At 43.7% G+C, this 144,179-nt stretch overlaps 2 protein-coding genes across 6 annotated transcripts; one reads left to right on the forward strand and one right to left on the reverse strand.

The window, feature by feature from the left end:
• Positions 1 to 13,581: 13,581 nt before the first annotated feature.
• Positions 13,582 to 65,147, reverse strand: LOC145355074 (acyl-coenzyme A synthetase ACSM3, mitochondrial-like). 4 transcript variants are annotated; one of them, XM_080206907.1, is made up of 14 exons: positions 65,096 to 65,147; positions 57,320 to 57,619; positions 55,806 to 56,016; positions 52,257 to 52,464; positions 46,988 to 47,131; positions 43,784 to 43,940; positions 41,707 to 41,786; positions 39,616 to 39,739; positions 28,993 to 29,073; positions 26,144 to 26,245; positions 21,119 to 21,246; positions 18,441 to 18,540; positions 17,305 to 17,424; positions 13,582 to 13,971 (listed from the first exon to the last, which is right to left on the reverse strand). In XM_080206907.1, exons 2-14 carry the CDS (start codon positions 57,575 to 57,577, stop codon positions 13,882 to 13,884), a joined length of 1,803 nt encoding a protein of 600 aa, XP_080063033.1. In that variant the 5' UTR covers positions 57,578 to 57,619; positions 65,096 to 65,147; the 3' UTR covers positions 13,582 to 13,881. The 4 variants fall into 4 exon arrangements, with proteins under 4 accessions (XP_080063033.1, XP_080063034.1, XP_080063031.1 ...); XM_080206908.1 differs by lacking the exon at positions 65,096 to 65,147 and adding an exon at positions 65,064 to 65,078; XM_080206905.1 differs by lacking the exon at positions 65,096 to 65,147 and adding an exon at positions 64,874 to 65,048.
• A 13,216-nt stretch (positions 65,148 to 78,363) lies between these two features.
• Positions 78,364 to 87,101, forward strand: thumpd1 (THUMP domain containing 1). 2 transcript variants are annotated; one of them, XM_080206136.1, is made up of 5 exons: positions 78,364 to 78,443; positions 78,633 to 78,835; positions 81,549 to 81,714; positions 84,786 to 85,034; positions 86,449 to 87,101. In XM_080206136.1, exons 1-5 carry the CDS (start codon positions 78,416 to 78,418, stop codon positions 86,784 to 86,786), a joined length of 984 nt encoding a protein of 327 aa, XP_080062262.1. In that variant the 5' UTR covers positions 78,364 to 78,415; the 3' UTR covers positions 86,787 to 87,101. The 2 variants fall into 2 exon arrangements, with proteins under 2 accessions (XP_080062262.1, XP_080062263.1); XM_080206137.1 differs by having other exon boundaries at positions 78,441 to 78,468.
• Positions 87,102 to 144,179: the final 57,078 nt, after the last annotated feature.

Below are 144,179 nucleotides of genomic sequence, written 5' to 3' on the forward strand. Positions count from 1 at the left end.
ACCATAGATGTTAATATGACCTGGGATCTGTTCATAGTTAAATATTAGTAGAAAAGATAACATTTTCTCCCTGTGTTTGAGTGGGTTTCCTCCAAGTGTGCTAGTTTCCTCCCACACTCCAAACATTAGGTGGATTGGCCGCACTAAATTGCCCCTTAGTATCAGGGGGATTGGCAGAGAAAATATATAAGGTTACGGGGATAGGGCCCGTGTGGGATTGTTGTTGGTGCAGGCACGAGGGGCTGAATGGCCTCCTTCCGTGCTGTAGCAATTCCATGATTCTATGAGTATCCCAAGACATGTGCCCCTGAGAAGAAAATATTCAAAAAAACAATTGAAGAAGCTTTGCTACAGACTTGGAAGTTGAGGAATCCACCAAAATGAGCCAAAGTCCCTTCCAAAACTCCAGAGTGACACAGAGTGAGGAATCCTGTTCAGATCGCAAAGATGGGTGAACTCAACTAGAAAAATTGCAAGTTGCCTGAGTGACACAAGTCAAAAAAATAAAGTGTTCAGATCATGAGATGGGTTAGCAACACTACAAAATACTAGCAGGACACTTTGAGATGCAGAGTTAAGACGCTTAGGGTCTGATTTTACCATTTTCATTCCAAGTACTGAATCTGGGCGCAATTCAGGTCTGACTTAGAAATCTGCTTTCAGATGCCTCCATACACACTTGGCCTGAAAAACAAAAATCGCAGGTCTGAATTGCGCTGTAGACCAGGCTTATCTGAAACGCTGCAGCTCCAATCAGAGCTTTGAACTGCACATGCGCAATGAAAAAAAAAATGGAAAAACAGTCCCCTGTCACATCGCAAACAGCAGATAAAGTGGCCCGGGAGCAAAAAGCAGGAGCCATGGCCCCCCACAGACATTGCCCCACCCCCACAATATAACTGTCCCCTTATCCAACCACCTCCACCCGCTACCCAGACCGATTGCGACCCTCTGCCCCACTTCTCCCCCACCGATCGCCCCCCACACCCCCCCCCAGCTACAGAGATCCATCTGGCCTCCCTCTACCCCTACCCCTCCTCCTCCCCCCCCACCCACCACCAGACAACCATCTGGCACCCCCCCCCCACCCCACACCCCCCAACCAGAGAATGATCTCTCCCTCCTCCCCCCACCTCCCACCAGAGATATATCTGATCCACCTCCTCCTCCCTCCCCTCCCTCACCAGAGAATGATCTGTCCCACCTCCCTACTACCTCTGCAACCAGCACCACTGATCTGAGTCAGAGAGCTGTTGGGAAGTTCTGAATTTACCTCTTCAAAAGCTGGAGCGCCCGAAACAGACCTTTGCCGAGCATGTCTGCTTCATGCCGAATCTGGATGTACAAACATGATGGTAAAGGGGGAAATGCTGGTAAAGTTGGGTGGGCAGCCCATTAATTCCATTTAAATGCATGCAAATTGGATCTGGTGCTATGTAATGAGGCGGGTAGAATTAGGGACCTTGCGGTGAAGGATCCTCTTGGGGAGAGTGATCATTGTATGGTGGAGTTTCTGGTGCAGATGGAGGAGGACAAAGTGAGTTCCCGGATGTGCGTCCTTTGTTTGAACAGAGGGGAGTACGGTAGGATGAGAGAAGAATTGGCGAATGTGGACTGGGGGAGCGCATTGGAAGGTAGGTCTGTTGAGGAGCAGTGGAGGATCTTTAAGGAGATCTTTCTTGGTGCTCAGCAGAAATTTATTCCGATGGTCAAATAGGACAGTAGGAGGAGAGGTAATAAGCCGTGGATAACAAAGGAGGTGAAGGAAAGTGTTAAATTAAAAGCGGAGGCGTTTAGAGTAGCAAAGAGTAGTGGGCGAGAAGAGGATTGGGAGAGGTTTAAATGTCAACAAAGATTGACAAAGAAGATGATAAAGAAGGGTAGGAGAAACTATGAAGCTGGGCTTGCGCTTAATATAAAAAAGGATAGCAAAAGTTTTTATAAATATATAAAAAGGAAGAGGCTGGCTAGGGTGAACGTTGGTCCCTTAGAGGATGAGAAGGGGGACTTAGTGGTACGGGATGGGGATATGGCTGAGGTCCTGAATAACTTTTTTGTTTCTGTCTTCACGGTGGAGGACGTGAATAATTTGCTGGGTGTTAGAGATGGAAAGGTGGTAGGACTGGAGGGTCTTAATGACATTACTGTTACTAGAGAGGAGTTGCTCGACAGACTGGAGGGACTGATTGTGGACAAGTCGCCAGGACCAGATGGAATGCATCCGAGGGTTCTGAAAGAAATGGCAGAGGTGATAGTGGATGCCTTGGTGGTTATTTTCCAGACGTCGCTGGATTCCGGGGAAGTGCCGGAAGATTGGAAAGTGGCTAATGTTACGCCGTTGTTTAAGAAGGGTGCCAGGCAAAAGGCAGGGAATTACAGGCCGGTTAGTTTAACGTCTGTTGTAGGTAAAATGTTAGAATCCGTCATCAAGGAGGAAATAGCGAGGCATCTTGAAGGGAATTGCTTGATAGAGCAGACGCAGCATGGTTTCGTTAAAGGGAAGTCGTGTCTGACAAATTTACTGGAGTTCTATGAGGATATGTCTAGGGCGGTGGATAGAGGAGAGCCGGTGGATGTGGTCTTTCTGGATTTTCAGAAGGCGTTTGACAAGGTACCTCACAGGAGGTTATTGCAGAAGGTCAGGGGACAGGGAGTTGGGGGTAGGGTATTAGCGTGGATAGAGGATTGGTTGTCAAATAGGAGGCAGAGAGTGGGGGTCAATGGGTGCTATTCGGATTGGCGGATGGTGACTAGTGGAGTGCCTCAGGGGTCGGTGCTGGGGCCTCAGCTATTTACCATTTATATAGATGATCTGAGTGTAGGGTGTCGAAATTTGCTGATGACACCAAGATTGGAGGAAAGGCAAATTGTGCGGAGGGTGTGGAGAATCTACAGAAGGATCTAGATAGGCTGGGCGAATGGGCCAGGAAATGGCAAATGGAATTTAATGTTGGCAAGTGCGAGGTGGTCCACTTTGGTAGGAAAAATGGTAGGAAGGATTATCACTTACGTGGCAAAAACTGCAGCTGGCGACGGTGCAGAGGGACCTTGGGGTCCTTGTGCATGAGTCGCAAAAACCCAGCTTGCAGGTGCAGCAGGTGATCAGGAAGGCGAATGGGATGCTGGCCTTCATAGCGAGGGGGATTGAATATAAAAGTAGGGAGGTCTTGCTGCGGCTGTATAGGGCATTGGTGAGGCCGCAGCTGGAGTACTGTGTGCAGTTTTGGGCGCCGTACTTACGCAAGGATATTTTGGCCTTGGAGGGAGTGCAGAGGAGGTTTACTAGGCTGATGCCGGAGTTGAGGGGGTGGAGCTATGAGGAGAGGCTGAATAAACTAGGCTTGTACTCGTTAGAGTTTAGAAGAATGAGGGGAGATCTCATTGAGACGTATAAGATGATGAATGGGATGGATAGGATAGAGGTGGAGAGACTCTTCCCGCTCAGAAAGGGTAATGGCACTAGAGGGCACAGCCTCAAGATAAAGGGGGGGCGGTTTAGAACGGAGTTGAGGAGGAACTTCTTCACTCAAAGGGTGGTGAATCTCTGGAATTCTCTGCCCGTTGAAGTGGTGGAGGCTACCTCGCTAAATATTTTTAAGACGTGGGTTGATGGGTTTTTGATAAGAGAGGGGATTAAGGGTTATGGAGAGAGGGCGGGAATGTGGAACTGAGCCACGACAGATCAACCATGATCTTATTGAATGGCGGGGCAGGCTCGAAGGGCTAGATGGCCTACTCCTGCTCCTATTTCTTATGTTCTTATGTTCTAAATAACCGTTGCGCCCATTTTGGATGCAAATTGGATTGTGGCCATTTTTGGGCCTTGGTAAAGTGGATGCGGTCATGGATCGCGTTAATGGCCTCATGTCCGACTTTATCAAGTTTTTGCGTCCGAAAATGGGCACGACGCAATGGTAAAATTGGGCCCTTAATTAGATCACAACACAGTGAGCAGAAGTACATGTAATGAGTAATGGGGGCCAGCCGACATATTACCACTGCTCATGCCAGCGGGATATTCCCATCTCGTTGCAATGGACAGAGATTTGGCATGCGGTCAAATTCTCTGACTTCGCTGCAGCAGAGGCGTGGCGTGAGCGGCTGGTAAGATCATGCCGGTGGAGTCAAAAAACCTGGTGAGTCTACATGATTAGCAAAAAGACGTACTTACATTGTAGAATAGACAGCAGACCATGGGTGTCAGTGGAGGGCAGCTGGAAGACAACTGCAAATAACAAGAAATGTTCCAAAAAAAAACCCCACAGAGAGCAAAGGTTGTCAATTTAAAGACAGGTTAAAAAGAAGGGAAAAACATACAGAGTTTAAGAGGAGCACAAAGAAGAATTGTTGCTGTTCTGAAAATTTCAAACAAAAATGCAGTTGCCATGTAACAAACAAATTTGTCCTTCGTTAGGAGCAGAGCAGTAAGGAAGAATCGCTGTACCTGCCAGTTAAACAAGGACTGATTGCCGAAGGGTTGAGAAGCCCCCCCAGAGTGCGGGACCTTCACAAAAAAGTGCAGCAATTCCGCAGAGTGGGAAAGGTAGAAATTGCCGCAGTGCTGTTCATTAAAAACAAATACTTACAAATTTAGATTCCTTTAAGAGGCCAGGCTGAGGAGCCTGCCAAAATCAGAAAAATGCAGGAAAATATGCAGAGAGGGTTGCCCAATTGAGAAAATTGGTTACTACCTTAAAAGGGCAACAACATTTAAAACAAGAGGGAAAAAAAGCCACTATGGTAGAAAATTAGATAAACAAGCATTGGGATAACAAGGCAACGGTACGGTGGCACGGTGGTTAGCATTGCTGCCTCACAGTACCAGGGACCCAGGTCCAATTCCAGCCTCATGTCACTGTCTGTGTGGAGTTTGCACATTCTCCCTGCGTCTGCGTGGGTCTCCTTCAGGGGCTTCATTTTCCTCACACAGTCCAAAGGTGTGCAGATTAGGTTGATTGGCCATGATAAATTGTGTCTTAGTGTCCCAAGATATGTAGGTTAGGGGGATTAGCGGGGTAAATATGTGCAAATAGGGTCTGAGTAAGAGTTGGCGCAGAGTTATTGGGCCGAATAACTCCTTCTGCACTGTAGGGAATCTATGATTCATTGAAGAAACCACAGAGGGCCAACTCCCAATAGAATAGCAAAGCCAGAAAGGAGCCCAGAGACAGAGAGAGTATCAAAGGAAAGCCACTCTGCCATTTTGAAAGGTCTGCACTCTGATGCGTAGTGACTGCACAAACGTTTGGGTTGCCCAACAGAGCATATAGAATGTTTCAGATGTGACAGGACAGGGCATGTCCAGCATTTCTGCTCTCTTGAAGACACTAACAAATGACCAAGGAAATGAGAACCCCTCTCACCTCCCAGGTGAGGTTTCCCAGCATTCCCGGGACCTCTGCTCTGTCAACTTAGAGGTCAGAGTGCACACTTCACACTTCAAACCCAACACTAGTGCAGGATTATCTAGACTGGCTGGTCATCATACCTGGTTCTGCACTATTCACTTTCAGTCTTTCACCATGAACATCCTGGGGGCACTGGATTAAAGGAACCTACATGTTAAGGGCAGCTTACAGCCACACAGTGTGACAAAGTCCGACCGATCACAGAAAACCTTTATGCTATCCGCAACCACGCCATTCCCCTACTTAGCAGGAATGAGTGTGCATAGTTAGTTCACGCCTATTGTCGACAGTTAAGGAGGAACTTGATTGTGTGTTACACAGGAGTGTTATTCTCTCAGTCACACAATCCAACCTGCTTGTGTTTCAGTCTGTTCCCCATTCTCAACTCTGCACACCTCTACACTCTGCACACCTCTGCGCTCTGGACGCCTCTGCACACCTCTGCCAACTAATTGTCTTTTATACAAATATAATGAAAACAAGCCCAAAAGACATAGCAGAAGTAGGCCATTTGGACAATTGAGTTAGCCATTCAATGAAGTCATGACTGATCTGATATGACAATCCCGAACTCCACTTTCCCACCTTCTCCCCATAACCCTTGATTCCCTTACTGATTAAAAATGTGTCTAACTCAACATTGAATATATCCAATAATCCGGCCTCTACAGCCCTCCGTGGTAAGGAATTCCACTGATTCCTACCCTCTGAGAGAAGAAATTCCTCCACTTCTCTGTCTTAAATGGGTCCTTTCACCTTGAACATGTACCCCCTTATAATTGACATTTCCATCCTGGGAAAAAGCCTCTGACTATCCACCCTGTCTTATAATTTTTATAGACCTCTATCAGGTCTCCCCTCAGCCTCCATCTTTCCTGTAAAAACAATTTTAGTTTATTCAACCTTTCCTCATAGTCAACACCCTTGAGATCAGGTAACGTCCTGGTGAACATTGTTTGCACTCTCTCCAAAGCTTCCACATCCTTCTGGTAGTGTGGTGACTAGAAGTAAGACCATAAGACCATGAAACATAGGAGCAGAATTAGGTCAGGTCTGCTCCGCCATTCAATCATAGCTGATATTTTTCTCATCCTCATTCTCCTGCCTTTTCCCCGTAACCCCTGATCCCCTTGTTAATCAAGAACCTATCTATCTCTGTCTTAAAGACACTCAATGGCCTGGCCTCCACAGCTTTCTGCAGCAAAGATTTCCACAGATTCACCACTCTCTGGCTGAAGAAATTCCTCCTCATCTCTGTTATAAAGGATCATCCCTTTACCCTGAGGTTGTACCCTTTGGTTGCAGCTTTTCCTATTAGTGGAAACATTCTGTCCAATCCACTCTATCCAGGCCTCGCAGTATCCTATAAATTTCAATCTCCCCTCATCTTTCTAAACTCCAACGAGTACAGGCTCAGAGTCCTCAACCATTCGTCACAAGACAAGCTCTTCATTCCAGGGGTCATTCTTGTGAACCTCCTCTGGATCCTTTCCAAGGCCAGAACATCCTTCCTTAGATAAAGGTAAACTGCTCACAATACTCCAAATGGTGTCTGACCAGAGCCTTATACAGCCTCAGAAGTACAGTCCAGCTCTCGTGTTCTAGTCCTCTCGACATGAACAATGCTAACAGCGCATTTGCCTTCCTGCTGACTGAACCTGCATGTCAATCTTAAGAGAATCTTGAACAATGACTCCCAACTCCCTTTGTGTTTCTGATTTCCTAAGCATTTCCCCATTTAGAAAATAGTCTATGCCTCTGTTCCTCCTTCCAAAATACATAACCTCACACTTTTCCACACTGTATTCCATCTGCCTCTTCTTTATCCACTCTCCTAGCCTGTCCAAGTCCTTCTGCAGCCTCCCTGCTTCCTCAATACTACCTGTCCTTCTACATATCTTTGTATCATCTGCAAACTTAGTAACAGTGCCTTCAGTTCCTTCCTCCAAATCATTAACATATATTGTGAAAAGTTGTGGTTCCAGCACCGAACCCTGAGGCACACCACTAGTCACTGTCTGCCATCCTGAAAAAGACCCCCTTCTGTGCCTTCTGCCAGCAATAATGCACGCTTGGAGTAATGCACGCAACACTCCAAATGTGGCCTTACAAGGTTCTATATAGCTGTAACATGACTTGCTATTGCTTGTTCTCAATGCTCCAGCTGATGAAGGCAAGCATGCCTTAGTCCTTCTTAATCACATTGGCCACTTGTGTTGTCAGTTTTAGGGAACTGTGGACCTGCACATCCAGATCCCTCTGTATGTTGATGTTTCTAAGGCTTCTGTCATTTACAGTAAAATTCGCATCTAAATTTGATCCTCCAAAGTGCATCACCTTGCATTTGTCCAGATTAACCTCTGGGTCCTATTTTATCATTTTGATTCTAAGTGCTGGGAGTGTTGAAACTTGAAGTGTTTCAGATCTGACTTTTAGACCTGTTCTCAGGCGTCCCCATATGCACTCTACCTGAAAAAATATCAGTGATTCTGAATCACGCTGCAGAAGCCCGTGGGTGGGGCTTAACACGCCCGAAATCCTGCAGCTCCGATCGGCACCTCCAACCGTGCATGCATAGAAAAAAAAATCTAACTTTCACTATACTCCTCATGGGTTGGGTCAGTTTTTAGATGTCTCGTCCTATTGTATGCTTCCTTTTTCCTTTTGACTAAGCTACAATTTCCCTTGTCGTCCATGGTTCCTGAATCCTGCCATTTCTATCCTTCATTTTTGTGAGGACATTGTGTGTCCTGTACTTCAATCAATTGGCCTTTAAAAGCCAGATGTGGATTTGCCCTCAAATAGCTGCTCCCAATCCACATTCCCCAGTTCCTGTCTAATTTGGATGTAATTGGCCCTTGCCCAGTCAAGCACCCTCACCCTAGGGCTGTTCTTGTCCTTATCATGACTACCCAAAATCTTATGGAATTTTGGTCGCTAAGCTCAAATGCTCCCCCACTGAAACATCGATTACCTGGTCTGGTTCATTCCCCAATACCAAGTCTAGTATGGCCCCCTTCCTGGTTGGACTGTCAACATACTGTATCAAAAATCTCTCCTGGAGTCTTCTAACAATTGCTCTCCACCTGAGCCCCTGGCTGTAGGGAGTCCCAGTAATATGGGGGAAGTTAAAGTCACCCACCAGAAATGCCTTGTTTTATTCACACTTTTTCAGTATCTGACTTCACAACTGCTCCTCTGTCTCCTAGGGCTGTTGGGAGGTCTATAGTACACTCCCAATTGTGATTTCACCCTTCCTATTCCTAAGCTCCACGCATAATGTCTCACTACAAGATCCCTCCAATGTTTCCTCTCTCAATACAGTTGTGATGTGCTCCCTAATCAGCAATGCAACTCCCTCACCTTTTGTTTCCCATTCCGTCTCATCTGAAACAATGTCCCAGAATGTTAAGTTGCCAGTCCTGTCCCTCCTTTAACCATGTCTCCATAACTGCAATGTCATAATTCCATGCAGTAATCCACGCTCTCTCTTCATCTGTCTTGCCTGTTATACTTCTTGCATTGAAGCAAACACACTCTAGACCTCCAATCCCTCTAAGCCCCACAGCTTCCCTCTGCCTGCTCTTATTCTGCGTTATGTTTATCTCAGTCTCTCTTACTTGCCCAAAGCCTGCACTTCCTGGCCTGCTGTTCCGGTTCCCACCCTCCTGCCACACTCTATGAATGGTATGCTATGTCTGTATAGTGCATAAGAACTTTTCACTGTATATCAATACATGTGACAATAATAAATCAAATCAAAGGTAAACCCTCACTGCATTCACTTCTGCCAGACCACATGATTTTGACTGCTATGAGATGTGGCCAGAAAACCCTCAAAACATTCCAGATGGTCTAACCCACCCCAAGTTCCACTCCAAGTTGTCCAACGCAGTGGAACAGTCACAACGACATACTCAGGCTGAATGGTGCAGTTTCCTCAATGACAATCTATAACTGGGGTCTTGGGGTCGGGTGGGGGACCGGGGTGGAGGCAGTGATATAAATAGTTTAAAAGCAAAAGTCATATGAATAATTGAAGAGGTAGATTCATCCTGTTGTTGAAAAGGAGATAATGCACTTGGGAGGGTGGGCATTATGAAAGGGTCATCAGAATGGAAATGCTAATCTAAAGCACACATGATGTTTTGGCACAGATATCAGACAGCCCACATGTGAGGTACTGTAGAAAGCAGATGGACATTCCTAAGGGGAGATGTGCCTTCTAATAATTCACTATTTACATACTGTGAATAGTGTAAATAAGCTGATATCTTGATATGCCTGGAACTCTTCCTTGCTTGAATTCTGACCTACCACCTTTCACCACATCACTGTAGTGGGTCAGATCTCAAGCAACGATGAGACAGAGTACAGGAATGAGATAGAGAATCTGGTCAACAATAATCTCTCCCTCAATGTCAACAAAATGAAGGAGATCATCATCAACCTCAGGAAGCATAAAGGAGAACATGCCCCGGTCTACATCAAGGGGGATGAAGTAGAAAGGGTCAAGAGATTCAAGGTTTTAGGTGTCCAGATCACCAACCACCTGTCCTGGTCCCCCCCATACTGACACTATAGTTAAGAAAGCCCACCAACACCTCTACTTTCCCAGAGGACTAAGGAAATTTGGTATGTCAACTACAACTCTCACCAATTTTTATAGATGTACAAAAGGAAGCATTCTTTTTAGTTGTATCACAGCTTGGTATGGCTCCTGCTCTGCCCAAGACTGCAAGAAATTACAAAAGGTCCTGAATGTAGCTCAATCCACCATGCAAACCAACCTCCCATCCATTGATTCTGTCTACACTTCCCGATTCCTGAACTAATTTGTGTGCTGTCTTTGGAATCCTGTTCAATGGGAGACAAATTTCTTCCATATTTGTAAGTCATAGTCAGTGGTTTGATTATCAGTTACTGACCATCTGAGTTCAAGCCTTTGAAAGGGGAGCTCAAATCTAAGTTTTAAAAACCATTGCAACCAAATTTTGCAAATATTTTTATCTTGTACCAGGAATATGTCTAAAGAACATATTCAAAGAAAAAGATACAATGGTGCATTTTATAGTTTAAAGTTTATTTATCAGTATCATACATAGGCTCACATTAACACTGCAATGCAGTTATTGTGAAAATACCCAAGTTGCCACGCTCCGGCACCTGTTCGGATATGCTGAGGGAGAATTCAGCACGGCCAATACACCTAATCAGTGACTTTTGGACTGTGGGAGGAAACTGGAGAACTTGGGGGAAACCCACACAGACATGAACAGAATGTGCAAGCTCTGGACATTCTCCCTTCCATCTTCTTCCTTCGAGAAAAAGATACAAAAGTCCGAAGTCACATACCAACCGACTCAAGAACGGCTTCTTCCCTGCTGCTGTCAGGCTTTTGAATGGATTTACCTTGCATTAAGTTGATCTTTCTCTACACCCTAGCTGTGACTGTAACACTACATTCCATACTCTCTCGTTTCCCTCTCTACAAATGGTATGTTTTGTCTGTAAGCGCGCAAGAAACAATACTTCTCACTGTATGTTAATACATGTGACAATAATAAATCAAATCAAACCCATTATTGTAAAGGAATTAGATGGAAATGCAAATAAGTCATACCACAATTATACAGAATTTTGATGAGACCACACCTTCAGTACCTAATGAAAGATATTCCTGTCTTAGAAGGAGTACAACAAACATTCATTATACTGATTTATGAGATGAAGGACTTAAAATGATGCAGAGATTCAGTAATCGAGACCGATATTGTAGTATCTTCAGAAGGATTGGAGATGATCTAATTGCAATAATTACAGTTCTTAAGGTGCCTGATCGAGTGAATTCTGGGAGGATTTTTCCATTGGCTGGAGAGACTGGAAATAGGGATCACAGTTTCAAAATAAGTGGTGAGCCATTTTGGACTAAGATGAGGAGAAATGTCCTCACCCTAAAGAGTTGCAAATATGTGGAATTCTCAGTCCCAGAGGTCCCAGAATGCTCAGCTGTTGGATACATACAAAAGTAGTGATTGGGGTTATTAAATGTTAATGGAATCAAAGAATATAGGGATAGTGAGGGAACATGGAGCTCAAGTAGATGTTAAATGGTCTTATTGAATGGTGGACATGTTTGAGTGGCCTATTCCTGACCCTACTTCTTATATTCTAACAGGCTGGATTTCATGGGGCCCTATATGCCTTGTCTCTGACTAAAAGGGTGGTTAAAAAGCTATCTACTCTGCCACCATTTTATGGTGCAGGCAGTGTTAATTGTCTCAGTGAGAGACTTCCACCTCCATCTGTGGAGTAAATCCCACCTTAGTGAGGTGCTGGCTAATTGATTACCTGGAAGCTCTATGGCTCCCAGTAGTGCCAGGTCTGAGTGGTGGTCACTGCTGGAACAGGCAGTCCCTGAACAAGAAGTAACGGAGGCAAGTTTCAAGGTACGTCTGGGGTAACATGGGTTCTGGATGGCAGATCCCAGTGAAGGGCGGGAGGGGTTGGGGGTGGCTGCTGGTTGAAGAGGCCGGGGGGCGGGGGGGAAAGTAAAGGGAGGGATGCATCTGATGGGCAGAGGGAATATCCTAAGAAGGCCCATTCTTGCCTGTTACAGCCTATGCATAACGCTAGGCTACTCAACTGATGTAGGCCTCCCCATGCCTCGTGGGTATAGTGGAGGTGGATGAAGCATTGATATGGCCATTGACTGACCACATTTCTAACTTTAATGTTCAGAAATCTTGGAGACTGAGTAGGTTTTCAATTAGCTATCTCCTCCAGATAGATGCTTCATTTATTGCCAGATTCATAGAATCCCTACAGTACTGTTCAGCCCATCGAGTCTGCATTGACCATAATCCCACATATTTACCCTGCTAATCCCCCTGACACTAGGGTCAATTTAGCATGGCTCAATCAACCTAACCTGCACATCTTTGGACTGTGGGAGGAAACTAGAGGAAACCCACACAGAAATGAGAAGAATGTGCAAAATCCACACAGATAGTGACCCAAAGCCAGAATTGAACCAGGGTCCTGGCACTGTGAGGCAGCAGTGCTAACCACTATGCCACCAAGCCATCCCAAAATTAGATGTTTCATCTAATTTTTTTTGCACTATGTTACTAAACAATTCAGGCCTCGGTCACTGTCTCTGCAGAGTCTGCACGTTCTCCCCGTGTCTGCCTGGGTTTCCTCCGCATGCTCCGGTTTCCTCCCACAGTCCAAAGATGTGCAGTTTAGGTTGATTGGGCTATGCTAAATTGACCCTAATGTCAAGGGGATTAACAGGGTAACTGTTACAGGAATAGGGCCTGGGTGGGATTGTGGTTGGTACAGACTTGATGGGTTCCCTCCCACAGTCTGAAAGATGTGCTGGTTAGGTGTATTGACCATGCTAAATTCTCCTCAGTGTACTTGGACAGGCACCGAAGTGTGGCAACTTGGGGATTTTCACAGTAACTGCATTGCAGTGTTAACATGAGCCTGCATATGACGTTGATAAATAAACTTTAAACTATAAAATGCACCATTGTATCTTTTCTTTGAATATGTTGTTTTGACATATACCCTGGTACAAGCTAAAAAGTTGCAACAGTTTTTAAAACTTAGATTTAAGCTCTCCTTTCAAAGGCTTGAAATCATGTGATCAGTAACTGACATTCAAACCACTGACTATGACTTATAAATATGGAAGGAATTTGTCTCCCATTGAATAGGATTCCAAAGACAGCACACAAGTTAATTCAGAAATCAATATCAGATTAGATTTCAATCCAAAAATAAACTTCAATGTGGTTATATTTTGGCTTTATATTAAAATAAAGATGTGGCTATGTTTTGGCCTAATATTAAAATTAAATAGTAATAATGGCTGGAATTTTACCAGCCCATGTGCCACGGGAATCGGAGTGGGCGAAGGACGGAGCATGGGAAGGTCCATTTCAGGATGAGCCAGGCTGTAAAATCCCACCCAATATACATTTTTTCCCTGTAAATGCTGAGCACTTTCACATTGCGAACTAGAAATTTGGTTATTCTTCCATGAATGAAATCTCTTAAATTGTAGCAATAACTGTATAACATCATTTTGGAACTAAAATGGCACTCTTCAACCTGATTGCTTTCCATTAATAAATAGTGGGTAAAAGAGCACTGTGCAACTTCATAATGAAAGCATCCTTTATTACCTTCAACAAAACCCATATCCTATTATGTCTTATAACAAATCAATCAATTAAGATATAGAGCAGGATTCTCCGATCTCGTTCCCTGCTGCCAGTGAGAATGGAGAATTTGGCGCTCAGCCAAAACTCCATTCACTGCAGTGACACTGGAGAATCCCAGCCACAGATGGAGTCAGAGGTTTCCAGTGATAATTTATATTGTCATCCAATTGTTAATTGAACTGGAATTATTGCTTAATATTAATGATTCCTTCTTATGATGTACAAGAATGATTTAGCTCTCAGTTTTTTTCCCCCCATTCGTTCTTTCGCAATATACTTCTTTTTATTTTCCCACTAATGGTCTTGGGCAGTTCCTTCACAAATTCAATCTGTGGGGAAACAGAAAGGCAGTCCATGATTAATGTGCATTCAGAAAGGCCAAATCTTTTTAACCAAGAACTTAGTAGATTATAGGGACATGCTAAAGGCAGAAGGCAAGAAGGACCTGTTAAGCAGATTGGATACAGTTGGTATATCAACCAGCTAACGTTTAATAAACATGAGCAGCCAATACTTAAAGAAATGATTTTCACTAAGGAGAAAAATCCAACCTCATTACCTGGTGAAAAGATCAACTTTACTCAACCTGTCATTTCAAATGCAAATGCTCAAGTATGATACAATCCAAGTAAGAAGTGCCATCTATTAACTTAGAGCTAAATATCTTAACTAGAATATTGTTGAGCTTCAGACTGTTAAAATAAATAGTATGCATAGAACACCATCCCTATAATATAGCTCAGAAGTTCATTTAAAATGAACCTCTCTGCTGTACTAAAATAAAACAGGGCAGATTTTGTTTAAAATTTCCAACAGTATCCAAGGGCCAAATTGAATGAGAGCTGTGGGAGTGGGGAAGGGTGGGGGCTTAAGGATGTGTTATAAAGGTGTTCCAATTAGTGAAGAAAAATGGTACCATGCACATTATGTCGAGAGTCACATAATAGTAGATTGTGCGTAGATAGTCTAGCTCATAGGAAGAAAATCTATCCACTCTATAAATGAACAGAGCAAATATTCCCTCCAACCAGCATCCAAAGCTGTAAGAAAGTTGTTCTATCCCTTGGATTTAATATTGACATGACCCAGTCGCAGGAACAGGATGGTTTTTCCCCTTCCACCATAGAGATACCATTAAAAACTTAATTCTACTCAAAGTTAACACATGCATAAATAAAGTATCTGTCTGAAATGAAGGAACTGGCCCACAAACTACTTACCCAACCCTAACACCAATGGAACTATACCTGTGGATATGCTGCATCAGGTGGCTGTTTCACCAGAGAAGTAAGTAACTAATAGCCACTTAAGGATCTCATTGTGCTGCAACTAGGATTCAATTGCTGTTTGGCTGGCAGCTCTCTGAGGCAGAACTTTCTGATCCAATTACCTTGTTAGCAAGGGTTGGGATGCAGGATTTCAGCATGGGTTGGGCATGAGAATCCTGTAAAAATCAGCTCATGAAGTAACACTTCAGTCTGATAGCTAGGGGATAGTGATGGAATATGCAGTTGGTGTGGGGGGTTCTTGCAAACCTTGTCATTTTTGAGATACGCCCTTTTTGAAAAGGGTAACCAAAATGGGAAATGGAGAAAGGAATCCAATCCTCCAAATAGCTAAAAGATGAAGATTAAAACCAAGATTGGAAACCAAGAAATCTGGGGAGACTGAAACTGGTTGAATCCATATGAAGCGTCACAGAACCATGAGTGCTCAGAATTCGGTGAGGTTCCCAGTAGTGCAGTACAGGAAGGCTGAAGAAAAGAGATGCCCGATCTAGAAGCTGGGAATAGGCAAAAATGTAGTTGCTGCAGTGGTATTTGTTACTTGAAAATAACATTTGTTGATTTGCAAAATCCAGAACATCATAAGCAGAGTTCAGGAGCTTTGGTGAAATACCTTACAGAACCAGCAGAACTCCCCTGCCCTGTAGCCTCCCCGCCCCACCACAGACTTGGGATTTCACCCCCTCAAATCCATTGGAATCCCCCACACCAACTTCCCTAATAGAGGACTCAGGGTTAGGATGCAGTTCCAGGGACCAAAGCCAAAAATTTTGGCCCCTGGCACTGCATTCTGATCCTAGGGTAATGCCCAGGCATGACCCTCTCCTATTGGGGGCTGCACCTACCTGTGCATCCTGAGTGGGTTTTGTTTGCCAGATCCCTGTTTATTAAGACCTGTTGTAAGCTCCAACATGACATCATGCTTTATCTGAGGGGATGATACAGTGGGGAGGCCCACTGAGCAGATGCTAATGTATGCTAATTGCATTCCTGACTTTTCATCGTGGGAATCCCATTACATCATTGGCAGAGCTCAGGACAATCTCAATGGGAAATCCCATTGATGTAACAGCTGGTTTGGATCTCCTGTTGCATTCCACATCCCCTCTGGCCTTCCCACCCCAGTGCCTGTGAAAGTCAAGCTGGTTTTGTGCTGCTGTTAGCTTGGGATCAGGCTAATTCCTGAATGAAAATAAGCTGAAATTCTTCTTGAGGAAGACAGAGTTTAGAATTACTTTGTGACATGATGACATATATGTCGAGCAGATTGCCAAGTCAATTTGCATAATCTGTCTCAGTTGTATCTGCCATTTAAGATGCAATTTAATTTATAATCGACTGCAATTTGCCTGTTTATTCATATTTAACTCACATCAATTCTGGATTTTAAAGTATAGATGGTGGTATTTAATAGCCCATAACTTTCTGGTTCCCCAGCGTTGCATTAAGGGGAATTCCTCTGGGGTTTATCCAGAAAGGCTAACTTCTCCATAACAATTGTGTTGGACTGGGAACCATCCAACAGAAGCAATTTAAATTGCTAACTTTGATGGTTCTGCCAGTTTTAGTCTGATTGTAACTCTCAAGAGATTATAAGAAACCTCATTTAGGGCACCCTGCAGACACCTATGCCCCCCACAACCACACCCCCACCCCCCACCCACCCACACACCGGCTCCCCCATATAATCCCTATCTCGATCTCCCCGACCCCCATCCCTTTCCCAGTGTTCCCTCCTTCCTCCTCGTTCCCCCTCCCCTACCCTCCCTTCCGATCATGCACCCCGTGTTCGATTGTTTGAATCATTTATCTTTGAAACATCTCCGTTTAAATTGTTCCTTTAGACATCTTCTTTAAGCCAACTGGTGCTGTAAAGAGGGCACATTCCTTTCTGTCCTTTGCCCAGTTACTTCTCATCAGTGCAGCCAAATAAGCTTAAATAAGCAGCTTCGCGGCTCCTGTCTCAAACAGCCTGAATGAAAAAGGTTGGGTGAGACAAGGGTTTTAGAATTCCAGCAACGGTAAGGACAAGTCCATTCAGAGTGGCAATCTGCTGGAGATTGTCACTCTGAGGAAATGGATGGGCCAATAATGTTTGTCTTGTTTTGATGTTTGAGCAGCAAAAATTCTTTTGTTTTAAACCACACAGCATTGTGACTTTTTTCTTCCAGTAAATAACTTAGGCATTGGCTTAAATTTCTGAGGAAGAAATCATAAGATCATAAGAGTAATGCTAAAAATCTAAAATAAAAATGCACAATGATTTGCATCATCCATATCTCTGTGTAGATAACTGATTTTTGAAAGAACTACTCAGGAGCTGATATTAGAAGCTATCATTTTAATCCAGAAAATCTAGAGAAGTAAAATACAGACCTTTCTTGGGTATTTATATGGTGCTGTGATTTTCTTAACGTGTTGTTGTAATTCTTTCACGAACTTGTCAGGATCCCTGACAGTATAACCATCACTTAGAACGACAAATGCCTTCACAACCTTAAAAGAAGAAAATGTTTTTAAATGGAGAAGTTTGGAGTATTCAACGCATTTATTTATTCGTATCACAAGTAGGCTTCCATTAACATTGCAATGAAGTTACTTTGAAAATCCCCTTGTCGCCACACTTCGACAATTGTTCGGATACACTGAGGGAGAATTTGACATGGCCAATGTACCTAACCAGCATATCTTTCGGATTGTGGGAGGAAACCAGAGCACCTGGAGGAAACCCACGCAGACACGGTGAGAATGTGCAGACTCCACACAGACAGTGATACAAGCTGGGAATCGAATCCAGGTCCCTGGCACTGTGAGGCAGCAGTATTAACCATTGTGCCACTGTGTTGCCTACAAGTGTGACCATCTCACAAAGGATCATTATTGGCATTATGTTCTATGATGTGAAATTACAATGGCCAGTTCTGCCAATGATGGCTGTATTTTTAAAAATCAGATTTTAAAGGTAGTTCTATTTGTGAAAGGTAACAAGGCTATGCTCTTGAAGTTATACAGCTTAATCATGTAATTAAAATAAAACAAAGAATTCAGTCACCTGCCTAAAAGCCATTCCTAGTCGTTAGCACTGCTGCCTCACAGCGCCAAGGACTTGGGTTCAATTCTAGCATCGGGTCACTGTCTGTGTGGAGTTTGCATGTTCTTCCCATGGCAGCGTGGGTTTCCTCCGGGTGCTCCAGTTTCCTCTCTCAGGCCAAAGATGTGCAGGTTAAATTGATTGGCCATGCTAAATTGACCCTCGTCAGAAGGATTAGCAGGGCAAATATGTGGGGTTACAGAAGTAGGTGGGATTATGGTCAGTGTAGATTCATTGGGCCGAATGGCCTCCTTCTGCACTGTAGGCATTCAATGATTCTAGTTAAAATTTCCCTTAAATTTCCATGTGATTGTGTTACAAGGCAAATCCTGCTAAAAATGTCCACAGCCTAGTCTTAATTTTAATTATCTGCTAACAACTGCAATTGCTTGATTAAATCTGTGTTGGTTTCTAAGCATACCTCTCCTCTGGTTGGATCAGGACTGCTAACCACAGCTGATTCTATCACAGCTGGATGCTCTATCAATGCATTTTCTACTTCAAATGGTCCAACACGGTACCTGTGACATTTTTAGTATAAAGGAGTCACATTACTTGGAGCATTGGCTTACATTAAATCATCTTTAATGCATGATATTTGTTCATACTTTATCACAACCATTTAGTTTTCTTTTTAAAATTTTAACTGGGTATGACATTTTTCCCCGATTGTAAGGGTAGATACTTGACCTATTCCCAGTTCTTTACAACTGCCAGTCTTGAATTTGTTGCCGGTTGGTGTTCAGGAGAGGACTGAGTGGATAAGCTCCTGAAACATCATTGCAAATTAGTTGTCCCCTCTGGTTCATCATATTGACCTTGGTATTGTGGTCCCAATAGCTGGAGATTTTCACTGCAATTCAGAGCTGCAAAGACTCTATATCTTCTTGGGAGCTCTCTTATGTTCAATTAAACCTGCACTTAGCAAGTGCAGAGACTGCTCAGGAGCACACCTCTTTAAATAAACCAGAATAATACAACTCTTCCCCTTCTCTGGTTCCTCTCTGCTCACATCCTCACTTTCCTTCAGTCAACCCTGCTCCTCATCCAGATATGGGGCTCACCCGTCCATATTTTTGGCACCATCTGCCTATGGCACCCTGGTTCCGCTGACCCTGAGCACCTGGCTCCTCAGTTCCACATGAATACAGGCTGCAGGGGGTGTAGAGAGATCAGGGATCTGTCATCAAATCCTTGAGATATATGCAGGAGACTGTGGTCCTGCCCATTGACTGGAGAGCTTGCTTGATCCTTATATTACTTCCTTTGAGGAAGGCATGCTGTTATTAAGTGCCTGTCAGCATTTAAGTGGCAGGTGAGAAGTGTCTTCTCTGAGATCAAGAACTCCAGGAGTGGAATTTCTGCTACCCAAAGCTGTAAATTGCTGGTATCAGCTGGAGCAGGGGTAGCTGCCAGCAATGTGTTAGGGAAAGGCTTAAGTTTGCCAACGGTCCAAGGCCACAGGTGAGTTGGGCAGCAATGGAGAAGAACCATAGAAAATTACAGCTCAGAAACAGGCCTTTTGGCCCTTGTCTGTGCCGAACCATTTTTTGCCTAGTCCCACTGACCTGCACTTGGACCATATCCCTCCACACATCTCTCATCCGTGAACCCGTCCAAGTTTTTCTTAAATGTTAAAAGTGATCCTGCATTTACCACTTTATCTGGCAGTTCATTCCACACTCCCACCACTCTCTGCGTGAAGAAGCCCCCCCTAATATTCCCTTTAAACTTTTCTTTCACCCTTAACCCTTGCCCTCTGGTTTTTTTCTCCCCTAGCCTTAGTGGAAAAAGCCTGCTTGCATTCACTCTATCTATACCCATCAAAATTTTATACACCTCTATCACATCTTTCCTCATTCTTCTACGCTCCAAGGAATAAAGTCCTAACCTATTCAATCTCTCTCTGTAACTCAGCTTCTCAAATCCCGGCAACATCCTTGTGAACCTTCTCTGCACTCTTTCAACCTTATTTACATCCTTCCTGTAACTAGGGAACCAAAACTGTACATAGGGGTGGGAACGGCTCTCAGCAGGCCACTCACCTCTTGGCGCCAGGTGCCTCAAGCTGGCACTGAATGCCAACTTGAGGCAAATATAAAAAATAGAAGGAAAGAATCAAGAAATATTTGCTTGTCATTGAGTTGAACATTGACCTCTTGGAGCCTGTCTTCAGCCAGTGATGTCAAATTGGGAGTGATTTTGTTGGCGATGTGTTTCACTGCTTGGCCTCTCCTCTGGGAAAGAAAATTCTTGTTGCAACCCATTACCAAAGTAGAATGGGTGGTAGTTCTTCATGCAGTCAGCACCATTACCACAATTAATAAACTATTTGCAACTTAAGTTGTACCCCCAAGCTAAATGTGATTTGCTGACTATAAGATTGATCTAACATAATCATTAGATGATCATTTCACACACTTTGCTATTTTACAGTCCTAAATGGCATATTTCACTTGCCTTATTATGAAGCAAAATGGCCTTTTCTCTTCCAATGACAGAATCACATCCAATTCTCAATTGAAAACAGCTCCACCACTGGTTAATCCACAGCATTCCACATTTACCTATTGTCATTCCACACCTACCTATTGAGTTCTTGAAATATTCAACCTATTCTTGGACAGGTGTTATTCTCTCTCCCTTTTCACAGGTACAAATTATTTTATTGGTTGTTGAAGCTGAAGTCCTTATATTGTCTTTTTCTCATTTGACGGGTTGTCTCGTCTTGTTAGCTAATCACCTCAAATATATAGAAACTAATTTTTTAAATTCATGTTATGGAACTTGGAATGTCAGCTCTTTTCTCTCCTTACAGATGCTGCCAGACCTGCTGAGATTTTCCAGCATTTTCTCTTTTGGACAATGATTCCATGGTCATCATTATAATTCCAGATTTCTTTTTACTGAATTCAAAATTCACCATCTGCCGTGGAGCCATTCAAAACTGGGTCTGTAGAGCACTGCTCTGGGTCTCTGAATTACTAGTCCAATGACAATACCACTGCGCCACAGCTTCCCTATAATTTGCATTGTAAAATATGTATCTCCTGTGTGAATCATTAAGTAAACAAAATGGGGATAACTGGAACACTATACCCAGCTGATAAAATTATATCATCTGATCTTCCAAGGAACCAGATGTATCCATCCTCATCCATCAAGCCACGGTCTCCAGTCATAAAATATTCTTCTTGTAGGACTTCGGCAGTTCGTTTTGGATCATCCTGGCAACAACAAATAAAGCAGCTCAAAGTTCAAAAGTAAGATCTTTTTAAAATAGCATTTGCTCTGTGGTTAAAAATTAATTCCCCTTAATCCTTCCCCCCACCTCCCCCACCCTCACAAAATAGTTAAAACTTCATTAGGTTTGTTCTGGTGACCACATGGGCTGGAATAAAATCTTTAAATGTTTTACTTCATTAAATCAAAAAATCCTCCATTTAATTTTAACTTGCAACACAACCTCAACCTGTTATTGATCTTTTTCATAGAATCTCTACAGTGAAGGAGGCCATTTGACCCATTGAGCCTGCACCAACAACAATCCCACTCAGGCCCTAACTTGTAACCACACATATTTACTCTGCTAATTCCCCTGAAATTAAAGGACAAATTAGCACAGCCAGCCAACCTAACCTTCACGTCTTGGGACTATGGGAGGAAACCCATGCAGACATGGGAAGAACATGCAAACTCTACACAGACAGTGACCCGAGGGTGAAATTGGACCTGGGTCCCTGGTTCTGTGAGACAGCAGTTTAATGAGTATTGATATAAATTTTATTCTATCCAGTCCAGGGTTCATTTAATTTAAATTATGGATGTACTTGTATTGGAAGCAGTTCTAGGTTGATTCTCAGATTGAAGGGCTTGTTTTTTTGAGGAAAGATTGAATAAGTTGGACATATACTCATTGGAATTTAGAAGAATGAGAAGTGATCTTATTGATACATTGAAAATTCTGACAGACCGTGACAGCGTATGTGGTGAGAAGATGTTTCCCTTGGTAGAGAATCCAGAACTTTAGGGCACAGTTTAAAAACAAACATACAAGAACAGAAGAAAAAGGAGCAGGAGGAGATTACATCGCCCATCAAACTTGCTCAGCCATTCAATTGTGATTGTGGATGATCTGGATTCAACTCCATTTTTTTCATGTGTTCCCCATAGGGCTTCCCATTTAATATTGAGCTGATGAGATTTTGTTACTTTGGAATTCTCTTCAACAAAGTGCTTTGAAGACTGTGCCATTCAATATACTCAAGGCTGACTTACAGAATTTTTTTCTTTGGAAGGGAGCCAAGGGTTATGCGCATAGGCAGAAAGTGAAGTTAAGGCCACAAGCAGATAAGCCATGATCTTACTGAATAATGCAGCAGGCTCAAAAGGCTGAATGGCCTATTCCTGCTCTTAATCTTTTGTTTAGGGTTTAAATAATAACTGGGCTGATCCTCCTCTCGTGATACTGTGCAGTACTTGATACTGGAACATACTCTTGGGCTTCATTTAAATCATGGAGACTGATAGAAATTCATTTTCTGTGGCAGGTAAAAGAGCAAAAACAGATAGGGAACATCCATGGCCTTAAAGACACCAATACCATTCTAGTTTGAGGCATTATTCAAATCCGGTGGGAGAGACAGAAAAATTTATTTGATGCTGCAGGTGATGGGGTAAGATTATTGCTTGTACATTGAATGAAGTAGGGCCAGAGGAAATGAATGCATGTGTACCAGTAGCTGTGACTTGCATTCCAGCAGCTTTCAAAACTGTGAATGAATACATGCTTGCATGCTGTCATGAATGGCACCAACCAAGCAGCAATCTAGATGTTTCTGCAGAATGCCTTGAAGGGAGCTAGAAAGAAGCAATTAGCGTTGTGCCAGGCGTAGATGTGGAACATCAAAAATGTGTCTTGGTATTGGAACTGAGGCTACTGAAATGAAGGAGGGTGTTTGATTGAATGTGGATTTGTTCTAAGTGATTTGGAGTTATTGTCTGGTCGAGAATTCCTAAACTGTGGTAGGGTAACAGATACTTATGGCTGAGTGGATGAGCTCAGCAGATACCAAGAATCTCAGGGTATTTCCCTGCTGAATAAACTGTATCTGAAAGGAGTGCACTTTGAGTGTGTAAATGATAAACTGCTTCCGTAACTACTAAAAAGTTAAAAATAGAAATCTTCTCAGACAATTTTGTTGCTTAAACGGATAGCGCTTAAGCACTAACTCAGCAATGTTTTCTAAGAGCGTTCTATCTCTGAATTGTATTGGCTTTAATTTTTATCATGATCAGCTATGAATACATAATGGCACAGCCAAAGCAGTTCATTGTTGGAGTTTTCTTTGGTATCACATGACTGGCTGCAGCAAATATTCAACAACAACTCATATTTATGTACAATTTTAGTGCAGTAAAAGACAACTAACTACAGGAGCAATACGAAACAAAATTTGACACTGAATTGCAAAAGAGGACAGATGGAAAAGACAGGGAATAAGGAATGACTTGAAGGAAAGGAGAGAAAGTGAGGCCTTAGAGCCTTGGCAGCTGGAAGCTTATCTGCCAGAGTGGAGTAAAAAAAATTGGGAATGTTAACATGTGTTGTGGGAAGGTGTTAGAATCAATTATCAAAGAAGAAATAACAAGACATTTGGAAAGTAAAAATGCTATCCATCAGAGTCAGCATGGTTTTATGAAAGACAAATGATGTCTGACTAATTTACTAGAGTTCTTCAAAGACATAACAAGCAAAGTGAATACTGTAGATGTAGTATATTTGGACTTCAGGAAGTCGTTTGATGTTGAGTCATTGGGCGGCACGGTAGCACAGTGACTAGCACTGCTGCTTCATAACTCCAGGGACCTGAGTTCGATTCCCAGCTTGGGTCATTGTCTGTGTGGAGTTTGCACATTCTCCTCGTGTCTGCCTGGGTTTCCTCTGGGTGCTCTGATTTCCTTCCACAGTCCAAAGATGTGCAGGTTAGGTTGATTGGCCATGATAAAAATTGCCCCTTAGAGTCCTGAGATGCGTAGGTTAGAGGGATTAGTGGATAAATATGTAGGGATATGGGGGTAGGGCCTGGGTGGGATTGTGATTGGTGCTGATTTGATGGGCCAAATGGCCTCCTTCTGCACACGGTTTCTATGATTTTATGAGGTGCTACACAGAAAGTTAATTCACAAGGTTAGATCACATGGGATTGGGGTAATTTATTAACCTGGATTGGTGACTGGCTGATGGACAGAAGACAGAGAGTCGGGATAAATGTTTTTTTTTCTGGACGGCAAAAAGTAACGGTCCTACTTACAATCTATATTAATGGCTTGGACACAAGGATAGAAGGCTCCATAGAAAAATTTGCAGATGACACAAAACTATGCAGGACAGTAAGTTGGAATGAGGAGATAAGAGTCTTACAAATGGGTATGAATAGGGTAGGAGAGCGGACCATAGTGTGGCAAATAGAGTTTAACATGGATGAGTGTGAGGTCATGCATTTTGGTTGAAGGCAACTTATTATCTAAGTGAGGAGAGACTTCAGAATACTCTGGTGCAGAGGGATCTGGGGGTCCTCGTTCATGAGTCACAGAAAACTAGCATGCAGATACAGAAGATAATAAAGAAAGCGAATGGAATGTTGGCATTTAAAGCTAAAGGAATAGAATATAAAGGAAAGGAAGTATTGTTTGCAACTATACAAGGCATTGGTGAGACAGTTTTGGGCCCCTTATTTGAGGAAAGGTGTAGTGGCATTGGAGGCAGTTCAGAGGAGGTTCACTTGATGAGGGGTTTGTCTTATGAAGAAAGATTGCACTATTTAGGCCTATACTGTCTGGAATTTAGAAGAATGAGGAGAGATCAAATTGAGGTATATAAGATGATAAAAGGTATGGATAAAGTAGACGTGGAATGGATACTTCCTTCTTTGGGGCATTCTGGGACAAGATCTCTTAGGATAAGGGGTAGCAAATTTAAAACAGAGTTCAGAAGAAACTGCTTCTCCCAAAGGATTGTGAATCTGTGGATTTCGCTACCCCAAAGTGTGGTGGTTGCTGGGACAGTGAGTAAATTTGAGGAGTCAGACAGGTTTTTAATTGGTAGTGGGCTGAAGGGTTATGGGGAGAAGGCAGGAAAATTAGGATGAGGTACATATCAGCCATGATCAAATGGCGGAGCAGACTCGATGGGCCGAATTCTGTTCCTATACCTTATGAGCTACAGGTGGAAGGGGGTGGTATCTACTGGGAGGGAACTAACTGCAATGTTAACTATCATGGTCTCAAGGAAGGACATTTGTGCTCTTTAATGGAATGGGGTCAGGACAACAGGTAGGAGAATGGGGAATGGATGAGTTGGAGAGGACATTGGGAGATTGGAGGTAAATTTAGAAAATTATGCAGGTCCAGTTTAATTGTAAGGAGAAATCTTCAGAGAGGATTGGCTGGGTAAGCACAGGAAAACAATGCAACAGAGGCAGCTGAATGATCGGGGAAGTAATTTAATTTACCAAACATGTTCTCCTTTGACGTATGGAGATAACAGGTTATCCTACATTGCCTGACCTGGTGAGGTCACTACATTTTTTTTGGATCTACTGAATAAAGTGTATTTATATTCATGGTCATTGTCCATGAATCCTGAACGGCTCAGCTGGTTATTTAGTGATGGTCAAGTGATGGAACATTTGCTCTAGATGAAAGACGAATGTTCTGCAGCACATCATATTTCTTACAGGAATTTGGTAAGTATTTTTCAGTTCCCTGCTTCTAAATTACCATGAGACTGCAAATTTGTCCACATTTTTAAGGTCATTACATGGTCAGGCATGTGCTAAATATACAACACCTAACACCTACCTGGTCAGTAACCCATATTTACTTCCATGTCAGATAAATTAGGTTAAGCAGTTTGAGATCTGCTGAAGATAGGAAGAAAGCTCCAATGTCTTGGTTTTAAGGGTCCAAGTTAAATTATCTTAGTAAATATCACTATCTCACTAAGCAGAATCACTAAATCAAAAAATAATTTCATTCATCTATTAACACAATTAACATCATTACACATTGTGATAATTTTTAAAATTTTTCTGTGAAGTACTTGAAATAGAGTTACAGTACAATGTATCCAGAAAAGAGGCCGCACGGTCTAACAGGCTTCAGTTTAATGGCAATTTCACCTTCTGTTCCAGGAGGAACCACATTGCATTTCTCATCAACAATCTGAAACAAGAACAACATGAATTCTAAAAATGTGCAAATGGTTGCAGAAACAATCATTTCTAGGGTTTTCAATAAATTACTTTTAGGTTGACCCTCAGTAGGCCTACTTATTTTAGATCAGATTTGCTGTAAAATGTACTCACCTAATGGTGTTCCAGTTTTCTGAAGGAATTCTTGCAGAAGTTTAACCTTCTGCTGACTCTATTCAGATTCTGCTGACAGGTTTAGCACCACAATGGATTGAATTTGTGTTGCTGCACCAATGACATCATTGGGCTGCAAATTTTTGATGGCTAAAATTTTACACCTTCCCTTAGCGGGTTCTGAGGTAGGGAGGGGTGAAGCATAAAATTGAATAGACAGGATTCCCTCTGGGATCCTGCCCACCCCAAGACAGACACAATTTTACTGTGAGGCAAGCAGACATTCGGATAGGAAGCCCCTATTAAGGCCCTTAAATACCCATTTAATGGCCACTTAAGGTCCTTTTCCCATCCAGTCTCAACTTTTAGGCTGGTGGGCACCAGTTTGATCTGGGTGCCAAGCAGAAAAAAATGTCCAACCTTGATCTTGGAAGGGAAGCGGTGTTGGGGGGGGGGGGGGGAGGGGGTGCAGGGTAGTAGTGGTGATGGAGACACCCCTTTAGATTTGGGTGTCCTTTCCTCAAGAACCTGAGAGCTCTGGCACTTCTTCACCTCCTCTCCCTGCACCCTGAACACAATACTGCCTCCGTTGTGACCCCCAGGGACTCCTGGGATTTACTGAAATGTAGTCAGATTTAGGTTTAGGCATAACGTTGCAGTACCTCTTCTGGCCACTGCAACCATGTGCCTAGAGAGGCTGGAGAGCTGTTGACCAATCAAATTGGTCGACAGCTCAACAAGTTGCGGACAGAAGTCCCGTCTGTTGCCAATCAATGCTGAATTGAGTGTAAAATGGCAGCATGCCCATCAAGAGTTGGCAGAGATGTATTCCCTATTGATTCTCAGGATAATGGCCAAGGAGTGTTTGTCATCTTGTAAATTCAAGCCCACATGAAATAAGCCTGCCTGATTAAGTTGAGGGACTCTCCCATGCTCAATCTGAGTTAACTTCAGGGGGAGAATGCATTCAAAACGTTGCCCACACTGGTCACCTCATCCTTATGTTTGTACCATTTCCGTCATGATGTGGATATGCTGGCGTTGGACTGGGGTAAACACAGTAAAAAGTCTGACAACACCAGGTTTCAGTCCAACCGATTTATTTGATAGTAAATTCACTAGCCAGAACTCTCCATTCACCTGACGAAGGGGCTAACCCAAAAGCTAGTGAATTTACTATCAAATAAATCGGTTGGACTGAAACCTGGTGTTGTCAGACTTTTTACTGTGTGTACCATTTCCACCAGATAGGCATTGCTAAAATAAATCCTATAAATTCTCTCACTGCATTTAACACTTTGTTTATTCTGGCAAATTTGGCACATTGGTAGTCGTCTCACTTTGAATTAGAGAGTCCCAGAATTGTTACTGAGCAAATGGAGACCATTTAGCCCATTGTGTCAGCACTAGCTCTCCAAATGTCATGACTTGGTGCCATTCCCCTGCCTTTCCCTTCTTTACGCCTGCACATGGTTTCTATTTGAGTAATAATCTAATGCACTTTCGAATGCTGTGATTGAACGTACCTCCACCACATATCCTGGTTGTGCATTCCTGACCCAAACCACTCGGTGTGTCAATTCTTTTTCTTCTCGCATCACATATATTTTTGTTTTGCAAATCACTTTAAAATCTGTGCCCTCTCATTCTTGATGTTTCTATGAACAGGAACAGCTTCCTCCTACCTCTACTGCTCAGTTCCCTCATTACTTTGACCATTTCTTAAGGCTCCTTTTAGTCTTCTCTCCAAGGAGAACAGTCTCAACCTCTCCAATCTATCTTCATTACTGACATTTTTCATCCCTGGAAACCTCTTCTGCATTCTCTTCAATGCATCCTTCCTATAGTGTGGCAGCCAGAACTGTACACAACATTTCAGCTGAGGTCTAACTAGTATCTTATGTAAGTTCAGCATAACCTCCTTGCTCCTGTATTCTATGTCCCTTTTAATAAATAAATCACTAATAATAAATAATATGCCCCGAGTTGTGTGTTTCAAAAGCCTATTCCCAAATTAAAGTACATAATCTAGGCTGGCACTTCAGCGCAGTGCTGAGGGTGTGCTGCAGTATTTGAAAAAATGCCATAAAGGTGTTGTAGTGAACACTTCTCCCTCTAACAAACATGTGAATCAGTCAGACTGTCCTTGTGTTTAAAGAATTTTATTGTGCACAATTAACTGCTGTGTCTCTTACAGAACAGAGAAGCACCAGAGTGAATTTGAAAGCAATTGTTGGTTGTGAAATGTTTTGGGATATCCCAAGGATTTTCAACACATATGCAAGCTTTATTAAAGATCGGAAGATTCAGGTCTTATAAAACTGGTGAGCTAAAACGGTCTCTGGGGCAGACAGGGTCAGTAACCAGAGAACACAGATTTAAGGTGATCAGCAAAAGAACCAGAGGTTAAATGTGAAATCACTTTTTTTGTTGTGACCTGGAATACACTGCCCAAAAGTGGCCATGTTACTTTTTGTAGTAACGCCCTGTAATTCCCATGAAATATGACAGACGTTTACACAAAGGGTACTGAAAAATAAATACTGCTGCTCAGGATATAGATTGTTAATGCAATTTTAAAGACATCAAAAAGACGGTGCTCACCTGCACATTAAATGCTGGAGAAGGCTTCCCCATTGCACCAGGTTTAATTTTCATGCCTTTGAATGTTGCACAGATCAAGGTCTAAATGATTATTATGAAAAAGACCAAAGCTAATTATAATCACAACGTTTAAGAGTCCAAAGCAAAGTATAAGCGAGTAAAATATACCCCAGGTATATTTCAGTTAACCAATGAAAAATAATGTAACTTCAGTTATCAATGGAGAACTGGTGGCCTTAGATCATGAAACTGCTCTCTTTATTGATTTTGTTTCAAGCATTGGCATGAATGTCAGCAGATCTGCAACTACACTAATCACAACTCTGGTGTGTACAATGCTCCCAGTACTCTATGGGTATGTATACACAATCTCAGAGCATAGGATTACCCATAAATTGATGCTAAATTGCCAACTCAGATACCATAAATGTGCCTATTGAAAATAAGAAAAAAATATAATTTGCTTTGTGAGCAAATGCGAATATGAAATATATAAATTTTAAAAAATATATATTATGTCTCACAGAGACACCAATTCCATTCACATAACAACTTGGGCGCTGACCTGCATTACCTTCCAGTTGGGAGCAAATTTATTTAAATTTTGAAATGTAGTGGAACATATTGTAATATGCTGTTTGATAAGATTGCAATTTGCACACATTGCTGAAAGGTTCCTATGACTAATGAATTTACTGACAACACAGGACTTTAATAATCTGGTTGCCAAATCAGTGATGGCTACAAACCACATATATCGGTAAGTAACTAACTGCATGTCACTTTGATAAACTTTGTAATCTACTGATGACATTTCTACATTTCAATGTTACTATCAATCTATCCATCAATTTAGTTGAAACAGGACAAAAATGTCAAAAATAAAGAAATTGTGGATGGCTTGAAATAAGCAATGTTAAATCTGAAGTAAGATGGTAAATGTGTTTGTGCTACTCACTCAACTTTGCAATTCCACTAAAATATCAGAAGGATATGGCTTATATCATTTAAACAACTAACATCCCATCACCTCTCGGCAATAAATTGTGCCATTAGCACATTATGTTTATATTTTCAAAAATACCTTTATCATATTAATGGCATTTTAAAACTTTTTTTACTTGCTGTCACAATAATGGAAAGTTGTGACTGAGTGTGATCTACCTATAACTTCATCAGCAAACCAAAAACATATTACTTAAAGAGGAACTATTTAAATAAAACAAGAAAAGACACTGACTAAAGATGGCTACCATCAGTCATCTGATGCTTGGTATTGTAAGTGAGGTATTGTTTCCACACAGAGGGTGTTTGGAGACTGGAACAACTTTCCTGGGAGGGTGGTGGAGGCAGCTTTGGTTCAGGCATTCAAAGGGAATTGGACTGCTATCTAAAGATGTATGGGACTATTAGAATGCTCTTTCAGGCAGTCTGTGCAGAATCGATGGCCAAATGGCTTTCCTGTGCACCGTCAAGATTCTACGATTCTGTGACCACTCATATCAGTTCCTCCTCTACAGGCCTGTCTGGGCATCATGCATAGAATTTGACACCTACAGGATGTCAAGTCCACTTCAAAACATGGCTCTTGAAAGGAAGCTGTAAAAAATGCATGTGAAATGTCTCATTACCTGTAATTCTGTCAAGATAATGGGAACTGATAACCACAGAAAGAAATCCCACAAGACCAGCTTAAAGTCCTAACAGGTTTATTTGTAGCAAAAGCCGCAAGCTTTCAGGACAGGCTGTCCCTTCGTCAAGTGGCTGGGAGTTCCTGACGAAGGGGCAGCCTGTCCCGAAAGCTTGCGGCTTTTGCACAAATAAACTTGTTTGGGCTTTACGCTGGTGTTGTGGGATTTCTTTCTGTTTTACCCCAATCCAACGCTGGCATCTCCAAATCATAACTGATAACCAGCCAGATACACTCAACAGACACTCAAAACCTCCTTTGGAGGTTGAAATAACCCCATCTCCTGTTGGTTTCTATTATCTTGAAATTGGGCAAAAAAGTCTGAGATGAAAGGTTAATAACTAATAAACATACTCTTCTTTAAATCAAGAAAAGCTGGTTTGATTGTCTCCTAATTAAAAAGTTGGGAATGGAAAAGGTATTAACAGGGAAAAGAAATAAAAGTTGTAGGGGGCTGAATAAAGAGGAGTTCATTCCTCCTTACCGAGCAATAACATTGTTATTTAGTGAAGTTTCTCTCCATAGTCTTCCATCAGGGAACTTCCATCAGGGGGTGCACCATAAGAGCATTCAAAATGGTCAACTGATTTCCCTTAAATGAATCCTTAAGAGGGTATGAAGATTAAGATTTGTGAAAGATTGTTCCAGTCCTTAATTGTTCTTGGGGGAAAAACAGAATTAGCTAAGGAAGCTAAGTAAGGGTTCTATAGATTAGACAGTAATCTGCCAAGAGCCTGATCTGGATGACATTTATGAAGAAACAAAAATTGTGGGTTTGGCATGATACCATGTGGCACGTAGCTTAATACTGGTTTCCAGTTTGAAACTTCCCCATTCACTGAGACTCTTTGTTGTTGTTTGTTTAGAAATGTTCTTATCCATTGCTTTTTATTTCCTCTGATTCCATAATGGTCTAGTTTGTCCAGTAACTTTGCACATGGTGTGGTACATAATCAAATTCATTGATAAAATCTGAAGTAGCTGAATCTGTAGACATGATTTTTAACATTACAAATCAATGTGTTTGCACTGAACTATTTGCTTAAAAGTGCAAGCTGAGCAAACCAACATTGAATCAGATCGAGGTAAGATTTGGGGCAGAATCTTAAGAGAATTTGGCAGTCTCAGTTCTGGTAAGGAAATTGGCATGCACCTTTTCAGCTCCACTGACCAGTTTTCTCTCTAGATCTTGTCACTTTAACTGCCAAAAAAAGAGTGGGCATGGTTTGCGCCATCATTCTGATGAGGCAGGGACTAATAGAGCAGGGAACTGGCTCCATTGAGATCAGGGTGCTACTTTTAAAGGGTGCCCCGATTACTGAAAAAATATTGATCCCTCTCCCCCGGGAGTTTTCTGTGATCTACCCACCATCCCCCCCAATCATTGCCGGCAACAGCCCCCTTTGCCCCACTCCCCCCACCATTGCAGACAATCTCCCCGATTGTTGTTGGCACAAGTCTGCTTCCTCCCACTCACCCTGATCATTGTCAGCATTGGTCCACGTTCCCTGATCATGCCCATCATCATCCTCTTTATCTCCTGCTGATCATCTCTGGCATCCCCATTGCTCATAGTATCCACACCCTCTACCCACTGCAAATAGATGAGTTCCCATGTGTGAGGCTCCTCGTGGGGCCTGCCCTGGGGATAATGCCAGGACATTGCCTGGCCACGTTCCTTTCCCCTGGGGTCTATAGTGACTTTGGCACTTCCAGGCGGATCCCCACGTCTGGGTGAACCTGTTGTAAAAGAGTTATGAAAATCAGAATGTGTTATTATGTTGCTGGAGATGGATCACCCTGAGTAATGTTGTCCGACTGAAGGCTACCATCTATGAGCATGCTCACAATAATAGATCAGCTCCTGCCTCATGTAGGTTGCCATTGCAACTGAGTTGCTGCCAAGATGATGGTGGCATGCTTCTTCCAGATAGAACCTCATTTCAGCAAGGATGCATGCCCCTAAGGCTTCATTAACCTTCAATGTGGAACAGCTCACTCTCATTTTGAAATGCATAGTTGAAAAGTTAGCAATAGCAAAGCTGCTGTCCATGGTAGCCTCTCATATGGGACACCTGTCCAAGATGCTCACTCCTACTGGGATCTGGAGACTACGAGGCCTTCCCATCACGCATGCCTCATCTGGCCTGCACTGTGGCCCCTTCAGCTTGGCTTCCTCAAACTTATCACTCTGATCCTCTTCAAGGACCTCCGTATTGCAGGAAATGTGTGCCTTCTCCAAGTCGGCATCTGGTAAATCCTTCCTCCTTGCAGTGCCAGGTTTTGTAGCACACAGAAAGTCACAATGATATCTGAGACTCTCTGGGGAATGTACTGGAGTGCTCCAGCAGATCTCTCCAGGCATCAGAATCTTGTCTTTCCATCCCCATGGTGTGCTGCACCAATGCTTGAGTAGTGACATGAGCCTCTTTGTAATTTCTCTCAGCAGGAGTCTAAGATTGCTGTACAGCATTATCAACTATGTTCTTTGCAGGTACCTTTTGTCCTGAAGGAGCCAGCTCTCAATTATGTGTAGTCCCTTTAAGATGTCCGGGATCTGCAATCTACTCGGGAGGGTTTAAACTAGTTTGGTAGGGAGGTGGGACCTAAAGCAGTAGGGGGCAGAAGAGAAGGTTGAGGACAGCACAAAAGTTAAAGACAGCATATTAAATAATAAAGACAGTGTCAGTAATCTTAGTTCTAGACAGGTCAAGCAAAAGCAGGGCAGAGAACAAGGGAAATCCAGATGAAACTGCGTTTATTTCAATGCAAGAGGCCTGACAGGCAAGGCAGATAAACTCAGGGCATAGATGGATACATGGGACTGGGATATTATAGCTATTACTGAAACATGGCTAAGTGAGGAACAGGACTGGCAGCTCAATGTTCTAGGGTACAGATATTATAGGAACGATGGAACAGGAGGTAGTTGCATTTTTTTTTATTTTTTATTTTTTGCATTTTTCATTAGAGGAAACACAACATTATTGAGGGGGGGTATTTCTGAGGGATTGCCCACTGAGTCTATATGAGTAGAACTGAGAAATAAGTAGAGTCTTAGATAGAATTGTACTATAGGCCCCCAATTAGTCAGCGGGAAATTGAGAGCAAATATGTAAGGAGATTACAGATAGCTCCAAAAAAAAGAGTGGTAATAGTAGGGGACTTTAACTTTCCCAACATTGACTGGGACAGCCATAGTATTCAGGGGTGGATGGAGAAAAAATTATTGAGTGTATTCAGGAGGAATTCCTCATTCAGTATGTAGATGGCCTGACTAAAGAGGGGGCAAAACTTGACCTCCTCTTGGGAAATAAGGAAGGGCAGGTGACAGCAATATGAGTAAGGGATCACTTTGGGAGCAGTGACCATAATTCCATTAGTTTTAAGATAGCTATGGAGAATTACAGGTCTGGCCCAAAAGTTAAAATTCTAAGTTGGGGCAAGGCCAATTTTAATGGTTTTAGACAGGAACTTTCAAAAGTTAATTGGGGGAGTCTGTTGGCAGGTAAAAGGATGTCTGGTAAGTGTGAGGCTTTCAAAAGTGTGTTAATCAGGGTTCAGGCTAAGCACATTCCTCTTAGAGTGAAGGGCAAGGCTGGTAGAAGTAGGGAACATTGGATGAGTCGAAATGTTGAGGTCCTGGTTAAGAACAAGGAGGCATACAACATGCATAGGCAGCTGGGATCAAGTGGATCCCTTGAAGAGTATAGAGGATTAGGAGGAGAGTTGAGAAATCAGGTGGGTGAAAAGGGGATACGAGATAGCTTTGGCAGATAAGGCAAAGGAGAATCCAAAGAGATTCTACAAATAGAAAAAGGGCAAAAGAATAACTAGGGAGAGAGTAGGGCCTCTTAAGGATCAATAAGGTTATCTATATGTGGATCCACAAGAGGTGTGTGAGATCTTAAATGAATATTTCTCATCAGTATTTACTGTTGAGGAAGGCATGGATGTTAGGGAAATAAATAGTCGAATCTTGAGGAGTGTACATACTACAGATAAGGAGGTGCTGGAAGTCTGGGTAGATAAATCCCTGGGACCTGATGAAATATATCCCAGGGCATTGTGAGAGCTAGGGGGGAAATTGCAGGTTCCCTAGCAAAGATACCTGAATCATCGACAGCCACAGATGAGGTGAGTGAAAATTGGAAGATGGTAAATGTTGTGCCTTTGTTTAAGAAGAGCTGCAGAGAAAAGCCTGGGAACTACAGAATAGTGAGCCCTAACATCTGCAGTGGGTAAGTGTTAGAAGGTATTCTAAGAGACAGAATCTACAGGAATTTAGAGAGGCAAGGACTGATTAGAGAGAGTCAGCATGGCTTTGTGAGTGGAAAATCATGTCTCACGAATTTGACTGAGTTTTTTGAAGGGGTAACCAAGAAGGTAGATGAGGCCAGTGCAGCTGACTTTGTCTACACGGACTTTAGCAAGGTCTTTGACAAGGTACCATATGGCAGGTTGTTGCACAAGGTTAAATCTCGAGGGATCCAGGGTGAGGTAGCCAATTGGATACAAAATTGGCCTGATGACAGAAGACAGAGGATGGTTGTAGAGGGTTTTTTAAACTGGAGGCCTGTGACAAGTAGTGTGCCTCAGGGATCGGTGCTGGGTCCACTATTATTTGTCATTTATATTAATGATATGGATGATAATTTAGGAAGCATGGTTAGTAAATTTGCAGATGACTCCAAGATTGGTGGCGTAGTGGACAGTGAAGAAGGTTATCTAGGATTGCAACGGGATCTTGATCAACTGGGCCAGTTGGCTGATGAATGGCAGATGGAGTTTAATTTAGATAAATGCGAGGTGATGCATTTTGGTAGACTGAACTAGGGTAGTTAATGGTAGGACGTTGGGGGGAGTTATAGAACAAAGAGATCTAGGGGTACATGTTCATCGTTCCTTGAAAGTGGAGTCACAGGTGGACAGGGTGATGAAGAAGGGTTTCGGCATGCTTGGTTTCATTGCTCAGAACAAGGTATACAGGAGTTGGGACGTCTTATTGATGTTATACAAGACATTGGTAAGGCCATATGTGGAATATTGTGTACAGTTCTGGTTACCCTATTGGATAAAGGATACTATTAAATTAGGAAGAGTGCAGAAAAGATTTACTAGAATGCTACCAGAACTTGATGGTTTAAGTTATAAGGAGGCTGGATAGACTGGGAATTTTTCCCTGGAGCATAGGAAGCTTTGGGGTGATCTTATACAGGTCTACAAAATAATGAGGAGCATAGATCAGGGAAACAGTCAACATCTTTTCCCAAAGATAAGGGAATCTAAAACTAGAGGACATAGGCTTAAGATGAGATGGGAGAGATACAAAAGGGTTCAGAGGGCCATTTTGTTTTACACAGAAGGTGGTAAGCGTCTGGAATGATTTGTGTGTGGATACTTGAGCGATAGAAACATACAAGATGGGAGCAGGAGGAGGCCATTTGGCCCTTTGAGCCTGTTCCATCATTCATCACGATGATGGCTGATCGTCCAACTCAATAGCCTAATCCTGCTTTCTCCCCATAACCTTTGATCCCATTCACCCCAAGATCCCACCAAGATTCCCAATCATGCCTTGGAAGGAGCCAGTGGTGTCAAAAGGTTGAGAGCAGCTGTTACATTCAGACACTGGCCATAGATATCCTCTGTATGTGTGTGGCACTAATTCCTGGAGAATGTGGTAAATGTAAGTTACTAGAACCCTGTACATGTGGAGGTATCAGCAACACTGATTCTTGCTCATGTGCAGGTAAGACAAGTAATGTTAGTACACCCTGAGTCTAGCGAGGCATCTGTGCACAATATCGCTGCTCTTCACATTCTGTTTCTGGAAGAGGCCCCTTTGGGTCCTTGGTTTGAGGGTTTTGTTCCCCCCTTTTGTAAGCCAGGCTGCTCTGTTGCAATCTTCTCCTTCTCTCGTGCATGTATGCAATTATGCAATGAGCAATGAATCCAGGCTCCATCTGCCTAATGGCCTTCTTTCAATGAGGAACAGCAAGAGTCAGGACTAATCTTTCCATCAGTGACTCATGCATGATTTTGGATTCATGGCCCTGGTTCCTGTGTTGGCAACTATTTGACCTAGAAACAATCTACAATGCAGAATGTGTCTCAAGATTCTCCCCCTCCCTGAGCAACTGGATATGCTGCTTTCAGCTTAGGTGCTGGCATCCTCATATATAATATTGTAATATTAATCTCTGGAATATACATGAGTACTAATACTTAATCAGGTTATGAAATATGTTGAGAGCGGCCTGTTGTTTATCTTCTGGGAGTCATCGGGTCCCATTTCTTGTCCAGGTACCTAATTGCTCTGAACATTTTCATTGCTATGGGAAACTGCCATGCTGTGAGCAAGGAGTTAAACCTAGGAGATCAATTAGTGTCACTTGTTGCACGAATGTGCATCATTGTTTCACTTTGCTGGTTCCCTGCAATGTCATTGAGAGACCACTAACATCTTAGTTATGTCCATCTGTTCATGTGCCAATAGACAGTTTAGTTGGGTGCCCCTTTAATTAGCCCTTCCAGTTCAGTCAGTTGGTGTCTGAGGCACCTGCAGAACCCTAAGGTTTGTTCCCATTATACTTTTTCTCTGTGTAGTTAAATCAAATCAATAATAAATCAAATCAAATCAAAATCAAATATTTGCAAGATGAGCTCTCACTATCAGATCCACTTGGATCCTCATTGCACGAGTGTGGAAACCACAGCCTCACATCATTATCAAGGGAGTGAATGTTAAAATTATACTCCTTCAAAGACCTCTCAGTTGCCAAAATCCCCAGCTCCCCAGTATTCCCTGATCCTTTTGTTTTTGTGATAAATATCCATTTATTAGCCCATGGACATTCTGAGGTAGAGATACCTATCCCCCATGTCTACCTCAACCCTCACTTTCTTGAGGCCACTTGCTCAGTTAAACACATACCAAACACACCCTGAGACTATCCTTCTTTACCAAGCAAGCCCTGACCCTACAGCCTTTTAACTTGCCACAGTTCACTTCCATCCTTCCCTTAGCAAGCCCTTGCCCTGCAGCCATTGAACAGACCTTGCTGCTGGTCTGCTAGATACAGACTTGCCTGTGAGCCGCCCTTCCCCCGAAATTGATGTGGTGCTGCCAGTGAAACTTGGCACAGCATACTATAATGTGGCTGAAAACAAGGTGAACAAACCGTGAAGTAAGGAGTGAGGTACAGGCTGCCGGAGGTGCATTGCTTATGTATCATTGTGAAACACGTCAGCATTGTGGAGGGATGGTTCCAGCGAGCAGGGCATATTATGAGATTGAAATCTATGTAAATGATGTTGCTAATGCGCAAAAATGGGAAAAGTGGCCCTACCACTTTGGTAGGAGGAATGGATGATCACAAATTATCTTACAATGACAAAAAAATTACTTTTGCAATCTTGGAGATTTTCTGCACCCACCCACCAATGATGCACACCGCAAAGTGGAATGGAAAATCCCGGCCATAGTTTGTCCTGCTCTTAAGTAGCAAGGGGATGATTTTTCTATGGGCAGAATTCAGCACAATATTAATGGATTCTGACCTCCAGCTGGCAATTTCCTGGGATCAGATGCATACACAATTTTGGCAGGCTCCTGTCAGGACTCCTGTCTGTGTTGACAAACCATTTTCAGGGGAGAGAGAGAAACCACTGTGGAACATCAACAGGCACTTGCTGCAGTCCAACATAACTAGTTGACTCTTGGCAGCTGGAGAAAAGTCTAGTTATCTTTTTAAGCTTGGCTTGGTGGGGAAGGGAAAGGGGGCAAGTAACAGAAGGAGTTGAACAGATAGTCTCCTTGTGTATAAAGAACAAAGAACAACACAGCACGGGAAACAGGCCCTTTGGCCCAACGAGCCCACGCCGCCATTTTAACATTGTGAGTCCCCTCTTCCACCCATGACCCTTGTCTACGCTTATGGCACTCCACACTGGAAACCAGATTGAGGGGAGACTAATTTAGGAACAATTTGTTACACCAATCAGCCTAAGAGCACATCTTTGGAGTGTGGGAGGAAACCGGAGCACCCGGAGAAAACCCACGCAAGCACGGGGAGAATGCGCAAACTCCCACAGACACTGGCCCAAATCCATGTATCTGCACAGCAAACAGTGATAGTCACTGCGCTGTCGTGTTGCCCATCAGCTGGTCCAGTTTAAGCGTACACTAACGACGTGAGGCACTAGGCTACTCCCGAAACATCCAAGAGCAGCCCTCGCACGACCCACTGCGTGTATGCCCCTTGTTGGACAACAAGGTGGACCGAAGCACCTGTGGATTAAAAGACAAAAACATCAATAACATGCACATCTTATGCAAACATTCAAGGGAATCCCCAGAAGCTCAAAAGTAAAACAAGTGAGCCAGAAAATATGTTGGAAGGTCCATAGGAATCATTTGATTCCCAAGGACGTCCCAAGGCTCTTGATCCTTATTTAAAACAGTCTTCTATATCCCTCCATCTCTATTCCGCTCATGTGCCTATCTAAGTGTCCCTTAAACAACTCCAGCGTGCCTGCCTCCACCACCTTACTTGGCAGTGCATTCCATACCCCCACAGCCCTCTGTGTGAGAAACCTCCCTCTAACATCCGAATTATACTTCGCTCCCCTCACCCTAGGCCCGTGGCCCCTCGTAATATTTGTTTCCAATCTAGGAAAAAGTATGACAAAGAAGCCCATGGGTTTCTCACTCTTTTGGAAGTGAAGATGGATGGAACAGCAGAAAGTGATTGAAGGTAATGGTTGATAATGGAAAAAGGAAGCTCAAGGTTATCTTTGTTCTGTTTGCTAAGGTTCAAGATTTGCCTTCCTAAGTTACAGGACCCTCTACTTCACTACCAAGCTGGCTGGTTTTCTTCCTTCCCTCATTAAAGGTACAAAACCTGTTGGCTCAAGCTTGAAGCACTTACAGTCTCAGTCTGGCCATATCCTTCATAGATGTCTAAGCCTGTGTCTTCTTTCCATTTTTCCATCACTTCAGGGTTGATAGGCTCACCAGCACTCACACAGTGCTGGAGGCTTTTGAACCTGTAACTAAATTAGAAGAAAATAAGTGAAGTCACGACTAGCGGAGAGAGTTTTCAACATCAATCTTATTTGTTTTGTTAAATTCTCAATATATCATAGATAGGAATTAGAATTAATAATATTGCTCTAAATCTTCTGGTATCCAGATCATCGGAGATTGCTTAAGTTGTGAAATGCATGCCAGGACCCCATGGAATTCCAAATTTCTCAGAAGGAAATGGAGTCACAGGATCGCTAATTAGTTTTTACCCAACAAAACATTTATTAAACATAAAAGAAATGTATAATACAATACTTCTTTACATCCCTTAAGCTTAACAAATCATCATCACAGAAACCCTACAGTGCAGAAAGAGGCCATTTGGCCCACCGAGTCTGTACCGACCACAACCCCACCCAGGCCCTACCCCCATATCCCTACATATTTACCCACTAATCCTTCTAATCTACGCATCTCAGGACACTAAGGGGCAATTTTAGCATGACCAATCAACCTAACCTGCACATCTTTGGACTGTGGGAGGAAATTGGAGCACCCGGAGGAAACTCACGCAGACATGAGGAGAATGTGTGGACTCCACACAGACAGTGATCCAAGCCGGGAATCAAACTCAGGTCCCTGGAGCTGTGAAGCAGCAGTGCTAACCACTGTGCTACCGTGCAGCCCCTTATGGTTTTAGTTTAGGCAGGCATCATGATTGGGCAGGTTTGGAAGGCCAAAAGGCCTGTTCCTGTGCTGTACTTTTCTTTGTTCTTTGTTATATCTTGTTCTCCACTCATTTAGCTTCAGTAGTTTGAAGTCTATTTTCTATCACTGTTCTCTGGGTTTGTTGAGGTGACTTACGTTTACCCCATTGTTACAGCCTTTCTCAACCTTGAGTAGAACTGAGAGACCTTCTTGCCCAGCTCCCTCACAGCCCCTTTAAAATACCTGTCACACTTTTGCCACACTTAAAAACACAAGGTGCTCCACCCCCACCCTTTCTCTCTGAGTTCTAAACTTGTTGCTTTGGCAGATGACTTTGGAGTTCAGCAAAAACTTAAGTTAATCCTTAAATAGCCAAACACTTTTTCAACATGAAACTGCAGTTCCCCTCCAGGCACAGAAATATTAAAACAAACCTACCTAAACTATACCTTATTTCTAACATTTTACACACTAAATATAAATCTTTGAGATTTTAAGTTGTCATCTTAATGGCTGTGTCTTGTAACTCTTAATCTTTAGAGTGGTTGAATGTACACCTTCATTACAATGTGAATAGACAGTAGCAATGGCTATATTTTCTCGTAAAAAGCCCATGATAGGCCTTTTGTTCCAGTGTCAGCAATCAGTTGGACAATTATTACAGTTTGCATATACCTGACTGTTCAATTTTGTTATCCCCTCCAAACCACAGCAACACCAGCATTTACTTACTGCCTCACAATTGGATTTTCTTACTGACCCATTTTTTAAAAATTTACAACCAAGGTGCCTATCCCACACTGGGTCTCCCACCACTTCTCCACTCCTTCTGGGGTCAATGGGCTTGACTCGCATTAGACCCCATCCCAAAATCACACCAGTTTCTTGAGAGTTGGGTTTGCTGAGTTGGGACTTCCTCGACTCTGTGAGTGAAGATCCAGGTCAAGGAATATGCTTGAAATGGCCATGTGACAAAGGCCCTAGGTCAGCCATTTACTAGTGTGCTGATCTTCAACGTATATTCCTACAAACTACAGGAAAGGTTTCAACTCACAAAAAGTCATTTGGACAGTCCTTGTCTTAAGAAAATAAACCAATAATGCAGTTGTTAGCAAAGAGAAAAGGGCACTGTGTCAATTCAAGGGGGAATAGCTTTGAATAGCTTTAAGGAGTCCTTAGCCTGAGTACAAACAACAGGGTGATGTAGGTGGGTTTAAGTGGTTGCTACATGTGTTGGATTAAAATGGATGGCAAATAAAGAATGACGAGAAAACTAATACTGTACCTACTGACATCATTTTGTACAAGCATACGATATGCAGTCGGCGGTGAACAGAAGGTTGTTATTGGATACCGGGATAAAGTCTAGGAGAATATTTAAAAATAAATGAACATCCAGATACTAACTGCAATAATAAACATCAACCTTCAAAGAATATCATGCCTCAAACAAAGATGTTACAGATACCACAAATAAGCAGCACATTTTTTTATTCTTTTGTGGGATTTAGGCGTCACATGCTAAACCAGCATTTATTGCTGAACCCTAATTGCCCTTGAGATGTTTGTGAGCTGCCTCCTTGAACTGCAGTAATCTCTGTGGTGGATGTACACCCATAGTGCTGTTAGAGTTCCAGGATTTTGAACCACTTACAGTGAAGGGACGGTGATTAGTCTATGGCTTAGAGAGGAACTTGCAGCTGGTGGTGTTATGATGCACATGCTGCCTTTGTACTTCTAGGTAATAGAGATTGCAGGTTTGAAAGATGCTGTCAGAGGAGCCTTGATAAGTTGCTGCAGTGCATCTTGTAGATGGTACACACTGCTGCCACAGAGGGTCAGAGGTGGAGGTAGTGAATGTTGAAGATGGTGTCAATCCTGGCCTATATACAATTAAAAACAAATTTTCAATTTTTTTTTTAAGGTGCCAACTGAAAAACACTACAATCTTCCTGCTACTGTACCAGGTTTGCCATTTTTGATTTGCAGAGATCTAGTTCCCATCTTCTTCACTTAACTTCATGCTCACATCATACAGTGACAAATGTGTGTAGGCCTGTGTAAGCCATTTGGGCTGGTTGGAGTGAGGGATCACTCAACCACACTAAAATTTAGTCAGAAAAAAAATAATTCTGAACAAAAGGTTTTGGAAGGGATAGGGAGTAAATAATTTAATGGAAAAAAAAAGTAAATTGACAATGTAATAGTCCTGTCAGCAGACAACTTGACCAACTATAGTCAATGGTGGTATTTTATTATTGTTATCAGGATCCTGTTGCCATCATAGGTCCCCAATTATACTATGTTAACAAGGCTCTCAACTGACTCCAATTTAGGGAAACCAATGCCAGAGAGTTCCCAGGAGTAATTATCAAAGTTGTACTAATAAAAATGAAGACAAGAAAAGTTGCTCAGCCTCTTGGCGCAGATGAAGTGTCATATCAAGCCCAAGATGGGGTGCAATGCCTCATCTTGTCAGCTTGGATCTTGTTTGTCCTTCTTGTAGGGACCATGATTAGATTCAATTTGAATTTGGTTTTATGGATGGAATGAAAACTTAAAAATAAAATAAAAATGCACAGAAGAAATTATCTCGCGGTGAGGTAAACATATTTACAAGCTTTTGCCTGTATTCTCCCTGGGAATATGGGAGAGGAATCAAGACACCACAACTCTGATCACAGCATTATTCAAGCCTTCGCAAACTTTGGTTTATGGAGCATTAACAATGTTTGAGAGGAAAAGGAGAGATGTTATCACTAGAGAAAGGTAAGTATGTGGCCCATCAAGTGCTTTGTTCTAGAGTGTACAGAAGTAACTTTTCCTTTGGATGTAGTTGTAAAACTGTTGGTTGTGGATTGGCCTCCAGTTACCCACCCTTGTGGCTGATCTGTAGCCACCTGTTTTAAACACACATCTAAAGTGGAAATTTTTCCCAGCATTTATTATTCTGTCACAGACTATCACCTAAGAGGTGATAGACATTGGTAGGACTTGTGAGGGATTTGAGAAAAGTGTGCTCCTGAAGACTGACATTAAAAAACAGAATAAAAAATGCCAATATATATATTTTATGTATGAGCCATTTAATAATTGATGAGGGAATCTGTGAAAAAATACATAATTTACACAGGCAATTAGACTTTCAAGCATGTTTTTTCTTCTGGCTACAATTTGCAATAGATTGATTGAAAGAATTAGAAAATGTATATGCAGGAAGCAGGAAGCTGGGCTTAGGAATGCCATACAATGGAAGTGAAGAGGCGGTGCTTTGCTGGTGGATTCACTGATTTGTACAACAGTTGTTAATAGTATGCTTATGATTACATTTTACTGAGAAAGAACAGTGACTGTTTGCTTACTTCCAATACAGTCTTTGGTTTAAACCGTGGCATCTGAATGACAAAAACACAGGATCCTTGAATCCATGGCGCAAATATGCTGCTCCACGCAGACTTAGCCCAGCCAGTGTCTGAAGTATTCCACATCACATCTGAGGGAGTGAGATCCAACCAGTACCTGATAGAAGGCATTATCATAATCAGCCTTCTGCCCCACTGGATTATAACCAAACATATTTTTGGAAACCTAATTCTGTAATTCACTCCCTTTTGGATCTAGGCAAAATGAAATTGCTATAATAATACAATTCCGGTCAACTGAAATACATGGAGTTACCCAAGCGGCACAGCAAGTATCATGCAGCACAGCACGTAACTATAATTACCAGGGAAATTTAAGGTTCAATTTCTGATCAGGATAATAAAAACAGAAAATGCTAGGAATACTCAGAGGTCTGCCAACATATGTTAAGAGAGGAGTTCACATTTCAGGGCATAATCTTTCATTAGAAAGAGAAAAAATTAGATAGCTTTGTGCAGGTAAAATGGGGGAGGGGTGGAAAAAGCAGAAAAAGATGTGATAGAATAGACTGGAGAAGAAGAGCCAAAGAAATTAGTAATGGGGCAAGTGAAAAAAAGAGAATGGGTCCCCAGAGGAAGTGTGCGGCAGAATATTAAATAGCTTGCCTCTATGTACAAGCTAAAGTCCGAAAAATAAAATTAAGGCTGACGTGAAAGAAAGGGAAGAACATGTTTCAGCAGAAACTATTGTGAATGTAGTTGCTGAATTCAATGTTGAGATGCCAGAAGGCCATATGGAACGCTGCAGTCGGCTGAGGACTAAGACGTTAGCTTGAGAACAAGGTGGAGAATTAAGATGAGAAGCAGTATACCTTCCAGGTGAAGCAGCAATTCATCTCTACTTCTTTCAAATTAGTAAGCTGTGTTCTCTGCTCACAATATGATCTGTTGTACACTAGGAAAACAAGGTGGGTGGTCGCCATGAAGAGACCTCCCTTCAGACTGTAAGGATGACCGTTTTCTACTCTATTAGAGATCTTCCTTTCTTTCTTCCACACTCTGCCATTTCACTTATGGAACTATATTTCTAACTCTTCTCAGTTCTGATGAAAGGTCACACTTAAAACTTTCCACAGAAGCTGCTGGACTTGCTAAATATTTCCAGCATTTTCTGTTTTTATTTTGCATCTCCAACATCCTCAGTGTTTTGCTTTGGTTTCCTGATCACAATAAGTTAGCTGATGACTAATGGTGAGGCTAACTTCAGTGACTTAGTTGTCAATGCATGATTGGGGAAGGGAAAAAGAGGAAGAGGAGAATGAATAAGGTACTCCTTATGAACATTCTTGTTCTCTGCTAAAATATGTATTTGCAGATGTAGGGTAACAGGGCAGGTGGAGCAGCCTGCCATGTTACCCTGATTGGGTGCCAAGTGGGAGAAGTGGGCCTCAATCACTGATCTCCTTTCTAGATTAGGGAACCCCTCAAATGTTTACCTACCTCAGGTGCTGCCTTCCCACCTTGTCATCAGTATTCCTGTCCTCTCCCTGAATTCCTCCTGTTAATCTCTAAATTGTGTTGCAGGGTGGCATAGGGTGAGTTTGACCCTAAAATGGCCAATAATTGGCCACATCAGGGCCTCAACTGGCATATGGGCAGTCATCCTGCCCTTGACCTTTGCACCCCCTCCTGTGGACAGGTCAAGGGTGGATTGGGCAGTGTGGTAGGAAGGATATAGCGGAACTTTACAAACCCTCTCCCTCTGCCTGGAAATCCATCAGCATCAGCCGATAAAATTCTGTCCGAGGTGTTCTAATTTCCCCATGTAAGTCTGGGCATTTGTAGTGCACATAACATAAAAACATTAGGTTAAAATTTCTTATAGATCCATTCCAGGCACAATATGGCTGCTTCTCATGCATGAAAGAAGCCGGCTCCATGCTGCATATCAATAGTACCAGTGAGTTGTGGTTTTGTGGCTGCTTTTCTGACTTCAGTCCTCGGGGGGGGGGGGGGGGGGGGGGGTGTGTGTGTGTGTGTGTGTGTGTGTGTGTGTGTGCACCGCCGCCTTCAGGAGTGCCAAGGAGCTGCGGGTAGCATTCCTGTTCTTCCTAGCTCCATGTCAAAATAAAGTAAAAATAACACTACCTGTTTATTAGCCACTCGCAAGGAGGCAACAAATACTTGTAAACCTTTTGAGGCTCAGGCTTGCCATTTGCTCTGCTTAGCACAGCCATATTTCAGCAATCAGCCCTTAAGGAAGTAGGTTTCATTAAGATAGGCATGTGGCCTAAGAACATTAAGATGATCTATGATCTATAACATCTATGTTATGGTGCTGTACAGGGTATCTGATTACCGCCTAAGGCCAATATGACATTTAACTTAATTAAGCCATTCTCAGAGTGCAAGACATAACTCTGTGAAGTTGTCCTTTAAGCTTGTTTTCTACCCAGAAAACAGTCACAACAAGAAACAATGGCTGGAATTTTACCGGCATGCCCAACTTGATCCTGGGGGTAGATGAGGCCCGGAAAATGGCATTCTTCGTTGGCCTCAGGCGGAATCGTACGAACCTCAGGCAGACATGCCAGTAAAATTCCGCCCTATGTCTCTGCCCTCCTGACTGTTTCTAACCCTCTGCTCCTCAATTGCACAGCTTGAGTCCTGGGACTTTTTTGGTAATGATGAATGTTGTATATCTGGCAGATTCTCAAGATCCCAGCTGTGTATATGGTTATAAAATGTCAGTTTACAGCTATGAGCATGTTGCCTTCCTGTGTGATGGCATGAAATGATGTGGATATGCTGGCGTTGGACTGGGGTAAACACAGTAAGAAGTCTCACAACACCAGGTTAAAGTCCAACAAGTTTATTTGATAGTAAACCCACAAGCTTTCGGGGTTTGCCCCTTCATCACCTGACGAAGGGACAAACCCTGAAAGCTGGTCGGTTTCCTATCAAATAAACTTTGTTGGACTTTAACCTGGTGTTGAGAGACTTTTTATGATGGCATGAAATGCAGGAACTCAACAAATATCATAAGAAAAATAAATAGTGAACTCATTATTTGCCACACCAAAAAAAACTTCTTTATTTTAGGCATAGGCCTCTACAATTTATTTTGTTCTTAACAAGCCCCAGATTTAACCATACCAAGTTATCACATATATTCCACATTTATATTTGAAGTAGTTATCTGACCTTCCATTCACTGCAAGACCCATTCCATAACTGCAGTGGGTATGTAATGCCATTTTTGGAACTCCTGTAGTTCCGCTAGTAAAGAAAATGGTCATTGGATCCAAGCTCTTTGTTTTTGCACACTCATGATCTTCTGATGCAGTCCTTAGGAGATAGAGATAAGAACATTGTCATTTTTTAACTATATTTAGAACATAGAAAAACTACAGCACAAACAGGCCCTTCGGCCCACAAGTTGCGCCGATGATATCTATACCTACTAGGCTTACCTATAACCCTCAATTCTATTAAGTCCCATGTACTCATCCAGAAGTCTCTTGAAAGACCCTATCGAATTTGCCTCCACCACCACCGATGGCAGCCAATTCCACTCACCCACCACCCTCTGAGTGAAAAACTTAACCCTGATATCTCCTCTGTACCTACTCCCCAGCACCTTAAATCTGTGTCCTCTCGTAGCAACCATTCCAGCCCTTGGAAAAAGCCTCTGAGAATCCACCCGATCTATACCTCTCAACATCTTATGCACTTCTATCAGGTCACCTCTCATCCTTCGTCTCTCTAAGGAGAAAAGACCCAGCTCCCTCAACCTATCCTCATAAGGCATGCCACCCAATCCAGGCAACATCCTTGTAAATCTCCTCTGCACCCTTTCAATAGCTTCCACATCCTTTCTGTAACGAGGCGACCAGAACTGAGCACAGTATTCCAAGACAGGTCTGACTAGGGTCTTATAAAGCTGCAACATTATTTCCTGACTCCTAAACGTAATCCCACCATACGCCTTCTTAACCACATCCTCTACCTGCGAGGCCGATTTAAGAGTCCTATGGATCCGGACCCCAAGGTCCTTCTGATCCTCTACACTGCTAAGAGTCTTACCCTTGATATAATACTCCATCATCCCATTTGACCTGACAAAATGGACCACTACACATTTATCCAGGTTGAAGTCCATCTGCCACTTCTCTGCCCAGTCTTGCATCCTATCTATTCACGCTGCAACCTCTGACATCCCTCCAAACTATCTACAACACCACCAACCTTTGTGTTGTCAGCAAACTTACCAACCCATCCCTCCACTTCCTCATCCAGGTCATTTATGAACAGATCCCTGGGGTGCTCCGCTGGTGACCGACCTCCATCCAGAAAAAGACCCATCTACAACCACTCTCTGCCTTCTGTAGGCAAGCCAGTTCTAGATCCACAAGGCAACAACCCCTTGGATCCCATGCTCTCTCACTATCTCAAGAAGTCTTGCATGGGGGGACCTTATCGAACGCCTTGCTGAAGTCCATATAAATCACATCTACCGCTCTTCCTTCGTCAATGTATTTAGTCACACTTTCAAAGAACTCAACCAGGCTCGTAAGGCACAATCTGTCTTTGACTACTATTGAGCATACTAAACTTCTCTAAACGTTCATAAATCCTGTCCCTCAGAATGTTCTCCATCAACTTACCAACCACTGAGGTTAGACTCACTGGTCGGTAATTTCCTGGGCTATCCCTATTCCCTTTCTTGAATAAAGGAACTACATTCACAATCCTCCAGAATCTCTCCCGTCCCCATCGATGATGCAAAGATGATCGCCAGAGGTTCTGCAATCTCTTTCCTGACCTCCTACAGTAACCTGGGGTACATCCTATCTGGTCCCGGCGATTTATCTATCTTGATGCTATTCAAAACTTCCAACACATCCTCTTTCTTAATGTCCACATACTCAATCTTTTCAGTCTGCCACAAGCCTGCAGCACAACCACCCACATCTTTTTCAACTGTGAATACTGAGGTAAAGTATTCATTAAGCACCTCTGCTATTTCTACCGGTTCTGTACAAACTTTCCCACCTTCACATTTTATAGTTCCTATTCCTTCACATCTCATCCTTTTACATATTTGTAGAACGCCTTAGGGTTCTCCTTAATTTTACCTGCCAAGGCCTTCTCATGACCCCTTCTGGCTCTCCTAATTTCCTTCTCAAGTTCCTTCCTATAAGCCGTATACTCCTCTAGATCCCTAACATCCCCTAGCTCTCTGAAGCTTTTGTACGCTTTACTTTTCTTTTTGACTAGGTTCATTTCAACTTTCGTGCACCACGGTTCCTGTAACCTACCAAAACCTCCCTGTCTCATCGGAACGTTGTCATGCAGAACTCTAGACAAACATTCCTTGAAAATCTGCCACCTTACTTTGGTATTTTTTCCCGAGAACACCTCCTTCCAATTTACTCGTCCAATTTCCTTCCTGATGGCTTCGTATTTCCCCTTAATCTAGATAAACACTTTCCTAACTTGCCTGATCCTACCTCTTTCCAATGCTAGCATAAAGGAGATAGAGTTATGATCACTATCCCCAAGATGTTCTCCCACTGAGAGATCTGACACCTGTCCAGGTTCATTAGCCAGTACCAGATCGAGTACAACTTCTCCGCTTGTCGGCTTATTCACATACTGTGTCAAGGAACCTTCTCAGAAATTCAATAAGGTTGGTCAAGCAAGATTTTCTCTTTTGGAATCCATGCTGAATATTCATTATTTTATTTTTTCCTTTTATATTCTCTTCTATTCTTTCCTTTTGTAAGGACTCCATTATTTTTCCTACCATCAATGCTAATCTGGCTGGCATATAATTTCCTGGAAATGTATGGAATAGATTAGTTATCCACCAGTGCTCTGACATTGCGCCTTTTTCAAAAAAAAAATGCATAATAATACCTCTGTTATCATTTCCCTAGGTGTTTTAAAAAGGCATGGATACATTCCATCCATGCCAGTGACTTTAACATCTTTGAGATAACTTATTCAAAATATTCCATTTATATTCTAAATTGTAAGATTTATGTCAGAGATGCTGGAAGACAATTAGAAGTCGCCTTGTTTGAGTGAGGTAAAATGACTCACTGATGAGCGGAAGCGTTTATTTCACAGCACCATGATTATTGGTACTGATTGAATTTACCTTGTAGGAGATAATGATAGGGGGTAGCTGTTAAATCTCAGGGCAGGTGGGAGTGGGGTAGGGGTTACATTCTTAAAAAAAATTAGAAAGCTGACTCCAACTTGCTGTTTGTTTGCCGACTTCTAATTTGATACCAAAACTCCTCCCCCTATAACTCAATCAGTATCGCTTATCTTAATACAGTGGTACAAATCACTGAGACATCATACCTTACTTAAGTATATTTACTTCTAATTGTCTTTCAGAATTTCTAACTTCAGCCTCATCAGCATCCTTACCCGCTTCCTTTTTGAAAATTCACATTGAGTAATTTGCTCAAATGCCAGATCAATAATCATAATGCTTAAAAAAAGTAGCATGCCTCAGATTTCAGCAGCCATTTGGATTGTATGCTAAGTGCTTTCTCACACTGCTTGTTTTTCTTAATTCATTCGTGTGACATAGGCGCTGCTGGATGGCCTGCATTTACTGCCCATCTCTAGTTGCTCTTGAGGTGGTGGTGGTGAGCTGCCTTCTTGAATCGCTGCAGTCCATGTGCTGTGGGTTGACCCACAATGTCATTGTGAGCCAGAACGAGCAGGAATGCTTCCCTCTAAGCTACCTTACCACAAACTGCCCCCCTCCCTGCGATTTCATTGCTCTCTGTTGCTGAATATCATGGTGATCTGATCCTCCTGTCTTTGTTATCCGGGTCTGCCTGGCTTGAATTTTTTTTTGGTGTATGATGTTATATTGGGATATGAACTCTGACTGGCTATCCCTATTTAAAATAGGTCAAAAGCAATGAGTATTATTAGCATGAATGTCAACATTAAAATTATTGGTTATAGCATCTCAACTATTCCTTTTATTTCAACCAGAAAATAGCTGTGTTCATTCATGGGATATTATATGACTGAAATATGGAAAACTGACACTTTGAAAAAACATATATCTATATCAGTTTTAGAGGGTTCATTGGTAGAAGCTGAAACAGCTTCACTGAGTGTTTGTAATTTAACGTGTTAAAAATTGATTGACCTAATTTACTGAGAACACCTTTGAAATTTATGGGGGCAATTCTCCCAAAAAAATTCTAAGCACCGAATTCTTGTGAAAACTGGAGTATCTCCTGTTGATCTTTTTAGTGGGATTTTCAGAATGAATCTCTCACACTCTGAGCACTGCAGAGTGCCCGAGTGAGATTCACAGTGAAAATCTGGGACGGGACTTATTCTTGCTGGAGAGGCTGGCAGCATTGCACTCAGCGGGTCACTGCACATGCACCGATCTGTCAGAGTAGAGATTGACGTCTACGGCCCCGCATTACCAGCCTTCTGATCATTGGCCAGCCCTGAGACACTGCATCACTGCGCCTCTGACCTCACCACCCCCAATGTCTCTCTGCCCTGCCCCTAACCCCAATTTTCCTGACACCCACCTCCCAGCTGCAGCACCTCCCTCCCATACCCATCTGGATGGCTAGCGCTGACCGTCCTTTCCTCCCTCTGCCACTGAGCCCTGTGCAACCAGTCGGTGGGGTGGGGGGGTAGTCCCGCTGACACTTTCAACATAACATAACATAAGAAATAGGAGCAGGAGTAGGCCATCTAGCCCTTCGAGCCTGCCCCGCCATTCAATAAGATCATGGCTGATCTTATTGAATGGCGGGGCAGGCTCGAAGGGCTAGATGGCCTACTCCTGCTTCTATTTCTTATGTTATGTTATGTTAAAAGTGTCAGCGGGACTACCCCCCCACCCCACCGACTGGCCCTCCCCCAAAAGGCCTCACCCCTAATCACTGCCTAATGCCTGGTGGGCAGTGCCAAGCTGCCCCTTGGGCACTGCTGGGGGGCCAGACTAGCACTGCCAGGGGGCAATCCCTCTTACACCCCCGCCCCCCCCCCCCCCCCCACCGACCTCCTGCGGCGGGGGGAGGGGGGAGCTTTCATGGCTTCTATTCCCTCCAAAGAGGTCAGGCTGCCTGTTCCCCATTAATAGGGAGCAGTTGTAAACCCTGCTGCAGTGAACGACTCCAGGCAGGAGTGGCGTGGCATATGATGCTAGCGGGCCCAGAGACTTCAGGACCGGGCCTCCTAATGACAGGCAAATTCAAAGTTAAATGTTTACTCCAAAAAGTCTATAGCCGGACATGTGCAGAGGCCATGCCACCCAGTGGGGAGCCCAGTAAATGACCTCCACTGATGTCTCGCAGCGCAATGGGCTGCGAAAATCGCCCCCTATATATTTACTAGGTATGTAATTCTTTAAGGCCTGGAAGTACAACCTGTTTCAAAATTACTCCATGTAAATATAGCTATTACTAACCGGAAAAGGTCTTGGAAGCTCAGCCATCCCTGTCTCTGTTTATGTGATATGGTCACCTTTGCTTTGAGAGAAGGGCACTTGGATGACAGTGATTCAACAGCATCTGCCAGGCTTTCATCTGTAATGATGCATTTTGCTTTGGAGGCCTGCAGCCTGCTGAAAATGTCTGTGGCTGTTAACAGACTTGTGCCAGGAATCAGTACAGCACCTAATCAGAGCACAAACAAAAAGATCAATGCCTAAATATTTGTAGAGACTTAATTAGAGATAATTAGAACTAATTTATCAATGCTGACTTGAAATGTTTGAAAGAAATAACATACGCCTGGATGGGCAGAAAATCCCAAGTGAAGCCAAAATTGAGAATCTCAATGGTAAGATCTTGTGATGCCATTGTCCCTGCCGCTCATCATTAACAAAATGAGGTTCCTGCCCAGGAAGGGTGGGAACCTCATTTAATACGAAAACAGAAAATACTGGAAAATCTCAGCAAGTCTGCCAACATCTGTGGGGAGAGAACAGGGCCAATGTTTTGAGTCAGGGTGACCCTTTGAAGGGTCATCAAGGGGCCATCCTGATTTCCAGCATTTTCTGTTTCAGATTCCAGCATCCACAGTATTTTAGTTTTATTTTAATATAATTAGTTGGCTTCCCTGTTGTACTGCCTCCCAGCATTGGATTCTCCCCCTCGTTAATGTGACATCACGTTGGCGAGGTTTAGTACGGGTCCGAAGCAACAGGAATCAGCTGAAAGGAACCAGCTGGAAATGCATGGTTAAGTACAGTCCACCAGGAGAGAGGGTCATGTTCAAGCAGTACCTGGGGAGCTATGTGGGGGGAGTGGGGGGGAGTGAGCGCTGAGGAAAAAAACCTGAAAACTCCACACATAACAGATACTTATTATTCATGAATCAAAATAGTGAGCATGCTGGAAATCTATCCTGTAGACAGAAATTGCTGGAACTATTCAGCAGACCAAACACCATCTGTGGAGAGCAAAAGAATTAAAGGTTCAGGCCTGTGATCTCCCGCCAGAACTGGAAAACACTACAGGTTTTGATCAAGTACAGGGCAGAATGAAGGACAGGAAAGAATAAAAGGGAAAGAATGTGATAGGATGATTTAACAAATTATTACCTGCTGCGCCTGCGATCTGGAAGAACTGGGGCTGAGATTAACATTTGAAATTGTTTTAAGAACATAGAACACTACAGCACAAACAGGCCCTTCGGCCCACAAGTTGCACCGATCACATCTATACCTACCAAGCCATAGAACTATCTGTAACTTCCAATGCCATTAGATCCTATATACTCATCCAGAAATCTTTTAAAAGACCCCAGCGAGTTCGCCTCCATCACCACTGACGGCAGCCGATTCCACTCACTCACCACCCTCTGAGTGAAAAACTTTCCCCTAACATCCTCTGTACTTGCTTCCCAGCACCTTAAACCTGTGTCCTCTCGTAGCGACCATTTCAGCCCTGGGAAATAGCCTCCGAGAATCCACCCTATCTATTCCTCTCAACATTTTATAAACCTCTATCAGGTCGCCTCTCAACCTCCGTCTCTCCAGGGAGAAGAGACCTAGCTCCCTCAACCTATCTTCATAAGGCATGCCTCCCAATCCAGGCAACATCCTTGTAAATCTCCTCTGCACCCTCTCAATAGCTTCCACATCCTTCCTGTAGTGAGGTGACCAGAACTGCACACAGTACTCCAAGTGGGGTCTGACAAGGGTCCTATAAAGTTGCAGCATTATGTTGAGCTCAATATTGTGTCCAAGAGGCTGTGAAGTGCCTGACTGAAAGATCAGGGGTGGGATTTTCCGGCTGCATTCGCCTTGAAACCAGAAAATCCCATCTGAAGTCAAGGGACCTTTCCATGGTCCATCCCTCGCCTGCTGTGATTCCCCTCTACTCGCCCCCTAGGTGGTCTTCATTGGAACAATGTGGGAGGCTGAGAACGGAAAAGTCAAAATGGGGGTGCTATGGGCTGCACGAGTAAATTGAGTGGAGGTGTTGAGAAAAGCGATCACCCAACCTGCATGTGACCACACTGTGAGGAGCAAACACAAGGTATTAAATCGGAAGACGTATAAGTAAATCACCTGGAAAGACTATTTGGGGCCCTGGATATTGGGAACTGGTACTGCATTTCCTGCACTTGGATGCAGAGAATGTAAACGGAAGGAAATAGGCCAAGGTATTACAAAGGGAACAAAGTGGAGAGGAAAATGTGTTTTACGGCTTCACATCATGCTGGAAGTGACAGTAACTTCTCAAACTCCAATTGATGCAACTACCAAACATATCTTCCGTCCTCTTACAACATTCCCTCTTTGGCACTGAAGACAAAATGCAGATTGAGTGACTTCCTTGCTAAACATCAACATTTAGGTCGCAAGCGTGACCCTAAATTTCAGATCCATTTTAATTCTCTGTCTCACTCCCACTCTGTCTTGATCTATACACTATCCTAATGATATTGAATGAAAGCTCAACAAACAACACTTCATCTTTTGATTAGTTTCAGTAGGGCCTTTAACACAGCAAGCATTTCAGATCATGAGCACTGTTCCATGTTTCAAACAGCAGATGTCCTACTGTTCTGCAAATATCATCGGTTTTCTACCCTCTTTACTTTTGTTAATTTCCTGGCCTCCTTTCCCTGCACGTATAGTTGCTTAAAATGTTTTCCCACTTCTGATGGCAGTCACAGGTCTGAAGTGTTAACTCTGCTTTCCTCTCCATAGGTGCTGTTTGGTTGGCTGAGCATCTTCTACTTTTGTTGTGTAGCATTCAGTACAAAGCTTGTGGTACATATACATTTGTTTCCAGAGCTCACATTTCCAGGAACAGTTCACCAGCCTAGGCCGTACAGCAGCATGGGCATTACTCTACATCAAGCATGGCAGACCACATGATTCTCCTGCATTATGAATAGGCTTTCCATGGCTATCAAGTCCTGGAAAGGGATTCAAACCCTGAGCTTTCAGTTCATTATGACACATCACTTCCAGTTTTTCTGGCACTCAGCTTCATAACTGTAATCTTTCTATTCCTCAATCGCAGAAGTAAATCTTTATTGTGGGCTAGCAACATATCAGGGTTCCCACAAATCAATAAATCAGTAACAAAATCTATCACCAGAAACTGTTAACATGCTTTTTATAATTACGATAATTTAATTCCATTTTAACATGTTTTTATCAATGTATGGCTTGTATGAGTAATTTAGTCTGATAATTCGAAGGCTGATGAATTATGTATATATCGGAAAGGATATAATTACTGAAGCACCTACAGATTAATTACTATTTCTACATGTATTAATGGAATTCCATTGGGTTGGACTCAGTACTTAATTGGCCAACAATTGCACAGAATAAACAAAAACTGTTCCAAATCTGAATTTTATATACATTAATCAAAAGCTCTTTGCAATGATTTGATTTTTAAATGAGCTGTTTTGAGACAACCTCTTAAAGGAAGAAGAGTTAAAATATATATTTGTTATATGTCCATCTTGACAGTAATATTGACTTTACCTGTTCTCATGCATGCTATGTTTATAAGCCACCATTCCGGAACTCGTGGCAGGATAACAATAACTCGATCAGTTAATTGTAGGTTGCAGGGTCCTGACAGGACATTGGCCACTTTCTTAGAGAAGATTTCAAGGTCTTGGAAGCTCCATTTCACCTCTTGCCCATGTTCACTCAACCACCAGAAAGCAGGGTTCGAACCTCTGCTCCCAGCCTGAGGGAAATACCAATGGAAATATTATCAGACAAGTAACAACACAGCATTTGTTGTTTTTAAGTTCTTTCAAATTCTTTTTAGCAAGGTTTCAATCAAATTTTAATGAATATTTAAGTAGCTCTTGTAATTTCAGAAGATTAGTGATATCAGGAAAATTACTTCTGTTTTCTTTTGTTAATGCATATACCATTTTAGATAAAAGCAAATTACTAGATGCTGGAATCTGAAACCAAAAGAGAAAATGCTGGAAAATCTCAGCAGGTCTGGCAGCATCTGTAAGGAGAGAAAAGACCTGATGTTTTGAGTCCAAACGACCCTTTGTCAAAGCTAGCAAGAAGTAAATTGGAGCTTTGACAAAGGGTTTTCTGGGCTCGAAACGTCAGCTCTTTTTTTCTCCTTACAGATGCTGCCAGACCAAGTGTGATTTTCCAGCATTTTCCTTTTTTGGTACAATTTTAGAGTATTTTTAATTGGCAAGAGTCATAGGTCTGAATTTTTTACTCATCATGCATGTGCATTTAACAGGCATGGAAGTAGGGGTGACGTGTGCTCCCGGCCATGGTCAATCCTGGAGCACCATTAATTGACTAGCCAGCATAAAACACACCCTGTGAAAGGCTGAGCACTGACATGGAGGGCGGGCACTGAGGAATTGGAAGGTGTAGGCTGGCATTCCCAATGTGCTCCCTCAGGGTGACAGCTGGTGCAGAGCTGTCTCAGGGAGCTACTGATCTGTGAAAAATAAATAGATGGAAAAAGTTGTCATGATTGTCTAGGCAGCACAATCATACACAGACCTCAGTCCTCAGACATATTGTTAATTTTAATTAAGTCCAACCTTTTCTTCCACCTTAGATCCAGGTTGCAAACATAAAGTCCACCTTGCTAACTGGCTTGCCTGCCTACTGTACAGATATAAAATATAATATCCTGGTCAACCGGTGTTTAAATCATTTAAACTGGTTTGTTAATTGACAATGATAGCACTTCCAACTTTCGCGTGAGCCCGCTAACCAAAATATTATGCGAGTGTACGATGAGGTTGGGGCACATGCCTGATGTCTGCTCACCTTATTTCATGCACTTCGAGGTGAACGCACCCAAACTTTGGATGTCAATTTCTGGCCTTAGTATTCCAAATGCACAAACTCACTTATGTTATTCTGAGTGCATAAATTGCACTGACCATTCAACTAACTGAAACATTTTGATGAATGCGTTTACCTTACAAGTTTCGTAGAAACTGATTATTACATCTAAAAATAAACTGTGTTTATCACACAGGAGGCTTATAAAGTACCTTTTCCATTTCACTCCACTTATCGAGGACATCACTTGCAAAATTGAAGTATTCTGGCACTTGTGGCTTGTACTCCTGTTTGATAGATTCATAGTCTGTGAAATTCTGAGGATTACAGGTCTTGTTATTTGAGAAGAATGATCTGAATTGTGTTTTCAATATTCCAAAAGTTCTTTTGCTGCAATTAGCCAGGATCGATGAATTGACACTCATTAGTCGTAGCTTTAGCGTACCGGATGGAGTCATTAGGATCTTCATTTTATATCATGTGGAATTGGACAGCCAATATACACAATAAAACTAGAAAGACAAAGATTCATCAATACATAAGATTGAAGCTCACAGAACAGAAGTAAATATATAACCATGAAATCAAGATGTTTCAATGATTTGCAGCATTATAGGGCAAACTTGCTGACTCATAGTCAAAGTTCAACCAGGATTGACATTTGTAGCTTAGTTCAAATTTGTTCATAATGAGGCTCAGGAGCTGGTGGGGCAAGGACGTGGAAAGGAATCCCAGAGCCTCTTTTCAGTCTTTCAGGACAAAATACAGACACAAACTATTTGTTGAGCAGTCTCTAATTCATTGGACATAAGCTTGGCTAGTTCAGAATGGAACATAAAAAATGTAATTCTGTAATGGACAATTGATGTGGAGTACAAAAAGTCCCCTACGATAGCACCCTCAAATCTGACTGTAACAGAATTTGTTGAAAGATTTGGAAGGATAAAGCTATTTTATTCAATTTCTTTGTTTAAACATTTATAGATCGATTGCAAAAAAATTAACAGGTTTTCTTAAAGTATAAAAATGTTTTTTATTGTGTTAAAAAGCCCAGTAAAGACAGCAAAATAATTCAAAAGCTAAATACATGTTTCTCAAACTTTTGCAACCTATATTCACACACATACAAACATGCAAAATTTACAAGCTATACTGTAGGTAGTTATCTTGCTAGCCAAATTAGAGTTCAATATTGAAAGGTAAAGAAACAGCAAATTCATAGTTTATGAGCTCTTGGCTGTAGCAGGACTTTTTTCCTGGTGATCTTGAAGTTCCAAGAGTAAAGTTGAAGCCATGTAAAAGTACATTTTTTTTCAGATGTCTGGGTCTTCTTTCCCGCCATCTGGAGAGTTGGGTGAGAACACATCTTTACCAACTCCGACTGCTCCTCAACCAATTCATGCTCCAGTAAGCTTTGATTGGCTGCAGGCTGGATTTCCTCCCCTCATTTAAAAGGAATTCCCACCTACCGGCATTTTTGATTGGTTGATAGTCTCCAGTCCCTACAGCAACAGCACTGCACAGTAGATAGAAGTCATTGGAGATTAAGGCCGAAACTTTATGGTCCTTCCCGCCACCGCTAACTCCCCCATGGCGCATTCCTTGATGGCGGAAGGCATGGAGCAGCAAAATCCCATAGACATCAGTGGGACTATCTAATGTCAGGCCAACGTTTGCTGCCAGGAAATACGCAGTGGGGGGCTGGGGAGCGAAAATCCTCCCCCGAGTCTGGGGAGCAGGATCCAGGTTAGATCAAGGGGTCCCTGGGCTGGTAGATATGGGGATGAGGGGGACAGGCGGAGTCACAGGACAGAGGCTGGGGGTAGAAGACAGGTCCAGAGGCCACTGGACATTAAGAGGGGGAAAATACTGGAATTCAGGGTGCTTCTAATAGAGGCATCTCCCCACCACAACAATTCCCGCCATTTGTTGTATTTCAGGTTTCCCCACAGAGGTATCTTCTTGCAAGTCTAAATATTGAGGCTGGGCAGGAAGTGGCCCTTAAGGGCCTCAACTGGGGCAAGGGTGGGCTTCCCATCAGAGGCCTTGCCTGCCCGAGTTGTGTGGTTTGGCAGATGGGGATCCATTTGGAAACCCGTCCCTTCAATTCCCCCCCCGCCTTTCCTGTTTAAAACCTGTTGGTGGGAGAACATAAAATTCTGACCAATTTCTTTTTAAAACATAATTCATCTTTTCCAAAAGGTCAGTGAAGTTTGAATCTGAGGTTCCTTTCAATGGAAAATTCAGGCCCTCTGTGATAGCTTTTTAAATTTTAAGTGATCGGGTCTTAACTTGGGAAAGGAGAGAGGATAGCTGAGGCATTAAAGGCTGACATATCCAAGTTTACCCATTTATCTACTCCTCTGAAAACTTTTCTGGATTACTCACTTTTGTCTTTAGCAGCTTGTATTTTAAAAAGAATTCAGAATGGTTACTTCAGTCACATGATCTTTTTATCCTGATGATTTCAGGCAGTATTTATTTATCTGGGGTGGGATATTTCTGTCCTGCTGCGCTGGTCGAGCAGGGCAGGAAATACGAGCAATAGACGAAAACTCGGGTGCTCTGCTGATATTGCTAGCCCCGTTCTGTCGGCAAAATATTAATTCACGATTACCGTGTCATTAATGAGCTCGAGACGCAATAGTCCAAGATTATTCAGAATTGTAAATCATATTTGTATTTGCTATTAAAGCCTTCGAAGTGAAAATATTTGCCAGTAAAACTGACCTTCAGATTGAGATGGAGCAGCAAAGGGTCAAACTAAGTTGAACACTCCTTCACCCTTCCGAACATTTGCCTGCACAACAACCTTGAAATAACTTCCGGTAAGACGATCGCCTTTCTTATGTGGAACATTAGAGCTACAACAATGAGCATGACAGGTAACGTGGTGGGTTTGGTGGAAAACATGGATTGAGTATTTGTTAATAGGCTGAAAATAGAGAATAGGCATAAATCTATTGGGAAAGTAAGCTATGACTAGTGTGGGGCCACAATGAATATCATCGGCACAACTTGTGGGCCGAAGGGCCTGTTTATGCTGTAGTTTTTCTATGTTCTATGTTCAATCGATTTTAATACTTTAGATAGCTGAGGCTCAAGCTCTCATTCTTGAACTCCTCTCCATTGAGCCATGTATAATATCCACCACAGCTGCTAAAAACTACCATTTGGCGACAATATTTATTTGTTTTATTCATTTTTCTGCAACCAATATCAATGACTGAAATGAATAGAAAATTGTAATCTACCCAGGTTTGTTGACAATACAAGTTAGATGAGAAAGTAAGTTGTGAGGAGGACACAAAGAAGCTTCAAAGAGATACAGATGTTTTAGGTGAGAGAGAAGCACTGGCCCAGAGACCCAGGGTGATGCTTTAAGGACCCACGTTTGAATCCCATCATGGCAGATGGTGAAACTTGAACTCAATAAAAATCTGGAATTGTAAGTTTAATGATGTGCATGAAGCCATTGTCAATGGTTGTAAAAGCCCATCTGGCAAACTAATATTTGGGAAGGAAATCTGTCATCCTTTTGTGGTCTATCCTATATATGACTGGATCCATAGAAATGTGTTTGACTCTTAAATGCTCTCAGCGATGGGAAAATAATGCTGGCCCAGCCAGCAATGCCCAGATCCCGTGAACGAATTTAAAAATTGAATATGGCAGATGGAATATAACGTGGAGCTGTATCCAATTTGATAGGAAAAATATAAAAGTTACATTTTTTTAAATGGTGAGAGATTGGGAAATGATGATATTTAGAGTAATCTGAGTGTTCTTGTACATGAATGACAGAAAGTGAACATGAAAGTGCTGCACAAAATTAGGAAAGCAAATTATACTAAAGTATTAAGGGATTAGAAAATCAAAGAGGAGTTGGCATAGTGGTAATGTTACTTGATGAGAGATTCAGGTTGTTATAACCATTAGACATTATAAGATGATTATATTTTAAACTCTTTTAAATCAAGGTAGGATAGGAGAGGGGGATGTGACCTCACATGAAATCTGCCCAGAGACAAGCCAATGTGACCTGGTTGCCATGGGGACAGGAGCAAGGTCAAAACTTATTGTAAGGTATGTGACGTTAATGTACCTTTAAGGAAGGTAACGAACATCACATGCTCTCTGCAGCTCACAGCTTCAGCTGATGTCATTAGAACTGGCTTGTCTGGAGATGTCCTTTTATTGCTACTTCAATAGCTTAAATGGGGTCTGTTTATTTTAACTCAGGGTTGCTTTATGATCCTGCATTGTTAGGATGGTCAGGTGTTTTCGGACAGTTAGTTTTTTCCTTTCCAGTGAGTTTAAGGTTTCATTTTCTGTATGGCTACAGTTAGAGTTGAGTTTTAGAAGGGACAGCAAGTTCTCTCCCTGGTTTTGGAAATTCTGCTGGTTAGCCGAAAGCAAGGTCTTGCCTTTCTGAAGGGAGGAATCTGCTGTTGGTGATTGCCTAGAGAACTGGTGTTTTGGGAAGCTGTTTTGGCTTCAAACTGTTCTAAGTCTATCTAGTGAACTGCAGACTTCATCCAAAGGACTCAATCCCAGTATCATGTGAGCATTAGTCTACACTGTATTAAACCTGTTTGAAGGGTCTTTTGTCTATGGGTTTGGCTTGATTGGAACACATTAGATATATTGGTTATCAGTGGTTATTTTTGCTTTTTGTTTGTAACTGATAAAAGTTCTTACTAATTTTCTTACTAAAAACATTAACTATATTCTTAAATAAACTTTGTTTGATAAAAGCTCATTGATGGGTCATTTGAATCATACGTGAAGTGAAACATATAATGCTTATCCTAGCCAAGATGCAAAACTTATGATCTGCTGGGGAGGGGGCACTCGCGTGGCGGCAGCTCCATACAGAACTTTGGGATTTTGGACCTGAACCATAACAAGTGCAAGTTTTAACATCCAGACACAATGGAGAAGGTATCTGTTTTTGCTATACAGATTTACAGGATGGAAATCTTCCAAGTCCCCCACCAGATCTTCTGCTGGTCCCCACCATGGTGGGCTGGAAAACACATCAGAGGCCGGCATGAAATTAACTTGCATCCCACTAATGGATGTAGATGAAGACCTGACCAAAATTTTGCACCCATGCCAGTGGGAAAACACACCGGCATGAAACACGTTTGAAACAATGTGTAGCTATCAGGATTTTGCTGACTAATGCCTAAGGCTGCCTCTGAAGCTTGGGATGGAGGCCACCTGCAATCTTGGAATGGCACTGTAGTGAGTCATGGGAGCATCTGTAAATGCACCTTCCAGATTTGGTGTCGGTCCATCTACCAGCTTCACAATGTCCCTGGAGCTCCATCTTCTGGGATGAAGTGTTCTCGGCTATCTATTCTTTTGAATTTCATGAACGTTCATGAAAAGAGCTGCCCATTGGTCTCCCATCTGGCCTTCCAATCTTTCATGAATCCAACGTGAAATTCTGTCAGTCTGAAATCTGATTGCATGAGGTGGTCCATAGTTTGCACAAGACTTCAAAGTGAATGAAACAAAGTTTTTCTACCATAATGCTGTGTGCCTCTGATGCACTGTGCAACATTCTGCTGGGGCCAGTTGTTACCTCCATGCCGAACTGGTCTTCATGGACAGCATCATGCTGCTTGGACCATGGACCTTCCTGTTTCACTGAGTCAGATCAGTACAGTGCCTGGGGTTGGGGGATACAGGTGTCTCCTTCCGCCAATGCCATACACCTGCGTCTATCAGGACTGCACTGTGATGCGAGACTCATGCAGCCATCACATCAAAGTTCCAAAGTTCCATAGGAGTGGCATGCGATCTGGGGCTGCACCGGAAGTGGTTCCCTCCCACAGGGGTTTACAACTGCTCCCCACTAAGGAAGAAAACGGTGGCCCGACCATGCTGGAGAGAGCACAGGCCACTGAGGTCCCTCTTGAGGGAGTAAGGAGGGGTGCCTCCAGTGACTGCCCTAGGGGTAAACTAGCATTGTCAATGCGGCCTTCACGACACAGAGTTGCTGAGCAGAGACTGATAGCCAAGTTCCACACAGATGAGGACGGTCTCAACAGAGATCTTGGGTTCATGTCGCACTATCTGTTAACCCCATGACTTGCCTGGGTTTGCTAAACCTCATTTACTGTACTCTCTGGAGACAATACACATCTCTTTAACCTGGGCTTAATGCTCCTTCCACTCACATTGTTGGCCTCTTTAAGACTGGAATAGCAGGTTAGGTGTAAAGATTTGCATTCTAATCAGTAATCTGTAAACTGTCTGTGCTGTTATATGCTCTGTCTGAGGCCAGCACTCTCCATTCGCCCGACAAAGGGGCAAACCCCGAAAGCTTGCGAGTTTACTATCAAATAAATCGGTTGGACTTAAACCTGGTGTTGTCAGACTTCTTACTGTGTTTACCCCAGTCCAATGCCGGCATCTCCACATCAAAACTGCTACATGCACAGTGGCCTGCTCAGCACTATGCTGCCAGCCTCTCAGACAGGAATAAGCACTACCTCTAGATCTTCAGAGTGAATCCCACAAGGGCGCTCAACTGTGTCTGACCCATCTCCTGGGCCTAGATCTCCTGTGTCTCAACCCCTCCCCTCTCTCACAAAACAAGGATAGGGTCCTCTTTGTCCTCACTTTTCACCCATCCAGCCTCAGCATTTAAAGGATCATCCTCCACCATTTCCACCAACATGATGTCAGGACCAAACATATTTCCTCTCACTGCCCTGTCAGTATTCCACCTAGATTGTTTCTGCCAGAACACCCTGGTCCACTCCTCCACCACACTCAACACTTCACCTACCGGCCACGGCAGCTTCCCATGCAATTGTGAAAGGTGCAATAGCCTTTATCTCCTCCTAGCTCACCATCCTAGGGCCTAAACGCTCTTTTCAGGTGAAGCAGTGTTTCACATGCACGTCCTTTAATCATTTGAAGACTGGGTAACCACTTTGCAGAACACCTTCGGTCTGTCCAATGCATGACCCAGACCCTCCTGTTGCTTGCCATTTCAACACACCATCTAGCTCTCTTGTCCATATGACCGTCCTTGGCCTGTAGCAAATATTCCAATGAAGCCCAATGCAAACTGGAGGAACAACATCTCATCTTCCAATTAAACGCTTTACAGCCTTCCAGATTGAACATTGAGTTCAACAATTTTACAGCATGAACTCTCTCCTTCACCTCCTTATAAATCCATTACTTTATACTCTAGCGTATATTTTAAATTTTAATTTCTTCCATCATTCCATTTTTCTACTTCCAAATCTCGCTTTCCAACTTATTTGATACTGTGTACCTTTGTTCTGTCATTTACACATTCCAATCTCATAGCACCATTCTCAGCCTTTATAACCACCATTTACATTCCCTTTGTCCTTTTGTCTGTGACATCTTTTTTAAAGTTTATTCATTGATCACAAATAGGCTTACATTAACACAGCAATGAAGTTACTGTGAAAATCCCCTAGCCGTCACACATCGGCGTCTGTTTGGGTACACTGAGGGAGAATGCAGCATGACCAATGCACCTAACCAGCATGTCTTTCGGACTGTGGGAGGAAACAGGAGCACCCGGAGGAAACCCACGCAGACTCGGGAAGAACGTGCAGACCCCGCACAGGCAGTGACCCAAGGCGGGAATAGAACTTGGGTCCCTGGCGCTGTGAGGCACCGCTGTGCTGCCACTGGGAGCTATAATGATCACAAAAAACCCATCTGGTTCATTAATGTCCTTTAGAGAAGGAAATCTACCTACTTACCTGATCTGGCCTACATGTGACTCCACAGTCACGGCAATGTGGTTGGCTCTCAACTGCCCCCTGTTCAAAGGAAATCAGGGACGGGCAACAAAGCTCGTTCTTTGCAGTGACACCCAAAGGTGCTATGAGGTTGCTTCTTCTTTTTCCCCCCATACCCCCATATCTCTCCTTCACTCCCCAGGACACTAACCTCTGCTGTCCCTATAATAATGCTTCACTTACCGGCACTTGGACCCTCGCGCCGGGAGCTCCCTTTCACGCGCCAGCCCCAACGGCCAACCGGCGCCCACGTGCCCGCCTCCTCCCAGTCCATGTCCCTCACCTATCGGCCGTTTGCCGCCATCACGCAGGCGCACAACATCTTCCACACGGCCGCGCGTGCGCGGCGGGCAGAACCGTCAAAGGGAAAACACCGTCCGCGCATGCACAGTAGGCGGATCCAGCAATGGGAAGACCATCGTCCGCGCGTGCGCAGTAGGCGGAACCGTGACTGGGGGAAGATCATAGTCCGCACGTGCGCAGTAGGCGGAGCTGTCCATGAGGTTTGGAGATTGATTGACGAAGAGTGTGGCTGGTAAAGAGTAAAAGGCTGTGATCATTGACCACACGCCTGTGCCACACACCTGACAAAGGAACAGTGTTTCCGAAAGCTTGTGGGTTTACTATCAAATAAACTGGTTGGACTTTAACCTGGTGTTGAAAGACTTTTTATTGTGCCCACTCAAAAGCCCCAGTGCCCAGCACCAGCTGTAAATGGCACTGCACCTGTGGACTTGTTGCAACAAAGAGCTCAATGTGCACAAGAATCCAAAGATGCATGTACAGGTTTGGTGGATTGACCAAGCTAAATTGTCCCTTATAGTGTGTAGGTTAGGGGATGAGCAGGGAAAGAGTTTAGCTTATTTATTAATCTCACAAATAAGTTTAACAATGCAATGAAGTTACAATGAAAATCCCCTAGCCGTCACACTCCTGCACCTGTTCAGGTACATTGAGGGAGAATTTAGCATAGCCAATGCACCTACTCAGCACATCTTTTGGACTGTGAGGGGCTATCAGATACCAGTAGAAATCCATGCAGACATGGGGAGAATGTGCCGTCTCCACGCTGACAGTCACCCAAACTGGGAATTGAACCTGGGTTCCTGGTGCTGTGAGGCAGCAGTGCTAACTACTGTGCAACAGGGGTAATTATTATGTAGGTTTGTAGTGATAAAGTGGGTCTGGGTAAGATGCTTTGTTGGAGATTCAGTTGCAGACTCAATGGGCCATATGACAAAGTTTTGACAAAGGGAATCGAAACATCAGTTCTTTTCTCTCCTTACAGATGCTGCCAGACCTGCTGAGATTTTCCAGCGTTTTTTCTTTTGGCTAACATTTCAGGTCATTTTATCAGATTGGGAAAAGTTAGAATAGCTATAATAATATGTAATAACTTTTAACAAGGTGAAATGTGGGAGGAGAGGAAAAAAGAAAAAGGGAAGGTCAGATAGGGTGGGAGATCAAAGATATTAAATGACAAAAGAGTTGTTGGAACAGAGTCAAAGAAATTAGTAATGGGACAAGTAAAGAAACAACGGATGGGTCCCCAAAACAAAGAGACATTTCAACTCAAAATGTGAACTTGGTTAAGTGAGTGGGCAGAAAATTGGCAAAATGAATTCAATGTGGGAAGAGATAGAATGAGAAGGCGGATTATTATTTAAATGGAGAGAGGCTGCAGAAAGCTGCACAAAGGAACTTGGGGTTCTTGTTCACGAAACCCGGAAAGCTAGCACACAGGTGCAGAAAGTAATAGAGAAGGCAAATGGAATGCTGGCTTTTATTTCATGGGGGCCGGAGTAAAAAAATAGAGAGGTGTTGCTGCGACCATACAAAGTCTTAGTGAGGCCACATTTAGAATACTGTGTACTGCTTTGGTCCCCTTAATTAAAGGAAGATACTGGAGGCAGTACATTGGAGGTTTACTAGGGGGTTTGCGGGTAGGAGGGACTGCCATATGAGGAAAGATTAAACAGGCTGTGTCTGTACTCCTTGGTGTTCAGAAGAATGAGAGGTGATATGATTGAAACATATAGGATTCTTAGGTTAGACAGAGTAACTGCTGGGAGAGCGCCCCTTATTCTGCAACTATGCCCTCTTGTCCTACACTCTCATGAGCGTTCATTTAGATGGATCTGACGAAGAATTACTCCTCTGAGTGGTGAATCTTTGGAATTCTTTACTCGAGGAAGCTGTGGAGGCTGAGTCCTTGAACATTTTCAAGCCTGAGATTGATAGGTTTTTAACCAGTAGGGGAATTAAGGGTTTTGGAGGTAAGGCGGGTAAGTGAACTTACTGGATGGAATTTTTCCATCCCGTTCTCCACAGGAATCGTAGCATGCTGGACACGGACCAGGCAAAGCTCTGTTGGTCCAGCAAAGGTCTGTTGACCTCAGGTGGGATTTTCTGGCCTTGGGGCTGGAAAATCCCATCACTGAGTTCACTTACTGAACTCACTGCTATTCAATAAGATCAGCCAGGCTCAAAAGGCTGAATGGCCTACTCCAGTTCCTATTTCTTATGGTCTTATCTGCTTGTTTCATGTGACTGACTTGGGGCCAGTGTAAATTGTAGGGGTTGCAGATATGTATTGTGTCTGATGATTCCATCAGATTGAATGCAAGTCTAAAAGAATGTGGGGTGGGTTTGGTTTATACTCCCAATGCAAACTTGGCTAAAATATGTAGAATGCCTCAGAAAGATGTGTGAACAGCTAGTTATATCGATTGTGTAGCTCTCCATACAAATCATTCATTGGACTGCAGTTAGAATATTGTGCTGTGTTTTGGATGCTGTACTTTATTGGCTGGAGCAATTCACTAGGTTGACAACATGATTCAGAGGCTTTAATTAAAACTCTGCTACCTTTTATATATTCTGCATGAAGTGTTTCCCAACCATCATCCCCTCTTTGCATGGTCCCTGGTTCATCCAACACTTTCAATTTAAAATTCTCATTCTTGTATTTGGATAACTTCATAGCTTCGACCCTCCCTATTTGAAACTCCTTGAGCACAATAATTCCACTCTTCCTGAATCTAACTCTGACCTCAGTGTAGACCAAGTGGTCATGTAATGACTCAGTTATAAAAGAGTCACATGATGAGAGCGTGAGAGTTTTCCCAGAATGCAGCAACAGCACAACCATGCAGTAGCTACCTGGTGAGTGAATTAAGCATTAATTCCAGTCCTTATTGCCAGCGTTTGGGAACCTAGCACTTCTACATGGCGTCAGAAGTTGGCAGTGTGTACCGCATCTTCAACGCGAACAATGAGAACAGTTTTGAAAAGTTTGAAACGGAGTGAACAATTCTGGTCGCCACACTACCAGAAGGATGTGGATGCTTTTGAGAGGGTACAGAAGAGGTCTACCAGGATGTTGTCTGGTCTGGAGAGTATTTGCTATGAGGAGACGTTGGATAAACTCAGTTTGTTCTCACTGGAATGATGGAGGTTGAGGGGTGACCTGATAGAGGTCTACAAGATTATGAGTGGTATGGATAGAGTGGATAGTCAGATGCTCTTTCCTAAGGTAAAAAACTTAGGAGATAGAGGTTTAAGGTGCACAGGAAAAAGTTTAAAGGAGATGTATGAGGCATGTTTTTTTACTCAGAGGGTGGTGAATGTCTGGAATGCGCTGCCTGGAAAGGTGGTGGAAGCGGGTATGATAGCGGCATTTAAGGGGCAATTTGACGAATACATGAATAGGATGGGAATGGAAGGATACGAACCCCGTAAGTGCATAGGGTTTTAGTTTAGACAGGCATCATGATGGAGGGCTGAAGGGTCTGTTCCTGTGCTGTACCTTTCTTTGTCCATGGTTCTTTGGGTGGTGTATTTGCTGCAGCGCTGCATAATCTGACAAATCAAAAAAAGGGATAAAGTTACGCCTTACTGCACTTAGCAGGCCCTGAGGCTGTTGAGAAGTTCCAGTCATTTGTTTTTCCAATGGATGAGGAGAAAGAAGACCCGAAAATAATTCTAAAAGAAGTTTGAGAATATTTGTCTTGTGGTGAAAAAAAATGTAACACTCGACAAGCATGCGTTTAATTCAACAAACCAAAGAGCAGTTGAATCAATACAATCTGATGGGACAACATCCAATTATAACTGCACCACTAGTTACACAACAGATATACAGACCACCAGCATCCTACACCTTTCTCCCGTGGCATATTTTCCCATTGGGGAGGCGGCTTGCCGTTGGCCGTCGGTGAGTTCTCCTGGTGCTGTTGAAGTCTTTGGCGTTTTGCATGGCTTGCCTGCCCGGTTGCGGGGTGGGTGGGTGGGTGGGGGGCCTTCGGTAGCAGGCCTGGAAGATCCTGCTGACAGGAAGGGCCAGAAAATCCCGCCCAATATGTACTACACATCGCAACTAAGCTACTCAGTGAAGCTGGAAAAAGTGTTACATGGACTCAAAACATTAACTCTGTTTCTCTCCCCATAGATGCTGCCAGATCTGCTGAATTTTTCCATCATTTTCTGTTTTTAATTATCAATATAATGTAGCTGGCAGATTGATAATCCAGCTGTGCGCTTTTCTTTGTCTTACGTGGTATGTTCAACTGACAGCCAGTTATTTCAGTCTTAAATTCAGACTGTTTACTTTCAACATTTTCTTTGTTTTACAAATTACAGATCAGGGTTGCACATATATTTTAAGGAAAATAAAACAACAATGATTGATATCTATTTAAAAATCCTAGTAGGTAGAGACTTTATTTTACAAAACAGATGGCTTGATTGAACTTTCCAGATTTATAATATATTTATGATTTCTTTTAAAATATTTGCAGATATTGCACTTTGAAAATGAATGTTTCTTTATTCCTACTCAATTACTTCCTTTTTGGCACATTTATGTTAAAATTGAAGAAAACCAGAATATTCCCCATGAGGTTATTTATCACCTATGTATTTCCTTTTACAGCCTTGATTTATGATACTGCCTAATTTCTGTCTGTGTGAATAACTTCCAAAACCTGTCAGATCGCACATCTATTAAAATGTTGGTGAGGTCCGAACCCTGTAGATGGATCAGAAATTTCCAAACAATATTTATAGACATTGTACCCCTGCAAGTTGAACCTTTTGAAAGCTCAACAGCAGCAAACTGGACATCAGCCATATTGGCTGTACTCAATATCCTTTGTTTCTTGCACTGACTCATCAATCCCCTGACAACACTTTGGCTGAGCTTGTTGGCGTATAACCTTGACAGTTTCTGTCTCTAAAGTGAACTTTCTTCCCTACATTTAATGAATTTGTCTTTTTCAGAACATTGTCTGTTCGCATCTCTACCTCAGCCACACCTTCTTCTCCTGAAGGATCCATTTATCAAATATTGTTTTATCGCAAAATCTGGCTAATTCAGAACTCTGTACTAGATGCGTGCTCCTGCATACCCCTCATCTCCTTCGCCAGCAAGTTCCACTGCAATAAAGTCGTAGAGGTTTACAGCATGGAAATAGGCCCTTTGGCCCAACTTGTCCATGTTGGCCCAACTTTTCTTTTTAAACTTCTAAGCCCACATTGCCCATTGCCCACATTTGGTCCTTATCTCTCTATACCCATCTTACCCAGGTAGCTGTCTAAATGCTTTTTAAAAAGATAAAATTGTACCTGCCTCTACTACTATGTCTGGCAGCTTGTTCCAGACACTCACCACCCTCTGTGTGAAAAAATTGCCCCTCTAGACACTCTTGTATCTCTCCCCTCTCATCTTAAGCCTATGCCCTCTAGTTATAGACTTCCCTATCTTTGAGAAAAGATATTTGCTAGCTGACCTATGCACCTCATTATTTTATAGATCTCTATAAGATCACCCCTCATCCTTCTACACTCCAGAGAAAAAAGTCCCAGTCTATCCAGCCTCTCCTTATAAGTCCCGGTGGCATCCTAGGAAATCTTTTCTGCACTCTTTCTAGTGACCAGAACTGTACACAGTATTCCAAGTGTGGCCTTATCAATGTCTTGTACAACTTCAACAAAAGGTCCCAATTCCTGTATTCAGTGATCTGACCAATGAAGCCACGCATGCTGAATGCTTTCTTCGCCACTTTGTCCACCTGTGACTCTACTTTCAAGGAGCTATGAACCTGAGCTCCGAGATCTCTTTGCTCTGTAACTCTCCCCAACACCCTACCATTAATTGAGTAAGTCCTGCTCTGGTTCAATCACCACTCTTCTACCCCTCTTAATCAACTTATAGGAGCCTTGGCCCTGTTTTCAAATCCTTCCATGCCCTCACTGATATTTGAAAAAATATTCTATGTTATTCATCCAGCCTTTATCTTCCATCGCTTACAGCCCAGGTTACTACTTACTTCGTTCTGCTATCAGAGTTTGATTTGATAATCAGTATGTCCTTTCTAGAATTATTTTACCATGCAAATTCAGTCCCTGGCTTCAGAAATCTGCCAGCAACATATCCTTTCAACCATGCTTTCGGTATCCTTCTCTAAAGTCAGTTACTTTTTCTACATCATTTTCCTTCCCTCGCCAGGTAGCTTAATTGTTAAAAAAATGGTGGAATCTGTTTGACCTTTTTTAAATTATATATTGTCAATTGAATTTGCAGTGATCAAGGTCAGTATGAGGGACGTTTTCCTTTCCCATTTTTTGACAGCCGGTACACTTCATAATTAACTGTACCAGAAAAATGTGTCACATTGATTTTTTATCCAAAACTATGTCATTAATGAGTGTGATGTCAAGGAGTCCCAGTAAAGTTGAAGTCAATGAGGATCAAGGGGAAAATTCTCCCGTTGTTGGAGTCATTCCTAGCGCAAAAGATGTTGGTTGTGGCATTGGAAGCCTATCATTTCAGTCCCCAGACATTCTTGCAAAAGTTACTTGGGATAGTCCTTGGCCCAACCATTTTCTGTTGCTTTATTAATGACCTGTCCTCCATCATAAGATCAGAAGTGGGTATGTTTGCCATTGATTGCAAGTGTTCAATTCCATTTGCAACTCCTTGGATAATGAAGTTATCCAAACCCATAGGCAGCAAAACTGAACAACAAATGATAAATGGCAAGTAACATTTGTGCCACACAAGGCATTGATTATCTCCAACATTTCTTAGCACTCTTAGTTCTGACAATGGGCCATCAACCTGAAGCCTTAACTCTGTTTTGCTCTCCATAGATGCTGCCAGTCTTGCCAACTGTTTCTAGCGGTTTTTTTTCATTAAAGCTAAACACTTCTCCCCTTATCTGAATGCATAAAATGTACACTTGCAGAAGAAGTCATGGATAGCAAGCAGGAGTCCTGAAAGATCATCTATCAAGAGTGTTGCTCCAGTACCAACAGTGCTTTGGCTGAGATCGTAAAAGGAATTGAAAATAGGGCCAACTCATGGCCTGTATAAATCAGTACAGTTCATTATGGTTAATAACATGGAGTATATACCCATTAAACAATCAAAAGAGCTCAACAGTGCCGCTCAGAAATACAAATTTATGCTAAGGGTATTAGTGCTAATTAGGCAGGCTAGAAATAGGCTAATTAACATCAATAATAAAAATGATCAATATCAGCAACTAATTATCTCTGCTTTGAAAGAAAGGTGAAGACCCTCTTTAAAAGTGATAATGTGGCAATGGGCAGTGTCAGTATTAATGGGGCGACCCCGTTTTGTGGCACTTATCATCTCATTAATGCTGACTGCAGTATTATCTTTCTTCTCGACGAACATGTGTGTAACTGGAAAAACGTTAAAATACAGGAGACTGTGTGAAGAACAGGAAAAGCTAAATCAGAATACTGATTAGTGCACATCTTGATGTTGTGGATATCCATAGTTTAAGATTAAAACTGACTGACTGGAAAAAGCAGCATGAGGAGGGACGCAGAGTAAGCATGTAATCATCTCTTAATATTTTGGTATGTTGCTGGAGATTTTAAAAAAACTTTGAATGCCTTAATTTCTTTTACAGCTGGAGTTGCCATCTGTCAGTATGTTGGCCATTGCGTTTGTCCCATTTTTCAAGCCAAAATGGTGGATCCCAGCCTCCTATTCAGTACATAGACTCGTGAGCTTTTTCACTTAAGAAGCCCATGATGCTTGAGAGTTGATTTAAAGTGTGTAGCTTCTCACACAATTTGGCAGTCAGCTTCTGTTGCCACCAGACTCAGCAGTCAACTTATAATCAAGAAGCAAGGCCCAGCTGCCGCTGATTTAATATTCTTTCAATCTGTCTGCAGTTCTTGTAGAGTTAGTATAACCCACTTGAATTCAGATTTCTGCTGCAATCTGCTCAAACAAGGAAGTCCATATATAAACATACATAACTTCTTGAGAAACTTGCACTGATACCTATTGTCATATAGAGGAAGTAACGAGGCGGATTGATGAGGATAGTTCAGTGGATGTTGTCCACATGGATTTTAATAAGGCATTTGATAAGTCCCATGTAGCAGACAAATCAGGGTGGGGCAGGGAGGATTCCAGAGCCTGAAGCCTTGACTGTTGAAGACACTACCACCAATGGTAAACTAAAATCAAGGCATTATAGACCAGAGGCCAGATTTGAAGGAAAGCTGGTATCTTCAGTGTGGCCAAAGGGCATGACCCAACGACAGTGCAGGAACAGCGATACATTTCCAAGTAAGGTTAGTGAGTGGCATGGAAGGGAATGTTCCCAGGTAGACTAGGGCTGACAAATGACAAGTAATATTCACGCCACTTAAGTGCCAGATAATGACCATCTCCAACAACAAAGGATCTAACCATCATTCTTTGACATTCAATGGCAGTACCATCGCTGAACCCCATTATTAACATACCGGGGGTTACCATTAACCAGAAACTGAAATGGATTAGCTATGTAAATACTGTGGCTACCAAAGCAAGTCAAGGGTCAGGAATCCTGCGACAAGTATCTCACCTCCTGACTCCCAAAACCTGTCCACCATCTACAAGGAACGTAATGGAACACTCTCCACTTGCCTGGACGAGCGTAGCTCTAACACACACAAGATGCTCGACACTATCCAAAACAAAGCAGCCCTTGATTGCAACCACTTTCATAAATATTCAATCCCTGCACCACCAATGAACAGTGGCAGTCGTGTGTACCATCTACAAGATGCACTGCAGGAACTTGCCAATGTTCCTTGGGCAGCACCTTCCAAACCCATGACTACTACATCTGTGGACGAAAGCAGCAGATACCTGGCAACACTGCCATCTGGAGGTTCCCTTCCAAGCCAGGTAAGGAAATGTATCACTGTTCCTTCATTGTCACTGGATCATGCCCTTTGGCCACACTGGGGATACCAGCAGTTCTTTAAATCAGGCCTCTGGTCTATCATGCCTTGATTTTAGTTGCTCCACCGTTAGTGTAGTATCTTCAGCAGTCAAGGCTCCAGGCTCTGGAATCCGACTGCCACCACCTCCCCCCCGCCCCCCCCGCCATCCTGATTTGTCTGCTATGTGGGACCTTGTCAAATGCCAAATCCATGTGGACAACATCTCCTGAACTACCCTCATCAAGCCACCTTTTTACTTCCTCAAAAGATATGATTAACTTAGCAAGACACAACAAAACTATGCTGACTATCTCTGATTAATCCATTCCTTTCCAAGTGACAGTTCATCCTGTCTCTTGGAATTGATTCTAATTACTTGCCCATCATCAGAGTCAGACTGATTGGTCTATAATTATTTGGCCTTTCCCTAACACCCCTTTTAAGTAATAGTACAATGTTGGCAGGCCTCTATCCTCTGGCAGCTCACCTGCATTTAGTGAAGAGTGAAAATGATCCTCAGAACATCCAGTATTTCCTCCCTGATTTTCTATAGCAGCCTGGGATACAATCCATCTGACCCTGGTGATTAATACACCTTCAAGGATATCAGTCCCTGTAGTGCTTCCTCTCTCACTAATCTCATTCTATTTAATATTTCATAGTCCTCTTTAACCAGAATATCTGCAACACCACTATTCTTAGTGAAGACGGAGACAAAATACTCATTGAGAATCCTGCCCACATCTTCAGCATCAGCATACACCGTAACATGTACATCTTTGACAGGCCTAACCCTTTCCATAGTTACTCTTTTGCTTTTAATGTACTGCTAAAATGTCTTTGTGTTTTTTTTTGATTTTGCCTGCCAATATTTTTTCATTTCCTCTCTTTATTTTCCTAATTATCTTTTTTACTTCACCCCTACACTTTCTATGTATAGTATTGTATTCTAGATATCTGGGGGCTCACTCACTAATTTTCTGTCTCCGGCTCCTTGCTCTGAATTTGTCCTATTTGTCCATCCCCCTTGCCAATCTAGTTTAAATTTTCCCCAACAACACTGAAAAATCTCCCTGCAAGGACTTTTATCCCAGTCGGACATAGGTGTAGACTTATACATTTTCCGCCCTCCCCAAAACTGGTCCCAATGCCTTAGAAATCTGAAACTCTCCCTCTTGCACCATTAGTCTGGTGTATTTTCCTACTTCCATTCTCACTAGCACATGTCTTAGAAACATTCCAGAATGGGGCTGCAAGGTGGCATAGTGGTTAGCACTTCTGCCTCACAGCACCAGGGACCCGGGTTCAATTCTGGCCTTGAGTCACCGTCTACGTGGAGTTTGCACTTTCTCCCCATATCTGAGTGGGTTTCCTCCAGGTGCTCTGGTTTCCTCCTGCAGTCCAAAGGTGTGCAGGTTAGGTGCATTGGCCATGATAAATTGACCTTAGTGTCAGGGGATTAACAGTAAATATGTGGGGTTGAGGGAATAGGGCCTGGGTGGGATTGTGCTGAGTACAGGCTCAATGGGCTGAATGGCCTCCTTCTGCACTGTATGCTTATGACCTTTGAGGTCCTGCCTGTGAATTTCTTTCCTGACTCTCTGAACTCAGCCTGCAGGACCTCATCCTTTTTCGACCTATATTCTACCAATGTGGACTATAATCTCTGACTGTACACCATTGCTCACCCTCCAGAATGCCCTGAGGTCGCTCAGGGATATCCATGACCCTTGCACAAAGGAGATGACATACCATCCTGGAATGGTGTCTGCAACCAAAGAAGCCTCTGTTATCCTAACTATAGAACCCCCTACCATTATTGCTCTCCTGTCTTTTCTCCTTCCTCCCTGCACAGCTGAGCCACCCATGGTGCCCTTCCAGGATCGTGACTCTTGCTGCTGTCTTCAGAGGGACCCTTTCCCTATTTGTACTCAGAACTGAGTATCTGTTAGAAAGTAGGACGTTCTCTGTTTGACATTCCTGATAGCCATCCAGTCCCTCTTTGCTTGTACTTTCTTAAGCTGTGGGGTGACCACCTTTTGAAATGCACTATCCACATCCTTCCTAACAACCCTATCTACTTGATTCCCAACTTTCAGGGATCTATGTACACATACACCTAGATCCCTCTGTTCATCCACACTATGCAGAGTCCTACCGTTAGCCCTATACTCTACACATCCATTATTCCTGCCAAAGTGAATTACCTCACACTTTTCCGCATTAAACTCCATCCTCCACCTCTCGGCCCAGCTCTGCAACTTGACCAAGTCTCCCTGTAGACTAAGACACCCTTCCTCACTATCTACCACACCTCCGACTTTGGTGTCATCAGCAAATTTACTAATCCACCCAGCTATACCCTCATCCAGATCATTTATAAAAATTACAAACAGCAGTGGCCCCAAAACAGATCCCTGAGGCACACCACTCGTAACTGAACTCCATGTCGAATACTTACCATCAACCACTACCCTCTGTCTCCTATCCGCCAGCCAATTCCTAATCCAATTTCCTAAATCACCCTCAATCCCATACATCTGCAATTTCTGCAGAAGACTTCCATGGTGAACCTTATCAAACGCCTTACTAAAGTCCAAATACACCACGTCAACTGCCTTACCCCCATCCACCTCTTTGGTCAAAAGTAGGGAGGTCTTGCTGTGGCTGTATAGGGCATTGGTGAGGCCGCAGCTGGAGTGCTGTGTGCAGTTTTGGTCGCCGTACTTACGCAGGGATGTTTTGGCCTTGGGGGAAGTGCAGAGGAGGTTTACTAGGCTGATTCCAGAGTTGAGCTATGAGGAGAGGCTGAATAAACTAGGCTTGTACTTGTTAGAGTTTACAAGAATGAGGGGAGATCTCATTGAGACGTATAAGATGATGAATGGGATGGATAGGATAGAGGTGGAGAGACTCTTCCCGCTCAGAAAGGACAGTGGGACTAGGGGGCACAGCCTCAAGATAAAGGGGGGGCGGTTTAGAACGGAGTTGAGGAGGAACTTCTTCACTCAAAGGGTGGTGAATCTCTGGAATTCTCTGCCCGTTGAAGTGGTGGAGGCTGCCTCACTAAATATCTTTAAGACGCAGGTTGATGGGTTTTTGGTAAGCGAGGGGATTAAGGGTTATGGGGAGAGGGCAGGAATGTGGAACTGAGCCGCGACAGATCAGCCATGATCTTATTGAATGGCGGGGCAGGCTCGAAGGGCTAGATGGCCTACTCCTGCTCCTATTTCTTATGTTCTTATGTCATCCTCATGAATGCACCTCAGTGACACCAGCTGCTCCTGGAGTTCCATGATACAATGCTTGGGTTTTTCCACTTGGCCCTTTCTGCTCATATAGTTCATAGATCATCACAGAATCCCTACAGCACAGAAGGCGGCCATTCAGCCCATTGAGTCTGCACCGACAACAATCCCACCCAGCCCCTATCCTTGTAACCCTACATATTTATCCCGCTAATCCCTTGAACCGGCGGATCCCAGGATTCTAAGGGGCAATTTAGCATGACCAATCAATCTAACCTGCACATCTTTGGATTGTGGGAGGAAACCAGAGCACCCAGAGGAAACCGCTGCAGACACAATGATAATCTGCAAACTCCACACACAGTGACCCAAGACAGGAATCGAACCCCGGTTCTTAGAGCTCTGAGACAGCCGTGCTAACCACTGTGCCAGCATGCCACCCCTGTCCAGGACATGGGTGGCGTCCAGGGGTCCTCACGTGGTACAAAGCTGTTTTGACATATTAAAGATGCTATAAAATTGTTGTAACAACACTGTAGCTGGGATGCATGTTCACTGTTACTGTTGTTCAATTTGACCCATGTATGTCCTCTGTTTTATTATTGCTGCTTTTTAAGTAATCCTGGTGCCCGCAAGCAAACCAGATTCACATTTCCAATCTTTAACACATGCTGTTAAGCCCTCTTGTGGATTGTTGCTTTGACACAACCTTTTCTCCTCATCTCATTACCAGGATCCAGTTTTCTGGTGGAGGTGTGTGGCAAACGTCTGGAACGAGTATGTGCACTTGATTAGACAAGAGGGAAAACTGGGGCTTCTGAAAATAGTCTTTTGCTGCATTGATTTCAGTTTTTTAAAGAATTCTGTACAGCTCAGTAGAAAATGCCAGCCTTAACAATTGGTAAAATTGTAACATAGGAGGAGCAAACCAGACGCAACGTTTCCATTAGCGCTAGGACCCAGTGGTAGGCTGCGTATATTTTAGCGTCGCAGTTTAATGATGCTAAAAGGAGGAGTCCTACAGAGTAAGTGGTTTGGATTGAAGTGGCGGTATGTGGAGAATGGGGTTATTTATTGTGTATAAATCCATTGCATGATGCAGCACACGTGTGTGTGTATATGTCTCCTGGTGTTTGGGACAGGTTTCACGTTGGCTATCTATCCTCATTTTGCATTTCTTATTAATTTCAGCCATCTCTCTTCTTTTTCAACAGCAATGGCAACAGAGCCGAGAGCCAAGAGGAGGAACAAGGGCGCGTATTTGAGCCATGCGGCCAAGAAGCACCGTGGGAGCCGGGAGCTGGAGGTGGGGATGCAAGGACTGCTCATCACCTGCAACATGAACGAGAAGAAATGCACGGCAGAGGCGTACAGTCTGCTGAACGAATACGCGGACCAGCTGTATGGCCCAGAGAAGGTGCAGTGCAGATCCCCCATCTCTACTCTCTGGGAAGTGGGAGCTGGGGAACTGATGCCGTGTGTGCAAGCCCGCCCCTCCGCCCCAATTCCTTCTGATTTCCCTTCTCTAAACCTAGAGATTTTAAAAAAAAGACTAATTCCCCAACTCAGTTCCACAGTTTACAAAGCAGTGGTACAGTGGTTCGCACTGCTGTCTCACAACGCCAGTGTCCCAGGTTCGATTCCTGGCTTGGGTCACTGCCTGTGTGGGGTTTGCATGTTCTCCCCGAGTCTGCGTGGGTTACCTCACACAGTCCAAAAGACGTGCTGGTTAGGCGCATTGACCCCAACAGGTGCTGGAATGTGGCGACTAGGGAAATTTCACAGTAACTTCATTGCAGTGTTAATGTAAGCCTTACTTTAATAAATGAACTTTAAAAAAAGCACCAACTCTCACTAGAAACTTGAGGGCCATGGCTGGATTTGAGTGGCCCCTTTCCCCCCCTTCCCCTCCCCCCCCCTCCCCCCCCCTCCCCCCCCCTCCCTTCCCCTCCCCCCCCTTCCCCTCCCCCCCCCCCCTTTTTCCCCTCCCCCCCCCCCCCTTTTTCCCCCCCCCCCTTTTTTTCCCCCCACCTTTCCCCTGGCATCAGGTGCATTTTCTGGGTCCTGATCTCACACTGGGTTGGTGGTAGATGCAATTTTTTTTTCTCTCTGTGCTGACAAATTAGTGACCAGAGTGTGTGCTCACTGTCCGATTTACGAGTGTCTAAAGGGGCAAACAAAATGGCAAAATGGGAGGCTCACAAGTTCTCTCACTGTTGGAGGTGGGAGCTGCTGATGTGTGTAGGGGAGAGATGGGGGTAAAAGCAAAATACTGCAGATGCTGGAGATCTGAAATAAAAACATAGTGCTGGAAAAACTCAGCCCATATGGCAGTGTCTGTGGAGAGAGAAAAACAGAGTTAACGTTTTGAGTCCAATATGATTCTTAATTGCTTTTAAAATAGAACATTATAGCGCAGTACAGGCCCTTTGGCCCTCGATGTTGCGCCGACCTGTGAAACCAAACTGAAGCCCATCTAACCTACACTATTCCAACATCCATATGTTTATCCAATGACCATTTAAATGCCCTTAATGTTGGTGAATCCAGTACTGATGCAGGCAGGGCATTCCACACCCTTACTACTCTCTGAATAAAGAACCTACCTCTGACATCTGTCCTATAATCTCTAACGACTGTTGAAAAAGGTAAATTAATGGAGGGAGGTGCTGGATACCCCCCAGACTAGTCAGATTGTTGTTAGAAGGCCTCCATGTGTGGCCAGGCTTTTGTTGACTCAGAGGGCACTAGCAGACTGAAAAATCCCAGTCAGCCTCAGAACATTGACCTTAATTTGCCTTTTAATTGCCTCAGACTGCCTATTATTTACATCCTGAGTCCTGGCTCTACCAAAATGGACCTATAGTGGGGACATGCCAGCAAAATAGCATGCCTGCTCACTGATGCCAAGTTTCTGTCCCTTCTGCATCAAATTTCACCTGATTTGACTCGCAATTCAACCCATGTCACACAGAAGTCCCGGCTAATGCCCTGGGGACATAGATTTGAATCCCACAGTGGCAGCTAACGGAATTTGAATACAATGAAGCCATTGTCAATTGATTTAAATACCCATCTGGTTCACCAGTGTCCTTTTTGGGAGGGAAATCTGACATCTTTACCTGGTCTGGCCTTCATGTGACTCCAGACCCATAGTGTTTGGCTCTGAAATGGCCAATTAAGCTGCTCAATCCAATGCAGTTGGGGATGGGCAACAAATGTTGGCGTAGCCAATAATGCCCTGATGCCATGAATAAATAAATAAATTAAAAATCTGTTCCTCTTCCAGTGCTTCATTTTTGAGCACCAGTAAAGTTAAAAGCAGTTATTTTGTCTTTTGAGCAAGGGAATAATGATCACAAGGAATCTTCAAAATAGTGCTTTTCTTCTAATTTTGCACTTGTGTTTTTAGATATACGATGCAATCCATTTATAACAATCACTTTTTGCCATGTATAAACTAAATTTCACACTTGCTGGGATAAAGCCCTCAAAAAACCTTTAGATGTAAATATCCTGTTTTGGAGATTTGTGGTTGTCCATTAGTCATTTATTAGTGCAGTGAATTGACTGAGTTAATGGAAAGGACAAAATGCTTAATAAGTTTTAGACATGGGTCCTATTTCTTTAACCACAGTGAACATAGTGGTTTGCACTGTACAAAGGTTTTTAACTTATTCCTCATACGTTTCTTCCTGAAACAAATTCAGAATTTTGTAGGGGGTGGAGGGTGTTAGAATGTAACTTTGTATCGGATGTAATGTGACCAATGGTAACAAACTGCAAGGGTCCCCTGACCCAGTAAACCATGGAATCAATTACAGAATGATGAGATGGTCAGCTGACTCACTATATTCAAGAACCTGTTGGGAATTGTGGGCAACTTGGAGTGGTCCAGGGCGAGGCCCCAAGTTTGGAGTAATGAAGTTTTTTTTAAATTAAACCAGTTCTTTGATTTATAAGTTGGAGTAAGTTTTGTTATCTTTTTATTGTCCGCATTTGAAGTGTTCCTTCTGAAGAAACAGAAGGGGCAGGTGTGTTACAGATAAATGTTAACGTGCAGCTATCATCACGTTATAATTTTGGAAATGTTCAGATTTTTTAAATGTAATACTGTTGTGCTTTCTCAGTTTGTAGAAGAATCTAATAGTGAGGATGAGGAAGATGACGATGCTGAAGCTGCTTTGAAGAAAGAAGTAAAACAGATCCGTACGTCAACACAGAATGATCTCCGTCGATTCCAGGCTTTGGACAGTGGAGCCAACAATGTCGTCTTCATCAGAACTCTTAACATTGGTGATGCTTTTTGTTTTGATCTGAGTTGAATTTCACTCCTCTGGTGGGAGTAATGTGTGTACATTGCAATCAGCTGAAAAAAGCCTTGTGAAGTGCCAAGTGGGGATGCATTAGCATGCTGCTTTAGTATTAGCTTCAGAGTACCTGAGCTGCATATTGGGCAAATGCTGCCAACAACTTATTGCACTGATGCAAAATAAAAATGCATATGCAAATGTTCCATGTCTGTGGCTTAAGGCATCCCATAATTATTATAAATTTCCAATGTTATAAGTGTTGCCTTTTCATTGAAAGAAGTGCCAGTACATGAGTGGAAAAGTTGGAGGTTAATGCTCAACTTGTGACCCTGAAAATTGACTTTGTAAGTACATTTGGCAGGGGATGTAATCAATGGAAAGGGTATGGAGTTAGTGGTGGATACTGAAAATGATGGTTTCAGTCTTTCCAGTGTTTGGCTGGAGTAAATTGTGCCTCAGCCAAGAATGAATGGCAGAAGAGCAGAACTGTCAGCAGAGGTAGTAGAGGCGATTTTTAAAGAGCTGTTGGAGAGATAGAGCTGGATATTCTGAGTACGTGTGGTGTGCAAAATCATGACATCAGACAGAAAGACAATGATAGAAAAGAATCAACAATTAATATTAACAGGGCAGTGGATCAAATGTATTAACAAACTAAAAGTGGTAAATCTCACCCAAAGGGATGCTATGATGGCAGTGTTTAGCACTGCTGTCTCTCAGCACCTGGGACCCAACAACTCCTGACTTGGGTCACTGTCTGTGTGGAGTTTGCACGTTTCTCCCCATGTCTGCATGGGTTTCCTCTGGGTGCTCCGGTTTCCTCCCATAGTCCAAAAGACGTGCTGGGTTAGGTGCATTGGCCGTGCTAAAATTCTCCCTCAGTGTACCTGAACAGGTGCCGGAGTGTGGCGACTAAAGGATTTTCACAGTAACTTCATTGCAGTGCTAATGTAAACCTATTGTGACACTAATAAATAAACTTAAAACCTTTGCCTCAGCTCACTGTGGGCACTTTGCAGTGTTTGGAAAAGACATCAAAAAGAAATGGGGCACATTGGAAAGGAGCTAAAAGAATCTACATTGGATATTTATTTTATAAATTTAACAACTGTGCAGATTGGTTCCAGATTACCATCACTGCTGAATTTGTCATCATTCATGAACTGAAATTGCCTGCCATCTGAAAAGTTTCTGTATTACACAATTTCCAATAATAATTTAAGATTGCCTCCTTGCCCACTACTATTTCAGTAGGATTACTGGGGAATTCGAGTGATATAAACCTTCTCTCCACTAGCTCCTGCCCTTTAAGATGCCCTTAGGATATCGTTGGTACAGGCTCAGGGCCTTATTATTGGTCTTTCGGGTACCTCATCCCTCCTCTTCCATTTTCTGCTTCCTCAGCCTCTTGGTTTCAGAGAATGTTGACTGGGGCAGATCTGTTGTCTAGGATTATTGCTCCTTGACCAGTCAGGTGTCCCTCTGGCACCCTTAGACGTGCCATCATTCTGTCTTTGGAGGAGTAACTGGAGCAGGAGGGAGAGAACCTGTGATTGCAGGAGCAGTGAGCATGGGAATGTGGGTAAGACAGAGCTTAGGGCTGGAGGAGCAGTTATCCAGAAATTCTGTCTCTATCACACTCACTGCTCCTCAAGTCAAAATTCCCACTCACTGAGATGCCTGTGTCGGCAGTCATTCAGCCATCATGTAAGTTGATAATTAACAAGGCCGATCTTTCTTGAATTTTTCACTTCTGGCTCTGATTTTATGGATTATTTGTTAGATTGTGAGGACAAAATTGCCCTGTGTAATTTGAACCTGATGCACCTTGGTCATAATCTCAGGTTATAATTAACAACTTTAGTTAGGCCCATTCCAGTGCCATGGTTGGACACTAATCTGAAGAGATTCAAACAGGGAGTCGCTGGAAAGTTGGACACAGTTTCAGGAGTTTATAATGTTTTCAGTGAAATGGAAGGTAGAAATAAGATTGGAGATATGAGAGTAAGCTGCAAGGACAGAAGGGGAATAATGTTCCTAAAAGGGAGAGAGAACTATTAATCATATCAGCCAGCATATGGGAAATGAAGGGGAGAGAGATGGGAATAGGATGAAGTGAGCAGTCTTGTGGATGAGCTATGCTCAGAAGACCATATGGGGAGATGTGAGAGAAACTAGAGGAAGATATAGGTAGGAGAGAAACTACAGGGAGCCATAGTTTCAGGGCTATGGTAAGGGAGGAAGGATAGCTTCCCATGGAAAAGTTTGGCTAATGGGACAAAAGGAAAGACTTGTGGTTGGGGGGGGTGGCAATCAGTATAGACAAGAGTGGATCGTCTGTGTCTTGGTTACAGAGGGCCTCATGAACGTCTTGCACTTGCGTGTTGGTGATGAAAGGTGCTGTGACAGGGTCGATAAGGAAGAAAAGAAATTAGGCGTTATCTTTTTCCTTCAGAATCATCCCACAATAGTGGGTGCCTTTAGCAGTGAGTAATGTAATTTGATGATGCTTCAAACGAAGAAGACCACCAAAGACCTGCAAGATGTTTTCCTTGTCCAAATCACTAAATGAGAAAGGTTCTCTAATCTTTTTGTAGATAAAATGGCAGGCTAGACATCAGTTCAGTTCTTGTGACTTATGCTTGCAGGGACAGTCCTTTTCAAATGTGTACGAATTATTGAGGGACCCACTCTCTGCCTAAGTACTCCAGTTATCATCAATCAAATGTCTCCGATTTCAACTCCAGCATTTCTTGATTTTTATTGCACATTTCCAATGATGTGTGCTGATTTTCTGTACTTCAATTAAGAGGTCATTCTCCTTTCAAGAAATGAGTTGTTGGTTGCATCTGAGTAACTGAATCTACTTGTTTTGGTGTTTTGAATGAGTTGCCTACTTAGTGCATGTAAACAAGATGCACACCTGATTTGGTATGCTTTCATTGCAGTGTACATGTGTAGACTTGAATGAAACTCTTGCTGCTATTTGTGATACAAAGGCCAAGGCTGCTGCACTGGGGAGTCTACATTGATTTTTTTTCTGCTCTTAAACAGAACCAGACAAGTTAGTACACTACATTTTGAAGGATCTATACATAACCAAGAAGAAGAAGACTCGAGCTATACTACGGATGCTGCCAGTGTCAGGGTCATGCAAGGCTTTCATGGAGGAGATCCCAAAGTATTTTGAGACTTTCCTGGAACCCTGGTTTAAAGTTCCGAAAAAATCTACTTTTCAGATAGTGTATAAAGCCAGAAACAATAGTCATATGAACAGAGATGATGTCATCAAGGCTCTGGCAGGTAGATATCACATTTTTCATATTTTAAAGATACGAATTGGGTTGTGTGTGGATTGGGCTATATGTGAGTGGAAGTTAGCATTGGAACTAAGTTATGGACAAGATGTGAGCTTTGTTACCATGTGAGAAGACCTGGTATTGTGGGTTTAGTTTGACTATTTCAGTTTTTTTTTCTAAAATCCTAAGTTTTTCTGGATTAACTCCTGATTTCTTTACCGATAAATGTTTTTCTTTTCATTGATGTGGAGATGCCGGCGTTGGACTGGGGTGGGCACAGTAAGAAGTCTTACAACACCAGGTCAAAGTCCAACAGGTTTGTTTGGTATCACGAGTTTTCGGAGCGCTGCTCCTTCGTCAGATGAGTCACTCACCTGGACTTTGACCTGGTGTTGTGAGACTTCTTACTGTCTCTTTTCTTTGTCTGCCTATGCTGACACTTTATATCCAACAAGACGGCCATGCAACCTGCCTGCAGGCTCTCTCGGTGCTTTCGCCCTCCCAATCTTCTGCCAGTACGTAGGGGCAAACTTTTATTTTTTTTCCCTCTATTCCTCCTTGGGTGGTATCCTCTTGTTGCTTGTATCAAAAACTGAGTGGAGTGCAACTCAAATCTCCATCTATTTCGGTTTGGTAGAATGGGAAGTCTACATGTGCAATATTCAACATCACTTTGAGTATTATCAGTTTTAATAGTTTGTTGTTACACTTCACATACCTAGTGGTGCACAAGGCAGGTTTCATCTGTTCCCAAAGCAATTTTTTTTTTACCCCCCCCCACCACCACTGAAATAGATAATTAGCCTGTCACCAAAGGCTTTTAGCATAGGGGTGCCACCCTGCATAAAACATGGCTGACCAGGAGACTCTCCTATTAATATGTTGGAAGGACTTTGCAGGTTGATGCTCAAGCTGTGTTATTAACATACCTTCCTTGGCCATCAAGTCTTGGAAGGCAACTCACCATCCATTTCTGAAGGGCAGTTAGGGTTGGGCAATTAATGCTGGGCTAGCCAGCAATGCCTACATCCTGCGTAAGAATAACAAGAAAACAGAGTTGGAACGCTTTGCTCTCTTGCCTTGAATTTAATACACTGGCGTGATCTTTTAATCAGAGCCAGTTTTATATTGATTTGGATAGTTGGTATCAAAGTAATTATGCCATTTCAGAGCAATAAAAATTTTGGAATGAAGCAAACTATTGGTTGGCTAAAATTCAACAAGTGTTGGCATTTACCTAAGCAGAGTGACTTACTGTAGAGGTGCACGTGCTGTTAGGTGAACCATGTATTTGTGGTCATATTCCTACAGTCCCTAGATATGCGTGCTGTGAACAACTCTCGTTTACTGATATTTCTATCTTCCTATTTTTCTATTCTATTTATAAGTAACTGTGACTTTAACTTGCAATTTTTCAGGGGTGGTAATACAATTGAATGCTGAAAACAAAGTGGACCTTAACAACCCTGAGTATACCATCATTGTTGAAATAATCAAAGGCGTCTGCTGTGTGAGTGTTGTTCAGGACTACATACTCTTCCGCAAATACAACCTGCAGGAGGTGGCGAAAGATGACGTTGAGGAGAAAGGGAAGAAAAACGTCACCTCTCTTCCCTCCAAGAATGATTGTCAAGAATCGAAAGAGCCTTTGGGAGGAAAGGAATCCAAAAGCAAAGGGGAAGAAGGGGAGCAGGAAGTGGAACAATCTGTCACGGATAGTAAAGAAGCTCTGCCAGAACAGGAAAGTGGAGAATAGAGACTTGAGGAAAAACAGCTACGTCCACAATGGGGGAAAGAAACCTATCTGGGTTGTTGTCCAGTCAGTTGTGATCTTTACACAGACTGGTTCTCTTTGTGTTTTTGTACACCAAACCTTTTTCTAAGCGATGAAGTTGAATATTTGTCTATTTTGGGTGAAGGAATGTCCCTCGTGCTCACTCCACAGAGATTATACTTCATGTGCAGTACATGAGGACGGCACAAAAAGGCAGCTACGCAGAAAGATTCTTTAGCGGGTTATTTCGTTTGAACTGGTCGTGACTGGTGAAAACAATTTTTTAAAACCTTTTTTTTAATAAAAACTAAGACTCTTTAAGAGAAAGAAAAATGCTCAAGCAAGGTTTCAGTTGAAATGTTGCAATCTGAATCTTATCCCTCAAACTCTAGTTGTCTTATTTTATTGGCTAACATGCTGTTTGAATGAATTGGAACTTCAGACGTTTCCTGGTCATCGTTTTAGTTGTTGTTTTAAGTTACACTTGCATATGGCAGTGAATGCTACAAGCCGATGCTCTGTATCTGAAAATTTGGTTCCTCGGCCTGTAGTTTTGATTTTGAAAATAAAATTTAAAGATGGTCAAGTGAAAATTTCTGCATTTATTTGACTTCCATTTCGGTTGGTGTAAGTTATCCTTCAATTATACTAAAATGTTGCAAAGTGTAATATTTATGTATTCATATTTTTTACACTCAAAACTGAGCAATATTAGTGCTGACCAAGTTTCTACGGACCTTAGTTTGAGAACCGTTGACCTATACTATTATCTCAATTGTTGTATTGCATGTTCTTGCCACTCTTTTTGGGTAAGGACATTTCTCCTGAATTCTCTGATGACTCAGATCTAAGTTCCCTCTAATCTGCTTAACAATGTACCCAAGCCTCTACACCAATGTGACTAACTTTTATTTTGCTCACGAGCCGAGATGTGGGGTCTCAAGTTCCAGTTAATGTTGAACTCGGTTTAGTTTTGTGCTATAAAACCCATGCTTAGGAACTGGATTGAGGTTGATTCTGGATGCTCTGATCCTCATACATTGCATGGTGAGCATGGAGCTCGACTGGCTACCACTGCATCTGCACTCACTGAGCTTATGAACTTCACAAATCATGCAGTTGAGTCCAGCTTTAATGACACAATGTATGCCCAAATACATGGTGTTGCCATGGGATCTGCTTTAGGCTCTGCTCTTGCAAACAGTTTTGTTGGGTTCCATGAGTTCGTGTCTTCAATGTCTAGACACGTGGGATCCTAAATGAATACTTCTTGTCTATATTTACCATGACGAAAGATATGGAAACTAGGGAACTCGGGAAGTAAATAATGAATTGCAAAGCATCCATGTTACAGAAGCGGGGGTGCTGGAAGTCTTAAAACACATTAAGGTGGATAAATCCCCAGGACCTGACTAAATGTATCCCAGGACATTGTGGTAAGCTAGGAAATAAACTGTGGGGCTCCTACTAGAGATATTTGTATCATTGATATCCACGAGTGAGGTATCAAGACTGGAGGGAGGCAGGGAAAAGCCAGGAAACTATAGAGTGGTAAGCCTGACATCAATGGTGGGTAAGTTGTTGGAGGGAATTCTGAGACAGGATCTACATGCATTTGGATAGGCAGTGTGTCTTGCAAATCATGTCCTGCAAATTTGATAAGGGTTTTTTGAAGGGCATTATGGTAAACATTGCCTACGTGGACTTTAATAAGGCTTACGACAAGGTACGGCATGGTAAACTGGTCAGTAAGGTTAGATTACATGGAATCTAGGGAGTACTCACCAGTTCATCGGTCAGGGCATTGTTATGTTACAATTATACAAGACACTGGTAAGGCCATATTTGGAGTACTGCATACAATTTTGGTCGGTCTGCTACGGGAAGAATGTCATTAAACTGGAAAGGGTGCAAAAATTTACAAGGATATTACTGGGACTGGAAGGTTTGAATTATAAAGAGAGGCTGGATAAGCTGGGATTCTTTTCCCTGGAGCATAGGAGGCTGAGGGGGACCTTTTTGATGTTTATAAAATCCTGAGGGGCATAGATAAGTGACTGGCCAAAATCTTTTGCCCAGGGTGTGGGAGTCCAAAACTAGAGGGCATTGGTTTAAAATGAGATGGGAAAGATTTAAAAGGGACCTGAGGGGCAACTTCTTCATTATGTGTGAATGGAATGAGCAGCCAGAGGAGGTGGTAGAGGTGGGTACAGTTACAACATTTAGAAGACATTTGGACAGATACATGGATAGGAAAGGTTTAGAGGGATATGGGACTAGTTCAGTTTAGGAAATCTGGTCAGCATGGATAAGTTGGGCTGAAGGGCCTGTTTTTGTGCTGTCTATCTTTATGACTGACACCTAACCTTCTACCTCTGTGTATTCCCAATACGTGGATGATACATTTAAATCAGTAGCAGTGTGTAATAATTTCCTTGCATGTCTTAATAGGCTCCATCCTTCGTTTAAATTCATCTTTGAAATGGAGCAGTCAAGAGTTCCCCTTGATGCACTGGTGGAGAAATCTGCCATGGTGGGTTTCCCACCACAGCCCACCTTCACTGGTCAATACACGTGTTGAAATTCTTACAGTTCTACACACTGTAGAACAGCACGGTGGCACAGTGGTTAGCACTGCTGCCTCACAGCACCAGGGATCTAGGTTCGATTCCTGGCTTGGGTCATTGTCTGTGCAGAGTCTGCATGTTCTCCCCGTGTCTGCATGGGTTTCCTCCCACAATCCAAAAGATGTCCTGGTTAGGTGCAATGACCACGCTAAATTCTCCCTCAGTGTACCTGAACAGGTGCCAGAGTGGAGTGACTTGGGGATTTTCACAGTAACTTCATTGCAGTATTAATGTAAGCATACTCATGACGCTATTGGGCAGCATAGTGTTTAGCATTGCTGCCTCACAGCGGCAGAGACTCGGGTTTGATTCCTGGCCCTGGTCACTGTGTGGAGTCTGCATGTGCTCCCCGTGTTTGCGTGGGTTTCTTCTGGATGCTCCAGTTTCCTCCCACACTCCAAAAATGTGCGGGTTAGGTGGAATGGCTATGGTAAATTGCCCCTTAGGGTCGGGAATTTGCAGGGTAAATACTTGGGGTTACAGGGATAGGACCTGGATGGGAATATTGTCGATGCAGGCTCAAATGGGCTGAATGGCCTTCTGTACTGTTGATTCTCTCATAAATAAGAAATTGGTCTTATTGACAAGCTTGTAGAAAGAGCCTGAGGTTTTTGCTCACCATGCTAGCTTGATGCTGAAATAGGGCACACCAAAGACATCCTGTGAGACAATGGCTATTCTGATCAGATCATTTGGTTCGATTCATGGCTTGGGTCATAATTTGCACGTTCTCCCCATGTCTGCGTGGATTTCCTCCAGCTTCAGTCTGAAAGAGCTGCTGGTTAGGTGCTTTAGCCATGCTAAATTCTTCCTCAGTGTACCCGAGCAGGTACCAAAGTGTGGCTACTAGGAGATTTTCACAGTAACTTAATTGCAGTGTTAATGTAAGCCCACTCGTGTCACTAATAAATAAACTTTAATAAACTTGAAAATATCTAGAAGGACAAGGGCAGCAGATACATGGGAATACGACCACCTGCAAATTCCCCTCCAAACCACTCACCATCCGGACTTGGAAACATCGCACCGTTCCTTCGCAGCCACTGGGTCAAAATCCTGGAAATCCCTGCCTATCAGCATTGTGGGACAACCCACAGCACGTGGACTGCAGCGATTCAAGAAGGCGGCTCACCACCACCAACACGCAACTTTCACTCTACATTTCAACGTTTTTGGAACCCAACCTGTCTCCAAAGCATTTGTGACAACTTCACCTCAAATAAAAAACACCATTAGTTGCATAGATGTCACTAGCACAGAATTCAGCTGCGACTTTAATCTCCACTGCTTTCAGCTGGTGTAAGTTTAGACTTCTATGGAATTATTTGTGATTTTTTTAAAAGAAATGTTAGTCGATGCACAGGGTAATCGGGTTTCATTAATCAGTAAGCGAGCCTTCATTAGCCGGAGGATCTGTTCGCTTTGCAAACACCTGCACAGCAATACCTTTTGAATTCCCTGCACTGCATGACCTCAACTCCTGTGGTATGCAGACTTTCTGGTTCACATCACAGTTAACATGTCATTTGAACCTTGATTAGACTATTGGAACCCAAAAGCCTGAAGCAGAATTAGAGGATACTGTATGGTAGAGAAGTAAGAATGCCTATTTTATAGCAACCAGGGGAGAGAGGGAGTGTGAGAGGGCTGTGGAGAGAGGGAGAGAGGGCTGAGGAGAAAAGGAGAGAGTGTGAGGGAGCTGGGGAGAGAGAGAGAGAACACAGTAAGAAGTCTGACAACTCCAGGTTTAAGTCCAACCAATTTATTTGATGGTAATCCCTCAAGCTTTCGGAAACGGTGTTCCTTCATCAGGTGCGTGCATCAAGTAAACTGGTTGGACTTAAACCTGGTGTTGTCAGACTTCTTACTGTGTTTACCCCAGTTCAATGCTGGCATCTCCACATCGAGAGAGACAGAAAGAGTGTGTGAGAGGGCTGGGGAGAGATGAGAGAGACAGAGAGAGTGTGTGAGAGGGCTGGGGAGAGATGAGAGAGACAGACAGAGTGTGTGAGAGGGCTGGGGAGAGATGAGAGAGACAGAGAGAGTGTGTGAGAGGGCTGGGGAGAGACGGAGAGAGTGTGAGAGGGCTGAGGAGAGAAAGAGTATGAAAGGGCTAGGGATAGAGAGAGAGAGACAGAGAGAGTGTGTGAGAGGGCTGGGGAGAGACGGAGAGAGTGTAAGGGGGCTGGGGAGAGAGAAAGTGTGTAAGGACTGGGGAGAGAGAGAGAGAATGTATGAGAGGGCTGGGGAGAGACTGCGAGAGGGCTAATCGCGGGAAGTTGTCAGAAAGTGATGATGTCAGTGGATTAGTATTCCAGAGCTGTATATGAATGCTCTGGGAATATTTATAGGCTCAAATCTCACCACAGCAGCTGGTGGAATCTAAAGTAAATTAGTAAAAGATCGGGAATATAAGTAATGATGTTGTTCTATCAAAAAGACATGAAACAAAATCCCAAACTGTATATATCAAAACTTTTTTGTTCAATTTGAAATGAGCTTTCTGCAATGCCAAAAAGATGGCTGCCATAAGTCACATGGTAGCAGATTGGCCCTTTGTTACCAACAGGAGTTATAAGAAGGAAAGAACCCTTCTCTGATCATTGTGGAATCTCAGGCCCAATTGTAAAGACATTATAATTGCAAAACCAGAGGACTCATGGATCAAAACTCTATGGTTCTAAAACTCATTATTGCTGCAGAGTTGTCAACAGGCCTATCTCACACCTGAGATTCTTCAGGAGCATTTTAAAATGGGATGATTGTGGGAACAATGGATGTTATTTACATGTTGATAAGCTTACCCCACTAGTGGAGTCAGAGGGCCTGCCTAGACAATGGTTTCCCTACACAAGGGCCTCAATATGAACCCTAACTCAAAGGTGATGGCTGGGATATTATCAGTCCTGAAACAAGAAGCCAGTTCCAGACAAGAGGTAAGCATCCCCTTTGACATAATTGTAGAGAAATCCTCAGACTGCTGTTTTAGAACCAACTAGAAAGGACTCCAGCAGCCTGGCTGAGGAAGCAGCAAGTGACCATCTCTCAACATGAGAGATGGGCAGCATGGTGACATAGTGGTTAGCACTGCTGCCTCACAGCAGCAGGGACCCAGGTTCAATTCCAGCCTCGGGTCACTGTGCAGAGTCTGCACGTTCTCTGCGTGGGTTTCCTCCGGATGCTCCGGTTTCCTCCCACAGTCCAAAAGACATGCTGTTTAGATGCATTGGCCATGCTAAATTCTCCCTCAGTGCACCCAAACAGTCACCGGAGTGTAGTGATGGAGTGTGGTGACTACACAAGTAGCCTACTTGTGACACTAATAAATAAATAAACTTTAAAAGCTGTTTGATTTTTAGATGTCTTTGCTGTTTGCCTGCCAAGCAGTCTAAGCACAAAACCCCCACAGTGTTGCATTGTCATTTGCTTCAATAATTCTCATGTTGTTGTCTCCAACCAAATGCTCATCAGGACTGAACTCCCCCTGGATATTGGCTTCTTGGACTTTAGAATTCACATGAACTAATATTTATTTCTGACTTTCTTTTATTGTTGCTGTCTATAGTTGTAAATCTTCCATTTTTCAATCTCCTCTTTTCTATCATGGTGGTGCGGTGGTTGGCACTGCTGCCTCACAGCTCCAGGGACCTGAGTTTGATTCCCGGCTTGGATCATCGTCTTTGTGGAATCTACACATTCTCTCTGTGTTTGCGTGGGTCTCCTTCGGGTGCTCCGGTTTCCCCCCACAGTCTGAAAGACATGCTGGTTAGGCGCAGGAGGAGGCCATTCAGCCCTTTGAGTCTGCTCCACCATTCAACACAATCATGGCTGATCATCCAACTCAATAGCCTAAAACTGCCCATAGCCTTTGATCCCATTTGCCCCAAGTCCTATATCCAGCTGCCTCTTGAAATCATTCAATGTTTTGGCATCAACTACTTCCTGCGGTAATGAATTCCACAGGCTCACCACTCTTTGGGTGAAGAAATGTCTCCTCATCTTCATCCTAAATGGTCTACCCCGAATCCTCAGATTATGACCCCTGGTTCTGAACTCCCCCACCATCGGGAACATTCTCCCTATCTAGACCTGTTAGAATTGTATAAGTCTCTGTGAGATCCCCCCATCATCTGCCTGAACTTCAATGGAAACAATCCTAACCTAGTCAATCTCTCCTCATATGTTGAAGGTCAGGAGCATGGAAATGGGGGAAGAGGTGGCACAGTGGTATTGTCCAGGCATTCAAGGTAATGTTCTGGGGACCCAGATTCAAATCCCACCATGGTAGAGAGTGAAATTTGAATTCAAAAATTCAAGTTAAAAGTCTACTGGTGACCATGAAACCATCATCAATTGTTGTAAAAACCCATCTGGTTCACTAATATTCTTTAGAGAAGGAAATCTGCTGTCTGTACCTCGTCCGACCTACATGTGACTCCAAATCCACAGCATTGTTGTTGATCCTTAATGCCTCTCTAAAATGGTCTATCAAACCACTCAGTTCAAGGGCAATTAGGGATGGGCAATAAACGTTGGTCCAGCGATGCCCACATCCCATCAATGAACAAAAAAGATTCCAAATAGAGTGAGCACAGCATTATTTTACTCCTTACCCTGAAACTGTGGGCAGCGATGCTATCTAATTGCACAGTGCCTGTTGTCATGAAAGGAGTGGATAAGACTGAGGAGATTTGGAGGACAGTCTATTCCCCCAAAATCCTTGTGCTACCAAATAAACCTGTTGGACTTTAACCTGGTGTTGTGAGACATTTTACTGTTCCCCAAAATACAGCATAATGACAATGCTGATTGCTTTTGTGAGAGTTATGAAAGTTAATACATGGGGTGGCACGGTGGCACAGTGGTTAACACTGCTGTCTTACAACGCCAGGGAGCCAAGTTCAGTTCCCAGCTTGGGTCACTGTTTGTGCAGAGTCTGCACTTTCTCCCTCTGTCTGCATGGGTTTCCTCCGGGTGCTCTGGTTTCCTCCCACAGTCTGAAAGACGTACTGGTTAGGTGCTAAATTCTACCTCAGTGTACCCAAACAGGCGCTGGAATATGGCGACTTTTACACAGTAACTTCATTGCAGTGTTAATGTAAGCCTACTTGTGACTCTAGTAAATAAACTTAAGAAAAAAGTATATGCTATTCCCTACGCTGCTCTTGAATATGGTGGAGAATGGCAAGGTTACCATAGATCTATTATAGAAACTGCCCCGTGTTTCTAGATCTTGAATGGCAAGTAGCTAGAGTCTTTTAAGTATAATCCTGCAGCTAATGCAGTGTCCTCTGCTGCCATTGTGTTTAGCCCTGAAATGTTAAGCCCTGAAATGTTATTGTCCCTGTTTGTCAGTCTGTTTGTCCATTTGTTTGTGAACAAGGCCAGGATTTGCCGGACCCACGCCCCCAGTGGTAGGTTCCCCTGTGCCGGATGTGGTGACCCCTTGGCCACCAGTGGGATCTTCCCGTCCTGCTGACTCACTCACCCCACCGCCGGGGATCGTGCTGCAACTTTGGTGGGACCAGGAGATCCTGCCGGTGGAAGGAGTTGAAAATCCCACCTTGTATATCTCAGAAAGAAACGAATTGATCGAATGGCAGAGAAGACGCGATGGGCCGAATGGCCTAGTTTCTATATCTTATGGTTTTACATAGCATGTAAATATCTATTGCCACAGACAGCTTGATGATGTATTTAATGGGGGTGGGTGGAGCTGGTTCTCATTTCATCTTATTATAACCTGATCTAAATATTATTCTGTAGACATTGTGACTGCTGTGGTGTGTGTTGTTGCTATTAGTCCTATTGCTGTGTATTATTGCTCTTACCGCTGTTTTTGCTGACAGCTCTGTGGCTGCTGCTGTTCTGAAGTGGATGATATTACAATAGCTTCCATTTTTGCCCCACGATCGCAGGAACTGGTTCTTAATTTGCGGGCAGTAAGTTTTATTTAAACAGGACTTCCAGCTAAAAGACTCTGAAATAACATCAGTTCTTTCTGTTCACAAAGCTGGTTTCCTGCACACAGTGACCCAGGCCGGGGCAGGTGCTGCAAATCCTTCGACACCCTGCCCGAGCAACAATTTTTCCCGTAGAGGTCAAGACGGTGAATTTTGGCAAGCTATTCATCTGTGCGTGCCATCGCAGCTGGGCCTGATGCTGCTTTAATCTGACATCTAACCATCTGCACTTTCCCCTGGGCGTCAGCAGATGGCGGTCAGGAGCCGCCATACTTAATTTGGTATTAAACCACAACTCAACGCTTAACAGCCTGACTGCAGCCCCAAGTGAGATCAGTTAACTCATCGTGGACAAGTAATCTCCCGAATCAACATGAATCAGAGAATCCCTACCCTACAGAAGGAGGACATTTGGCCCATCGGGCCTGCATCGACAACAATCTCACCCAGGCCCTAACCCTGCTAAATCTCCCTGACGTGAAGGGGCCTCGCTTGACCCGAGTTCGGAAAATCCCACCCTAGTCAACAGACATTTCCGTTGACTTTCGCCCGCTCCGATCCTGTGGAGGGCGAGGTGGTAGAATTCCGGCAGAACTTTCCCATTCCTCACGCCACGGGAATCGCAGGGGGCTGGACAGAATATTAGACGGACCGTGCAAAGGTCCCTTGACTTCGGGCGGGAACTTTTGACCTTGGGACATGCGTGGCCAGTCCGTCTAACCTGCACATCCTTGGGAGCGTGGGAGGAATCCTAGAGGAAACCCACGCAGCTGCGGGAAGAAGGTGCAGACTCCGCACAGACAGTCATCCAAGGCCGGAATCGAATCCCGGTCCCTGGCACTGTGAGGCAGCGGTGCCAACCACTGTGCCACCATGGTACCCATCAAGCTGTGTCCCTGCTCCCTGAGCCCCCAGTGGACTTTGTAAATACACTGCAGCTCGATGGGTTTGGAAGTGCAGGCGTAGGTTTTATTGGACCAGTCTTTACTTGTGCCAGCGCCAAAAAGTGCATTAGCGCAGGTTCCGCAGCGCTTAATAGATTCCACTTGTCAGTATGTGGTGTTGGCTTATGCTGATCAATTACCATTCATGTACTCTCATAACCTGCCCAGTTTATATCACACTGTGCGTACAGTTGGCAATGAAACATACACAATTCAGACAGCAACTGTGATGAGCCAAGTGCACAGAATACTGTGCAGACTGCGCCTCCTCAATCTTCTCAAAACTTCCAACCGACTCAAGAGCAGCCTCTTCCCTGCTGCCACCAGACTTTTGAATGGACCTACCCTGCACTAAGTTGATCTTCCTCTACACCCTAGCTATGACTGTAACACTACATTCTGCACTCTCTCCTTTCTTTCTCCCCTATGTGCTCTATGAATGGTATGTTTTTATCCATCTCGCTCGCAAGAAACAATACTTCTCACTGTATCCCAGACAAATGTGACAATAATAAATCAAACCATATATTAAGTTGATTTTTCTCTACACCATACCTATGGCTGTAACACTATATTACGCACCTTCTCCTTTCCTTCTCTATGAATGGCATGCCTTGTCTCTGTAGTGTGCAGGAAACAATACTTCACGCTGTATCCCAGTACATTTTCTCTGGAGCGTAGGAGGTGGGCGGTGATTTTATAGAAATCTATAAAATAATGAGGAGTATAGATCAGCTAGATAGTCAATATCTTTTCCCAAAGGTAGGGGAGTCTAAAACTAGAGGGCATATGTTTAAGGTGAGAGGGGAGAGATACAGAAGTGTCCAGAGGGGCAATTTTTTCACACAGAGGATGCTGAGTGTCTGGAACAAGTTGTCAGAGGTAGTAATAGAGGCGGATACAATTTTGTCTTTTAAAAAGCTTATAGACAGTTACATGGTTAAGATGGTACACAGGGATATGGGCCAAATGCGGGCAATTGGGATTAGCTTAGGGGTTTAAAAAAATGGGTGGCGTGGATAAGTTGGGTCGAAGGACCTGTTTCCATTCTGTGACTCTATGTGACAATAATAAATCAAATAAAACCATACATTAAGTTGATCTTTCTCTATACCCTAGCAATGACTGTAACAGTACATTCTGCTGCCTCTCCTTTTCTTCTCCATGAATGGCGTGCTTTGTCTGTGTAGCGTGCAAGAATCAATACTTTTCACAGTATACTAATACATGTGACAATAATAAATCAAATCAAATCATATTTTAAGTTGATCTTTCTCTACACACTATTACCGTATATTCTGCACCCTCTCCTTTCCCCTATGTAATCTATGAATGTTACGCTTTTGTCTGTACAGCACACAAGAAACAATACGAATACATGTCATAATAATAAATCAAATCAAATCCCAAATTGTCTTGGGCGATTATGCGAAAGTACGGCCTCCATTTCATTTATATGAGCAAGAGGTTTTTCATTCACTTTCATTTCTTTTTCCTCAGTGCAGTTTAAAAAGAGAAGGTAAGTTTCCCCTTTAAGTAGAGGACATTAGAGGGCAGACGTGCAAAGACTCATTGCTTGCTGATATCACATGCTGTGTGAGGATCCTCATAGCAATTACTGGCAGCACTTCACTGAGCACTGAAACCTGGGCCTCTTCCCTATTTTCTCCAAAGGATAAGATGAAACATTATGACTGAATTTTCTGGCAATAATGTTTGTTATTTCCCTTCGGTTCTCTGAGTGATCTTAGCTGCTGTACAATAAATGCCTGAAGCCTCTTGAACAATCTGCAGGGAAACCTTTCAGCTTTTCTGATACGTTTCCAAGTACAACCTTTTTTTTAAAAGTACTTGGCTTCTGGCACATGTTTCCAAGCAACAGGAACAGGGCAGTCATTATTCAGTGTGTGGAGTGAAGTATTACTGTAATGCAGCATGCTTACATTTATGGAAACTTACAGAATCTTCAAACACCATTATAGGCATGGTAGTGACAGCTTTGATGGTTTAAAGTCACTAACGTGATTGTGACTGTGGAATATTGTCTCTCGTTGTACTATCCTGGAAAGATTTGATTTGATAATCACATGTATTGGGATACAGTAAAACGTATTGTTTCTTGTGCCATACAAAGCATACCATTCATAGAGTAAATAGGGGAGAAGGAAAGGAGAGGGTGCAGATTATAGCATTACAGTTATAGCAAGATTGTAGAGAAAGATCAGCTTAATATATGATTTGATTTGATTTATTATTGTCACATGTGTTGCAATACAGTGAGAAGTATTGTTTCTTATATGCTATACAGTCAAAGCATGCCATTCATAGAGTACATGGGGAGGAGGAAAGGAGAGAGTTTAAAAATAGCATTACAGTAATAGCTAGATTGTAGAGAAAGGTCAACTTACTATTTGATTTGATTTGATTTATTATTGTCACATGTATTGGAATACAGTGAAAAGTATTGTTCCTTGTGCCATATAAAGCATACCGTTTATAAAATACAAAGGGGCGAAGGAAAGGAGAGGGTGCAGAATGTAGTGTTACTGCTTTTTGAGGCAGCAAGGAGTGTAGGCAGAGTCAATGTAAGAGATGCTAGTTTGCGTGATGGATTGGGCTACATTCATGAAATTTTGTAGTTTCTAGCTAACGGCATCACACTCAGGTGGTCACTGTATGGACACAGGTCCCCATCAGATTTTGATTTGATTTGATTTATTATTGTCACAAGTATTAGTATACAGCAAAGAGTATTGTTTCTTGTACGCTATACAGACAAAGCATACAGTTCATAGAATACACTGCGAAGAAGGGAAGGAGAGGTGCAGTATGTAGTGTTACAGTCATAGCCAGCATGTAGAGAAAGATCAACTTAGTATGAGGTAGGTCCATTCAAAAGTCTGATGGCAGCAGGGAAGAAGCTGTTCTTGAGTCAGTTGGTATGTGATCTCAGATTTTTGTATATTTTCCTGATGGAAGAAGGCGGAAGAGAGAACGTCCACTGTGAGTGGGGCCCTTAATTATGCTGGCTGCTTTTCCAAGGCAGCAGAAAGTGTAGACGGAGTCAATGGATGGGAGACTGATTTGGGGGAGTTGCGACCACCAAGTGGAGTCTGTGTGCGTTTCCTCTGGGTGCTTTGGTTTCCTCCCACACTCCAAAAGATGTGCAGGTCAGGTGGATTGTCCTTGATAAAACAGCCACTTAGTGTCAGGAGGATTAGCAGGGGTAAATCTGTGGGATTAACAGTATATATAGGGGGATTAGTGCAATAAATATGTGGGATTACATGGATGAGACCTGGGTAAAATGCTCTATCAGGGAGTCGGTGTGGGTTCAATAGGCCGAATGGCCTCCTTCTGCACTGTCGGGATTCTATGGTTCTATGAGGATTGACCAAAATTAGGTTCTTCATGAAATAATCATTAATAAAGAAAAATTGGTACCTCCTTTGTAGAATGTGAGATGCAGTGAGGCCAGCTCATAGCATTTTCTCAGACAACAGAATTGAACTGCTTAGAACAAGGACAGGAAGAACTATATACCGAGAGCCCAAAGATGTGACTGATTTCCTCAACTTCAGTCTCCAGACTGTCGGGGAGAGCCCCAGGATTTATACGCTCTGGCCCAATTGGCCAAATGGGTCACATGACCCTCCCTCACCTCGCCCCCTTAAAGGGGCTCGCTACTGCACTCACCATCCTCTGAAGCAGGCATATAATCTGTTCAGTCACACCCTGTCTCTCCTAATGTCCCTATTATCCATGGAGTGCCTTTGCCCCAGCATTCTTTCAGTGCTTTCAACTCCCTTGGCCTCAGGGCCTGGATTTCATAGGCTAATCATAGTCAGGGAACTTCCCTTCCTGGTCCCACTCCATCTTTGCCCTGCCCCTTCCGTCTTTTTCTCCGTGTTGGTGGAGCAGAAATTTCCTGCCACTAAATATTAGGGCTGTAGCCAATGCTCTTGGTCCCTGCTTCAAACTGTGTTCCCTAGTTTTTTAAATTTGTTTTGATTTATTATTGTCACGTGCATTAGTGAAAAGTATTGTTTCTCGCGTGCTATACAGACAGGGCATAAAGTTCATAGAGAAAGAAAGGAAAGAGTGCAGAATGTGGTCTTACAGCCATAGCTAGGATGCAGAGAAAGATCAGCTCAGCGCATGTTAAGTGCGTTCAAAAGTCTGACGACAGGAGGGAAGAAGCTGTTCTTGAGTCAGTTGGTACGTGATCTCAAACTTTTGTAGCTTTTTCTCGCCAGAAGAAGGTGGAAGAGAGAATGTCCAGGGTGTGGGGGGGTCCTCAACTATGCTGGCTGCTTTGAACAAAGAACAAAGAACAAAACAGCCTGGGAAACAGGCCCTTCGGCCCAACGAGCCCGCGCCGCCATTTTAACACCACCAGTCCACCCCTCCACCCATGACCCTAATCTATTGTTTTATGGCCATCCACATTGAGGGAAACTAATTTAGGGACAATTTATTACTGCCAATCAGCCTAACAGCACATCTTTGGGGTGTGGGAGGAAACTGGAGCACCCGGAGAAAACCCACGTACGCACGGGGAGAATGCGCAAACTTCCACAGACACCGGCCCAAATCCATGTGTCTGCACAGCAATCAGTGATAGTCACTGAGCTGTCGTCTTGCCCAGCATCTGGTCCAGTTTAAGCACACACTAATGACATGAAGCACTAGGCCAATTTGCTGAGGCATTGGGAAGTGTAGACAGAGTCAATGGATGGGAGGCTGGTTTGTGTGATGGATTGAGATTCATTCACGGCCTTTTGTAGTTTCTTGCAATCTTGGGCGGAGCAAGAACCACACCAACCTGTGATACAACCAGAAAGAATGTTTCCCATGGTGTATCTGTAAAAGTTGGTGAGACCGTCCCTCTACCTGACAACAGTCTGTGATTAAACCAACCCGTTAACAATCTTGGTTTTATATTTCACTCCAGGATGGGCCTCTCACCTCTCATTACTGTCATCTCTGATCCACCTCCAAACATTTCCCTGTCTCAACTCATCTGCTGCTGGACCTTTCATGATGCCTTTGAAATCTTGAGAGTTGACAACTCAACATAACTTGAATTTGAGCTCATCCTAAACTCTGTTGGCCATGAGTTAACTTGTACCAAGTCCTGTTTGTCCATTACCCACTGACCACATTGGCTTTTGATTTAAGAATTCACATCTTTGTTTTCCCACCTCTCCATGGCCTTTTCCCCTCCCTATCTCTTTGAGATGTTGGTGTTCAGCTATTTCTAGCCTCTTACCCCTGACTTTAATCTCTCCACCATTGGTGGCCATGCCTTTTCCTGCCTCAGTTCCAAACTGTGGAATTCCTGATTCCTGACTTACCTGATGAAGGAGCAGCGCTCCGAAAGCTCGTGACACCAAATAAACCTGTCGGACTTTAACCTGGGTTTGTGAGACATCTTACTGTCCAACACCAGCCTCTCCACATTTGTCCAAGCTTTTGATTAGATCTTAAAGTTTAAAGTTTATTTATTAGTGTCACAAGTAGCCTTACGTTAACACTGAAAATCCCTTAGTTTCCACATTCCGGCACCTGTTTGGGTACATTGAGGGAGAATTTAGCATGGCCAATGCACCTAATCAGCATGTCTTTCAGATTGTAGGAGAAAACTGGAACACCCGGAGGAAACCCACACAGACATGGGGAAGAACATGCAGACTCAGCCTAGATAGCGACCCAAGCTGGGATAATCTCGAAGTTGTTAAACAGTTTTGTGTACACACTGGCAGATCCACCCCACTCAGCTTTGTACTTTGTTCCTTGATGCTGTGCTGTAGGCCAGCAGTTCTCAAATTGGGGTCCACAGACCCCTAGCAGTCCTCCCAAGGTGGCACGGTGGCACACTGGTTAGAACTGCTGCCTCACAGTGCCAGGGAGCCAGGTTCAATTCCCGGCTCGGGTCACTGTCTGTAAGGACACATTCTCCCTGTGTCTGCATGGGTTTCCTCCGGGCGCTCTGGTTTCCTCCCACAGACGTGTTGGTTAGGTGTATTGGCCATGCTAAGTTCTCCCTCAGTGTACTGAACAGGCGCTGGAGTGTGGCGACTAGGGGGTTTTCACAGTAACTTCATTGCAGTGTTAATGTAAGTCTAGTAGTGAAACCAATAAATAAACTTTGAAGCAAACTTGTTCAAAGCCATGAAGAGGCTAGATCGATATCTCTCTGATCTCAAGTTCTTCCCAACTGAAGTTGAATTCACTGCAAAACCATCAGTGAAAATCTATAACTGCTTATCTGGGAGCAGAATAAGAAGTCTCACAACACCAGGCCAAAGTCCAACAGGTTTATTTGGAATCATGAGCTTTCACACTGCTGCTTCTTTGTCAGGTGAGTCTGGGAGCTGAAGGATTCATTGGAAATATTGCACCAAAATCCAGATTAACATAACAGGAACTCATTGAACTCCAATGATTATGTGCTGGAAAAGGGAAATATATTATTGAGGGCTGGAGATGATCAGGGAGAGGGGGCTAATTGTGTAGCTCTTTTTCAGAAGCTGGCTGAAGCATGATGGGCTGAGTCACCACCTTCTGTGCTACAACAATCAATGCTAATTGAGAAATGGTTAATTGTACAGAAGTCAACATAGTGCCATGGAATACAAGTGGAATTCATTTGGCTGGTGGCTGCAACATTTGCCAAAAATCTTCATTCATAGTATCATAGAGTCTCTACAGTGCAGAAGAGGCCATTCAGCCCATTGAATCTGCACCAACTCTCTGACAGAGTATCTTACTAAGCCCTTTCCCCCATCCTATCCCCATAACCCCACACATTCACCATGGCTAATCCCATCTAACCTATACATCTAGGGACACTAAGGGGCATTTTAGCATGGCCAATCCACCTAACCTGCTCATCTTTGGACAGTGGGACGTAACTGGAGAATCTGGAGTCATTATTACACCTTTAGATATTTACATTTGTTTAAACTCTTTTTGCTTTATTGGGGCAGCAGGGTGGCACAGTGGCTAGCACTTCTGCCTCACAGTGCCAGGGATCCAGATTCAATTCCAGCCTCGGGTCACTGTCTGTGTGGAGTTTGCACATTCTCAACATGTCTGTGTGGGTTTCCTTCAGTTGCTCTGCCTTCCTCTCACACTCCAAAGATGTGTGGGTTTAGGTTAATTGGCCATGCTAAATTGCCCCTTCCTGTCAGGGGGATTAAGCAGGCTGAATACGTGGGGTTATGGGGATAGGTAGAATGTTGTCGCTGCAGGCTTGATGGACTGAATGGCCTCCTTCTGCACGGTAGGGATTCTATGATTCCATGCTCACGTCACTTTTGGGTGTTTGGGTGTTTTATGCTGGCTGCTTTGCCGAGGCAGTGGGAAGTGTAGTCAGTGTCAATGGGTAGGAGGCTGATTTACATGATGGATTGGGCTACGTTCATGACCTAGTTCTTTGCAGTCACCTTGAGTGATCACCTAATGAAGGAGCAGTGCTCTGAAAGCTCGTGACACCAAATAAACCTGTTGGACTTTAACCTGGTGCTGTGAGGATTTATGAGTTACCTAACCAATCATAGAATCATCATAGAATCCCGATAGCGCAGAAGAGGCCATTTGGCTCATCAAGTCTGTACCAAATCTCTGCCAGGATATCTCCCCTGCCTTATCCCCACAATCTCACACATTTACAGTGGCTAATTTACTCATCTTGGGACATTAAGGGGAATCCTCTTGGGTTGCACCCTGTAATTGGGTGTGCTGAGGTATATCTACAAATTAAGCCAGAGGCCTGCTGCTTTCTAACTCCATATAGTGGCAAACGGCTACATTTGCCTGAGCTCTAATTGGACCTGTGCTGCACTGAGATCCAAAGCATACTGCTCCCATCCACCATTGTTACATTACTGCTCTTTCTTTTAACTGCAGTAATATATTTTGTGACAGATTCATTTCAAGATCAGCCAGAGTACGCAGAGGTCTCCGTGGCTGGCAGCTGTTCAAGATGGGAGATTTACTGAGACTTGTTAAGTGGGCTGCTCGCTGGTGCCAGGGAGTGTACAAAGGCTGCTTTGCACTCTCTTTGTTTCTCAGTGAGGAGGGCACACATTAAGTATGAAGCTGTCTCCCTTGCATTTGCCTGTCATCTTCTTCTGTACTTCTGCTGAGGATTTGCGATGTGGAGATGCTGGCGTTGGACTGGGGTGATTTGATTTGATCTATTATTGTCACATGTATTAACATACAGTGAAAAATATCGTTTCTTGTGCACTATACAGACAAAACATACCATTCTCAGAGAAGGAAACGAGAGAGTGCAGAATGTAATATTAAAGTCATAGCTAGGGTGTAGAGAAAGGTCAACTTATTGCAAGTTAAGTCCATTCAAAAGTCTGACGGCAGTAGGGAAGAAGCTGTTCTTGAGTCGGTTGGCATGTGACCTCAGACTTTTTATCTTTTTCCCGAAGGAAGAAGGTGGAAGAGAGAATGTCTGGGGTGCGTGGGGTCCTTAATTACGTTGGCTGCTTTGCTGAGGCAGTGGGAAGTGTAGACAGTGTCAATGGATGAGAGGCTGCTTTGCGTGTTGGATTGGGCTACGTTTGTGACCTTTTGTAGCACCTTGTGGTCACTTGAGTGATCACCTGATGAAGGAGCAGCGCTTCGAAAGCTCATGATACCAAATAAACCTGTTGGACTTTAACCTGGTGCTGTGAGGATTTATGAGTTATCTAACCAATCATAGAATCATCATAGGCCATTCGGCTCATCAAGTCTGTACCAACTCTCTCCCTCCCCTATCCCCATAACCTCACACATTTACCATGGCTGATCTACCCATCTTGGGGCACTAAGGGGCAATTTACCATGGCCAATCCATCTAACCCGCACATCTTTGGACTGTGGGAGGAAACTGGGAGGAAACCCACACAGACACAGGGCGAACATGCAAACTCCATACAGACAAGCTTGGCTAGTAAAATGCCTGGCGTTGGTGAGACATTAAAAACAAACTGGTGTATCTTTTTGCAGCAACAGTTATTTGGCCACATGTTTGGTGTTTTATGTAAAAACAGCTCCAATTTTGAGTTCAAAAAGCACCTTTCTTATCACTAGTGTGGAAATGTTGTTCACTGGTGTAAAGCATTGACCCAGATTGTCTCTCAGTCCAGTAACGTCTCAATTCTAAAAACCTCTTGCTAGTTTTTCAATCTCTTTGCGGCCTTGCATCTCCCTGTCTCTTTAACCTCCTCCAGCCCAGATAAGAGTTGTGTTTAGTAGAGTGCACGCTAAAATCAGTAGTTCATTGAATCATAGGGCGGGATTTCATCCTGGAATCATAAAATCCCATCCAAGATCAGCGAACCTTCCCATTGTGATTCCTGTGGCGGGGCGGTGAAGTTCTGGCCTTGGACATTTCTTACTCAGAAGAAAGCCATTCAGTCCATCGTCTCTATGCTAGGAACTAAAATATACCGGATTATTATGTCTACAGGAAAGATGGAATAAATGGTCAAGGGGGCTTAATGATGAAAGATGGAATCACTTCAATGACAGGAGAAGTAAGCAGGCGGTGGAGAATTTATCGGTAGGGTTAAGAAATAGCAAGGAATTTTAGACTGTAGTGGGAGATGTGTCTAGGCCCCCTGGTATTGGCCTTGAAGTGTCAGATTGTATAAATGCAGTGATTAGCTAAGCTTGTAGCAAAGGCCGAGTGGTTTAATGTTGAAGGGGGCTTTAGCTCTCATATGTGCTGGGCTGACCAGTTTGGCACAAGTCAGAAAGATAGTGATTTGCTTGAGAGTGTTTGGGATTACCCAATTCGTTTTCCCACTTATCTTCAGAGCGTCGGCAAATTAGGTTATAATAAATTCTGTCCCTTCATCCAAGCCATCCGTACAAGATTGGGAACAGTTGAATTCCTGGCACCGATCCCTGTGGCACTCTCCAGTTAGGGTCTGAAAACAACCCATTTATCCTGACTCTAATGAACTTCTGCCTCCGTCTCCTTCAACGGGAGGGATTTTCCTGATCGATCTTCCGGTCTCGTTGAAGATGACCCCCTCCCCGTGGTGGGTGCCCCGACAGTGGGATGGGCAAGCAACATAAAGCGGTGGAGACATTGGCGAAGCTGGCAGTCAATGGCCTTCACTGCTGGAAAACACGCCATGGGGTGGAGGGAGAGGGTGGGGGGTGGAGGGGGTGTGGGGAGGGAGAGGTGGGGGGAGTATTGGAGATCTGGAAAGTCCTCCCAATGTATTTTTTTTTGCTTTGCTGTGTTGGTCTTGCCTTATTTCTTTCCTTTACGTTGCTTTCTAATGATTTTTATTTCAGCAATCCACACCTCCTTTGGACACAACCTTTATTTCTTTGCTACCACTCGCTTTGGGCTGTTGCAACATGAAATCTTTTATTACTTAATCTCCCCTTGTCCTACTATGCATCCCGAGACACTAAGCGTCAATTTAACATCGCCAGTCAAGCTAACCTGCACACCTTTACATGCGGAAGGAAACTGCAGCGCCCAGAGGAAACCCACGCAGAAATGGGGAGAATGTGCAGATCCGGCACAGACAGTGACCCAAGCCAGTAATCAAACCTGGGCCCCTGGTGCTGCAAGGCAGCATTGCTAACCATTGTGCCATTGTGCATTTTTTTGCATTCATCCGTGGGACATGGGTAGTGACAAATGAATATAAAAAAGCCAACATTTGCTGCCCATCCCTAGTTCCCTTGTACTGAGTGGTTTGTTCAGCCATTTCAGAGGGCAGGTTAGAGTCGTTCACATCGTTGTGCCCTTGGGGATGCATACAGGCCAGACCAGGTATGGATGACAGATTTCCTTCCCTAAAGGATATTAGTGAGCCAGCTGGGCTTTTCCGACAATTGACAATGATTTCATGGTCATCAGTAGATTCTTAATTCCAGATACTTTCCACTGAATTCAAATTCTATCAACTGTGGGATTCAAACCCGGGTCTCCAGAACATTGTTGAGTTTCTGGTGTGGGCACGGTGCCACAGTGGTTAGCACTGCTACCTCACAGCACCAGGGAACCAAGTTCAGTTCCTGGAATGGGTCACTGTCTGTGCGGAATCTGTACATTCTCCCCGTGTCTGCGTGGGATTCCTCTGGGTGTTCCGGTTTCCTCCCATAGTCTGAAAGACATGCAGGTTGGCCGTGCTAAATTCTCCCTCAGTGTACCTGAACAGGCACCAGGTGACTAAATTGCCCCTTAGTGTTGGGGGACTAGCTAGGTAAACGTATGGGATTGTGGGGCTTGGGTGGGATTGCAGTTGGTGCAGATTTGATGGGCTGAATGGCCTCCTTCTGCACTGTAAGGATTCTATGATTCTCTATGACTAGGGGAATTTCACAGTAACTTCACTGCAGTGTCAATGTAAGCCTACTTGTGACACTAACAAATAAACTTGAACAATAATACCACTCGACCAATGCCTCCCAGTGATTTCAGTTTTCTGAGACTTTCTCCATATGTACCACATTGTGCATCACAGTAACGTTACACATAGAAGGAAAAATGGAACTGTCAATGCATTCAACCCTTTTGACTACTGCTCACCATGGCTTGAGCTGTTAGATGCTCTGCCAATGTCCTGCTGTCTGGAACTGCAATAGCCAACAGCAGACACGTAAGTCAGCAATGTGAATACAAATGATAACCAGATATTGAGGTTGAAAAACTCTGGAGAGTGATGAGTCATCTGCTGGCTGGCTCTCTTTAATCATATAAATCTCCCACCTGTAGCTTGTAGATTCATCTGCCAAACATTATTGGCTCTACATCACACACATAAAACTAAATGGTGTTCTTTGACATCTTTTTCTTATCTCAAAAATGAATGCCAATCAGAGAGGTGATGGCCTAGCGGTATTATCGCTAGACTATTCATCCAGAAACTCAGCTAATGTTCTGGAGATCCGTGTTCAAACCCCGCTACAGCAGATGGTGGAATTTGAATTCAATAAAAATATCTGGAATTAAGAATCTACTGATAACCATGAAACCTTTGTCAATTGTCGGAAAAACCCATCTGGTTCACTAATGCCCTCTAAGGAAGGAAATCTGCTGTCCTTACTTTGTCTGGTCTACATGTGACTCCCGAGCCATAGCAATGTGGTTGACTCTCAACTGCCCTCAAAGGGCAACTAGAGATGGGCAATAAATCCCATGATAAATTAAAGTTTATTTATTAGTCACAAGTAAGACTTACTGCAATGAAGTTACTGTGAAATTCTCCTAGTTGCCACACTACGGCGCCTGTTCGGGCCAATGTACCTAACTACCTTTCAGAATGTGGGAGGAAACTGGAGCACCCGGAGGAAACCCATGCAGACACAGGGGGAACATTGCAAACTCCACACGGACAGTGACTCAAGCTGGGAATCGAATCCAGGTCCTTGACGCCGTGAAGCAGCAGCGCTAACCACTGTGCTACTGTGCTGCCCCAGAAATGGTAAATGTCCCACAAGTTAATAAAAAAAGAACAGGCCATTTTTGTAACCATGGCTTAACTGATAAAACATTCTCACACTCAAACACATTAAAGGCAGGTATCGTTCTCCCTTTGGCAAAGTGACTCAAAATTTAAAATACTTGAACAGATAATTTTGTTAACAAGTGGAATTAAGATACTTGAACCTTTTTTTTGAAGATTGCATCTAGTTTCTTGAGAAGATAATTATCAAAGTTTTGATGAACCTGTTAATTAAGGTACCAACTCTTTCCTGAAGTTAGGTTGCAGTGGGGATCACTTTGATTTAATTCCCATCAAACAGTTTGACTCAACTGAGGGAAGAACAGACAGTCTAGGTTTGATTTACAAAAACCACTCCATAAATTGGTAAAAAGGCCTCTGTCATTCTTCTGAGGTAATCATAGTTCTCCACAATTAGCAGCTACAGGTTTTTTAAAATTTTAAATAATTAATATTATGTTGATTTTGTATTCAACAAAATGCAGGGATAAAGAGGCAAAGCTCCCATTTTGAGCCCCCGGTACAACTCATTCCTACTTCCAAAGCACAATGATCTCAAACAAGGTAAAGGCCGGGATGTTACAGCCGTTCACACTGGTGGGATTTTCCCATCCCGCTGCAGTGAACGGAGATTTGGCTGGCTGCCAAATTCTCCAACCTCGCTGCAGTTGTTGGAGTGTGACATGAACATCTAATAAGATTGCACCTCCCAATCTCCGTCAAGACGTCTTGATCCTCAACATTAGAAGAGGACCTCACCTCAGGACTCACCCAATGAAGGAGCAGCGCTCAGAAAGCTCGTGATTCCAAATAAACCTGTTGGACTTTTGATTTTGATTTGATTAATTATTGTCACATGTATTAGCATACAGTGAGAAGTATTGCTTTCCTGCATGCTATACAAAGCATACCATTCATAGAGAAGGAAACAGGAGAGTGCAGAATATAGTGTTATAGTCATAGCTAGGGTGTAGAGAAAGATCAACTTAATATAAGGCGGGTCCATTCAAAAGTCTGACGGCAGCAGGGGTGAAGCTGTTTTAGAGTTGGTTGGTACATGTCCTCAGACTTTTGTATCATTTTCCTGACAGAAGAAGATGGAAGAGAGAATGTCCGAGGTGCGTGGGGTCCTTGATTATGCTGGCTGCTTTGCTGAGGCAGTGGGAAGTGTAGACAGAGCCAATGGATGGGAGGCTGGTTTGCGTGCTGGATTGAATCTCTCAGGAGCCAATTTAGGGCATAGTTTCAAAACCATTAACGGGATGTGGACTAGGCCATCAATTATTGCCCATCCCTAATTGCCCACTGAAGTCGATGGCGATTTACATTCTTCGTCTGTGCCGCTCGCTGTTGGGGAACCTGTGGGGGGGTCGCCTTTGCTGGGGCTGGAAGATCCCCCCAGTGGGAAGCTTCAGAGAATTTCACTCATTGCTTTATCCTGGGATGCAGAGACATTTTACAGTGTGTCTCTGCATCCCAAGCACCCGATTTATCTGCAAGAAGACCACAGACAGAACAAACATTTCCTCAGATTTCACTGGGGCCAAATTTCTCATTTACTTGTACGATTAGAGAAAAATTAAGGTAAACAAAAATCTTCTGATTAGTTTTTGGCTTCCGTGAATGATGTTAGAATCATACAGCACAGAATAAGTCCATTCAGCCCATTGTGCCTGCTGTCCTACAGATTAGATCCAGTTCCCTGCTCTTTCTCAATTGTCATTAAACCTTTCCTTTTTTTATACAAATCTACTTCCTTTTTAAATTTGACTACTCCTTCCACAATCTTTTCAGGCAAACGCATTCTAGATCGTGACTTGGAGTGTAAAAAAACAACCTCTTCTGTCCCATTCTGTCAATGATCTCAAATATGCACCATAGAAAGCTTTCTTTCTGGTTGGATCACAGCTTGGGATGGGCTCCTGCTCTGCCCATGACCACAAGAAACTACAAAGGATCGAGAATGAAGCCCAGTCCATCACGCAAACCAGTCTCCCATCCATTGACTCTGTCCATACTTCCCGCTGCCTTGGCAAAGCAGCCAGCATAATCAAGGACCCCACGCACCCTGGACATGTTCTCTTCCACCTTTTTCCGATGGGAATAAGATACAAAAATCTGAGATTGTCTACCAAATGCACTCAAGAACTGTTTCTTCCCTGCTGCCATCAGACTTTTGAATGGACCTACCATATATTAAGTTGATCTTTCTCTACACCCTAGCTATGACTGTAACACTACATGCAGCACCCTCTCATGGAGTCATAGAGCCATAGAGGTCTACAACATGGAAACAGGCCCTTTGGCCCAAAGTGATCATTCGCCCCTTTTTTTAGCCCCTAAGCTAGTCCCAGTTGCCCACGTTTGGCCCATATCCCTCTATACCCATCTTACCCATGTAACTCTCCTTTCCTTCTCCCCTATATGCTTTATGGATGATATGCTTTGTCTGAATAGTGCACAAGAAACAATACTTTTCACTGTATACTAATACATGTGACAATAATAAATCAAATCAAAATTAACGTATATGCGACACAACTCACAAAGAAAGGGTACACGATATATCAGGGAACAACCCTTTGAGGTCAGAACTTACAGGATGATCAGAAGAAGAACTTCTTCAGAGACAGGAAATCTGCTGTCCTTACCCGATCTGGCCTACATGTGACTCCAGAGCCACAGCAATGTGGTTGACTCTCAACTGCCCTCCAAGGGCAACTAGAGATGGGCAATAAATGCTGGTCACCCAGCGACACCCCGAGCCATGAATGAATAAAGAAAAATTGGGCAGGATTTTACGGCCTTATTTGGGCGAGCCTGGAAATTCCCACCCGAGGCCAACGGATATTTTGGTTGTCTGATCCTGGCCTGTGCCGATTCTGTGACGAGCGAGATAGCAGTGTTCCGGTCAAGAAACCAGAATCTATTGCATAGGTGTGAGAGTCCTTTCGCAATTGGTGTCTGGGTAATAAATTTGCACTTGGCCAGCACTCTCTCAGGAGGAATCATTTAATTGTGTTAAAAAGATTTCCTGATGTACTGACATCCCTGGATGGCCCTCGAGTTGAAGTGTTGAAGGTAACACAAGTTGTTCAGCATGGTGCTGACAGGAACCGGTACAGCTAAAGCGAAATAAATTAGTGGACAGTCTCTCGGCCACTAGTTGAGTGCAGGAGGTAGAGGAATTAGTCAAAACTGTGACCGTAACAGTTATTATACTTTTTATGCCTGAGCTATAAACCTACAATTGGACAATACACTTGAGTCTGAAACGTGAGGAATTATTTGCCTGCGTTTAAAAGATTTCCCAGCACATTCCGAGCAACAGCAGAACCAGTGGGGTTCCTGAAGTGGCCATTTAGTATTTTCCACGCAGATGGCTCATGTTACGGCTGCTTGCAATAGCCGTATTATAGCTTTCTATACACGGGGGCAGCTGTTCAAACAGCCCTGCGGAACTCTTCAAAACACAGACGGGGTATTTTGATTTGGTGCAATTGTGTGAATGGCGAGTCGCAAAGCCATTTATGTCTCTTCCAATTTCTCTTTCCATTGACGGCTTCCTCCATTACGCTGTGTGGGCAGCGCTGGCAACGATGGGCTCAGAACAGATTCCTGGGCCGGAATTCTCCCATCCTGCCCGCCACTGGAATGTTAGCGGACGGGTTGCGGAGGATGTAAAACGCCATTGGTGGCCGGGCGAGATTTTCCGGTTTTTAGACCAGCCCGGCTGGAGAATGCTGCCCCGATCTGGCAGCATGTAACATCATGCCAGCAGATGGTGCGCATATGTCCTGGCGGTATTATGCCATCGCAGGATATTTTGTTTGGCAGCTGTGCATGCAAGACAAACCTACTGATCATAGAATCATAGATCATAGAACCCTACAGTGCAGAAAGAGGCCCTTCGGCCCATCGAGTCTGCACTGAACACAATCCCACCCAGGCCCTACCCCCATATCCCTACATATTATACCCACTAATCCCTCTAACCTACACATCCCTGGACACTAAGAGGCAATTTCTTAGCACGGCCAATCAGCCTAACCTGCACATCTTTGGACTGTGGGAGGAAACCGGAGTACTCGGAGGAAACCCATGCAGACACGAGGAGAATGTGCAAACTCACACAGACAGTTTATTTATCAGTCACAAGTAATGCTTACATTAACACTGCAGTGAAGTTACTGTGAAATTCCCCTAGTCGCCACAGTCTGGCATCTGTTCGGGTCAATGCGCCATAACCAGCACATCTTTCAGAATGTGGGAGGAAACCAAAGCATCCAGAAGAAACCCACGCAGATCATAGGAAGAACATGCAAACTCCACACAGAGGGTGACCCAAGCCAGGATTCGAACCCAGGTTCCTGGCGCTGTGAAGAAGCAGTGCTAACCACTGTGTCGCCCCAATCAAGAAGCCAATTTAAATTAATTAAGCAACAATCGTTTGAGATTTTACATCTCACATCTATCTTTACAGTTGGCCTGTGGGCAAGACGGCCTTCATGTTTAAGCTGTAATCTTGATCCAAGTTGGGAATACTTTTTATACATTCCTGGGACTTGCGGTGCTGCTGGCTGGCCAGCATTTATTGCTCATCCCCGGTTGCCCAAGGGCAGTTGAAAGTCAACCACATTGCTGTGGCTCTGGAGTCACATGTAGGCCAGACCAGGTAAGGACGGCAGATTTCCTTCCCTAAAGGGCACAAGTAAACCAAATAAGTTCTTCCAATAATGATTTCACGGTAGGTCCAGAGTTTTTGGTTGTTGAATTCAAATTCCCCCAACTGCTGTGTCGGGATTCGAACCCAGGTCCCAGAACATTCACTGAGTTTCTGGATTAATGGTCTAGTGATAATACCACTAGGCCATCGCCTCCTTTTAACGTCAGGGTTCAAATAAAACTAATAAATGTGTCTGGGGACTGAGGCCTGTGTGTCACGGTGCTGTCTTGTCACTGTTTTAACATTGGTATTTAATTTTCGCCGGTCAGTGTGACAGCTCCGCAGAGACTGCCCCCTGTGGGAGCACACAAGAAGTGCCAGCCTGTGCCCTCCCTTTTCTCAGAACCTATGCTCTTCCAGTCCTCTTTCCGCCACCTCTTTCTGCTCTCCTGGGCAGCGCCCAGCCTTTCACAGAGCGCGTTTCTCTCTCTATTTATGGATAAATATATCTATTATCTATCAATTTCTGAAGAGAGAGGGGAATGTTTCACTTCCTTGAAAAGTTGTAAGGTGGGATTACTTCAAAATCCATCTACTTCCACAGACTTCAAATTGGGTCCTTTGGAATAATAAAATCAGAGCGTGGTGCGGCACACTAGGTATCTTTTTGGCAAACCAAATAACTAAATGAAATAAACTGAAGGGTAAAGTAAAAGGGGCAGCCCCTTAAAAAGAGGAGGAGCCGCCCAGAGCAAAATAAACCAAGGGAACTTCAAACATCAAATCGAAACATGATTAATGGGGTTGATAATGCACCCCAGCCCCTGTGGGGCCCAATGAGCACAGAAGGCCTTGATGATGCCCGTGGACATTGTGTGCTTCCTCTCCAGGGAAACCTGGCCACAAACATAGCTGCTGTAGAAGGGTAGAGAGTCAGGTTGGATGACCCTCTCGGTTGCCTGCTCCCTGGGCCTGTTTATGGTGAGCTTGGCCAGACCAGGTTCAAGAGGAGATCCTCCGCCTTCCCTGCCCTCCTCCACGCCGGGTGCCCGTACATCAGCAACGTGGGACTGAAGTACAAACAAAGCATCAGTCAAAGATTTTTGAGATAACTAAAAAAGAAGTGCAGCCTATAACATTGGCGTGGCCCAAGGACTCCACAGATCGCAAAAAAGGACAGGTTTCTTGGGAGCCCGTGAAGCGGTACAATTTATGTTTGCATTGTACTGCAGGAGCCTCAGTGTATTGGGGGAGGACCCCTCCATAGCGGGACTCTGCCACCTGACAGCCACAAGGTGCACTGGGGCATGTCCAGGGCAACGGCCGAGGGTACGGTAGTAGAAGCTGTGCAGCAGCAGCCCATACAGGGAACCGCTCCATGCAGTGGCAAAGAACACAGAGGGCATTTCCGCGAGGCGGCTCAAACTGTGGGATGCCCGACCTGGGAAAGAGGATCTGGGCTGAGGGTCAATGTGAAATTCCGTCTGAACGGGGGTAATGCTCAGATAGGATCCCGCTGCACATATGCACCTCTTCAAGACCACATGTGACATTTAGTCCAAGCATGACCATTCTAAGGTCATGGATGACATTGGCCACGAGCTGAATGTCCACCGCCGTGCGATCAGCCAACTTGTGGACTGCCGTCCAACCCACTCCTCTGCCACCCAACCCACTCCTCTGCCATCCAACCCACTTCTCTGCCATCCAGTGTGTCCCTGACCCTGGTAATCCCGACAGTTACAGCCTCCCATCCATCAACTCCACCGACACCTCCCGCTGCCTCGGAAAAGCAGCCAGCATTATCAAGGGCCCCACACACCCCGGACATTCTCTCTTCCACCTTCTTCCATCTGGAAAAAGATACAAAAGTCTGAGGTCATGTACCAACCAACTCAAGAGCAGCATCTGCTCTGCTGCCATCAGACTTTTGAATTGACCTATCTTGTATTAAGTTGATCTTTCTCTACACCCTAGCTACGACTAACACTACATTCTGCACTCTCTCCTTTCCTACTCCCCTATGTACATAAGAACATAAGAACATAAGAAATAGGAGCAGGAGTAGGCCATCCAGCCCTTCGAGCCTGCCCCGCCATTCAATAAGATCATGGCTGATCTGTCGTGGCTCAGTTCCACTTTCCCACCCTCTCCCCATAACCCTTAATCCCCTCTCCTATCAAAAACCCATCAACCCGCGTCTTAAAAATATTTAGCGAGGCAGCCTCCACCACTTCAACGGGCAGAGAATTCCAGAGATTCACCACCCTTTGAGTGAAGAAGTTCCTCCTCAACTCCGTTCTAAACCGCCCCCCTTTTATCTTGAGGCTGTGCCCCCTAGTCCTACTGTCTTTTTTGAGCAGGAAGAGTCTCTCCACCTCTATCCTATCCATCCCATTCATCATCTTATACGTCTCAATGAGATCTCCCCTCATTCTTCCAAACTCTAACGAGTACAAGCCTAGTTTATTCAGCCTCTCCTCATAGCTCAACTCTATGAGTGGTATGTTTTTGCCCGTAAAGCTCACAAGAAACAATACTTTCCCCTGTATATCAATACATGTGACAACAATAAATCAAATCAAAGTTCGTCTAATGTGTAACCAAAAGAGAAAATGCTGGAAAATCTCAGCAGGTCTGGCAACATCTGTAAGGAGAGAAAAGAGCTGACGTTTCGAGTATAGATGACCTTTGTCAAAGCTTTGTTACCTAATCTTTCAAAGCTTTGGCAAAGGGTAATCTAGACCCGAAACGTCGGCTCTTTTCTCTCTTTACAGATGCTGCCAGACCCGCTGAGATTTTCCAGCATTTTTTCTCTTTTCGGTTTCAGATTCCAGCACCCGCAGTAATTTGCTTTGATTTTCACTTTATGTGTTTTGAGTATGGCAGGTGCAGTACTACCTTCCCTACAACAGGGGGCAGGATCACCCTACTCTTTGAAACTGTGCCCCGATCCCATCATTTTATCTCTCTAAGATGAAGGGCTCACGTCTGATCAGAGAGTCATGATGCCAATTCTCCTGTAGGAAACCGCATGTGGCATTTTTCAGGGCTGGCTTCATTTATCTGAGGAACTTGTGGATTTTTATATCTCAGAGCACAGCCGGTGTTGAGATTACACACGCACAGAAAGAAAGAATATTGTTTGTTACCTAATCTTTCATCGCTGATCCCGATCAGTGACTTCTTGTTCTGACATTTTCAAAGTCACATTGAACTGCAGGCTTGAGGGAGTTCAGGCCCGGAAACTCTCCCCTCGTCTGCTGAAATCTGAATTGTCTTGTTGAAATCTGAAGATTAGACAGGAAGGTCATTTTAACTTGGCCGCATCCCTCTGCATTGAACGGCATGCCAGTTGTAAATTAATATTCTCCTTTAACCCACTGGAATCTGTATTACATCACACAGAGGCATAATTGTGCTGCAATCCTTTCTGTCGCAATTCATTCAATCGTAGAATCCCTACCATGTAGAAGTAGGCCACTTGGCCCATCTAGTCAACACTGATCACAATTCCACCCATTTACCCTGCTAACCCCCTTGACAGTAGGGTCAATTTTAGCATGGCCAGTGAACCTAATCCGCACGTCTTTGGAGGGTGGGAGAAAACCAGAGCGCTCGGAGGAAACCCACGCAGACGTGGGAAAAATGTGCAAACAGTGACCCAAAGCCGGAATTGAACCTGGCGCTGTGAGGCAGCAGTGCTAATCACGGTGCTAACGTGCCATTCTATTGTCCCAATTGTTCAGAACGTGTCAGTCAAAGCAATTGTGATGCAAATTTTTTTTATTCATTCGTGGGACATGGGCGTCGCTGGCTGGGTCAACATTTATTGCCCATCCCTAGTTGCCCTTGAGAAGGCGGCGGTGAGCTGCCTTCTTGAATCGCTGCAATTCACATGCCACAATACCATTAGGCAGGGAATTCCAGGATTTTGACCCAGCCACTGTGAAAGAGCAGTGATAAATTTCCAAGTCAGGATGGTGAGTGCCTTGGAGGGGAACTTGCAGGTTATGGTGTTCCCATGTATCTGCTGCCCTTGTCCTTCTAGATGGAAGTGATCGTAGGTTTGGAATGTGCTGTCGAAGGTTTGATTTGATTTGATTTATTATTGTCACAACTATTAGTATACAATGAAAAGTATTGTTTCTTGCACACTATACAGACAAGGTATAACATTCATAGAGAAGGGAAGGAATGATTAAGAATGTAGTGTTACAGTCATAGCTAGAGTGTAGAGAAAGATCAGCTTAGTATGAGATAGGTCCACATTGCCCCTTAGTATCAGGGTAAAGACATAAGGCTATGGGGGGGCCTGGCTGCAATTATTGTTGGTGTAGCCTCGATGCCATTGAGGAGGCAATTCCAGAATTTTGACCCAGCCTTTGTGAAAGAACGGTGATAAATTTCCAAGTCAGGTTGGTGAGTGGCTTGGTTCAATGGCCCCCTTCTGCACTGTAGGGATTCTATGACTCTAAGAATTGGACTGATAAAAAGAATTGTGATAGACAATTAAAGGGAAGAGGAGACCCCCGTAAATATTCCCTTCCACAATGATGGAGGTGCCCAGCATGTGAGAGGAAGGCAAGACTAAAGGCATTCGATAGAGAAAAGGCTATGGACCTGACAACATCCTGCCTGTAACACTGAAAGACAAATCCAAACTTGCCAATTATTGCCCCATCAGTCTACTCTCAATTATCAGCAAACTGATGGAAGGTGGGTGAACACTGCTATCAAACAGCAATTACTTACCAATAACTTGCTCACCAATACTCAATGTGAGATCCAATCAAAGCACCCAAGCGCCACACATTGCCCATCCACAATATGAGAAAATCGAACCATCCCCCCTTGTCATTCAATGACATGGCCATCATTGAATGTGACTGGCACGGTGGCACAATGGTTAGCACTGCTGCCTCACAGTGCCAGGGACCTGTGCTCAATTCCGGCCTTGGATGACTGTATGGAGTTTACACATTCTCCCCATGTCTGCGTGGGTTTCCTCATGGTACTCCAGTTTCCACCCACAGTTCAAAGATATGCGTGTTAGGTTGATTGGCCATGCTAAATTGATCCTTAAATATCAGAGGGATTAGCAGGGTAAATATGTGGGGTTATGGGGATAGGGTCGGGGTGGGATTGTGGTCAATGCAGACTCAATGGGCTGAATGGCCTCCTTCTGCACTGTAGGGATTCTATGATTCTACGAATCTCCCACAGTCTGCATTCCAGGCATTAAATTGATCAGATACTGAACTGGGTCAACCATATATGGGCACAAAAGGTGGTGAGGGGCTGGGATTCCTGTGGGTCACATTTTCTGATTTCCTAAAGTCTGCCCATCATTTACAAGGCACAAATCAGAAGCATGATAGAATACTCTCCACTTGTTTGAGTGTAGTTCCAACAACACTCAAGAATATTACCACCATGTTGTGGTATAGTAGCACAGTGGTTAGCACTACTACTTCACAGCTCCAGGGTCCTGGGTTTGATTCCTGGCTTGGGTCACTGTCTGTGTGGAGTTTGCACATTTTACTTGTGTCTGTGTGGGTTTCCTACGGGTACTCAGGTTTCCTCCCACAGTCCAAAGATGTGCGGGTTAGGTTGATTGGCCGTGCTAAGAAATTGCCCCTAGTGTCCAGGGATTAAGTTAGAGGGATTAGTGGGTATGATATGGGGGTAAGGTCTGGGTAGGATTGTGTTTGGTGCAGACTCGATGGGCCGAAGGGCCTCTTTCTGCATTCTGATTCTATGTCAGACAAAGTTTGGTTAACATTCCATCTGGTACATCAAACATTCACTCCTTCCACCATCAGTAGTAATATGTTCCATCTAAAAATGCATTAGATCAAATTGCCACAGTTTCTTCGAATCCTTGACCTTTACTACATAGGGGAACAAGGGCAGTGACCCAAGATGGCGGCTCACCACCACCTTCTCAAGGGCAATTAGGGATGGGCAGCAAATGCTGCCCTTACCCATGGCGCCATCATCCTGTGAATGAATAATGACGGGGTTGGCATTGAGCAACGTTGAGAAGACTCTCAGCCGAACAGAAAATGAGCCCCATTCAATCCTTTGTCGCATAATTGGTGAATAATGAAGGGAAATGGTTCACCCGCCCATTTGTCATCTTTTTCCTTGGTTAATACAAAGAAAAATCCATTCCTGCAGCAGGAATTATAAATAGAAGCCTGTCCAACTCATGTTGTATAATGTTCCGTAATTGATTTTGCGAAGTTGAACTTTGTGGAAAATATCAGTGGGAGATGTAAATGTATCAGTCACTGACTAAAATAAGACCTTGCTCTTCAACAGATTAAAGGTTATTGAATTTATTCTTCATTTTGCTTCCTGCATAACTTGAAGAATATTAAGTTTCCCAGTAATGCTCTGAGACAAATCCACATTTGCTATGATGTGGATTTTAGTAATACTTAAAACAATGCAGAATGTGGGAGGGGAGCTTCTTCCCATGGTTCAGGATAGTGACTGTGCAGTTTGAGGTCTGTGTGATGATCTTAAGGCTGCATGATCTTCCATTGGATTCAAACCAAACAGTCACAATCATCTTTCTCTTCTGCCAGCTCCACACTGACAGATTCATTCGTACGTGGGGTATAGAACAGACTCGATAGATCAAATGGCCTACTTCTGCTCTGACATCGTAGGAACATAGGAAAGGCTTGTTATCCTTTCCCAGTCTGGCCTACATGTGACTCCAAAACCACAGCAATGGGGTTGACTCTCAACTGTCCTCAGGCAACTAGGGATGGGCAATAAATGCTGGCCAGCTGGAGATGCCCAAGTTTCACAAATGAATTGAAAAAAACAATTTTTGTAGGACCATTTGACCCATTGAATCTGCACTGACCCTCTGACAGAGCTTCTTACCCAATAGAACATAGAACATAGAACATTACAGCGCAGAACAGGCCCTTCGGCCCACGATGTTGCGCCGCCCAATTAAAAAAGCAATGACCCTCTAACCTAAACCAATCCCTTTCCATCCATAAACCTATCCACGGATCTCCTAAACGCCCCCAAACTAGGCGCATCTACAACTGCAGCAGGCAGGGCATTCCAATCCCTCACCACCCTCTGGGTAAAGAACCTACCCCTGACATCCGTCCTATAACTACCACCCCTTAATTTAAAGCTATGCCCCCTTGTGCTAGCTTTCTCCATCCGAGGAAAAAGGCTATCACTGTCCACCCTATCTAAACCTCTAATCATCTTGTATGTTTCAATAAGGTCCCCTCTTAGCTGCCTTCTTTCTAACGAAAACAACCTCAAATCCCTCAGTCTCTCCTCATAGGACCTTCCCTCCATACCAGGCAACATCCTGGTAAACCTCCTCTGCACCCTCTCCAATGCCTCCACATCCTTCCTATAATGTGGGGACCAGAACTGCACACAATACTCCAAGTGCGGACGCACCAGAGTTTTGTACAGTTGCAACATGACGTTGCGGCTCCTAAATTCAATCCCCCTACCAATAAACGCCAAGACACCGTATGCCTTCCTAACAACCTTATCTACTCGATTCCCAACTTTCAGGGATCTATGTACACATACACCTAGATCCCTCTGTTTATCAACACTATTCAGAGTCCTACCGTTAGCCCTATACTCTACACATCTGTTATTCCTGCCAAAGTGAATTACCTCACACTTTTCCGCATTAAACTCCATCCGCCACCTCTCGGCCCAGCTCTGCAACTTGTCCAAGTCTCTCTGTAAACTATGACACCCCTCTTCACTATCTACCACACCTCCGACTTTGGTGTCATCAGCAAATTTACTGATCCACCCAACTATACCCTCATCCAGATCATTAATAAAAATTACAAACAGCATTGGCCCCAAAACAGATCCCTGAGGCACACCACTTGTAACCGAACTCCTTGACGAATACTTACCATCAACCACCACCCTCTGTCTCCTATCCGCCAGCCAATTCCTGATCCAATTAACTAAATCACCCTCAATCCCATACATTTGCATTTTCTGCAGAAGCCTTCCATGGTGAACCTTATCAAACGCCTTACTAAAGTCCGTATATACCACGTCAACTGCCTTACCCCCATCCACCTCTTTGGTCACTTTCTCAAAAAACTCTATAAGGTTAGTAAGGCACGACCTACCCTTCACAAAACCGTGCTGACTATCTCCAATCAATTCATTACTCTCTAAATAACTATAAATCCTATCCCTAATAATTTTTTCTAAAACTTTGCCCACAACAGAAGTAAGACTCACCGGTCTATAATTCCCAGGGAAGTCTCTGTTCCCCTTCTTAAACAATGGGACAACATTCGCTATCCTCCAATCTTCTGGCACTATACCTGTGACCAACGACGACCTGAAGATCAGAGCCAGAGGCTCTGCAATCGTCTCTCTTGCCTCCCAGAGAATCCTAGGGTAAATCCCATCCGGCCCAGGGGACTTATCTATTTTCAAACCCTCAAGAATATCTAGCACATCCTCCTTATCAACTGCAATACTATCTAGTTTACAACCCTGTAACCCAGTGTTCTCTACAGCTACATTTATGTCTCCCTGCGTGAATACCGAAGAGAAATATTGGTTCAATGCCTCTCCAATCTCTTCCGGTTCCACACATAACTTCCCACAGCTGTCTCTAACTGGCCCTAATCTTGCCCTAACCAATCTTCTGTTCTTAACATATCTATAGAACGCCTTAGGATTCTCCTTAATCCTATCAGCCAAAGTCTTCTCGTGTCCTCTTTTAGCTCTTCTTAACTCACTCCCTCCTAGCCAATCTAAAGCTTTCCAGTGCACTACCTGAGCCCTCAAGTCTCATCCTGACATAAGCCTCCTTTTTCCTTTTAACCAGCGAATCAACTTTTTTAGTGTACCCAGGCCTATTCTACCCCCACCCCACTCATCTCCTAACCTATACATCTTGGGACACTAAAGGGCAATTTAGCATGGCCAATCCACCTAACCTGCACATCTTTGGAGTGTGGGGGGCGGGGTGTGCTGCCAGCAGGACTGGAGAATCCTGCCAGAATGAATGGCTGGAGAATTCTGGCCATTCTCTCCTGCAATAGGTGAGGCAGTAGTATTGTCGCTGGACTAGCAATCCAGGACAATGCCTGGGAACCCCAGTTTGAATCCCATCATGACAGATGGTGGAATTTGAATTCAATAAAAATCTGGAATTAAAATCTAAAGATGACCACAAAATCATGGTTGATTGTTGGAAAAAAAAACCCCCATCTGGTTCACTAATGTCCTTTAGGGAAGGAAATCTGCCGTCCTTACCCAGTCTGGCCTACATGTGACTCCAGAGCCATGGCAATGAGGTTGACTCTGAAATGAAGGGCAGAATTGAGAATGGCTTGGTCCAGCGACATCCACATCCTGCAAATGAATTTTTAAAAGAAGCATCGTAGCTTTGTGTGTAGTTGTCTGCAAGTCATCCAACACACCGTCAATGCTTCCTTGATGAACTGTAGGCACTATTTCTTCGACATATCGAAATGTGTGCAGCTCTGTAGCTATAACTTGGAGCAGGGGAAGCCTCTGATACGAGTATTCTCAAAAGCACAAGGAGAAGGGCGTTTCCAAGGGGGAACTGGCTTTGTTACATTTGCAGCTATAGACAGGGATTGGCAGCCTCTGTACAATGGTCGTGAGTGTAATCGATCCTTTAAACACCTACAACAGGAAAAAAAAAATGATAGGTAAGTTCCATACATCACTTCCTTGAGTCGAACAGTGGACGTGTTCCAATGCCTGGGAAAATCTTGCAAATGTGGAGAAGTTTCAGCAGATGATATGGCATATACCGATGCCCCCCATATTCACCTGCTTAATTCCTGCTCAGTTATGCTCTCTTTATCCCTGTTAAGCCAATCAGAAAATCTACCTTCAAGACTTTGGAAACACTCTTGAGTATTTGCAGCCGATGATTAGTTTTTGTATCGTGCCTCTTTGAAAGGGAGACAGCCTCCAAATCAAGTGATTGATTAACATTAAGTGACTAAGAACAATTCATAACAGCTTCAATATGAAGCACTGACCAGTGACAGTCCATAAACTGTTATAGTTCAGAGAGCCAGCAGGTGAAGAATCTACGGCGAGTCTTCACTTGGTCCTACATTTATTTACAGAGTGAATTTACAGGGTAGTGGTTAGCACTGCTGCCTCACAGCACCAGGGACCTGGGTTCAATTCCAGCCTTGGGTGACTGTCCAAGTGGAGGTTGCGCATTCTCCCCATGTCTGCATGGGTTTCCTCCTGGTGCTCCAGTTTCCTGCCGCAGTGCAAAGGTGTACAGGTCAAGTGGATTGCTCATGTTAAACCATGCCCGTGTCAATGTCCTAAGGAGTGTAGGTTAGAGGATTCAAGGCAAAAATATGTGGGGTTACGGGGATAGGGCCTGGCTCTAAGAATCAGTGCTGACCCAACTGGCCAAATGGCCTTCCTCTGCACTGTAAAGATTCTGTGATGACTACAAGCATGTATCTCCTTACTCAACTACACACACCATCAGCAAGTATTTCTTTATGCTTGCAACACCCCAATTAATTAATTGCACATAATTAAATGCAAGCGACATATAATTAACACGAAGGTCATGAATTAACAGAAGTTTCTTCTTGTTCTCGAGCCATTTTTCTAAATGTCAAGTTAGAAGGAAGCTAGAGGAGGTGATTGGTGCCTTGGGCATGTTTAGGCTGGGGGATAGATGGGCCTGTTTGAAGTTACTGGTGAAAGGCCCATGTTGTTTAAAGAGCCACACATCATTTGCTTAGCGCCACTCATTCGACAAAGTGCTAACAGGTTGTTCTTAGGACATAGAACATAGAATAGAACATTACAGCGTAGTCCAGGCCCTTCGGCCCTCAATGTTGCGCCGACCAGTGGAACCAATCTAATGACCCTCTAACCTAAACTATTCCGATGCTATCCATAAAGGTGAGAGAATTAACCAATCGAGTAATTGCCCTGAGGAATCAAACAGAAGGTCAGAGGTTAAGGCAGGTAGGTGGATATGGGTGGGTTACCCAAGAAAAATCACATTGTGATGGCCATTATTGGTAAGGATGCTTGATGTCTGATACAGAGGCATGGAATCATCTCCCTTTGTACATTGGCCTTCTGAAATCCACCCTACACTCTAAAAGACCTTGATCGGAATGGTGGGGAGATGATGGCCAAGTGGTATTACCGCTGAGCTATTAATCCAGAAACTCATCTAATGTTCTGGGGCCTGAGTTCAAATCCCGCCACAGCAGATGACGGAATTTGAATTCAGTAAAAAGAAAATCTGGAATTAAGAATCTACTGATGACCATGAAACCATTGTCGATTGTTGGGAAAAACTCATCTGATTCACTAATGTTCTTTAGGGGAGGAAATCTGCCATCCTTATCTGGTCTGGCCTACATGTGACTCCGGAGTTAGGGCAATGCGGTCGACTCTCAACTAGGGATAAGCAATAAATGCTGGCTAGCCAGCAATGTACAAGTCTCATGAATGAATAAAGAAGAATCCATGGGCTGCCCTAGAAACAGATGGTTGCCTGCGCTAACCGTGGTGAGGTCCAATGCAAGCGCTGACAGACAGAGCAGGGACAGGAGTGAGATAGTGACTTTTAAGGCACATCTTGACAAATACATGAATGGAATGGGCAGCAGGCTTAAAGGGCCGATGGACCTGCTCTTGGGCTGTAATTTGTTTTGTTCTTTGAGAGCAGGTCGCTGGTGAGTGAACTTGGGGGTGGGTGCGGGCAGCTGAGAGGTCTGGCAAATTCTGCAATGTAATTTTCAGGATGCCAGTGTCCATTGCCACTGCCAATGCCACTTCATGATGCCTAGAGGCCTGTCAAAAATGGGGCCTACTTCTCCATTTCAGAGTGGCACAGTGGTCAGCGCAGCCGCCTCGCAGCAGCGGAGATCCGCGTTCGATTCCCAGCTGTCTGTGCGGAGACTGCATGTTCTCCCAGTGTCTGGGCGCTCCGGTTTTTCCCCACAGTCTGCTGGTTAGGTGGATTGGCCACGATAAATTGTCCATTTGTGTCTGGGGGGGATTAGCAGGGTAAATATATGGGGTAGGGGCTGGGCGGGGACCATTGTCGGTGCAGACTCGATGGGCCAAATGGCCTATGATTCTAATTCTCTGAGGGCTGCGTCATCTTCTTCAGAGAAGAAAGAAATAGTTAAATAAAAGAAAAAAAAATTACATTAATAAAATGACTGACGCATTTGCTGCTACATGCTTGCTAATTTGAAGCAATAGTTACGGTACTCAACTGTTTCCCACATGGACAGATTGCAATTTTATGTAACATCAAATTAACAGCTGACGGGAATAGGTTTGGATCTTCAAGATCGCATGCCGAACAGAATGGTGTCTCATTCCTTAGGAAAACCACAGAGGGTGTAAAATTACATAGAATTACTTCAAACTTTACAGCACAGACCAAGAGTACTCAGCCCGACTGGTATCTGTTGTTATTTAGGCTTCACATGAACCTCCACCCATCCTATTTCATTTCACCCTATGACGATATGGGGGTGGTCGGAATCTTACTAAAAAATGGTAGCGTTCTGGCGAGAAAACTGATATGTTTCACTCCTGAGACATAAGCTCTCTCCAGATCTTATGACACTGCCAGATAAAAAAAAATCAAAGGGCCATGTTGCAAGCTATCATGCAGGGGGGATGCGTGGACAGCAAATTCTGGCTGCCTGCTGTTCCGGGTGCCATCTTTAAAGGGCGCCCCATTGTAACCAGGTTAAACCTCCCCTCCAGCTCACCATGGATGTCTCGGAGACTCCCCCTCTCCCAGCGCCAATCATCGGTCCCTTCCTCCCACCCCACAGTCCGAGCCGGTACCCACCTACCCCCTGCTGGTGAGATCTGCGGCTTATGGATCTTCAGCCCCGTCCATATTGGCATGGATGATGAACGCAGCCTCAAGATCACATCTATATTATTGCTCTCTCACTCTCCCTCTTGTGCGCTTATCTACCTACCCCTTAAATGTTTCATGCTTAATGCCTCTTAAATGGTTCATCTCAATCACCCAGTGTGATAGCAGTTTACCATTCTAACCACGAAAGACTTTTCTTCTGAGTTGACTATTGAATTTGCTAATAACTGTCCTGTATTTTGTGACTCTTTTGAACTCCCCCACAAGTCTTCTCTTCATCTACTGTCGGTGCTCGGAAGATATTTGGACTCAGTGTTCACGAGTGATGGATCCTTTATTACCTTCTTATTGATAAGGAGAGGAGAACTGGAGAATTCCTAAGATTTCTTCAGTCTGCTCTCTCAATTGTGTACTGCCAGCCTTTTTATAGGGCATTTCTTACACCTTCTAGTAAAGACAATTGCTTCTAGTCACGCACACCGATAAATTATTTACATATGATCCAGAGAGGTAGGCCCGAGATAATAGCTGCTTAATCGTGTCCCATCGGTAATGTCATAGTCTTTAGTGATAGACGGATGGAATGTCCCTTCAGATAATGGTCACTTAATCATGTCTTTATTACGGTTTCAGCACTGTAAGCAAGGACAGTTAAAACATAGAACAATAGAACGCAGTACAGGCCCTTCGGCCCTCGATGTTGCGCTGACCAGTGGAACCAATCTAATGACCCTCTAACCTAAACTATTAGCTGTGTCTTGTTGATAGATATAGTGAAACATTCACCTTTGTCCGCTCTGTCCATTTCATGGATGTGCAGAGACAGCCAGTCTACAGTACAGGGTATTGATTTGATTTTATTTATTATTGCCACATGTATTAACATACAGTGAAAAATATTGTTTCTTGTGCGCTATAAAGACAAGAAACAATATTACTGCTGATGTGCTAATTTTCCTGGTTCCCTGGCCAACCCCCTGGTGAGCTCAGTCTCCACCCCCACACTATCCAATTGAACTCCATAATCCTACAGGCCTCTGTCATAGTCATGGTGAGAAGAGGCCCAGTCTGTTCAAACTTTCTTGTTAACCTCTTGGTTCTGGCATCACTCTAGTGAATATTGTTTCCACCTTCTCCAGTGCCTTGACATCCTTTTTCTAATATGACGACCAGAACTGTTGCTCTTGCTCCAAATGTGGTCTAACCAAAGCTTGATGTAAGTTCATCGTAACTTCTTGGCTTTCCAGTTCTACTCCTCCAGAAAGGAAGCCCAGTGCTTTGTTTTACTTTGTGGCCTTATTAACTTGCACCTCTACTTTTAGTGGTGAGTGTATCTGTACCACCAGATCCCTCTATCCCTCTGCCTCATTTAGAGACTTTGGCTGAAATTTCCTGAAGATCCCAGGGATCCGGGTTCAATTCCCCGCTGGGATCTTGGTCCGTGTGAAATCTGCACAATCTCTCCTTGTCTGCATGGGTTTCCTCTGGGTAGTCCAGTTTCCTCCCACAGTCTATAGATGTGTGGATTAGGTGGACCGGCCATATTACATTGCCCCTCAGTGTCAGGGGAACTTGCTAGGGTAAATGCATTGTTATGGCGATAGGGCCTGGGTAGGATTGCGGACGGTGAAGACTTGATGGGCTGAATGGCCTCCTTCTGCACTGTATTTTATGATCTCATTGAAGGTGTGGCAGGTACTCCAGCGATGTAGGATGTGAGCTAAAGAAAATGCCATGGACATTGGTGGCACCAGAAGATTCCGCAGTTAGCCAATAGCGGGAAAAGCACACAGCAACTTCCAACCGACCACTACCATCTAGGAAGGCAAGGACAGCAGACACATGTGAACACCACCACCTGGAGGTTCCCCTTCAAGTCACTCACCATTCGGATTGGAAATATAGCGGCATTCCTTCACTGTTGTTGGGTCAAAATTCTGAAACACCCACCCAAAAAGCACTGTGTACCTCTTTGTACCTACACCATCGTTGATGATAAAGATACTTGTGACGCCTCTCCTCTTGTTAGTGGTTTTAATGTCCTTCACCATTCACGGCTGGGTGTGGGAGGATCTGATCCGTTTGTTGTGGAGTTGCTTGACTCTGTCTATTACTTGTTGCCTATGTTATTTGACATGCAAGTAGTCCCCTGCTGTAGCTTCACCAGGCTGACAGATCATTTTTAGGTATGCATTCCTCATTGAACCAGAGGTGATCTCTTGGTTTTAAAGTTGATTTATTAGTCACAAGTAGGCTTACCTCATCGCTGCAATGAAGTTACTGTGAAAATCCTCTGGTCGCCACAGTCCAGCGCCTGTTCGGGTACACTGAGGGAGTATTCAGCATGGACAGTGCACATAACTCACACGTCTTTCGGATTGCAGGAGGAAACCGGAGCACCTTGAGGAAACCCAAGCAGACATGGGGAGAATGTGCTAACTCCACACAGACAGTCACCTAAGCCGGGAATTGAACCTGGGCCCCTAGTGTGGCAAGGCAGCAGTGCTAACCACTGTGCCACCACGATAATGGCAGAATGGGAGATATGTGGGGGGCATGAGGTTATAGATGATGCTGAATACAATTCTACTGCTTTGGATGGCCCACAGTGCCTCATGGATTTGAACTGCCAGATCTGTTCTGATCTCTCTCATGTAGTACACTGGCAGTGCCACACAAAATGGTGGTGGATATCCTCAGTGTGAAGAGAGTTCTTTCTCATCATTGGTCACTCCAACAATACTACCAAGAGAAAATGCGTCTGCGATGGGCTGACAGGTGTGGGACGAGTCAAGTAATTTTTCCCTCTTGTTGGTTCCCTCACCAGCTGCTGACAGCCCAGCCAGACAGAAGAATCCTTCAGAACTTGGCCTGCTTGCTGAGTCTTTAGACACAGAATCATTTTTGGTTGATTGGCATTGAAGAATCCCACCCAGAGTACTTTGTGTCCTTGCTATACTTGCTCCGTTAACTCTGAAAACTGAGGGAGGGATTTGCTAGCCGCGCTCACCCTAAGGCCATAAAATCCCGCCCGAGGTTGATGGGCCTCAGCATGGTCACTGCCCTGCCCGTTACGATGCCCGTGGCGGGCAGGATGGGAAAATTCCATCCCAAGACATTATCAACGAGCTGCTCTGACAATGACATTTTGGCTGGAATTTTACCACGTCCACATCTGGGATGGGTGTGACTTTCAGAACAGAATTCTCCATTGGTTGTAGGTGGGATTTTACTAGCCTCATCTGAGCGAGTCGTAAAATACTGGCCTTTGTTGTCCCGACGTGTTGACACCCTGCCACTACCCCCCAACCCCCGTGACAATATGAAAAATTTTAGCAGAGAATTGTAAGCTCTGAAGAGAAAACCGACCTGTCGCTCATTTTCTCATCAGAATCGACATTTTTTGGAGAGATTTAGCCTCTTGTCTTAGTCACTTCCTCATAATTCAACAGCTGCAGTAGGGTACATTTAGACAAACACAATTAACATAATATGTGAAAATACTACTACTATCGTTAACTGTGGCATTTATTCACTTTGTACTAAATTGCAGTCATTAGAAACATGAAGCTCGCTTTTAGTTGTAAAAACAAATGCATCTAATTATCCCTGAGACATTTTGCAGTGGATCTATGGTGCACTCTTTCAACTTCACGATCCTTATCTTTGCATTGCTAAGTAATTGTTGAACATGATACAGAAATAATGCATCAACTGCATTAGCCACACTTGGTGGCTGGTTCAGTACCCATGGGTCTATTTGCTACCAAATAAACCTGTTGAACTTTAACCTGGTATTGTGAGACTTCTTACTCTATTCACAGAGGCACCATTACCATATTAGGTCTAACTTAGTTCACTGAAGTACCTTCCAGTTCACCATTATAGTTTTGCATTGTTACCATTTAGCTATGCTTTATTCATCACAAATCTGTGACTGACCAGTTGTAACTCTTGTTTCTTCAGAGGGATCTCTTCAAATGCAGACAATAAACATACAACAAAACTTACTCCAACTTATAAATCAAAGAAAAGGTTTAGTGAAGAAACTTCATTACTCCAAACTTGGGGCCTCACCCTGGGCCAATCCAATTCCCAACAGGTTCTTATTTATAGTGAGTCAGCTGATCAGCTGACCATCACATCAGTCTGTAATTGGTTCCATGGTTTACTGGGTCAGCTGACTCTTACAGCTTCTTACCATTGGTCACATTACATCCAAGTTGTCACCGGTTACATTCTAACAACTCTCACTAGGTACAAAAACATTTCAGACAGGAACCTATTGCACAGTGAAATGATTTCTTAGAAAATTTGTTCTGAATGATAAATTTGGAGTGACAGCAGAGTTTAACTGTTACCTTCCAATTGGAGATATTTAACTTCTGGCTTTGTGGTCATCATAGAATCTCTACTGTGCAGAAAGAGGCCATTCAGCCCATCAAGCTTGCACCGACAACAATCCCATCCAGGTCCTATCCCCTTAACCCCACAGATTTACCCTGCTAATCCTCCTTACACTAAGGAGCAATTTAGCACGGCCAATTAACCTAATCCGCACATCTTTGGAGTGTGGGAGGAAACCCACACAGACATGGGGAGAACATGCAGACACCCGAAGCAGGGATTGAGCCTGGGCCCCTGGTGCTGTGAGGCAGCAGTGCCAACCACTGTGCCACCCCTATAGTAGAGTGAAAACAGAGGGATATATTTTGCTTGCTCTTAAGTGATTGATTGCTTTTCAAAGTACACAGATTCAGCCTTGATATCAATGTCAGGGTATTAAACAATTGAAATGAGAATGGAAATTGCTGGAGACACTTCTGGGTCATGCAGCATCTGTGGGGAGAGATGCAGGGCTAATAGCCGATACTTCATGACCTCACTCGGACGAGGCTCGTAAAATCCCTCCTGTGGGCAACAGAGAATTTCATTCTGCGAGCTTCACCCAAACCGGAATTGGGGTGGGCGAGGTGGCAAAATTCCAGCCAAGTTTCAAGTAACCATTCATCAGAAAAGTACAGTCCTTTCAGCCTGACAAGAGACAAATCTGAAACTTTCATTCTAATTTTCTCTCCACAAATTCAGCCTGACCTTCTGAGTGTTTCCCACATTTTTATTGTATAATTCCAGATTTCCAACATCTCTGATATTTTCCTTTAGAACAACCATATTGCTGGAAACAAAAGAACTGGAAATGTACTTGGTGCCTCAAAAACATTCAGTTGCAGTATTGACCCTGTTCCTCTCCTCACAGACACTGCCGGACCTTTTGAGTTTTCCCAGCACTGTCTGTTTTTATTTCAGATTTCCAGCATCTGCTTTTATTATTGCTGCAGTCTTGCTTTGTCTTGTCCGATTGGTGAGGCCGCAACTGGAGTATTGTGTGCAGTTCTGGTCACCATATTACAGGGAGGACTGTATTGCTCGGGAAGGAGTGCAGAGGAGGTTTACAAGAATGTTGCCGGGCTTAGAAAAGTATACCTGTGAGGAGAGATTGGATAGGTTGGGGTTATTTTCCTTGGAATAAAGAAGGCAACGGGGTGACTTGATAGAGGTCGACAAAATTATGAGGGGAAGTGACAGTGTGGGCAGGGCAAAATTGTTTCCCTTGCTGTAGAATTCTAGAACTAGGGGACATTGGGGCAAGATAAGTGGCAATTGTTGTAGAGGGGATATGAGGAAGAACTTTATTACACAGGGGATGTTTGGAATTCAGTGCCCGAGTTGATGGTGGAGGCAGAGATTCTAAACTCTTTTAAAAAGTACCTGGATCTGCAATAAAGTGCAATTAAGTGCAATGAACTATAGGGCTATTGGCCGGGTGCAGGAGGTGGGATTACAATGGGCACCTGGGTTTCCTTGGGCTGGCATGGACAAGGTAAGCTGAATGACCTCCTTCTATGGTTTTAGTACTATAACTTTTAGTTGCTTTGTAGTAAGTGTTGCTAAAAGAAAGAACATGCTGTTAGATCTTTTTGTCTTGCACTCATCAGAGCAGGCGTAAGAATACCAAATTGCAAAGGGAACAGCAAATTATACTGCATCAGGATCTATTTTCCAATCAATCAGCATCTTCTGTTCCTCCCTTTGCGATTTGGTATTCTTGTGGTCTGCTCTGATGAGTGCAAGATGAAAAGATATGACAAAACATTTCTTTTCCCAACTGTCACTTTTATGGGGCTTTCTACTTCTAGTTTCCTTTGAACAAATGTTGTGAATAAATCAGATACTTAGTGATGTACATATATGGAGAAACACTATATAGAGCCATAGAGGTTTACAGCTTGGAAACAGGCCCTTCGGCCAAACTTGTCCATGCCGCCCAGTTTTTAACCACTAAGCTAATCGCAATTGCCCTTGTTCGGTGCAATTGCCCTTGTTTGGCCCATATCCCTCTATACCCATCTTACCCATGTAACTGTCTAAATGCTTTTTAAAAGACAAAATTGTACTGACCTCTACTACAGACTCTGGCAGCTCGTTCTAGACACTCAACACCCTCTGCGTGAAAAAATTGTCCTTCTGAACACATTTGTAATTCTCCCCTCTCACTTTAAACCTATGCCTCTAATTTTAGACTCCCCTACCTTTGGGAAAAGATGTTGACTATGTACCTTATCTATGCCCCTCATTGTTTTATAGATCTCTATAAGATCATCCCAACGCCTCTTATGCTCCAGGGAAAAATTCCCAGCCTACCCAGCCTCTCCTTATAACTCAAACCATCAAGTCCTGGTAGCATCCTGGTAACTCTTTTCTACACTTCTAGTTTAGTAATATCCTCTCTACAATAGAGTGACCAAAACTGTAGACATATGATTTTGAAAATGAATATATTCTTTTGGATGCATCATTGCCAACTATAAGAAGACAGCTCTTTATTAGTTTAGGTAGATATGTAGGAATAGCAAAACTCAGAGACGACAATGGTGTAAATTTGAAGGGCTGGATGAGATAAATGGTTTGAGTGACCCTTTCTCATTCCTTGTTTTATCAGAAAATCAATTAGTAACCAACTTTTTATTCCTAACTTACATAATTATTAATGGGATGTCAGAAGAAGTTAAATAGTATGGCAGAGAGAAAAAAAAAATGACTTGATTCTGAGGTGAATTTCCTGAACAACTATTCCGGGGAGAGAGACACTGTTCAAAGGAACAGAGCTTCAGCCTGAAGCAAAAGGATTAATCAGCTTGTTAAGAGAGGCAGGTTCAAACCAGACTTTGGAACATCTTGTCAATCTCCCAAATACAAAGGGAAGTGAAGCCTTCTTGATTAATGGCGCTGCATTATAAGGAATAGGTGCCAATTACCCTCACTGTGGTCCATTTTCCTTCAATGTTCTCCATTGAAGTAGCTCTAATCTTCATCAGTTCCTCTCTTGCAAAGTCATTTTGACCTTGCTGAAGATTCCTGTGACTTTGAGAATGCTTTATTCCTCCCAGTATTTTTCTCTTTCCATCTCCAATTGAAACTGATCTTGCCAGCGCGACGTGAACTAACTCTTTATGAAATATAATGAGCTGACTATGATTAGTTTTTAGAGAAAAGCAACTGACCGCTTTAACATTACAGATAGGGTGAATGCCTGTGACTTCTACTGCCCAGAAGAGCATGGGCACCTAATGCAAAATAAAAAATAGGAGCAAATGACTGCGGATGCTGGAATCGGAAACCAAAAGAAAAAATGCTGGGAAATCTCAGCAGGTCTAGCAGCATCTGTAAGGAGAGAAAAGAGCTGACTTTTCGAGTCCAGATGACACTTTGTCAAAGCTAAAAGGCATGGAAGGTGGGAGATATTTATATTGCAGGGTGAGGGAATGAAAGATGTGTCATAGCCACAAAAACAAGGGGAGAGGCTACTAATGACAGCTACTGCCAGCTCCCCTCCAAGTCATACACCATCACCATGGAGTGAGAGGGCCTCTCCTTTATTTTCACTGATTGGATTTGAGTTGATTTATTATTGTCACATGCATTGGGATACAGTGAAAAGTATTGTTTCTTGCGTGCTATACTCACAAAAACATCCCATTCCTAGAGTACATACAGGAGAAGGAAAGGAGAGGGTGCAGAATGTAGTGTTACAGTCATAGCTAGGGTATAGAGAAAGATCAACTTAATGATTTATTTTTGTCATGTGTACTGGGATACAGTGAAAAGTAATGGACACAATTTTCCCAAAAGCACGGAATTAGTGGGAAAACTGTTCTGGATCCAATAGTTTTAACAGTTCAACTTCTCATCCGAATCTCCCCACTGCAGAGGTCCCAATTGTGAACCTTATTAAAAACCCAGGCGGCGGCAAGGCCTGTTCACGCCAGAGTCTAACAGTTCTGGAATTCTGTGCGTGCGCAGTGGTCCCCATCTGTCAGACTTCCTGTTTGTTGGCCAGCTCGATCGTTGGCCAGCCCAGAAACCATTTCCGAGAGCTTGTGGGATTACTATCAAATAAATTGGTTGGACTTTAACCTGGTGTTGTGAGACTTCTTACTGTGCCCAGGAACCCCCCAGTCCTGCCCCTTCAGCTCTTCCCACAGCCTGTTCGTGGCCCCCACAACAATTCCTGGGCCAGTCCTAACCGCCTCCCCGTGCCCCATAGCGTCCCGAAGTCCAGCAGTGGCGATCCCACACACCCCCCCCCTCCCACCCCCCCCGGCAGACTGCCAACTCCCTGCTGAACCCCCCCTCATCCCTCCCGAGGTCAGAACCCACACCCCCGGGAGGTAGGCTTCCCCCACCATCCCCCCCCCACTCCTCCCCCCATCCCTCCGCCCCACCCAGCCTGCCCCAATCACTGCCCTCCTTCCATTCCAGGCCAATTGCCATGGAGAGTAGCAGCCAGATCCCCCCCCCCCACCCCTCACCGGTCACCCCTAGGCCCCGCCCACGATAGGCCCCGCTCCTTAGCATTGCTCGGTGCCCAGTGGGCAGTGCCAACTTGGCCGCTGGGCATGGGCACTTTGCCCCTTGGGCAGTGCTGGGGGAGCAGGCTGGCAGTGCCAGGATGCCCATGCCCAGGAGGCACCACCCTCCCACCGCCCGACCCCCTGGGGGCCCCGATTGCCCCCCCCACTTCATTCCGGCAGGGTCTCCCACTAGTTTTCCGAATGTGGAAGCTAGTCTGAACCCAGCTGAAATGAAGTACTCCTGGCAGGATGGGAGATTCAATTGGGACTGGGAAATTTCCAATAATTACATTCAAAAGACATTTAAAGCATATTAAAAACAGATTTAAATTGTCTTCCTGCTGGTTTCCTGCACGGTCTAGTCCCCAACTGTTCTCCAGCTCTGGGAGATGCGCATGCATTCCCAGCACATGTGCAAATCCTGGAACAAGACTGGCGACACACATTTCCCATCCCGACTTGCCAGAAAAGTTGCGGGTTGTGATGGGAGAATCGTGGCGATTGTTTCTTGCGCACTATACAGACAAATCATATTGTGCATAGAATACATAGAGAAGAAGGAAAGGAGACGGTGTGGAATGTAGTGTTACAGTCATAGCTAGGGTATAGAGAATAGACCAACTTAATATAAGGTAGGTCTGTTCAAAAATCTGATGGCAGCAGGAAAGAAGCTGTTCTTGAGTCGGTGATACGTGACCTCAGACTTTTTCCCGAAGGCGGAAGAGAGAATGTCCGGAGTGCGTGGAGTCCTTGATTAAGCTGGCTGCTTTTCCAAGGCAACAGGAAATGTAGATGGAGTCAATGGATGAGAGGTTGGTGTGAGTGAGGACTGGGTTACGTTCACAACACTTTGTAGTTTCTTGCGGTCTTGGTCGGAGCAGGAGCCATATCAAGCTGTGATACAACCAGAAAGGAGGCTTTCTATATTGCGTCTGTAAAAGTTAGTGAGGGACATAGTGGACATGTTGAATTTCTTTAGTCTCCTGAGAAAGTAGAGCATCGGTGAGCTTTCTTAACTATAGTGTCGGTGTGGAGGGAAGAGGACCGGTCATCTGGGTCAAAATCCTGGAACTCCCTCCCTAACACAATGGTTATCTGTGCAAACCCACAGACAACAATGGTTCAAGAAGGCATCTCATCACCACCTTCTCATTGGCATTTAGGGATGGACAATAAATGCCAGCCTTGCCAGCACTGCCCACATCCCACAAATGAAGAAGATATAAAAAAAAGCTTTACTGAGTTGCTGAAGCTTTCAGCACACTTTCAATTCCATCACCCATAATTTTTGTTCTACGCAATGGTTTAAGAGAGTGGTAATCCTGAAATATCTTTAAAATGTAAATCCAAGGTTTTAGGTACTAGAGCCTTGTTCTTGGTCATTAACCTACAAAGTTCACTGTTGGGACTACATAATGTTCTAGAGATGGGCTGAATGGCCTCTTTCTGCACTGTAGGCATTCTATGATTCTAAAACAGAACATTTTTGTTTCACATCTGGCAAAACATCTATATCTGTGAAAATTTGGATCAGTTGTCGGTGATAGTTCTAAGTCAGAATATTGTGGACTTAAGTCCCAGTCCAATATACAACATTCAGGCTGATGCTTCAGTGCAATACAAAGGAGACCTTTGCTTGTGGATGTGTTGTCTTTGGATGAGATGTTAGATCACAGCCCCACATAAAATAACCCACGGCACTATTTGAAGAAAGGTAGTGAACTCTATTGGGAATCCTAACCCTCAGGCAGCACAGAAAATAAAACAGATTATCTCGACATTTTATTTTCCAGTTGACATCTCTGAGATCTTGCCATGTGGAAATTCGGTGACATGTTAAAAAGTGACAACAGTTAATTGATTTTTCCCCGAGTCTCCAGATTACTAGTCCAGTGAAAATACCATTACATCACCGCCTCCCCTGTTTAGGACCATCTCCAAATGATATTAGAGCAGAAGACCATAAGATATAGGAGTAGAATTAGACCATTCAGCCCATCGACTCTGCACTGCCATTCTATCACTGTTGATAAGTTTCTCAACCCCATCCTCCTGCCTTTTCCCTGTAACCTTTGAACCCCTTACCAATCAAGAACCTATCCACCTCTGCCTTAAATATACTCAATTAATTGGCCTCCACAGCCTTCTGTTGCAATTAATTCCATAGATTCACCACCCTCTGGCTGAAAAAAGGAGAACTGTTGCGAATGGGGTCTGAACTGGTAGCTGGCAGGGTTGTCCCTTTACTCTGAGACTGTGCCCTCAGATCCAAACTCTCCTACTAATGGGAACATCTTCCTCATGTCCACTCTATCCAGGCCTTTTAATATTCCGTAAGTTTCAATGACGTTCCTCCCATTTCCCATCCTTCTAAACTCTATTGAGCAGAAAGCTCAGAAGCTCCTCATACATCAAGCCTTTCATTCCCGGGATCATTCTTGTGAACCTCCTCTGGACCCAGTCCGAGGCCCGCACATCCTTCCTTAGATACGGGGCCCAAAATTGCTCACTATATTTCATAGTATCAATGCATTAGGTACAGTTAACTGGCAGAGCTATAAGTGCAGGGAATATAATAATGACATGAACTGTATATATTTACTGATGTCAATCAGTAGGCTAAAAGAGATATTTGCTGAGTTAGCTGTTTTTCTGAGCAATGTGCGATGCTGGTGGAAAGGACTTGTTTGTTTTTTCATTCATTATCAGATCTTGATACTCATTCGAGTATGTTTTAACTGCGTACTGCAAATCACCATCCATATGCTGAAATCTGACTTAAGATAAGCAATGGCAGAGAGGTCGGTGTATCCTGCACAGCGGATAAATTAGGGGATCTGCAAACCAGCCAACCCTGTGGGAAACTGGTTAATGAGACCAAAGTAACTGATATTTAGTAAATAGAGCCTTTAACTGCAACAATGCCATCAAAGTGGTTAATGTGTTGACAATTTCACAAGGCATCGTTTTCCCACACTGTGATTTACTGAAAAATTTATATGTGTTTCGCTCCAAGTCCAAAACATGAACTCTCCTCCCCTGACTGTTTACAATGTACAGCTTAAAGAAACAAAAGAATCTTGCAGCTCCACATTTAAGGAAATTGATGTCATTTTACAGGGTAATTAGAATTCTGGCTCCAAAATAGGTGTTGGGTGCTGCCATGTAGAGAACAGTACTCTCATTTACTTCTTAATTGCTACTCTATCTTTAATAAAAAGATAAATGAAACAAACCATCCTGGCAATATGCAGAAAATGGGCAGGTTTACTGCCTACTTCATGGTCCCATCCCACCAAGGCTAGCATTCTTGGGGTTACCATCACTGAATCCCCCACTGTCCTTGGGGTTACCTTTGACCAGAGACTCAACTGGACTCACCACACAATGGCTACAAGTGCAGGTCAGAGGCTAGGAATACTGTAGTGAGTAACTCACCCCCTGACTCCCCAGAGCCTGTCCACAAGGCACAAGTCAGGAGTGTGATGGAATAGTCCCCACATGCCTCGATGGGTGAAGCTCCAACAACACTCAAGAATCTCAACACCATCCAGGATAAAGCAGCCCGCTTGATTGGCACCACACCTACAAACATTCAATCTCTCCACCACTCTCGCTCAGTAGCAGCAGTGTGTACTATCTACAAGATGCACTGCAGCAATTCACCAAAGATCCTCAAACAGCACCTTCCAAACCCACAACCACTTCCATCTAGAAGGACAAGGGCAGCAGATGCATGGGAACACCAAGTTCACCTCCAAGCCATTCACCATCCTGACTTGGAAATATTCCTTCGCAATCACTTGGTCAAAATCCTGGAATTCCCTCCCTAACGGCATTGTGGGTCAACCCACAGCACATGGACTGCAGTGATTCAAGAAGGCAGCTCCCCACCACCTTCCGAAGGGCAACTAGGGACGGGCAATAAATGCTGGCCAGGCAGTAACACCCATGTCTCACAAAGGGATAAAAATACAGCTGTATCCATCCTCTCCTTGGTGGCGCTGCTGAGTATTGAAGAGCTACCAGCCTCTGTTTGGCCGGCAACTTTCACTGAGCGGGATTTCTGTCCCCTGGAGTCGGACCTGCATCCTTGTTAGTCAGAGATGGGAGTGCTGCCAGCTGAGGGCAAGTTTCCCTGACTCCTTCTGCCAGCAGGATCTTCCAGTCCTGCTGAAGGTGACCCCACAAGATGGGTTCCTCAGTGCCATGAGCAGAAAGCCACACAAGATGCCACAGACATCAGCAGGATAGGAAGATCCCACGGGGCGGCCAATGGCAATCGTTTTCCACTGCTGGAAAATGTCCCGCAGGGGGGCTGGAAAACTTCACCCACAGACCTCTGCTGCCTCACAGTGCCAGGGACCCGGGTTCAATTCCAGCCTCGGGTCACTGTCTGTGTGGAGGTTGCACTTTGTCCCCGTGCCTGTGTGGGTTTCCTCCCACAGTCCAAAGATGTGCACGTTAAATGGATTAGCCATGCTGAATTGCCCCTTAATGTCCCAAGAGTATATAAATGCAAGTCTTCACATAAAACATTACAGCACCGTACAGGCCCTTCGGCCTTCGATGTTTGCGCCGACCTGTGAAAACCAATCTAAAGCCCATCTAACCTACGCTTTTCCGCATTAAACTCCACCTCAGCCCAGCTCTGCAGTTTATCTATGTCCCTCTCTTTAATAATATTTCATAATAGCCTTTCTAAAATAGAAAGGATATTATTAAACTAGAAAGAGTTCAGAAAAGATTTACTAGGACGCTAACAGGACTTGATAGATTGAGTTATAAGGAGAGGCTGGCTAAACTGGGACTTTTCTCTCTGGAGTGTAAAGGCTGAGGGCTGATCTTATAGAGGTCTATAAGATAATGAGGGGCACATGTCAGCTAGATAGTCAATGTCTTTTCCCAAAGATAGGGGAGTCTAAAACTAGAGGGCATAGGTTCAAGGTGAGAGGGGAGAGATACAAAAGGGATCAGAGGGGCAATTTTTTTCAGAGGGTGGTGAGTGTCTGGAACAATCTGCCAGAGGTAATAGTAGAGGCAGATACAATTTTGTCTTCTGGGAGGCATTCAGATAGTTGCATGGGTGTGATGGGTGCGGAGGGATGTGGGTCAGGTGCAGTGCGATTGGGGTTAGCTTGGGGGCTTTGAAGAGGGGGGGCAGTGTGGACGGGTTGGGCCGAAGGGCCTGTTTCCATGCTGTAAACCTCTGTAAAAAGTGTAAGTTGCGGGATTAGCGGGACACAAATATGGGGTTATGGGAAAGGGCCTGGGTAGGATCCTCTCTTGGAGAGTCAGTGCAGACCCGATGGGCCGAATGGCCTTTTTCTGCACTGTAGGGATTCTCTATGACAAAGTTGACTTATGACTTCCTATTCATCAGCAAAGGATTGTTTTTTTCCGAAGACCATCATACCCAGGGCCCATTAATAACTAAGTTAACAGATAAAGTCAAATTGGATCCTGGGTTGCCACAATGATTTTAACATACCGTCCTTTCACTTAGAAGAGATTTGAATGCACTTCACAGCACCTTAGTCCACTTACAGCTTTAAAGAGTGATAAATTAATCATGTTTAGGCCATTTGAAATCAGATACTACTCAGGTTTGATTTCATAAGGTAAAGCAACGTAACACAGTGCAAACTGTGCAACACGACTGCTGCCTCACAGCGCCAGAGACCTGGGTTCGATTCCCAGCTAGGGTCACTGTCCACTTGCAGTTTGCACATTCTCCCCGTGTCTGCGGGGGTTTCCTCTGGTTTCCTCCCACCGTCCGAAAGATGTGCTGGTTAGATGCATTGGCTATGCTAAATTCTCCCTCGGTGTACCCGAACAGGCGCCGGAGTGTGGCGACTGGGGGATTTTCACAGTAACTTCATTGCAGTGTTAATGTAAGCTGACTTGTGACACTAATAAATAAACTTTAAAACGTTAAACAATGCACCATACAGCACTCTAAACCACAACACTATGCAATGCAATACTCTAAAGCACACAGTGAAGCAACACAACCTCACATTTGCTACTGTCCTTCAGAGATGCAGACATAGGAAATGAGAGAAAAACAGATGAATCCAGTGTGGATGGAATTCGAAAGTTGGGAGTAAGGGGCATTGTGAGGTTATTGCAAAGAGAAAATCACTCCATGTTTGGTCCACTCCGTAGCTGACCTAGTCGTACTTGATGCCAAGTACGACTAGGTACAGAAAGTGGAAACCCATAATATTCCATGTTTTAGCATCAATATCCCTGACCTCGGTGACGTGAAATATTTATCAAAAATACAAAGACAGCGAGGGGATTCATACTGATCCGAGTTCTCCCGTGAATCTCAGTGGGTTTCACTGGATACACTGTTTATAAGTCAGTAATCATCAACCTATCACCCCGAAATAACTTGAAAACATTCGAGCAGTGAAGACCGAACTCTATAAAATATTTATGGAATTTCGATATATTGTGGTTTCTGCAGTAAAACCTTGCCGGACATTAATGTCTTGATGAAGTGAATCATAAATGAAACAGGAAAGGAACAGAAAGAACCGGCCTGATGAAATTTCTTATCGCTTTTTAGCACAATAGCTTAAAAATCTTGGCCTGTATTGCAGTAATATTTACTCGAACTCCAAAAAGCAAGTTATTAAAATTGGACTGAAAGGCTCTTATCTCGCGTGGCTTTGCGAAGGCATGTTTATATTCAGTGTTAGAATCATTGCTAACAGTGTCGCAGATTCTGGTTTACGGCGCAAGATCATTAAAACAGCAAGCCCGACATGAAAGTAAAGTGTTGACACGTTATATTTTTGTTGCTTGGTTCTATAAACTGCTGCCAAGCTTAGCCAGCTGCACGAGGAGGGCTGGGAAAGGAAGATAGCAAGTAATTCAATCCATCTTCTTCCATTTTATACAAAGTGTGACATCCAAGATGTACCTTTAATGTTTCATCCTCCATTCCAGTGCACCTAAAAAAATGCCCTAACCTGCCACAATGCCTCAGCACGGCACCACCAAAATTTACTTTGCAAATAACTGACCTGCCTGAAATGACATCAGAAAGGTAGCGACAGAGTATAGCAATAGTAATGGGGCGGCACGGTGGCACAGTGGTTAGCACTGCTGCCTCACAAGCGCCAGGGACCCAGGTTTGATTCCAGCCTCGGGTCACTGTCTGTGTGGAGTTTGCACTTTCTCCCCATGTCTGTGTGGGTTTCCTCCAGGTGGGCCTCTTCTGCACTGTATGATTCTGTGATTCATACGGGCAATTTTTGTTCCTTTAAACCACTTATCCAATTCCCCTTTGAACGCTGCGATTGAATCTGCTTCCATCAGCCTGTCAGGTGGTGATCTCCAGATTGTAACCATTGCTGCATAAGGGAGCATTTCCCGACAAAATGTGTACTCAGCAAGCAATAACTTAAAATAAATTGTGGCACTTTTATGGTTCTACTATATCCGACCAGTGCGAAATATGCTCCGAACTGCCACAATCTCTGTAAAGTAGCTTCAAGAATCAGCTTTCAGCATAAGCGAACATAAAAGTGCAATGGAAGCCACTTGAAAAGAAATGAAAAGTGCAAACTGCAAATACATTTTAAATTAGAGTTTCAATTTAAAATGTAATTCAACGAGCTTTCTGTTTGAAATTGAAGTAGTTACATGCATTTTATTAATTATTTTGAAACTTCTATATCTGTACTGTGCATGCATATGTGAGGGGTTTGTATTATTTTACTATGAGGAAAGGGTTGCTTTTATCTTTTTTTTAATATATGCAAAGGGACCCAAATGTGTTTGGATTTTGTTGACTTTTATTAATTCATGGGACATGGGCATCACCAGCTGGCACAATATTTATTGCCCATCTCTAGTTGCCGAAGAGCAGTTGAGAGTCAACCACATTAGTGTGGCTCTGGAGTCACATGTAGATCAGTTTGGGTAAGGACGGCAGATTTCCTTCCCTAAAGAATATTAGTGATGCATATAGGTTTTTCCAACAATGGTTTCACAATCATCAATATATTCTTAATTCCAGATTTTTTTTTTATTGAATTCAAACTTTACCACCTGCTGTGGACGGGATTCGAACGCAGGTCCCCAGAACGTGAGCTAAGTTTCTGGATTAATAGCCTAGCGATAATACCACTAGACCATTGCCTCCCCCTGCCTGGCTTGTGACTTTGCCGTGAGGTATTCTGAACCTGGAGACAAACATCTTAAAGATTAGTTCAAAAAAGGCTTCTCACTCTATACACACTGAATGAGACTGCTCTCCTTAAACTTATAACACCTGATTCTCCTGAACTCTTCCTGCCAGCCAGAAAATGGAGGCTGGTTGGGGAACGGTCCTTATGTAGTCAATAATTGGCCACTCAAGAGGCTCAACTGAGGGCAAGGGCCTAGCCTGTCCAAACATAAAATTGCAGAGGGGCGGCAGCAGGAAAGAGCTCCCAAGACATTTTACACTCACTTGCCACCTACAAACCTATTGGTGGGGAATACAAAACTCTTTGCATGTAGTGGTAGAGGATGAAGACATGGAGACATGGAAACGCTATTTAAATCACTGTCATAGAATCCCGACAGTGCAGAAGGAGGCCATTTGGCCCATTGAGCCTGCACTGACACCAATTCCACCAGGCCCTATCCCTGTAACCCCATGTATTTACCTCCCTAATCTCCCTGACATTAAGGGGCAATTTACCATGGTAGAACAGACTTGATGGGTCGAATGGCCTAATTCTGTTCCTATATCTTATGAACTTATGAACCATGGTCAATCAACCAAACCTGCACATCTTTGGATTGTGGGAGGAAATCAGAGCATCCGGAGGAAATCCTCGCAAACACGGGGAAAAGGTA

The sequence above is a fragment of the Carcharhinus amblyrhynchos genome, chromosome 18 (assembly GCF_965287045.1).
Source record: "Carcharhinus amblyrhynchos chromosome 18, sCarAmb.v2.hapA, whole genome shotgun sequence".
Taxonomy (NCBI): domain Eukaryota; kingdom Metazoa; phylum Chordata; class Chondrichthyes; order Carcharhiniformes; family Carcharhinidae; genus Carcharhinus; species Carcharhinus amblyrhynchos.

Excerpts from the sequence above, each read along its gene's own strand:
- thumpd1 (XM_080206136.1), top strand. The coding sequence starts at position 78,416 with ATGATGCTAAAAGGAGGAGTCCTACAGA. Across the intron at positions 78,444-78,632 it reads AAAAGGAGGAGTCCTACAGA|CAATGGCAACAGAGCCGAGA; the intron begins GTAAGTGGTTTG and ends CTTTTTCAACAG. Across the intron at positions 78,836-81,548 it reads AGCTGTATGGCCCAGAGAAG|TTTGTAGAAGAATCTAATAG; the intron begins GTGCAGTGCAGA and ends GTGCTTTCTCAG.
- LOC145355074 (XM_080206907.1), bottom strand. The coding sequence starts at position 57,577 with ATGAAGATCCTAATGACTCCATCCGGTACGCTAAAGCTACGACTAATG. Across the intron at positions 41,787-43,783 it reads AACCAAAGACTGTATTGGAA|ACTTTATCCCGGTATCCAAT; the intron begins GTAAGCAAACAG and ends ATATTCTCCTAG. Across the intron at positions 21,247-26,143 it reads GCCTCTTTTCTGGATACATT|GATGATCCAAAACGAACTGC; the intron begins GTACTGTAACTC and ends TGTTGTTGCCAG.